The sequence below is a fragment of the Nicotiana tomentosiformis genome, chromosome 9 (genome assembly GCF_000390325.3).
Source record: "Nicotiana tomentosiformis chromosome 9, ASM39032v3, whole genome shotgun sequence".
Taxonomy (NCBI): domain Eukaryota; kingdom Viridiplantae; phylum Streptophyta; class Magnoliopsida; order Solanales; family Solanaceae; genus Nicotiana; species Nicotiana tomentosiformis.
Genome location: NC_090820.1, coordinates 59,209,546 through 59,353,724, shown reverse-complemented (window position 1 = coordinate 59,353,724; position 144,179 = coordinate 59,209,546). Strand labels below are relative to the sequence as shown.

The 144,179-nt window shown below is 39.5% G+C and overlaps 2 protein-coding genes and 2 long non-coding RNA genes across 8 annotated transcripts; all 4 read right to left on the bottom strand.

Annotated features, from left to right (window-relative positions):
• Positions 1–42,705: 42,705 nt before the first annotated feature.
• Positions 42,706–75,807, bottom strand: LOC108944766 (uncharacterized). 3 transcript variants are annotated; one of them, XR_011410827.1, is made up of 5 exons: positions 75,625–75,807; positions 71,541–71,642; positions 69,712–69,796; positions 69,317–69,394; positions 43,666–43,968 (listed from the first exon to the last, which is right to left on the bottom strand). It is a non-coding gene; the product is annotated as an uncharacterized lncRNA (long non-coding RNA). The 3 variants fall into 3 exon arrangements; XR_011410826.1 differs by lacking the exons at positions 43,666–43,968; positions 71,541–71,642; positions 75,625–75,807 and adding an exon at positions 42,706–42,974 and having other exon boundaries at positions 69,712–69,900; XR_011410825.1 differs by lacking the exons at positions 71,541–71,642; positions 75,625–75,807 and having other exon boundaries at positions 43,664–43,968; positions 69,712–69,900.
• Positions 75,808–78,190: 2,383 nt separating this feature from the next.
• On the bottom strand, positions 78,191–92,451 carry LOC138898331 (uncharacterized). Of its 3 annotated transcripts, XR_011410823.1 has the most exons (5): positions 92,226–92,451; positions 91,011–91,057; positions 89,884–90,429; positions 78,660–78,761; positions 78,191–78,474 (listed from the first exon to the last, which is right to left on the bottom strand). It is a non-coding gene; the product is annotated as an uncharacterized lncRNA (long non-coding RNA). The 3 variants fall into 3 exon arrangements; XR_011410824.1 differs by lacking the exons at positions 91,011–91,057; positions 92,226–92,451 and having other exon boundaries at positions 89,884–90,085; positions 90,283–91,001; XR_011410822.1 differs by lacking the exons at positions 91,011–91,057; positions 92,226–92,451 and having other exon boundaries at positions 89,884–91,001.
• Positions 92,452–95,718: 3,267 nt separating this feature from the next.
• Positions 95,719–96,815, bottom strand: LOC108948420 (uncharacterized). Its single transcript, XM_018777548.2, has 3 exons — positions 96,648–96,815; positions 96,422–96,545; positions 95,719–96,303 (listed from the first exon to the last, which is right to left on the bottom strand). The coding sequence occupies exons 1-3, from the start codon at positions 96,659–96,661 to the stop codon at positions 95,989–95,991; spliced, it is 453 nt and encodes a 150-aa protein (XP_018633064.1). The 5' UTR covers positions 96,662–96,815; the 3' UTR covers positions 95,719–95,988.
• Positions 96,816–106,320: 9,505 nt separating this feature from the next.
• On the bottom strand, positions 106,321–108,838 carry LOC138898853 (intracellular protein transport protein USO1-like). Its single transcript, XM_070184959.1, has 4 exons — positions 108,684–108,838; positions 107,449–107,911; positions 106,975–107,166; positions 106,321–106,746 (listed from the first exon to the last, which is right to left on the bottom strand). Exons 1-4 carry the CDS (start codon positions 108,836–108,838, stop codon positions 106,321–106,323), a joined length of 1,236 nt encoding a protein of 411 aa, XP_070041060.1.
• Positions 108,839–144,179: the final 35,341 nt, after the last annotated feature.

Sequence of the window (144,179 nt, the reverse complement as noted above, 5' to 3'; positions counted from 1 at the left end):
GTCTTATGCTTATGAATTCCCTCCTTCAATTGTACTAACAATGGATCATTGTATTGCTTTTCCTTGACTTCCACAACCAAGATTTGCACAATCACTCCTCCTTCACTAGAATCTGCAAGACAAACTCCCAAACTAGCAAACCGATGAACCTCCTTGGCCAACAGCCTTTGATATGCCTCCAAGTGAGCCAAACTGCCCATAGACTTTCGGCTAAGATCATCCGCTACAACATTAGCCTTCCCCAGATGATATAGAATATCGATGTCATAATCCTTGAGTAAATCAAGCCATCTTATCTACCTCAGATTCAATTCCTTTTGTTTGAAAATATATTGAAGACTTTTATGGTCCGTGAATATATCCACATGGACCCCATACAGATAATGACGCAAAATCTTCAATGCAAATACCACCACCGCAAGTTTTAAGTCATGCGTTGGATAGTTATTTTCATGATTCTTGAGTTGCCTAGAAGCATAAGCTATCACATTTCTATGTTGCATTAATATCCAAGTCCGATTCTTGAAGCATCCCAATATACCACAAACCCATTTGTACCCTCTGGTAGGGTCAACACTTGTGCCGTAGTCAATCTTGATTTCGACTCCTGGAATCTCCTTTCACAAGCATCTGACCATTGGAACTTAACCACCTTCTTCGTCAATTTAGTCAACGGAGAGGCAAGAGTAGAGAACCTCTCCACAAACTTTTTGTAATACCTAGTTAAGCCCAAGAAACTGTGAACCTCAATTCCTTCTCTAGAGACGACTTGACCCAAGAACGTAACAAATTCAAGCCAAAATGCACATTTCGAAAACTTTGTATACAACTTGTGCTGATATAGAGTTTGTAGAACTGTCCTGAGATTACCTACATGGTTTTCTCGACTTCGCGAATATACAAGGATATCGTCAGTAAGCACTATCACAAAGGAGTCAAGAAAAGGCTTGAAGACTCGATTCATAAGGTCCATGAAAGCTACCGGGGCATTTGTTATCCCAAAAGACATTACCAAAAATTCAAAGTGAACATACCGGGTCCAGAAAGCTATTCTCGGAATATCATGCTCCCTGATCTTAAATTGGTGATACCCGGATCTTAAATCAAACTTGGAGAAATACTTAGCATCCTAAAATTAGTCAAACAAACCATTTATCCTTGGCAGTGGGTACTTATTCTTGATCGTGACCTTGTTGAGCTACCGATAGTAAGTACATATTCTCAGTTACCCATCTTTCTTTCTAACAAAAAGGATCAGTGCGCCCCAAGGTGACACACTCGGCCGGATGAAATCCTTCTCTGACAAATCCTTCCATTGTTCCTTTAGCTTATTCAATTCCAGCGGTGCCATTCTATATGGTGCAATAGATATAGGCTGCGTGCCTGGTATCACATCTATCCCAATATCAATCTCCCTGTCTAGAGGGATCCCAGGGAGCTCATCCGGAAAGACCTCCGAAAATTCATTCACAACCAACACAGACTCAAGTGTAGGTGCCTCAACATCGGTGTCCGTAAACCGGACCAAATGGTAAATACATCCCTTGTTAATCATCTTTGTTGCCTTAAGGTAAGAAATAAACCTACCCTTCGACACCACATCATCCCCCTTCCATTCAATCACTAATGCACTTGGAAATTCAAACCTAACGGTTATGGTTCGACAATCAAGCTTGGCAAAACATGAATAAAGCCAATCCATCCCCATTATTACATCAAAATCAACTATCCCCAATTCAATGAGATCGTCCATGGTGTCTCGACCAGGCACCATGACAACACAATCCATATAAACTCGTGCCGCCATAATAGACTCACCAACCGGAGTAGATACATGGAGTTATTCCGGTTCTATCCCAAATTTCATAGCAACATAGGGAGTGACATAGGACAAAGTGGAACCGGGATCAATAAGAGCATACACATCATGAGATTGGACAGTCAATATAACTGTGACAACATCTGGAGAAGCTTCTGAACTCTGGCGACCCTTCAAAGCATAGAAACGGCTAGGTCCTCCCAAACTCTATGTACCACCCCTAGCTGCATCATGCCCTATGGGTGTTGGGGTGCCTCGAGCTGGAGGAGGTGTTGTGGATGTCGTAGCTGCAGAACTAACTGGCTGTGCTGCACCCCTGCCCATGCTCTGGTGAGACGAATGACAATCCCTCTGATTGTGACCCCCCATACCACACAAGTGGAATATGGGCTGGTCCATGTAGCAGGCCCCAAAGTGCATTTTCTTGCACCTAGGGTATGGTGGCCCTCGCTGCTGCTGAAATCTCCCACTAGACCAACCCTGTTGGTAGGGTCCCATGTTGCTCTGACAGGGCCTGAAGCGGCTCCCCTGATGCTGACTGGACCTCGATAGCTGCGTACTGACTGAAGACTCTGCATAAGACTAGGATGGCCCTGATGACCCTCCCCTGAATGCTGACCTACCACCACCACCACTAGAAGTACCACCAAAATTTCCCGCGGATTGGGTCTTGTTGTTGCTTTCACGCTCCATTCTATTCTTAAATTTGCGAGTCTTTGTGGCTTGAGCAAATGCCACCATCTTACCATAGTTCATATCGGATTTCAAGGCAGTTGTAGCGGCCTTATTGACAACCAAGGAGCTAAGGCCTTGTACAAACTAGCACATTCTAGCCTCCACAGTAGGCAACATATAGATGGCATATTTGGACAGGCGTGCGAATCTCATATGATATTCCCAAACACTCATGCTACCTTACTTTAGGCTCACAAACTCGGCGGCATGGGCTGTCTTAGTCTCGGCAGGCAAGAAATGATCAATAAAACCATCGGCAAACTCACTCCACCTCTCCGGAGGGCTCCCCTCCTCACGAAAGTCCTCCCACATCTCAAACCAAGAATATGCCACCCTATTTAGGAGGTAGGAGGCCAATCTGCTCCCTCCGTCTCAATAGCACGCATAACTTGGAGGGTTTTGTGCATCTCGGCAATAAAGTCCTGGGGGTCCTCCTCAGGATCAGTACTTGTGAACACTAGAGGATCCAACTTGAGAAACTTCTTCACCCTGGAACTAGTGGAATCCCCTGGCTGACTAGAAAAAATGGGTGCAACATTTGATCTCTGGGCCTAGGAAGCCACTATCTGAGCCAACATCTGTATGGCTCCCCTAAGATCCCCATCAGATACACCGAGTCCGGAAGCTGGGGCTAAAGGTGGAACTGGAATATTAGTTGGAGGAATTGTTGCACCCTCAGTAGGTGCAGGAACTGATGCGGTCTGATCATGTATAGTTTAACAGGCAGTGTAGTAGTCTGGGGAATGTTCTCACCTCTCGGGTGCTCACCCACATCATCAAGTAAAGGATTAATTGCAACTCCTGGGGTGGCATTGGTACCTTGGCCAGTTCTTGCTTTTTTCCTAGGCGCCATATACTGAAAATTTGAGCAATGCACGAGTTAAAGGAGGAACAATCTTACAATCAACTTTATCGCACAATGTAGAACATCAAAGAAGGGTATTATTCCTAAATGCCCAAGTAGCCTCCTAATTATAGATGTGGTCGACAACACACCGATAAGAAGGACTCTACTAGACATGACTCCGAGACATCCTAGGACACTTTATAACCTTAGGCTCTAATAGCAAGTTTGTCACGCCCCGACCTTGGGGAGCGCGACTGGCTCTCAACCGAGATACCCCCGGTCGAGCAAGCCTTTACAATACCTTCTACCCAACTCACCCATGAATAAAGATAAGAATACATTTCATTAATTAGACGATAAGAGGTCATGTGAATAACACCAGTTCATTTCCATTAGTTACGTCATTAGCAAGTCTCCAAAATAGTACAATGTACAATCATAGCTAAAGTGGAACAGATGATACGATTACAACATTTTTAGTTTAACCTTCCCAAAGACAAGATACAACCCACACAATGTCTACGGAGCCTCTAACAAGAACAAAAGAGTGCTATGATAGTGCTGACAATAAGTCCCCAACAATACCTCAAAACGCTATTTACAAATGATAAGAGATACAGGACCCCGAATGAAGTGGGGATCACCAAGTCAGCTGAGAAGAGGGTGTGCTGCTATCACTGATCAATACCATATGCTATGGAACCACCTGTATCCATTAAAGATAAAGCGCCCCCGGCAAAAGGGACGTTAGTACATATGGAATAGTACTAGTATGTAAAACTAAACACCCCCTCAATAGAAGGAGTAACAGTAAATGGAGAATAAAATGTGAAATCAATAAGCGACTCAAATAGTATCAAGGTGTCAAGTTAGGGGAAAGGTAAATTTCAAGTAAGTTTTAGTAATTTATGTTGGGAGATCTTTAGCACTGATACACCATCGTGTTTTAGCACGGAGTCCGATCTCAACCTGACCGGCTAAGCCGTCTCACCCCGAAACATACACTCACAATACCACCATGTGTGCGGCATGGTATCCGATCTCTGCCCGATCGGCTAACCCATCTCACCACAATGCCGTGTGGGTAGACATCACATCGCATCTTGCTAGCAATAATCTCATCCCATTTAAGGGGAAATATCTCAACACACCAATCTCATCCCATATAAGGGGAAACAGTCTCATCACATTAACACGGGGATTTACCCCTCAATCACTCCTGCACCGGCACATGTAGTTTCGGGGTTAGGTTGTTCCATCCTACCCTTTCTCATTGGCTAAACGATACTCCCAAGGAATTTGTTATTAAAAGGATTTACCACTTATTTCATATTCTTTTACATGTCACTCCTTTTATTGGCACCATTGGCCATAACGCAATATCATTTTTGGTACGCTGGCCATATTTCATAATTCATGCTCACTATTTCACTTTCAAACATCATCACGGATTGTCAACAACAAACATTTCTATTCAAAACTTTAAGCACATATTTGAGCAACTTAGGGTCTTAAGCACATGTGATTTCTTACACAATTTGGTATGATCACTTTCATTTGGGCTTGACATGAAGTCACAACATTTTAATACATACTCATACTTTGAACACACTCCTAAAGAATAACATACTATGATAAGAATATTCCGGAACGCATTTTGAACATATTCATATATATTCACCTTTCGACACCAAACTTATTCAGAATAGTCAATTCATAATGGACAACCTGGGACATACAAGAACATCGCGGGAATTCAATTCTAAGAGAGAAGTTTAGCCAACATACCTCGCCGCAAGCTTTTTAAATTACTACAATATTCCGGAAATCTTAGCCACTTCGATCTATTTAGAGATATAGCAAAATTGAGCACAAATTAGGAAGGAGTTCATAGTTCCAGCTCACTTGAGTATTTTATCAAATACTAGGTGTACATTAAGGTTTCAAGGTCCTCATATGGTGGATTCTTTCATCCCACTACCCAAAGTTTACCCAAATGAGCTCAACAATATTTCCACTACCCTTGATGGTAGATGCATGCATAATGAACAACCCTTATCCCTAAGAATTGCCTTACTCATTACCTATTTCCAATTAAATCCTGGAATTGAGGGCTAGGGAGTAGAATCTAACCTCTAGGATAAAGACCTAGTGAGTTCTTCTTGTAAATTCTTCAACTTTGAGCAAGAATTGATCAATGATCAACTTAGGAACTTCCCCTCTCATTCAATGGCACTCCATCTATATAGAAATATAAGTTTTAACCTTCTAAAATGTTCCCTAAGACTGTTTTATAAGAATAGGGTCGGTTTCAAAAAATAGAAAAAATGAAGCCCCGATGCAGATCTGCGGTCGCATATGCGACCGCATAATGCTTCTGCGGTCTGCATAATGGCCCTCCAGAACTGGGCATTTCTGCCTCACTCTGCGATCGGTCTGCGGTCGCATAATGCGCAGCAGAATGTTCTTTCGGAAAATTTTGTGCTGGGTTTGCGATGGTTTATGCGGCCGCCTAATGGACCGCATAATGGTCCAAATATTTGCCCAGATTTCTGCCTCAGTCTGTGGCAGATCTGCGGTCCGCAGAAACACCCTGCACTTCCAAAAAACATTTTTCAACTCCCCAACACACTATTCAACCCAAAAGGTCCAAACTACTTACAATCGTCAATACATAATCCTACTTCGGCACCACGAAAAATCGGGTTTTTGGTAAACTTTTATGGGGCCTTACAATCCCACGTTATCCCAATCCACATAGGCCCGACAACACTATCTCAACTAAAAATGATTCCTTACACCCACACTAATAAACCTTAGAACCAAAATATGCACCATCCGTTCATTTCCCAAAGACCCGATTCCCACATCAACACACGGTATCAACCTCAACCAGCTGCAACAACTCATGCCTACACCCATAAGATACAACCACACGACGTAACAGATCACATATATGCCCATAACAATATCTTTGATCACCATAGCTTCCCAAAATCAAATCCATCACCGCAATTAACCTCATATCAGCTAGAACCCTATTCCAAACCTTCACAACGTTGACAACGATGCAAGAAACAAGAAGATACCATGACCATTCACTCAAATCAATAACTCACATCTAACGCCACCTGGGCACATACCTTGCAAGCTAAACACCAATAAGGGCAACACGAATATGACTGAATACGCAAAGAGAAACGCATGCGAGAACTATCACACAAGCCCGACAGTCATAACTCCCTATCAGTACCATACTACGAATCAATTCTACAAGTGAGAATTAAAACATATGAACTAATCACAAGGATCTCATCCTAATATAACTCCATCGCGGCACGTAGGCTGGTTCAAACGTATCAAACCACAAGAAAATGCAAGGATCCCATCCGCAGCTCTGAATCACAAGTAGAATACACACCATACCAACTGAAATATTCCACTAACTAAATTCCGCGAAACACAATCACAACACATAACAAACTTCTCATACCGATAGAGCATCTAAATCACAAATTATAACCAAACCATCCATAAATCACATCAAAACCTACCGTAATAAGAAACAGAAGGTCCCTTCTAGTCTCATAGCTCTCAATAGTGAATAAAACAAAATGATATACACGAGCTACCACTATAGAATATCCCAACAGGGGTAAACACATAACCATAGTACAAAATCACGAAACTTACCCATATGTGAAGCATGATAGGTGTAACACCCAATGTTTTCGTACGTGAAAGTACGCCATAAATTAATTGATGGAAGCTCGGAAATGAGATGTAACATCCCCCATTTTCGTACGTTAAAGTTTTGTCGTAAGTTAATCGACGTAAGTTCGGGAATGGGATTATTTTGAAATTATAAGCATTATGCTATTTCAAACAAGTGATGAGTAAATTCGTGAAGGTGAGAGGGTAAGCAAATCGAATAAAATAATTTTGTCGAAGTTTGACATTTTGGATAAAATACGACCCGAGCTAAAATACCCGATATTTATGGACTAGTACCATACAAGGTACCACATGGACATGATAGTACGGTTCATGGAGTGTGTTAAAAGTGAGTAGTATTTTAAGTAATTTGAGATAATTCTTAATTATATGGGTAATTGGTTAATTATTGGTTAGTGGAGATTATCAAGTTAATCAAGAGATTGGTGGTTAATTAAGAATAATTTAGGTAAGGTTGAGTGCTCCCAACGTGTCAGCATGTGTAAAGCTTTCATCAAACTTAAAGTGACTAAGGATGGCATGAGCTAGGTGGCATCTTGAAATGGACTCTTGGTTATAAGCCATAAAAGGCTTTCAAAATCACAAATATATGGAATGAAATGTGAGTGCTTTAGAAAAAGTCATACAAGACTTCTCCAATTCATCAAAAGTCACATAAGATTATGATCAAAATTCAACAAAAGGCTTATTTAATATATAGAATGGAGATGCTTGCATCCAACCTCCAAGTAACGAGCCTTCAGCAAAAGAAATTATCCGAGGATATATTACGAGACCTCTTAGAAAATTAGCAACGAGATTTTTGCGATTCTAAAGGAGTACAGTGCAATCTTTTTCAAGAATATCATACAGATTTTTTCCTACTTCGATCCGCCGTTACGCGTTGTTGAAATCAACGGTGTTAGAGGGATTGTCAAGAGAATCGGTTCAGGTATGTTAAGGCTATCCCTTCTTTCTTTTTGGCGTGATCCAAATAATACAAATGAAACGAGCAAAATACGTAATTTTCATAAATGGCTCTATTCATAGAAGTACTAGGGGTGTCTATATTCTTGATTCCCCATGTAAATTATTATTATATCTTCTGTTCATGTGTCTCAGAAAAATACGTAGTTGTTAAAGTTATCCGAAAGACATATTAATTTTATGACATTTCGAGAAATCTTATTAACATAATTCTTATGCATTTCATGCATTTATACATGCATATATATATATATATGGGAAATATTATGGCATTTTATACACACCACAACCTAATCAGCTGGTATACATTGATGATTTGCCTACAGTGGTCGAAATGATATGATGGGATGCCCTCAGAGGCTTGATGATGTTATGAACGCATATACCTATGTATGGTATGACATTTATACTCATATGCATGACATTATAAATATGAAGTGATTCACAGAGTTATTCGGACATACATGTCGAGTCTTTTACTCCATTATTCTCTCATGTCTATTGTTTACTGATTTTCATTCCTTACATACTCGGTACATTATTTGTACTGACGTCCCTTATTCCTGGCAACACTGTGTTTCATGCCCGCAGGTCCCGTTAGACAGGATGAGAGTCCTCCAAGTTGGCTATCAGCTCAGCGGAATGTGCTGGTGCGCTCCATTTGCTCCGGAGTTGCTATTTGGTCAGTATGATTAGAACATGTGTTGATTGGTATGGCGGGGCTCTGTCCCGACCTTTATGATATTATGGACTCTTAGAGGCTTGTAGACATGTGTCATGTATATGAAAGATTGTATGGCCTTATCGGCCTACGTTCAGTGTAAGAGTGCTCATTTTGGCCTTATAGGCCCGTATGTCTTAAGTATAAGTTGGTATTTCATGTTGTATTCTACTTATCTCACGGTAGCCTCTCCGTCTTAGTTATCTATAATAGTATGATACGAAAAGATACGTTATGTTGGTACTCGGTTGAGTAAGGTACCGGGTGCCCGTCGCAGCCCATCGGTTTGGTTCGTGACAAAAGTGGTATCAGAGCATTTCTGACCTAGGGAGTCTACAAGCCGTGTCTAGTAGAGTCTTGTTTAAGTGTGTGTTGTGCACCACACTTATAAGCAGGAGGCTACAGGGCATTTAGGACTGTCACTCTTTCTTCTTACTCTAGATCGTGTGGTAGAGCTCATTTGTAAGAACTCAATTTCCTAAACTCTATATTATTCATAATACGACGATGCCTACATACAGAAAGATGGTAAGAGATATAGTTGTGGAAGAGTTGAGTCAGAGGAACTCAATTTTTGCATCGTGCTTATGTTGGATAAATATGAGGTATTCAGCAGAATATGTGTACTAAGATGTGTAAGCTTCTTGATAAGGATCCTTAAGGCAAGAATATCTATCCACCATATGGTGAAAATCAATGAGAGATTCAAAATATAGACACAAGCTTCAACAAGTAAAAGAAGCAAGGTGAAGAAGGGTACGAGGCGCCCAGTTAATGAAAATTATCAGTATTTACAATTCAGGTCGAGAAATATAAGCATTCTGAGTTACCTTCAACAGTAACATAAGTATGTACAATTGGCCGCACCTATCTCAGTTATGTCCTATGGGAGCTAACATAAATGGTTTAAGAGAAGGACGGGATACCAGGATCCGGCTGGGGCTAGAGTAACCCAAAATTATGGATGGATTGTTAGCATTAGTTAACATTTCCGAAGGATATTGCAAATGTGCTAATAGATCTCCTTGTGAGATGCCCAGATGGTGCACTCTAAAATAGTACAACTAAATATGAGTACTACAAAGATAGGCACTGGAAGCCTGGAAGGGATAAATATTATCTTAGTGTGACTCGCGTCCCTAGTAGAGCGAGAACGTTAAGAAACCCTAAGAGCCACTGGATGGAGCAAAGGGGAGCTAAAAGCATATCTTGTTCGAGTTTTCAGAATAAAGTGATAGACATAAATGTTAGCGGGAAATAAGAAAACAGTTAATGAAGCATTATGAGTAAGATATAATACAAGGGTGACAACGGTATATCAAAAGGATGACAGTATTACAGAATCTATAGTCAAGCGAAGGAAGAGACGAGAGGTGACAGGCCTTAAGACAACAAAAGAGTATAGGCCATACAGTCATATCCTCATTTTGAGAAATAAGTTCGCGACTCTAACGCGATTACCAAAAGGAAAAGTTAGACCCCAGAATAATAGAAATCAGTATGGACTGATGAGCAAGAAAAGCTAAACATGAATTAGGGACTTAATGATTTGATAATGGTCGACATCATGAGAATTTTAGATTGCATTCTTGAGATAATAGAATGGACAACAGAAGAAGAATCATGAGAAATTCAGAGAATGTTCATTCAGGAAAATGCCTCCCTAAAGCAAGCAATGTGAGCAAAGTTAAGCTTAAGGGATTGTATGTGCCAGTTGCACTAAGTGTCACCATCGCGAGTAAGGCATTATGTTATCCTTGGTACAGAAGGATAACCGCAAGGAGAATAAGGGTCATCGATAATGTGAAAGGACGCCAAAAATGAAGAGGTAAAACATCTATAGGTAGGTCGCCGTAGCTCCAACTCTTAGTACTCCCCTAAAGTGGGGAATATGGAGTGATGTGGTATTAAGTTAGAATTAAGAGGTTTTAGTAATTATGGAATGGTAAGGGAAGAATGCGATAAAAAATGAAAAAGGGATGAGATTGCACTTATTCAAAGCCTACAGATAGGCTACGATTCTAGAACATTACGCAAACACGACGTCAAGGAGAAGAAGTAAAGGTTCCTGCCCGAAATGTTATTGATAGATAAGGAGCCAGTACGAGAGGTAAGTTAAGATAAAGGAAATAACCCAAGATAGATTACGCGAAATATTGATATGAGAATGGGCCGATGAGTAGTTAGCAGTTGATTCAGGAAGAGCCTAGTTATGGCTAGACATTAGGTTATGGACGAATCAACAGATCGATCATATGAATTGTATGGAACTCCAATATGTATGGGCACTAAGATAAGTTAAGTATGCACGCAATAAGGGGACAGAAAGACCAGGAAAAGAAATTGCCTACGTTTAAAGAAAGTTAAGAAGGAACAAAAGGAATTATCTGATCAATGATCCAGAGCTAGTTACGTTATGAACGCGCTTAAGATTTCGGAGTATTATCCATGCAACATATATGTTGACAATCATACAACCGTAGAAGACTCCGGTATAAGTTAAAAGAAAGAATTGAGTCTAGGTCATAGACAAAGGATTGAATTGTTAGAAGATTGTATCCTGGGTATTCCATAGCGTCCATAAAAGGCTAAAGTAATAACTAATACCAGAATCTGCAGATCGGAAGATAGCTTAAGCGTACATGAAGGTTGATCAAAAGGAAGAAGAAACTAAAGAGTTACATCAACGAAGTAAATCACAGTGGCCGAAATGATATGATGGGATGCCCTCAGAGGCTTGATGATGTTATGAACGCATATACCTATGCATGGTATGACATTTATATGCATATGCATGACATTATATATATGAAATGATTCAAAAGAGTTATTCAGACATACATGTCAAGATTTTACTCCATGTTTCTGTCATGTCTATTCTTTGCTGAATTTCATTCCTTACATACTCAGTACATTATTTGTACTGACGTACCTTTTGCCTGGGGATGCTGCGTTTTATGCCCGTAGGTCCTGTTAGACAGGATGAGAGTCCTCCAAGTTGGCTATCAGCTCAGCGGAAAGTGTTGGTGCGCTCCATTTGCTCCGGAGTTTCTATTTGGTCAGTATTATTAGAACATGTGTTGATTGGTATGGCGGGGCTCTATCCTGACCTTTATGATGTTATGTACTCTTAGAGGCTTGTAGATAGGTGTCATGTATATAAAAGATTGTATGGCCTTGTCGGCCTACGTTCAGTGTAAAAGTGCTCATTTTGGCCTTATAGGCCCCCGTATGTCTTAAGTATAAGTTGGTATTTCATGTTGTATTCTACTTATCTCACGGCAGCCTCTCCGGCTCAGTTATCTATGATAGTATGATACGAAAAGATACGTTATGTTGGTACTCGGTTGAGTAAGGTACTGGGTGCCCATCATGGCCCATCGGTTTGGGTCATGACAATAGGAGGACTCACCTCGGTAAGTAGAATCGAATCAAAATAAGAATGATACTCCTCTATAACAAATCGAAACCATACCTGAAACGACACCATCTTGTACAGCGACCTTATCCCTACCATAGAAAGCATATCAATGGACCTGGCCTCCCCCTCTAGGGTGCCCTCTACCCGCCTGTTCTCCACCCCTAGTTAGCTATGCAGGTGGATTAGCAATTGGAATGGAGCCCGTAGCCTGAGCACTCTGATGAAATCTACCCATACCGAGTCTATAACAATCTCTAATGATGCACCTAATATCACCACACTCATAACAACCCCTCTATGGGCGTGGCTGCTCGTACTGAGTCTGTGCGGAAAACTGGAATAACCGCTGTAGGAACCCCGTGCAGGTGGTGCACTAAAATATGACTATCCCACATGAGTACCCTGACTAACTAGAGCACCACGAGTAGCCTGAAGTGAGGCCTGGAATGGCCGACTACCCGAGAAAAGAGTAGAATCCATTGAATCCTCAAGAACCTCAAGACTTCTTGGTCTCCTTATCCTCCCTCTCCTCACCCTGAATACGCTCTAACCTCCTATGTCACGACCCAAACTGATGGGCCGCGACGGGCACCCGGTACCTTACTCAACCGAGTACCAACGTAATCGTATCTTTCTTATTACATCATCATAGGTAAGTGGGCCAGAAGGGGCGTCATGAGATAAACTGAGTAACCATGAGGGAATACCCGACATAGAATGACCCAGCCTTATATACAAACTCATACATGTGACATATGGGCCTATAAGGCCAATGTGATCCATTATATACTTAAAACATAGGCCGACCAGGCCCTGCAAGTATCCGTATACATGATATCTATCTACAAGCCTCTAAGAATACATACTTATCATAAAGGCCAGGACAGGGCCCCTCTATACCAAACAATACACGTCTAAATCATACTGACCAAACAAGCAAATCCGGAGCAAAATGAAGCGCACCAACATCTTTCGCTGAGCTGATAGCCTACTTGGATGACTCTCGACCTGTCTATCGGGACCTGAGGGCATGAAAAGCAGCATCCCCAGGCAAAAGAGACGTTAGTACAAATAATGTACAGAGCATGTAAGGAATGAAAACCAGTAAATAATAGACATGAGAGAAATATGGAGTAAAAGACTCAACATATAAGTCTAAACAACTCTGTGAATCATTAATATTCATAATGTCACTGTTACCTCTGAGAGATTAGAAGATCTCTCAAAGTTATGAGCTCCATCCGTTACCTTAGAGTCTTTGCTATGAATTGTTGAATCTATGTATCTCCCTTTGAATTAGAAAAGCCTTACTTTTGAATGGGTGTGGGCCCCACTCCATGTGGTGGCTTAACCACATACCGTTAATCCTTAATATTGCCACATAACCCATAATGACTTAAGAGTCATATATCTTGGGGTGGCTTGCTGCCACGTGGGGGGGGGGGGGATTGTCTTAATCAAATTCTTTAATTAATCACCCACAACTCCTTAATTAACTAGGTAATCTCCCATTACCAAATAATTAACCAATTACCCACATAATTAAGAATTATCTCAACTTACTTTAAATACTAGTCACTTTTAACATACCTTATACACCTTACTATCATGGTCATGTAGTACCTTGTATGGCACTAGTCCATAAATACCAGGTATTATAGCTCGGACCGTATTTTATCCCAAATCGACAATCTTCAACAAAACTCATTTTCTTTGATTCGTTTACCCTTTAACCTTCACGAATTTACTTATCACTTGTTTGAAATAATGTAATACTTAAAATCTCAAAATAATCTCATTCTCGAGCTTACGTCGATTAACTTTCGACGAAACTTTAACGTACGAAAATGCGGGATGTAACATCTCATTTCCGAGCTTATATCAATTTACTTATGGCGTACTTCCACGTATGAAAACATGGGGTGTAACATCCTGGCAATCTCTACAACCTACTGAAATGGAGTTTAAGTCTCCAACTCCTGAGCTATGCTGAATCTAAGACCATAACTGAGCCGCTCAATAAATCTGCGGACAAGCTCACTAACTGTAGGAACTAAAATAGGTGCATGGCGGTATAACTCATTGAACTTGATGGCATACTCTGACACCATCATGATGCCTTGATGTAGCGGCTCAGACTCTGTATGCCACACATCCCGGAGGGTCTCGGGAACAAACTCCCTCAAAAACTTCTCTGAAAACTAAGCCCAAATGGGTGGTGTTGCTTCAGCTGTTCCACCCTCCTCATAAACCTACCACCACTGATAGGCTTCTCCCGATAACTGAAATATAGTAAAAGCAACTCCGCTCACCTCTACAATACCCATGGTGCGGAGAATACAGTGACACTTCTCTAGATATCCCTGTGCATCCTCGGTAGTTGTGCCACAAAAATTATGTGGGCCATACCTCTTGAACCTCTCAAGCCTCTTTTGCTCCTGCTCTGATGCCCCTAGCTTGACCTCAGGCTAAACTGAAATAACAGGCTGTACCGGCACCACACCCAGAACCTGACCAATATGAGCCCGCTGCTCTGGAGTACGGGCAGTGGGAGTCTCAGCTCCTCTCCCAATCTGCAAAGCATCTGGTGCAACGGAGATCAATCCCGCCTGAGCCAATGTACCAAACATGCTCAGAAACTGTGCTAAGGTCTCCTGAAGTTCGGGAGTAACAACAGGCGCCTTCGGTGCCTATACCCCAACCAAAGCTACTGGCGGCTCCTCAATTATTGCTCTGACAAGTGCTCTAGCTGAGGGATGTTCCCCTCATCGGCCTCTACCTCGGCCTTGACCTCTCGCGACTCTAGTAGGGGGCGCGACTGTCTGGTCAGTTGATCCGGTAGCACGTGTTCTCACCATCTGTGAGAGAATAGAGATACAAAGGCTCAAACTTTGAAATTAACAAATTCGCATGACAGGAATGAAAGAAGTGGAATTTTCCTAATAGTTTTGTAGTCTCTCGAAGATAAGTACAAGCGTATCTGTACCGATCCGCAAGACTCTACTAAACTAGCTCGTGACTCCTAGAACCTATAAACCTAGAGATCTGATACCAACTTGTCACGACCTCAAACTCCCTCCGCAGGATGTCGTGATGGCACCTAGTCTCTAAGACTAGGTAAGCCGGTTACTGTAACAATTAAGCCAGTTTTTAACAATGATAATTTGAAACAGGGCTTAACGTGAATACTGAAACAATAGCAAAATGAGCCTGCGCGGTAATAATCATAACAACCTCCCAAGACTGGTAATACAGAGTCACAAACTCTAGCTAAATACATGAAAAGATCTCAAAGATTGAAATACAATACTGTTCAAATAACAAGCTGACAGTACAATGAAAGGAAAGAACTCCAAGGGACTACGACGACCAAACAACTCTACCTTGAATCCTCGCGACCAATAAGCTAACTATGCCCGAGTCTGATATCTCTAATACCTGGCTCTACACAAAAATGTGTAGAAGTGTAGATTGAGTATACCACGGTCGGTGCCCAGTAAGTATAAAGACTAACCTCGGTGGAGTAGTGACGAGGTACAAGTAAAGGCACCCACTAGAAAAAATAACCCGTGCAGTATAGAAGTATAAAGCTAATAAAAGAAAGTAGGAATCAGTAATTAGCAACAAGAATCGACGTGTGATATAAAAAGTAAAGCAATAAGAACAACATGAATGTACCGTTGAAACTAAATAAGGAACACAAATGACAACCAATTAATCAAGTCATTCTAACACAAGGTTTCAACGAAATTACCCGAGATACTTCTTCTCATAGTCACAAGTCACGGGTCTCAACCCACCATCATATGCTCACGGCACCTTGTGCCCACATCTCAAATCACAACCGCACGGACAACTCACGTGCCAATATCTCAATCCACCCAGCATGATCACAGGCTAACATTCACAATCTGCCCAGCGTGATCACATGCTCACAATCACAATCCGCCCGGCATGGTCACACGCTCAAAATCACAATCCGCCTTGTTGGTTACTGGCTAAAAATCACAATCCGCCTGGCATGTTAACAGGCTCAATAGCAACATGAAAAAAGATAATACAAGAACACATGGGCATGATTAATAAATGTCAAGTTCCATACTCCTGAGCTAGTATAAGTAGCATGCTACGGTGTATGCTTATGCGAGTGTACTATTGCAGCCCAAGTCAACAAGAAATATCAAAGACATCGAGTAGCTTATTGAAGCAACACAATAAGTCACGAAAGGTGAATGGCATACCCAAGGAAAAAGCACACTATCACACTAAACTCATCAACACAATGTCCCCAAGCCATCACACATCATCCCTTACATTGCCACCCTTATCTCTCTGATAGCCACCTGTATCACTTCGTATAATAGCCACCCTTATCGCTCTGCCCAGACAATAACACAATAGCCACCCGTATCACTCCATATATTCAACAACAGAGAGATGCCACCCTTATGCCCCGCATAACAACAGCCAAACCACACAGCAATTCACATGTGCTAACATTACAACAACATGACATATCAACTAGTACCACAAGTTGCCATAGGCTACAATCTTTCCAAAGATCCAACAATATCAATATTTCCACAACAAATAGCCCGCGACTCAAACACTATATGTACAGAATCTCAATAATAAAAAAATGAATGGGAAAGTAACTCAACGAGGAACAACACCCCATTTTAAACAAAACTTCAATTAAAATAGATTAATGACTTTCAATAACCTCAATTCCAATTAATTGCTTAAGGATAAACTCGATAGTGAAAGTATTTCCATGAAATGGCAAACTTCGGATTCTAGTGTATGAATTAGGCTAACAATGAAAGAGATGGCACGAACTAGTACTACATCTAAGTGCATGAGAATATCCTGGCAACAAAAGGGTTTCATGTAACAACAATTTCAACTAAGAGTAACTCAACAATAACAGAGATTACATAATGATAAAAGTTGTAACAACTTCAAATAAAGCATATAAGAGCAAACTTGACAAGTAAAGGATGTGACATGTAATGACAACTTCAAATAAAGCATGTTATAGTAGACATGGAGAGTAAAAGATATAACATGTGCTAACAATTCCAAATAAGTACATGAAAGAAGCCTAGGAGTCTAAACCTGTCAATTTTCACAAATAATCCCTAGTACGTACTCGTCACCTCGCATACACGGTTTCACGTGACATAAATAACACAAACGACTCAAATACTAAGGGGTAATTCCCCCACACGAATTTAGTCAAGATAATTACCCCAAATAAGCTAAATCAATACTCTAAAATGACCTTCTCATGTGAAACAACCTCCAGACAACTCAAATCTAGCCAAAATAACTTAATATTATAAATAAAAACCATTGGAAAAAATTCCGGATAATAAAGCTTCGATATTTAATGAAAACTAAAAAGTCATTCCCGAGCCCGCACCTCCGAACCCGACAACATTTAAAAAATCCAAACACCCATTCCGATACGAGTCTAACCATACCAAAATTATCCAATTTCGACATCAACTCAGCCTTCAAATTCTCATTTTACATTTTTGAAAGTTTATACAAAAATTCTCATTTTCTCCCCTTCAAATCACTAAATTAATGTTTAAAACAAAGATAGAATCACGAAATATAATCAAATTCGGATAAATAACCCTTACCCCAAACCAACACGTGAAAATCCCCTCCACAATCGCCCAAAACCGAGGTCTATAAATCAATATTTGATAACAATGGCCAATCCCTCGAGATATAATGATGTTGCCCAGGTATTCCGCATTTGGGGACCAAAAATGCGCACCTATGCTCTTTATTTTCCGATCCCGCACCTGCGATTTCCACTTATCAGACCAGACCTCGCGACTGCACAAAAGGGGTCACACCTGCGACACCGCAGAAGCGCCCAAACAAACCACAGAAGCAGACCCTATCACATTAGTAATCCAAAATCCCCAGATGCACCAATCACACCTGCGATCCTCCATCCGCAGAAGCGAAACTTCTACCCAAAGCTCAACATAGTAGAAATGGCAAAAAACACGCAGAAGCGGCCCCTCTCCTATGCTCCAAGATGCGCAGGTGCGAAGCACCAGAACCAGACTTGCCCAAAAACATGGAAACAATCTGAAACTCGTCCGAAACATACCCGGGTCCCCGTCGGAACATACCAACAAGTTCCAAAATATAATACGGATGTATCCGAGGCCTCAAATTACAAAAAACAATGTCAAAACGGCAAAACCCCCCTCAAATAGAACTTAATGAACTTATGAACTTTCAACTTCTCCAACTTGCACCAAATCATATCAACTCAATCTGGAATAACCTCAAATTTTGCATGCAAGTCCCAAATGAAATAACGGAGCTATTCCAACTCCCGGAATCGCAATCCGATCCTGATATCCACAAAGTCAACTTCCGATCAAACCTCTCAACCTTCCAAACCTTCAACTTTCCAATTTCTACCAAAATGCATAAAATCAACCTACGAACCTTCAAATCCAAATCCAGACATACTCCTAAGCTCAAAATCACGATACAAATCTATTGTAATCATCAAAACACCATTCCGTAGACTTCTACACAAAAGTCAAACTTCGGTCACCTCTTACAACTTAAGCTTCTAAAATAAGAATCATCCGAAAAATCAAAATCGACCACGTACACAAGTCATAATACATAACATGAAGCTACTCAAGACCTTAAGCCACCGAACAGGACGCTAATTCTCAAAACGACTGGTTAGTTTGTTACATGCACATTGCGTGTAGATCTTGGAGTTGAGTAGATGTGGAAGATGAAGTCTTGAATTAAAGAGGTGCCAGCGTTCCAGATTTAAGTTACCTCTTGTTCGTGATAGTTTAGGACTTCATTTCTATATATGTAAACTTCAAACAAATGTTGTATTTATTCTTCATATCAGTTTTGTAGATCCAAATCTTAGTGGATCGTGACTAATTCTACCAGTCTTTGGGATAGTTGTATTGAATTGTTTTGCAGTCTTTATTATTAATATTGATGATTCTTCACTATAGTTGTAACATATACTGCTTGACTTACCTACCGGGTCGGGTTAGGTACTGTCACGATTTGGTAAAAATTTGGATCGTGATAAGTTCGTATCAGAGCTCTAGGTTCATAGGATCTATGAATCATGAGCAAGTGTCTAGTAGAGTCTTGTGGATCCGTATGATGACTTCCATCCTTATCTTTGAGAGGCTACAAGGAATCTAGGAAAATTTAACTTCTTTCTTTCCTTATCGTGTTGCCTTGATTCAGTTTGAAATCTAATCTTCACTTTCTATCTATTCATCAATATGTGTTGTTGAATAGAGTATTGTTTGTTGGGCACCAATGGCTTCTGATGATATCGTAGAAGAGGGTCGAGGCAGTTATGTGATAAGTGTTATGCATCTAAGGACTACGTACGGAGAGTTTTACTATAGACGAGAAAGTTTTGCTTGGGATGCGAAGGGCTATGGATGCTTGATTATCACCTCGATGTGTTGTATAGACTTAAGAGGTGGATGTCTTGGTGGATCTTTCAGTTGTTCGTTCGTAGAATAAAGTGGATTCTTAGATCTTGGTGACGAGTGTAGACTGGGGAAGATTAGTTGATTGCATAATGCTTGTAACCATAGTAAGATCATATGAAAATGTCAATTTAGGGTTAACTAGGTGGGTTATCTCTTGCCAAAAGGATTGAGGTTTTATGATTTTTATGAGGCTTCTATGAAGAATTTTCCTTCTATACAGTGGGATGCATATAATACCATTTTGGTGCGCTTGAGGAAGTTGGGTCGACCATCATGAGGATGAGTATGCACTCGAAAAATTATTTGTAAGGTGTGATGACTTGTGCTACCTAAGCTTATGTGGAGATTCAACTGAATAACAGTGCGAGGTCAGGGCAGCTATGAAGGAAGAGTATAGTAGGTTATCAAATGATGTGTTCTGTGGCTTTGAGCCAAGTGAGGAGTCTATTATCGACCATCTGATCGTATGGTCATGCGTTATATTGGTTATTATGCTAAGGGACGCTTTTGGATTAGGTATGACTTGGAAAGAATGACTTTGAGGATTATTCGAGCAAGGGATTGGCTGGATACATGATGTACTATTCTTTGTGGGTATATGGAAATCTTGGCATGATTCTAGTTTGATATTCGTTGTGAATGTAGTGTGCAAGGAAAAAGAAATCGCTTGGTTGCTTCTTTTGGGTATTCATGTGCTGGTGGAGCGAAGGTAGTTCAGTATGTATTGGCTGCGAATCAGAGATTGGAGTAGAGTGGATGACTATCGAGAAGGTTCCTAAGGGCTAAAGACACATATGTGGTATTTAAGGATTTTTGGATTTGTGTATGGCTAGGACTTGAGGCTTGTATTTGATCTTGCCGAGACTTGCGATACTTCTACATCATTATCAACTCTACATGGCAGTATTAGAGAGTTGCAAGAAACAACTTCGGATTTGCATGAAGTCTCTTTTAAGCGAGCATTTTGGTTTGTGTTACCTTTGGGTTTAGCAGTCTGCGTGACTTGGTTGACTTAGATAGACCCATTCCTGATGGCTTGACTATGCGCTAATGGGTTTCGAAGAGTTCATGACATTTTTGACCATTGTTCGAGGTTGGTGTCTTCTACGACTATAGAAGGTTTGATGCATGGTGTAATGTTCTCCTAGATTGAGTTAACTAGAAGTTCCTTGGTTAATGGAGTGTATCCTACTTATAATTCAGAGTTGATTATGAGATTTTGTATTTTCATATGTTAGCCTGATAGATGCGGTGCACTATGTGGGATTGAGAATGCAAGGTTATGGTTGTAGTTCTGATTCGAAAGGAAGGTCATGAGTGTTAGACAGTAAGGAGAATTCACATGTATAAGAGGATGTTAGCACTATCATGTATCTCCTATGAAGGTTGTGTTTTGTAGAAGACACATCGTGTATTGATTTGCGAATGCTTGACTTGTATTACGGTAATTGCCTGGTATCTGCTACGTGGCGTAGAAGATTTATAAGAGTATTTATCATGAGGTAATTATGTATGAGTGACTTGGTAGTCATTTGAGTGGGAGAGTGGGGATCAGATATGGAGATTCTTGTATTATTGAGGTTTAGAGATTGGTTGTTCTCATAGGAAGACAGTTTCGTGGTTGCGGACCGTGAATGTATGTTAAGAGTTAGGACGACTGATTGTATGTGTTGTGGTTGGGCCACTATGGATTTTTGAAAGGTCACTTGCCTATTTTTGGATGATTGGAATTGTTTGGGAGCTCATTGGTTGGCCTAATGAGAATGTGTACTTCGCATCGGGTCGGGCTTGCACTTGTGTAGCATTTTGCTGTAGGTGTACCATCGCGCGAAAAGTATGTTACAAATGCCCTGATTTATTTTATGCATTACTCTCCTATGCTACTAGGGTCTTGTGAGACTACTTGACTATTTACACGCATGACGTGGCTCTGTTTAGGCCTTATGGAGAGATTCGAGCGAGATAGATCTTGGGGTGTTGAATTGTTTATCGCACCTTGGTTATGGTTTTCCTGTCTGTGGTATATTGTGCTATCAGTTTCTCCATGGTTGCAATCATACACTTCGCGTGTTTGATGTTGAGTTGTTAATTGCAAGCATTATTGCTCAATGGCTATTCCACATGGATCGGTATGTTTAGATTAGGCTACATGCCGCATCAAAGTTATGTTAGGATGTGATTCTTTGGGGTTATTTTGTGTGTTTTTCTTCTCCCTTGTGGGAAGGATTCATAGGATGGTATCGTTGGGGTGTACCTATTGAACTTGTTAGACAATTCTCTTATTTGGTACGTTTTCCTTCTTTAGTTATATTCGAATTGTTGCTTCTTAGGTGCACAAAGTGCATCATATGTTGCTCTAGGTGGTATTTCAGGTAGCCTGTCAGTCAAGCAGCTTGTACTGAGTGAGATGAGGTTATTGGGCCTAGAATTAGAGTAATCGGATTTGGATAAGGTATTCTTGGATAAGAATGTCATTAGTTAGCTTAGAAATATGCAATGGTTCGTGTCAGGCGAGAGAGATCCATGACTTGTTGATTTGATGGGTGCTTATGAATTTCTACATGTTTATTTTATCATTAGCAGTGTTGCGAAGGTTTGGGTCAAGGTTTTATTTGATATGAGTTATGTTATCGGTACTGGATTTGGTAGTGGCCAGTTAATATGGTCGGAAGGTATTGCTATGGGTATACGAGTTATGCAGTACATTGTGTGGTTATATCTTGGGAGTACATTTATAACTTGGTACAACTTGTGGGAACAAATACAGTGTATATATATATATGCGAGAATCAGATCTTATAAGGAGTTTCAGATGTTAGAATTTGGTCATAAGGTTTATGGGCTAAGGTGGAAGAAATGATCTTCGGTCGGGGTTGTGCAAATGGACTTAGATGGATTGTGGTGGCGTGGGATTACTCATGGGTATGTGTATGGTGAGCATATATAGCGATTTGATGACCTTGGAATGTCTTTTGGCACGTTCGAGGATGAACATATGTTTACGTGGGGGAGAATGTGGTGAACCAACAGGTCATTTAGAGCTTTAGTATTTCGTTCGGTGGTTTGACTTTGAGTAGCTTCATATGATGTATTATTGTCATGACCCAAAATCCCTCATCAGGAGTCGTGATGGCACCCTGTCTCTAAGACTAAGTAAGCCTAACACATAGTGAGTTATATAACAGACTTAAACCAGTTAATCATTAAACCAAAACCGAAAGTTTCCTATACAAAACCAGCAACAATCAGTAGATGTACAATATCACAAAACCGGTAGTACAAGTCATAAGCTCTACTGAGTTACTAGAAAATATCTAAGTACAACTGTTCCGAAATAGAAATAAACAGTACAAAGTAAAATTTCAGAAGGTGACTCTGAGGCCAGCGAACGCGATGACAGGTATACCTTGAAGTCTCCACATCAATACTCGATCAACTATCTAATGATCAACAAACTCTGAGGTACTTGGATCTGCACAAAAATGTGCAACAAGTGTAGCATGAGTACATCACAGCGGTATCCAGTAAGTATCAAGACTAACCTTGGTGGAGTAGTGACAAGGAACAGTCAAGACACCTACTAGACATAATAACCTGTACAAGTGTGAATATAAAACTAACAGGGAACAATATAAAGCTAAACATGGTAAGGATAATGTTACTATACTTCTATTAAGAACTAGAAACAACAATTAACAAAAAGGAGCAACATGTAATAATGTCGTAAGGTAAGAGGAATATTGTTAAAGTCCGGTGAAACCAAGTAAGGAAAAACAAGTAACAGCCCAATAAAACAATCGCTTTCTTAAAAGGTTTATACCTGAATTTACCCGTGGTACCACACCTCATAATCACAAATCATGGGTCCCAAATCACAAACCATAATCACTTGGCATCTTGTGCCCATATTACAAATAACAACCACATGGACAACTCACGTGCTGCACCGATAACTCATGTCCCAATACCATTAATACCTCATGATCGCACTATCACGCCCCGGCCTCGGGGAGCACGACTAGCGCTCAACCGAGATACCCTGGTCAAGCAAGCCATTACAATACCTTCTACCTAACTCACCCATGAATAAAAAGAAGAATACATTTCATTAATTGATAGTAAGAGGTCATGTGAATAACACCAGTTCATTTCCATATGTTATGTCATTAACAAGTCTCCAAAAGAGTACATTGTACAATCATAGTTAAAGTGGAACAGATGATACGATTACAATATTTTTAGTTTAACCTTCCCAAAAATAGATACAACCTACACTATGTCTACAGAGCATCTAACAGGAACAAAAGAGTGTTGTGACAATGCCGACAACAAGGCCCCAGCTATACATCAAAATGCTATGTACAAAGGACAAGAGATACAGGACCCCGTAATGAAGTGGGGCTCACCAAGTTAGCTGAGGAGAGGGTGTGCTGCTATCACTGATCAATACCATATGATATGGAACCACTTGCATCCATTAGTGATGTAGCACCCCCGGCAAAAAGGGACGTTAGTACATAGAGAATAGTACTAGTATGTAAAACTAAACACCCTCTCGATAGAACGAGTAACAGTAAACGGAGAATAAAACATGAAATCAATAAGGGTCTCAAACAGTAACAAGGTGTCAAGTTAGGGAAAGGTAAATTTCAAGTAACTTTCAGTCATTTAAGTTGGGAAATCTTTAGCACTGATACACCACTGTGTTTTAGCACGGAATCCAATCTCAGCCCGACCGGCTAAGTCGTCTCACCACAAGACATACACTCACAATACCACCATGTGCGCGGCATGGCATCCGATCCCAGCGCAATTGGCTAAGCCGTCTCACCACAATGCCATGTGGGTCTACATCACATCACATCTCGCTAGCAATAGTCTCATCCCATTTAAGGGGAAATATCTCAACACACCAATCGCATCCCATATAAGGGGAAATGATCGCATCACACTAGCACGGGGATTTACCCTTCAATCACTCCTACACCGACACGTGTAGTTTCGGGGTTAGGTTGTTCCAACCTACCCTTCCTCAGTGGCTAAACGATACTTCTAAGGCATTTATTATTTAAAGGATCTACCACTCATTTCGTAATCTTTTTCATATTATTCATTTCATTCTAACCAATGGCTATGATGTAATATCATTCTTGGCACGATGGCCGCACATCATATTTCATGTTCCCTTCTTTCACTTTCAAATATCATTATGGATAATCAACAACAAGGCCATTCAAATTAGGACTTTAAACACATATCTGAGTAATTTAAGGTCTTAGGCACATGTGATTTCTTACACAATTAACATGATATCTTTTATTATAATCACGTTTTTAAATCATAATGTAATAACACACAACCCATACTTAAACCACATTCTCAATAGTGACTCAACATAACAAAAATCTTTGGAATACATATTGAACGCATATTTATTTTGACACAAGGCTTATTCAAAAAGTCAATTCATAATGGACAACTTGGGACTTACAAGAACATCGTGGGGATTCAATTCTAAGAGAGAAGTTTAGCCAACATACCTCGCCTCGAGCTTGTTAAATTTCTACAATGTTCCAAAATTCTTAGCCACTTCGATCTATTTTGAGAAAATGAAGCCCCGATGCAGATCTGCGATCGCATATGCGACCACATAACGCTTTTGCGGTTCGCAAAATGGCCATCTGGAATTGGGCATTTCTACCTCACTCTGCGACTGGTCAGTGGTCCACAGACCTATTTTGCGGTCGTATAATGCACCGCAGAACCTCCCTCCAAAAATGTTTGTGCTGGCTCGGCGATGGACTATGTAGCCGCATAATGAACCGCATAATGGTCCAAACATTTGCCCAGATTTCTGCCTCAGTCTGCGGCAGATCTGTTGTCCGTAGGTTAATTCTACGATCGTAGAGTGGACCGCAGAAAGGCCTTGCACTTCTAAAAATTTCTTCAACTCCCCAATGCACGGTTCAACCCAAAAAGTCTGAACCATCTCTACAACCATCAACACATAAGTCTACTTCGGCACTACTGAACCCTGGGTTTTAGGTAAAACTTTACGGGGCCTTACATCCTCCCCCACTTAGGATAATTCATCCTTGAATGAGGGTAAAAATTCATCATTAGTACCCAATGTGACTCAGCTGCTATAACACACACCAGCAATTCTAATTTTTTTTTGACTAACTCCGTAAATTTCCAAAAATTTCGATAGAGTTTTCCCTGTAACTGGGCCGATCCAACTGCCAGACAATTCCTGAAACCAACCCTAACAACTCAACCACAACACAACAATGTACAACACTATGGAAACAACCCCGATGTCACGACCCAAATCGATGGGCCATGACGAGTGCCCGAGTCCTACCTTGCGTATGATCTTATATGGCCCAATGTACCGAGGGCTAAGTTTTCCTATCTTACTGAACCTCACAACGCCTTTCATTGGTGATAACTTTAGGAATACCCAATCATCAACCTGAAACTCCAAGTCTCGTCGTCAATTATCCGCATAAGACTTCTGACGGCTTTGAGATGCATATAACCTTTTTTGTGTAAGCTTAATCTTCTCGATTGCCTGTTATTCCAACTCTGGTCCTACTAACTTAGGTTCCCCAACATCGAACCACCCTATAGGCGACCTACACTTCCGTTTGTAAAGAGCTTCGTATGGAGCCATCTAAATACTGAATAATAGCTATTATTATACGCGAACTCAATAAGCGGCAGATGATCACCCCAGCTACCCTTGAAGTATATCACACAAGCCCATAACATATCCTCAAGTGTGTGAATAGTACGCTCAGCCTGTCTGTCTGGGGATGAAATGTCGTACTAAGACTTACCTGAGTCCCCAATCCTTTTTGGAAGGACCTCCAAAAATTAGCTATAAATTGAGCTCTTCCATCCGAGATAATAGATATAGGGACACCATGAAGTCGTACTATCTCCTTAATGTAAAGCCTTTCATAATCCTCTGTGGAATATGTACTCCTAACTGGCAGAAAATGGGCTGATTTTGTAAGTCTACAAGGAATCACCCATATAGAATTGAACTTACGCTAGGTACGAGGTAAGCTTATGATAAAATCCATATTAATTACTTCCCACTTCCAAGTTGGAATCTTTATAGCCTGCAATAATCTACCTGGTTTTTGATGCTCAATCTTAACCTGTTGACAGTTAGGGCACTGAGCAACAAACTTCGCTTTATCCTTTTTTATTTCGTCCCACCAATATATTTCACTGATATCATAATACATTTTTGTTGCTCCTGGATGGATAGAATAATGAGAATAGTGAGTTTCTCCCATAACCTGCCGACGCAACCCTGTAACATTAGGGACACATAATCGTCCTCAATATCTGAGGACCCCATCTCCTATAATCTCAAATGGTGTCTTTTTCTTTTGAGGGGTTGTATCCATATAATGAGCTAACACAGGATACTCGTACTGGCATTCCTTCACTTCAGTTACTAAAGAGGATGTTTCCATGTCCTGAATTGTAATTCCAATATCACCTGTGTCCAGTAACCGAACTCCAAGACTAGCTAGTTGATGAATGTCATGAGCTATCCCCTCATCTCTAGTTGTAAACATGACATGCTACCCATAGATATACGGCTAAGGGCATCAGCTACTACATTTTCCTTCCCCGGATGGTATAAAATATCAACGTCATAGTCTTTCAGTAGCTCCAACCATCTCCTTTGGCGTAAGTTCAATTCCTTTGGCTTAAAGATATACTGAAGGCTCTTATGATCCATATAGATATCAACATGAATGCCATACAAATAGTGTCTCCACATATTTAGTGCATGAATCACTGCGGCTAACTCTAAATCATGGGTCGGGTAATTCTTCTCATGCTTTCTTAGTTGTCTAGAAGAATAAGCTACAACCTTACCATGTTGCATCAGTACACAACCCAATCCAACGCCTGAAGCGTCACAATAGATAACATAACCATCGGTCCCCTATGGGAGCGTTAGAACCAGTGCTGAACTTAATCTGTCCTTTAATGCCTGGAAACTCCGTTCACAAGCATTAGTCCATTGAAACTTAGCTCCCTTCTAAGTCAACTTTGTCAATGGTGCTGAAAGAGAAGAAAATCCCTCTACAAATCTCCTATAACAACCTGCCAAGCCGAGGAAGCTACGATCCTACGTCGGTGTCGTGGGTCTAGGCCAAGTCTTTACTGCCTCAATCTATTGTGTATCAACCCGGATACCTTCACCCGAAGTAATATGCCCAAGGGAAGCTACAAAATTCAACCAGAATTCACATTTAGAGAATTTTGCATACAACTTCCCTTTTTGTAGAACTTTGAGCACAGTACGTAAGTGATCTGCATGCTCAGTTTCAGAACGAGAATATACCAATATATCATCAATAAATACAATCACGAATAGATTTAGAAAGGGTCTAAACACACGGTTCATCAAATCCATGAATACTGTTAGGGCATTGGTAAAACCGAATGACATAATGCAAAACTCAAAATGCCCATATATTTGGTCCTGAATGCTGTCTTCGGAATATCTAACCCTTACCTGATGGTACCCGGACCTCAAGTCTATCTTCGAGAAATACTTGGCACCTTGTAACTGATCAAATAAATCATCAATCCTCGGGAGCGGGGTACTTATTCTTGATAGTAACCTTATTCAACTGTCTATAATCAATACATATCTGCAAGGAACCATCTTTCTTCCTCACAAATAACACAGGTGTTCCCCACGGTGATGTACTAGGTCTGATAAAGCCTTTTTCAAGCAAGTCCTTTAGTTGTTCCTTCAACTCCCTCAATTCTACGGGTACTATTCTATAGGGAGGAATAGATATTGATTGAGTATCTGCTAATAGGTCAATAGCAAACTCAATTCCTCGCTCTGGCGGAAGACCCGGAAGCTTATCGGGGAAAACATCGAGAAACTCATTAACCACATGGATAGATTGAATGGTGGGTGACTCTACTTTCACATCTGTACCCGAACTAAGTGACAAATATAGCCCTTTCTGATCATCTTCCTTGCCTTGAGATAGGAAATAAATCTACCTCTCGGCGATGCCGTATTACCTTTCCATTCCAAAACAGACTCCCTTGGGAATTAGAATCGGACCATCTTTGATCTACAATCAACGTTGGCATAACAAGAAGCCAACTAATCCATACCCATTATAACATCAAATTCTACCATATCTAACTCGATTAGGTTTGCTACTATAGATCCACTATGAACTACTACCATACAACCTCTATATACCCACCTAGCTATCACTAGATCCCCAACAGGTGTTGCCACCTCAAAAGGTTTAACCAACTCAGGTTTTATTCCAAACTTACTAGAATCCAATAGAGTAACATATGATAAGGTGGAACCTGGGTCAATTAGTGCATATACATCATATGAGGAGACTGATAATATACCTATAACAACATTAGGTGACGACTCTTGATCCTTTCGACCTGCTAATGCATAAATGTGGTTCCGAGGACCGCTCGAGCTAGATGCTCCACCTCTGCCTCTATCATGACCGATTGGTACTTGTGCACCTTACCTAGGGGGCGTACTAATGATGACGAACCAACTATAGATCCCACTGGCTAAACTATGCTTGTACCACCTCTCGTCGGACAATCTTTCATAACATAGCTTGGATAACCACAAGTATAACAAATACCCAACCCCATACTGCATTGACCGACATGCTGCTTACCACACTGAGCACATCGTGGCAAGGGCGGCCTCATCTAACTTGACTCACCTTATACTGAGAACTTGAGGCCCTAGAATTCTGAATAGGCCCTGAATATGTGGAACGATCAAATCTCCTATCGGCAAACTGAGGGGGTGCACTAGCCGATGGCTGGGCTAGATACCTCAGGTATTGTTGTCTCTTACCACCTCGAAACTCACTAGAAGGACCCCGAAGATCTCGTTCTCTTACTTTGGCCCCTATCATGCTCACGATCGGCCTTCTGCTTCTGTTTACGCTCCTCTACACCCTGAGCGTATGCCTGAATACGAGAAATATCTATGCCTGGCTGAAGTGAGACCGACATACAGTCATTAAGCAGGTGCGACTCCAACCCCATTACAAACTGGTGAACCCCATCCTCCATCTTAGATACAATAGTGGGAGCATACCTAGCCAATGAATCAAACTGAAGCTTGTACTCCCGAACACTCATATTATCCTGCCGAAAGGTCAAGAACCTATCAACTCTGGCCCGTCTAAGCTCTGGTGACAGATAATGATGAAGAAAAGCCTCTGTAAACTCATGCCATACCGCTAGAGAGGCATCCTTACCTCTGGACAACTCCCAAGACTCGTACCAATTAAGTGCAACATCCTGAAGTTTATAGGAAGCTAGTTCAACTGACTCAGTCGCAGTGGCCTTCATTACCCTCAATGTCCTCTGTATTTTATCGATAAATACCTGAGGTTTCTCTTTGGGATATGCTCCAGTAAATACCGGAGGGTCCAAATTAATGAAATCACGAACCCTCGTACTGATGGACTTATCTGCATGACCAAATCCAACTTCCTGACGCCGAGATTGTGCGGCTACTAATCGAGTCAATAGCTGAATAGCATCTCTCATTTCCTGACCCGATGCATTTGGCTGAGGAGACAGATGTACAGGGGCAGTCGCTGGAGATGGTACCCCTCGGAGCTTCTCTGGAGAGGGCGGGGTATGTGAAGTCTGAGATGAAATCTTACTATGAACTCTCCCCAAGCCCTGGTAACTCGCGACGCTCGACTAGAAGTCTCATCAACCAAGGACTTGTCCTTCTGGGTAGCAATAGCCTTTTTAGGCATCGCTGAGGACATAACACATCGTTAGGAAAATGAATTCTTATATCGCACTATCTATGATAAGAAAGAAGGATAACCTCCTACATATCCTGTAGCCTCCTATTTATAAATGCGGTGTTACATCCCATGTTTTCGTACGTGGAAGTATACCATAAGTAAATTTATATAAGCTCAGAAATGATATGTTACATCCCGCATTTTTGTACGTTGAAGTTTCGTCGTAAGTTAATCGACGTAAGTTTGGGAATGAGATTTATTTTGGGATTATAAGTATTACGCTATTTCAAACAAGTGATAATTTAAATAGTGAAGGTGAGAGGGTAAGCGAATCGAAGAAAATGAATTTCGTCGATGTTTGACATTTTGGGATAAATTATAACCCGAGCTAACATACCTGGTATTTATGGACTAGTACCATACAAGGTACCACATGGCCATGATTGTAAGGTGTATAAAGTGTATTAAAAGTGAGTAGTATTTTAAGTAAATTGAGATAATTCTTAATTATGTGGATAATCGGGTAAATATTGATTTGAGTGGGAAGTCAACAAATTAATTTAAATTTGTGGATAAGTTTAATAAAGTCCCTATCCTCACATGGCCGCAAGGAACTTAAGATGCAATGACTCTTGGTCTTTATAGTTTGGTGGCATGATTAGGGGAATTTTGGATAAATATTCCCCAAATGTGGGGCCCACAAATCTTACAGGTTAGGGACTTTCATATATCTTGTAAGTGAGTTACGGATGAAAGTCTCAAAATAAGAATTCATATGACTCTTTTACAAAGTAAGATAGGTTGACGTGATTTTGCTTCAGCAAAAATTTCATACGAAATAACACTGCGTAATAGTAACGGGATTTTGCGATTCTAAGTGAGTACGATGCAATCTTTCTCAAGAATATCATACGAATTTTTTCCTACTTCGATCCACCGTTACGTGTTGTTGCAATTGACGTGTGTTAGAGGGATTGTCAAGAGAATCGGCTTAGGTATGTTAAGGCTATCACTTCTTTCTTTTTGGCATGATCCATACGATACAAACGAAATGAGTAAACTCATAATTTTCATAAATGACTCTATTCATAGAAGTATTAGGGGTGTCTATATTATTGATTCCCCATGTGAATTATTATTATATCTTCCATTCATGGGTCTCAGAAAATACATAAGTTGATAAAGTTTACTTCATAATATTACTCAAATGCATAATGGTCTTATGACACTCCTAGAGATTTTATTGACGTACTTCTCATGCATTGCATTCATTTATACATGTACATTGACCCATGACCATATGGAATTATATACGCATATATATATATATATATATATATATGTATGTATATGGGATATGTGAAAAGGTTACGGCCTTATATACGCACTACCACATGATCAGCTGGTATACGTTGATAATTTTGCCCACAGTGGCTAAAATGATATGATGGCATGCCCTCAGAGGCTTGATGATGTTATGAACACATGTACCTATACACGACATGACATTCATACGCATATTCATGACATTATAAGTATTTCATGATTTATAGAGTTGCTCAGACTTACATGTCGAGTCTTTTACTCCATGTTTCTCTCATGTCTATTATTTACTGATTTTCATTCCTTACATACTCGGTACATTATTTGTACTGACGTCCCTTTTGCCTGGGGACACTTTGTTTCATGCCCGCACGTCCCGATAGACAGGTCGAGAGTCCTCCAAGTAGGCTTTCAGCTCAGCAGAAGGTGTTGGTGCGCTCCATTTGCTCCGGAGTTGCTATTTGGTAAGTATGATTAGGACATGTGTTGATTGGTATGGCGGGGCTCTGTCCCGACTTTTATGATATTTATCTACTCTTAGAGGCTTGTAGACATATGTCATGTATACGGATACTTGTATGGCCTTGTCGGCCTATGTTTTAAGTATATAATGAATGACATTGGCCTTATAGGCCCGTATGTCACAGGTATGAGTTTCTATATCAGATTGGGTCGTCTTATATTGATTATTCCCTTATGTTTACTCTGGTTATCTCATAAAGCCCCTTATGAACCACTTACCTATAATGATGTAATAAGAAAGATACATAATGTTGGTACTCGGTTGAGTAAGGTACAGGGTGCCCGTCACGGCCCATCGGTTTGGGTCGTGATAAAAGTGGTATCAGAGCAGTTCTATCCTAGGGAGTTTACAAGCCGTGTCTAGTAGAGTCTTGTTTATGGATGTGTCGTCCACCATACTTATAAGCAGGAGGCTACATGATATTTAGGACTGTCACTCTTTCTTCTTACTCTAGATCGTGTGGTAGAGCTCATTTGTAAGAACTCAATTTCCTAAACTCTATCTTATTCATAATACGACGATGCCTACGTCAAGAAAGATAGTTGGTAAGGTATTGAATGCGGCTATGGAAGAGTTGAGTCAGAGGAACTCAATTTTGCATCATTCTTATGATGAGTAAATGTAAGGTCTCCAGCAAACCATGTGTGTACTAAGATGTGTAAGCTTCTTGATAAGGATCCCTAAGGCAATAATATCGATCCACTCTTACCGTAAAAAGGAATAAGAGAATCGGAAGGTAGACACAAGTTTCAAAATGCAAAAGAAGCAAGGTGAAAAAGGGTATGAGTTACCCAGTTAATGAAGGTTAACAGTATTTATAATTCAAGTAGAGAAATATAAGCATTCTGAGTTACTTTCAATAGTAACAAAGATATATACAATGGATCACACCCATTCCAGTTATGCCATATGGGGGCTGATAGGTATAGTTTAAGAGAAGGACGGGATATCAGGATCCTGCTGGGTTAAAGTAACCCTAAATGATGAATGGATTATTTGCGTTAGTTGACATTTCTGAAGGATATTTCAAATGTGCTAATAGATCTCCTTGTGAGACACCCAGATGGTGTACTCTAAAATAGTACACCTAGATATGAGTACTACAAAGATAGGCACTGGAATCCTAGAAGGGATAAATATTACCATAGTGTGGCTATCGTCCCTAGTAGAGAGATAATGTTAGGCAACCTTAAGAGCCAGTGGATGGAGCAAGGGGAGCTAAGAGTAAAAGAATATCTTGTTGAAGTTTCCAGAATAAAGTGATAGACAGAAATATTAGCGGGAAATACGAAGAGAGTTAATGAAGCATTATGAGTAAGATGTGATACATGGATGACAACGGAAGATAAAAAAGATGACAGTATTACAGAGTCTATAGTCAAGTGAGGGAAGATACGAGAGATGACAGGCCTTAAGACAACAAAATAGTATAGGCCATATAGTTATATCCTCATTTCGAGAAATAAGTTTGCAACTCTAACGCGATTACCAAAAGGAAAAGTTAGACCCCAGAGTAATAGAAATCAGTATAGGCTGGTTAACAAGATAAACTAAACATGAATTAGGAACTGAGTGATTTGATAATAGTGTGTATCATGAGAATTTCAGAGATTGCGTTCTAACGATAATAGAATGGACGATAGAAGAATAATCTTTTAAGGTCATTCAGGAAGACGCTTCCCTAACGCAAGCAATGTGAGCAAAGTCAAGCTTAAGGGACTGTGTGTGCCAGTTACACTAGGTGTGTCCCTCGTGAGTAAGGAATTTTTTTATCCTTGGTACAGAAGGATTACCGTAAGGCGATTAAGGGTCATCGATGATGTGAAAAGACGCCAAAGATGAAGAGATACACTAAATCTTAGTACTCCCCTAAAGGGGGGGGGGAGAATATGAAGTGATACGGCATTAAGTCAGAATTAAATGGTTCTAGTAACTATGGAATGGTAAAGAAGAATGACAAAAAAAAATGAGAAAGGGATGAGATCGCACTCATTCAAATCCTACAGATATGCTATGATTCCAGAAGATTATGCAAGCACGACGTCAAAGAGAGGAAATAAGGGTTCCTACCCGAGATGTTATTGATAGATAAGGAACCAGTGTGTGACGTAAGTTAAGAGAAAGGAAATAACCCAAGAAAGATTACGCTAAATATTGATATGAGAATGGGCCAACGAGTAGTTAGTAGTTGATTCAGGAAGAACCTAGTTATGGCTAAACAAGAGGACACAGACAAATCAATAGATTGTGCAAGATAAATATAGTGAACCCCAACATGGGGAATTCTATCTCGCAGATATGACATCGTGAATCCTTGAGAAATATTTAGATAGGAGTTGGGGTAGTTAAAGGTACCGTACGAGTATTACGGAAATAAAAGAGAATGCCACCAGGAAAACTGTCAAAATATCAAGTTTAGAAGAAAACCTACAAGTACAAGGGCGTGGAGGTAACTAACTACGGATAATTATAGGCGAGGAAGGACATAAAAAATTCTATTAGGAATGCGATGTAATAAGCTCACGGCTTCACAAGAGTCAGAAGGTCCACCCTAAGTACTACAATGAAAGACTAGCTGAGGAAATAAGGAAGAAGGCTTCAATCTAAACATAGTAGGTTGAAGAAGAAATGATCTTGTAACAACAGTCTCATAACGGCATTGTATGTACTCCATAAGAAAGTGGCCCCTATCGTGGCTATGAACGGGAGGAAGAAAGAAAAAATCAAAAGGTGATATTCAAGATCATATGGGTTGTACGGAATTCCAATATGTGTGGGCACTAAGATAAGCCAAGTATTCATGCAATAAGCGGTAGAACGACCAGGAAAAGTAATTGCTTACGTTTAAAGAAAGCTGAGATGGAACAAAAGGAAGTATTCGATCAATGATCTAGAGTTAGTTACGTTATGAACGCACTTAAAATTTTGGATTATTATCCATGCAGCATATATATTGACATTCATACAACCGCAGAATACTCCGGTATAACTTAAAAGAAGGAATTGATCCCAGGGCATTGACAAAAGGAATTGAGCCCAGGGCATTGAGCCCAGCCGTAGAATACTCCGGTATTGACATCAATGATCTATTATTTATTGATTTTCATTCCTTACATACTCGGTACAATACTTGTACTGACGTCCCATTTTCCTGGGGACGCTGCGTTTCATGCCCGCAGGTCCCTATAGATAGGTCGAGAGTCCTCTAAGTAGGCTATCAGCTCACCGAAAGGTGTTTGTGCGCTATATTGGCTCCGGAGTTGCTATTTGGTCAGTATGATTAGGACATGTGTTGATTAGTATGGTGGGGCTCTGTCCCGACCTTTATGATATTTATGTACTCTTAGAGGCTTGTAGACATATGTCATGTATACGGATACTTGTATGTCCTTGTCGGCCTATCGAACACCCCTAAACATGTATTTACGATATAAACATGAATTAAGGGTAAGTCATGAATAGCATCTGTCAATAAACTGCTGAATTATGTGAATGACATACGTGAGGAAAACATGTCCAAAAGACATATATACATATACATACAGAATACGGTAGGGCGAGCCGGCAAGGCTACTATAGACAACTACACGTCCAAGACTGGAAGATGACAATGACAAATACTATCCACTATACATAACTGTCTACAGACCTCTACTAGAGTGTACAACTGTATAAAGGATGGGACTGGGCTCGTCGTACCCATATCTACATACCAAAAATAGCGTATCAAAACTAGTAACATCTCCAGATCAAGTGGAGTTCACCAACTCTTGCTGATCAAATATCCTAAAAAAGGGGGACCGTCAACCTGTCTACCTGCACCTGCGGGCATGAAACGCAGAGTCCCCAGGCAAAAGGGACGTCAGTATACCGAGTATGTAAGGCAAGAAAATCAGTACATAAAGACCTAGATGAAACATGGAGTAAAGAATTCCACCCGTGAGTCTAAATAACTTTGTGAATCCTGAAAAATTTATAATGTCATGCATGTGCGTATAAATATCATATCATGCATAGGTATAGGTGTCCATAACATCATCAAGCCTCTGAGGGCATCCCATCATATCATCTCGGCCACTGTGGGCAAAATCATCAATATATATACCAGCTGATCAGGTGGCGGTGCGTATATAACGCCGTAACCTTTTCTCATATCCCATATACCTATAATATACGTGTATATAATTCCATATGGTCATGGGTCATTGTACATGTATAAATGAATGAAATACGTTAATAAGATTTCTCGGAATATCATAAGATCAATATGCCTTTCGGATAAACTTTATCAACTACGTATTTTTCTAAGACTCTTGAACAGAATATATAATAATAATTCCCATGGTGAATCAAGAAGATAGGCACCCCTAGTGCTTCTATGAAAAGAGGCATTTATGAAAGTTGTGTGTTTGCTCGTTTCGTTTGTATCGTATGAATCTTGCCAAAAAGAAAGAAGGGATCGCTTTAACATACCTGAGCCGGTTCTCTTGACAACTTTTTTAACACACGACAATCGCGACAAAACACGTGATGGCAAGATCAAAGTAGGGAAATATCCGTATGATATTCTTGAGAAAGGTTATACCGGGCTTCCTTAAAATTTCAAAATCCCGTTGCTATTATGCTAAAAAGTCTGGTATGAATTTTTCTTGCTGAAGCTTCAACCATTAATTAGCAAACCTAGCATCAAACATTAATGAGATAAGAAGGTTTCTTTAAATTATAGGTTGTGGGCCCCACTTTGGATGGTGACTTGGCCACTAACTTTCCCTAAACGTGCCACCTTGTTACATGAGTTTAAGAGTCAGTAATTTGGGATAGTTTGCTGCCACGTTGGGGGAGGGGAGTAAGCTTATCCAAAATTTATAACTAATTAGCAAATACCCCACCATAAATCATTAATTACCCAATTATCTACATAATTAAGAATTATTCCAAATTACTTAAAATACTACTCACTTTTAATCACTTTATGTACCCTACTATCATGGTCATGTGGTACCTTGTATGGCACTAGTCCATAAATACCGGGTATTATAGCTCGGACCGTATTTTATCCCAAATTGACAACCTTCAACGAAACACATTTTCTTTGATTCGTTTACCCATTAACCTTCACGGCACTTACTTATCGCCTGTTATAAATAGCATAAATGCTTATAACCTCGAAAACAATCTCATCCCCGAGTCTACGTCGATTAACTTACAATGAAACTTTAACGTACGAAAAATACGAGATGTAACAACCGACAACAACACCATAAACACTGCATTACGAAGAGGGAGTATCCTTAACATAAGCTGGGGGAAATCATAATTTTCAGAAAATTAGCTCTTAACATCATGGATACAATTACATAGCTAATCAAATAGATTAGGGTACTTCTTCTTCATCTCTTTTTCGGCCTTCTGGGTGGCCTCTTCAACCTGCTGGTTCTGCCATAGTGTTTTCACGGAGGCAATCTCTTTGTTCCTCAACTTTCGAACTTGCCTATCAAGAATGGAAACTGGAATTCTTCATAAGTCAATTCTTCATTATCCTCGATAGTCTCAACCGGAACATTAAGCGACGGGTCTCCAACCACCTTCTTCAACATGGATACGTGGAACACCGGGTGCACTAAAGACATCTCTGGAGGTAGTTCTAGCTTGTAAGCCACCTGACCGATCCCCTAAATAATTATGTACGACCCGACATACCTTGCACTCAATTTACCCTTCTTACAAAACCGCATTACCCCCTTCATGGGGGAAACCTTCATGAATACCCAATCATCCTTTTGGAACTCCAAATCCCTATGACGTATATCCGAATAGGACTTCTGACGACTCTGGGCAATTCTCAACCGTTCTGTAATAATCTTAACCTTCTCTATAGCCTGATGCACGAGGTCTGGCCCTATCAACTCCGCTTCCCCAATCTCGAACCATCCAATGGGAGATCTACATCTCCTACCATATAAAGCCTCGAACGGTGCCATCTGAATGCTAGCATGATAGTTGTTGTTGTAGGCAAACTCTACGAGTGGCAAATGATCATCTGAGCTACCCTTGAAGTCAAGAACACAAGCGCGCAATATATCCTCAAGCGTCTGAATAGTTCGCTCTGCTTGCCCATCGGTCTGTGGATGGAAAGTTGCACTAAGATTTACCTGATTACCCAACCCTTGCTGAAATTTCCTCCAAAGGTTAGCTGTGAATTGTGCTCCCCCATCATAAATGATGGAAACTGGAATGCCATGCAGCCTGACGATTTCATTGATATACAACTCAATATACTGTTCTGCTGTGTCGGTAGCCTTAACAGGTAAAAAGTGTGCTGATTTTGTGAGTCGATCCACAATCACCCAAATCGAGTCGAACATGCGAGGCGTGCGAGGTAGTCCCCCCACAAAGTCCTATTGATCATCTCCCCCTTCTACATTGGAATTTCTATGTTATATGCCAACCCACCAGGCCTTTGGTGCTCGGCCTTCACTTGCTGACAATTTGGACATCTTGCCACAAATTTTGCTACATTCCTCTTCATATCATTCCACCAGTAGACTTCCCTAAGATCATGATACATCTTGTAGAGCCCGGGTGCACGGAATACCTAGAAGTGTGAGCCTCGGTCATGATTCTTTCTCGGAGACCATCCACATTTGGAACACATAGTCGCCCTTGGTACCTTAGTATACTATCATCCACGCCAAGTGAAAAGGCCATGGTCTTATGTTTATGAATCCCCGCCTTCAATTGTACCAACAATGGATCATTGTATTGCTTCTACTTGACTTCCTCCACAAGTGACGATTCAGCCCTATTTTGCACAATCACCCCTCCTTCACTAGAGTCCGCAAGACAAACTCCCAAACTAGCCAACCGATGAACCTCCTTGGCCAACGGCCTTTGATATGCCTCCAAGTGAGCCAAACTACCCATAGATTTCTGGCTAAGAACATTCGCCACAACATTAGCCTTCCCCGGATGATATAGGATATCGATGTCGTAATCCTTGAGTAACTCAAGTCATCTTCTCTACCTCAGATTCAATTCCTTTTGTTTGAAAATATATTGAAGGCTCTAATGGTTAGTGAATATATCCACATGGACCCCATACAGATAATGACGCCAAATTTTCGATGCAAATACCACCGCCGCAAGCTCTAAGTCATGTGTTGGATAGTTCTTTTCATGATTCTTGAGTTGAAGCATAAGCTAATACATTTCCATGTTGCATTAATACACACCCAAGTCCGATTTTTGAAGCATCACAATATACCACAAACCCACATGTACCCGCTGGTAGGGTCAACACCGGTGCCATAGTTAATCTTGATTTCAACTCTTGGAATCTCCTTTCACAAGCATCTGACCATTGGATCTTAATCGTCTTCTGCATCAATTTAGTCAATGGAGAGGCAAGAGTGGAGAACCCCTCCACAAATTTTCTGTAATACCTCTAGCTAAGCCCAAGAAACTGCGAATCTCTGTTGGAGTTATAGGTCTAGGCCAATTCTTCACAGCTGCAATCTTCTGAGGATAAACCTTAGTTCCTTCTCTTGAGACGACATGACCCAAGAATGTAACAGATTCAAGCAAAAAATCCCATTTCGAAAACTTTGCATACAACTTGTATTGATACAGAGTCTGTAGAAATGGCCCGAAGGAGTGGGTATACCAGAATATCGTCAATGAACACTATCACAAAGGAGTCAAGAAAAGGATTGAAGACTCGATTCATAAGGTTCATGAAAGTTGCCGGGGCATTTGTTAGCCCAAAAGACATTAACAGAAATTAAAAGTGTCCATATCGGGTCTTAAAAGTTGTTCTCAGAATATCTTGCTCCCTGATCTTCAATTGGTGATACCCAGATTTTAAATCAACCTTGGAAAAATACTTAGCACCCGCAATTGGTCAGACAAATCATCAATCCTTAACAGTGGGTACTTATTCTTGATCGTGACCTTGTTGAGCTGTCGATAGTCAATACACATCCTTAATGACTCATCTTTCTCTCTTACAAAGAGGACCAGTGTGCCCCAAGGCGACACACTCGGCCGAATGAAACCCTTCTCTAACAAATCCTTCAATTTTTCTTTTAGCTCCTTCAATTCTGTTGTTGCCATTCTGTAGGGTGCAATAAAAATAGGTTGCATGCCCAGCATCACATCAATCCCGAAATCAATCTACCTATCTGGTGGGGATCCTATGGAGCTCATCCGGAAAGACCTCAGAAAATTCATTCACAGCCGACACAGACTCAAGTGAAGGTGCCTCAACATCAGTGTCCGTAACCCAGACCAAATGGTAAATACATCCCTTGTTAATCATCTTTGTGGCCTTAAGGTATGAAATAAACCTACCCTTCGGTACCACATCATCCCCTTCCATTCAATCACTGATTCATTTGGAAATTCAAACCTAACGGTTCTGGTTCGACAATAAAGCTTGGAAAAACATGAATAAAGCCAATCAATCCCCTTTATTACATCAAAATCAACCATCCCCAAGTCAATGAGATCGGCAACGAAGTCCCGACCATGCACCATGACAACACAATCCCTATAAACTCGTGCGGCCACAATAGACTCACCAACCAGAGTAGATACAGAGAACGACTCATGGAGCTGTTCCGGTTCTATCCTAAATTCCATAGCAACATAAGGAGTGATATAGGACAAAGTGGAACTAGGATCAATAAGAGCATACACATCATGAGATTGGACAGTCAATGTACCTGTGACAACATCTGGAGAATCCTCTGAACTCTGGCCACCCTTCATGGCATAGAAATGGTTGGGTCCTCCCGAACTATGTGCGCCATCCTTAGCTGCACCACGTCCTGCGGGTGCTGGGGTGCCTCGAGCTGGAGGAGATGCTACGAATATAGTAGCTGTAGAACAGACTGGCTATGTTGCACCCCTGCCCATGCTGTGGTGAGACGAACGGCAATCCCTCTGAATGTGACCCCTCATACCACACTATAACATATGGGTTGGTCCATGAAGCAGGCCCAAAAGTGCATCTTCCCCCACCTAAGGCATGGGGCCTCCGCTACTGCTGAATTCTCCCACCAGACCGACCGTGCTGCTAGGATCCCCTGTTGCCCTGGCTGGGCCTAAAATGGCTCCCCTGCTACCGACTGGGCCCCGATAGCGGTGCACTGACTGAAGACTGAGCAAAAGACTGGGATGGCCCTGATGACCCTTCCCTAAATGCTGACTTACCACCACCACCACCAAAGTTCCCCGCGGACTGGGGCTTACTGCTGCTCTCACGCTCCATTCTATTCTTCAATTTGCGGGTGTCTGTGGGTTGAGAAAATGCCACCATCTTACCATATTTCATATCAGAATTCAAGGCGCACTCTAGCCTCCATAGTGGGCATCATGTAGATGGCATATTTGGACAGGCGCGTGAATCTTAAATGATACTCCCACACACTCATGCTACCTTGTTTCAGGCTCTCAAACTCTGCGACACGGGCTGCCTTAGTCTCGACATGCATGAAATGATCAATGAAATCATCGGCGCAAACTCACTCCACCTCGCCGGAGGGCTCCCCTCCTCACGGGAGTCATCCCACATATCAAACCAAGAATAGGCCGCCCCCTTTAGGAAGTAGGAGGCCAACTCCATTATCTCCATCTCAGTAGAACGCATAACTCGGAGGATTTTCTACATCTCGTCAACACTAGAGGGTCCAACTAGAGAATTCTGTTCACCCTGGAACTAGTGGAATCGCCTGGCTGACTAAAAGAAGTGGGTGCAACATTTGATCTCTGGGCCTGGGAAGCCAACATCTGTATGGCTCCCCAAAGATCCCCATCAGATACACCGGGACTGGAAGTTGGGGCTAGAGGTAGAACTGGAATATCAGTTGGAGGGATCGTTGCACCCTCAGTAGGTGTAAGGACAGGTGTAGTCCAATCAGGTGTAGTAGAATCAGGCAGTTTAGTAGTCAGGGGTGGGGTGGCATTGTCTTCTTGGCCAGTTCAGGCTTTCTTCCTACGCTCCATATATAATGATTTGATGACCTTTGAATAACTTTTGGCACATTCGAGGATGAACGTATGTTTAAGTGGGGGAGAACGTGGTGACCCAACCAGTCATTTAGATCTTTAGCATTTCGTTCGGTGGTTTGAGACTTTGAGTAGCTTCATATAATGTATTATTGTTACGACCTAAAATCTCTCATCAGAAGTCGTGATGGCACCTAGTCTCTAAGACTAGGTAAGCCTTACACATAGTGAGTTATATAACATATTTAAACCAGTTAATCATTAAACCAGAACCGAAAATTTCCTATACAAAACCAGCAACATTCAATAGATGTACAATATTACAAAACCGGTAGTACAAGTCATATGCTCTATTGAGTTACTAGAAAATATCTAAGTACAACTATTCCGAAATAGAAATAAACTGTAAAATGTAAAATTTCAGAAGGTGACTTTGAGGCCTGCGGACGCGATGACAGGTATACCTTAAAATCGCCACATCAATACTCGATCAACTATCTAATGATCATCAAGCTCCGAGGTACTTGGATCTGCACAAAAATGTGTAGCATGTGTAGCATGAGTACACCACAGCGGTACCCAGTAAGTATCAAGACTAACCTCAGTGGAATAGTGACAAGGAATAGTCAAGACACCTACTATACATATTAACATGTACAAGTGTGAATATAAAACTAACAGGGAACAATATAACGCTAAACATGGTAAGGATAATGTTACAGTACTTACATTATGAACTACAAACAACAATTAACAAAAAGGAGCAATAGGTAATAATGTCGTAAGGTAAGCAGAATACAGTTAGAGTCCGGTGAAACCAAGTAAGGAAAAACAAGTAACAACCCAATAAAACAATCGTTTGTTAAAAAGGTTTATACCAGAAATTCCCCGAGGTACCACCTCATAATCACAAATCACGGGTCCCAAATCACAAACCCTAATCACATGGCATCTTGTGCCCACATTACAAATAACAACCGCACGGACAACTCACGTGTTGCGTGGACAATTCGCATGCCAATACCATTAATACCTCATGACTGCACTATCATGCCCCGACCTCAGGGAGCGCTACCGGCACTCAACCGAGATACCCCGGTAAAGCAAGCCTTTACAATCCTTCTACCCAACTCACCCATGAATAAAGAGAAGAATGCATTTCATTAATTAGATAGTAAGAGGTCATGTGAATAACACCAGTTCATTTCCATAGGTTACGTCATTAACAAGTCTCCAAAATAATACATTGTACAATCATCGTTAAAGTGGAACAGATGATACGATTACACCATTTTTAGTTTAGCCTTCCCAAAAATAAATACAACCCACACTATGTCTACGGAGCCTCTAACAGGAACAAAAGAGTGATATGACAGTGCCGACAACAAGGCCCCGGCTATACCTCAAAATGCTATGTACAAAGGACAAGAGATACAGGACCCCGAAATGAAATGGGGCTCCCCAAGTCAGCTGAGGAGAGGGTGTGCTGCTATCACTGATCAATACCACCTGCTATGGAACTACCTGCATTCATTAAAGATGTACTAGTATGTAAAACTAAATACCCTCTCAATAGAACGAGAAACAGTAAATAGAGAATAAAACATGAAATCAATAAGAAACTCAAACAGTATCAAGGTGTCAAGTTAAGGAAATGTAAATTTCAAGTAAGTTTCAGTAATTTAAGTTGGGAGATCTTTAGCACCGATACACCATAGTATTTTAGCATGAAGTCCAATCTCAGCCCGACCGGCTAAGCCGTCTCACCCCGAGACATACACTCACTTTAAGGCCCCGTGAAATTTTTCCAAAAATGTCGGGGTAGTCATAGAGGTTAATAACAGTGCGCTGGGGAGTTGAAGGAAAATATTTTGCAGGATTGGGAATTTTTACGGCCCATTATGCGGCCGCATAATCACTCTGCGGTCCGCAGAGTGAAGCAGCTGTTTGGGCCATTTTTTATGTCAATTTCGTGGCCAGTTATTCGACCGCACAACTATTTTGCGGGCCGCACTTTTATCGCACAATCAGCCATGTAGTTGTTGCGGACGGAGGTTCTGCGGCGTGTTATGCAACGCAAAACAGGTCTGCGGGCTGCATAGTGACCGCAGACCCAGGTAGTTTTTCTTCCTAGTTTTTTGCAGCAATATATGCGGCCGATATGCGGACCTCATATCCATTATGCGATCGCAGATCCAATCCCTGGCTTCATTTTTGGGGTTTTCAAACCCGACCCTATTTCGTTAAAACATATGCCATAGACCATTTTTGAAATCCCAAGGTTCGATCAAGGTCGAGTAGTGACATCCTTAACCCTCCCTTTCCTCTCTCTAGAATAGTTATCTCATCTCTCTAAAATGACCAGTGATCCCCCAAAAATGAACCTTTAGGCTAGATAAACGAAATGGGGTTCAGGTAAAATATTAGAAAGAAATGAAGCCCCGACACAGATCTGTGGTCGCATATGCCCTCCAAATTTGGGCATTTCTTCTTCACTCTGCGATAGGTATGCGGTCCGAAGACCAATTCTGCGGTCGCATAATGGACCGCAGAACCTCCTTCCAAAATTTCTCATGTTGATTCTGCGATGGGATCTGCGGCCTGTAAAACGATTATGCGGCTGCATAATGGACCGCATAAGGGTCCTCAAAATTAATCTCAAGTTTCTGCTTCACTCTGCGGCCGATCTGCGACCCGCAAAGTGATTCTGCGGTTGCATAGTGGACTGCAAAAATGCTATAGTCCGTAACACGATTCCTACACTACTTCGGCACCACGAAACCCCGAGTTTTAGGTAAACTTTTACGGGGCCTTACATCCTCCCCCACTTATGATCATTCGTCCAAATGTTTCGCCAGAGTTTTCCCTATAACTGGGCCTATCCACCTGTTAGAGAATCCTAGAAACCAATCCTAGCAGCATTTAGATGAACCAATGACGTAACACAACATAAAAACAACGGCAATCAGGGCCTCACAGGCAGTATATCACAAAAAGGGAACACCCTTAACATCAATTGTACGAATGATACATTCCCCAACCTCGAACCACCTAATGGGAGATCTACATCTCCTATCATATAAAGCCTCGAATGGTGCTATCTGAATGCTAGCATGATTACTGTTATTGTAGGCAAATTTTATGAGCGGAAAATGATCATCCCAGCTACCCCTGAAGTCAAGAACACAAGCTCACAACATATCCCAAAGCGCCTGAATAGTCCGCTCTGCCTGCCCGTCGGTCTGCTGGTGAAAGGTTGTACTAAGATTCACCTGAGTGCCCAAACCTTTCTAAAACTTCTTCCAAATATTAGTCGTGAACTGTGCCCCTTGATCTGAGATAATAGAAACTGGAGTGCCATGCAACCTGACTATTTCCTTGATATACAGCTAAGCAAATTGTTTTGCTGTCACGCCCCGAACCTAGGGGCGAGACAGGCACCTGGTGCCTCATCTAACCTTGCGTAAGAGTCATGAATGACTATGAGTCATATGGCAAGTGTAGTGGATTACTGCCACATTTTGGTGGGTTTAAGCCTATCCAAATTTTATCCACCTATTTCCTTAATTACATGGTTAATCTTCCACCAAAAATTCACAGTTAACCCAATATCCACATAATTAAGAATTATCTCAATTTACTTCAAATACTACTTACTTTTAATACACTTTATACACCTTACTATTATGGCCATGTGGTACCTTGTATGACACTAGTCCATATATACTGGGTATTTTAGCTCGGGCCGTATTTTATCCCAAAATTCAAACTTGGACGAAAATTCATCTTCTTTGACTTGCTTCCCCGCTCACCTTTATGAATTTACTCATCATTTGTTTGAATTAGCATAATGCTTATAATCTCAAAATAATCTCATTCCATGAATTTCCATTAATTTATTGATGGCGTACTTTCACGTACGAAATATGGGGTGTAACATCTGCTGTGTCGGTAGCCTTAACAGGTAAGAAGTGTGCTGTATTCGTGAGTCGGTCCACAACTACCAAAATCGAGTCGAACTTGCGAGGAGTGCGAGGTAGTCTTACCACAAAGTCCATATTGATCATCTCCCATTTCCACATCGGAATTTCTATGTTCTAAACCAACCCACCCGGCCTGTGGTGTTCGGCCTTCACTTGCTGACAATTTGGACATCTTTCCACAAAGTCTGCTACGTTCCTCTTCATATCATTCCACCAATAGACCTTCTTAATATCATGATACATCTTTGTAGAATTCGGGTGCATGGAATACCAAGAAGTGTGAGCCTCGGTCATTATTCTTTCCCGGAGACCATCTACATTCGGAACACATAGTCGCCCTTGGTACCTTAGTGTACCATCATCCATACCAAGAGAAAAGGCCATGGTCTTGTGTTTATGAATCCCCTCCTTCAATTGTACTAACAATGGATCATTGTATTGCTTTTCCTTGACTTCCACAAGAAGCGATGATTCAGCCCTATTTTGCACAATCACTCCTCCTTCACTAGAATCCGTAAGACGAACTCCCAAACTAGCCAACCGATGAACCTCCTTGGCCAACGACCCTTGATGTGCCTCCAAGTGAGCCAAACTACCCATATATTTCCGACTAAGAGCAGCTGCTACAATATTAGCCTTCCCCGGATGATATAGAATATCGATGTCGTAATCCTTGAGTAATTCAAGCCATCTTCTTTGCCGCAAATTCAATTCCTTCTATTTTAAAATATATTGAAGACTCTTATGGTCCGTGAATATATCCACATGGACCCCATACAGATAATGACACCAAATCTATAATGCAAATACCACTGCCGAAAGCTCTAAGTTATATGTTGGATAGATCTTTTCATAATTCTTGAGTTGCCTAGAAGCATAGGCTATCACCTTTCCATGTTGCATTAATACACATACATGTCCGATTCTTGAAGCATCACAATATACCACAAACCCACATGTACCCTCTGGTAGGGTCAATACCGCTGTCGTAATCAATCTTGATTTCAACTCTTGGAAGCTTCTTTCACAAGAATCTGACCATTGGAACTTAACCGCCTTCTGCATCAATTTAGTTAACGGAGAGGCAAGAGAAGAGAACCCCTCCACAAACTTTCTGTAATATCCAGCTAAGCCCAAGAAACTATGAATTTCTATTGGAATTGTAGGTCTAGGCCAATTCTTCACAGCTGCAATCTTCTGAGGATCAACCTTAATTCCTTCTCTAGAGACGACATGTATCAACAATATAATAGATTCAACACAAAATTCACATTTCTAAAACTTTGCATACAACCTGTGTTGATATAGGGTCTGTAGAACCGCCCGGAGATGACCGGCATGGTCCTCCCGACTTCTTCTTTATACTTCTATTTGTTGAGTATGAATTATTTTAGTGATTTGTTTTCCATTAGTATGAGTAGCTAAATCTATTATCTAGGGTTGATGGAACTAATTGTTGGATGAAGTCTTGACTCTATTTTGTTATAATTGAGCCGTGTTTGTTCTATGATTATTCAATTACGTATTGTATTGTGGTTAATTGAAAGGTCCCTCAATTAATCGTGTCTATTCACCTTGTGTTGCTTGAGAAAGAATATTTGGTTAGATTGTTGTTGAACAATACCACTTTTGGGGAAGTTAAGAGATTAATTACTTGAATTTAAAAGTGGGGTTAGAAATAACGAAAAATTTGGTGGGATAATTCTGAGTTGCATAAATTGTTAACTAGAGTAATTCTGCTTCTAGTAAATTATCGTAATTGATCGAAAGGTAATTACGGTAGCCCGGAACTCATAATCCTCATAGAGTATTACGGCGAGATTATAGCTAAAGAGTTGAGAATTAATCCGACAATTGGGGAAATCAATAGCCCTAGATCCTTTTACCCTTGAATTTAATTTTAGCCTTGATTATTGCTAATTTTATTGTCATTTTTCCTTGGCTAAATAAATTCCACTGATTATTCATAAAACTCTTGCATCCGAAAGTTGTCTGAGCTCATCATTAGCATTATTTAAGGTTGTAGTAAATAGGTTAGTTCCCTGTGGGATTTGACTTCGGACTTGAACCGTGTTATATTTGCAGCGACCGCGTAGTCCTTTTTACAAGGCATAGTTGGGCGTGATCGAATTTCTCCAAGATTGATTTAAGATCCGTGTATCACCAATTGAAGATCAGGGAGCAAGATATTTTGAGAACTTTTAGGACCCGGTATGGGCACTTTGAATTTCTGGTAATATCTTTTGGGCTAACAAATGCCCTGACAGCTTTCATGGATCTTATGAATCGAGTTTTCAAGCATTTTCTTGACTCATCCCTGCGTGTTTGGCTTTCGTCCGCCCGTCCGCGATCGCGGATTTGGACTGCCTTACTGCCTTGAGTTCTCGGACTAGTTCGCGGCCCACTCCGCGGCCGCGCACCTGGAGGGGTCATTTCGCTTGCTTTTCTCGCTCATTTTCTACCGGGCTAACCTTCGATTGCCCTTTCACATTCCATGTTGACTCCAAAACACTCGTTAGCTCCCTCCTAGCTCGGAGTAGCTCCTGCAAAGCATCAAATTCTTAATTAGAGCATTTTGTTATCTTTTAGCATTCAAATATCAATAAAGTGCGGCTAAATTAGAGTATAAGTAGTGTCTAAATTGCATAAATATAGCCTACTATCAACACCCCACACTTAAACCATTACTCGTCCCCGATTCTTGAACCATTACTCGTCCTCTATTGCATAAATATTGCTCTCTGTCTAAATCTCTTCCATTCTTGAGACTCACTGCCACACTTAAACCATTACTCATCCTCTATTGCATAAATATTGCTCTCTGTCTAAATCACCTCCATTCTTGAGACTCACTGCCATTAGCTGATTTGGGTTCTGTTCCTTTGGGTTAATATTTGTATCTGTAGGAAATGTTCCTTGGGGGCGATTGTTCAAGGCCATAGACAGCTGTCCCAGTTGAGTTTCAATGCCTTTGATTGCTGAATAACGTGCTGCTAACTTTTCTTGCATCTTACCATTTGTTCCAATGAGTTGTTACAGCATACCCCTGATTTCTACCATATTGTTGTCCTATTGTTGATGAGGTGGTTGGTAGGCCAACTATTGCTGGTGCTGCTGATTATAGCCCTGCTGCCTTTGATAAGGCACAACTTGACCTTGTGGTCATACGCCTCCAGAATTAGGGTTGTGTTGTGGCAGGTTGGGTCTGTACTACTGGTTTGGTGTTGGTCCCCATTGTTGCACACCTTGCCTCTGACCTCCAAAATTATTGACATAATTCATGTCTTCTCTGAAGCCCTGATTGTCATTCTCTCCACTCCACGAGCACACATATGACTGGTTTATGCAAGGAGTGTACAATCCTCCATTCGTTGTATCAACAATGTGCACTTGCTTTGTACCCATCTCATCAATCTTCTTTGTCAGTATGCTCATATGAGTCATTAGAGTGGCTATGTTCTCTGCATGAGAATTGTTTGGGTCAAGAGCAACATAATGCACTATTGGTGTAAGTGTCGTACCTCTAGCCATCCAGCCTGAATTTTGAGCCATCTTGTCAAGAAGAATCTTGTACTCTGTGAATGTCTTGCTCAAAAATGCACCCCCAGCTGAAGAATCTACATTGGCCTTCAAACTATCTGCTAAACTCATGTAGAATCTCTGTCCCAGCATCTGATCTGGAATGCCATGGTGTGGACACTTCACTAGCATACCCTTAAACCTCTCCTAGGTTTCTTGCAAGGACTCAGTTGGTTTCTGCCTGAACTGCAATATCTCATCAATCTACCTTGCAGTCTTGTTGGGAGAATAAAACTTGTTTAAGAACTGTTTGACTAATTCTTCCCAAGTGGCAATGGAGTTTATTGGGAGTGAATTCAGCCAAGTTTGAGCCTCTCCAGTCATAGAGAATGGAAACAGTAACAGCTTGATGGCTTCAGGAGTCACATTCGGCTGTCTTTGGGTCACACATATTGATAGAAAATTCTTCAGATGTTGTTGTGATGTATGACCCGGAGAACAGTCCCTTATTTTGCAGCAGATGCAGTATGTTGTTGGTGATCTGGAATGTCTTCGCTTGTATCTAAGGTACAGCAATGGCGATGGCTAAGTAATCAGCAGTTGGTTGTGACCAATCATATAGAGCAGCTTCTGGCACAAGAGGTGCCACCACTCCATTATTTGGGTCAACCCGATTATTCCGATTGTTTTCGTTGACATAGTCCACGTTGTCCATTTCAATTTCGAGTGTGTGTTTTTGTTGTAACTGTTTGTTCTTCTTGTTGGCTCGATTTAATGCCCTGAATGCTTTCTCGGGGTGTGAGAGTCCTTCAAAAAGTTCACCAGTCCTCGAAGAGCTTCTAGGCATACACCTGAGTCACGGGAGAAGTCAAATGTGAGAATTTCAATGGAAAATTTTAAACACCGTAAGAAATTGATCTAAGCTAAGAATCCTAGCAATTCTTGTAAGTTGTAATAAATAACATCGTTAGTTCCCCGGCTATGGCGCCAAAATTTGATCGCGTCCAACTATGCCTTGTAAAAAGGACTACGCGGTCGCTGCAAATATAACACGGCTCAAGTCCGGAGTCGAATCCCACAGGGAACTAACCTATTTACTACAACCTTAAATAATGCTAATGATGAGCTCAGACAACTTCCGGATGCAAGAGTTTTATGAATAATCAGTGGAATTTATTTAGCCAAGGAAAAATGACAATAAAATTAGCAATAATCAAGGCTAAAATTGAATTCATGGGTAAAAGGATCTAGGGCTATTGATTTCCCCAATTGCTGGATTAATTCTCAACTCTTTAGCTATAATCTCGCCGTAATACTCTATGAGGATTATGAGTTCCGAGCTACCGTAATTACCTTTCGATCAATTACGATAATTTACTAGAAGCATTCTCTCGAACTACTCTAGTTAACAATTTATGCAACTCAGAATTATCCCACCAAAGTTTCGTTATTTCTAACCCCACTTTTAAATTCAAGTAATTAATCTCTTAACTTCCCCAAAATTGGTATTGTTCAACAACAATCTAACCAAATGTTCTTTCTCAAGCAACACAAAGTGAATAGACACGATTAATTGAGGGACCTTTCAATTAACCACAATACAATACGTAATTGAATAATCATAGAACAAACATGGCTCAATTATAACAAAATAGAGTCAACACTTCATCCAATAATTAGTTCCATCAACCCTAGATAATAGATTTAGCTACTCATACTAATGGAAAACAAATCACTAAAATAATTCATACTCAACAAATAGAAGTATAAAGAAGAAGATGAAAACTCTTAGGAATTTATCCGTCTTCTCTCCCTCGTTCTTGCCTCTAAAATCTTCTAAAAACAGCTATCTCCCACTTCTGGGCGAGTTTAGGTTTCATATAGGTTTAGGTTAGTCGCCTAGGAAATTACATAATTAACCCTGAGTGTTTGGCTTTCGTCCGCCTGTCCGCGTCCGTGGATTCGACAGCGGATCCGGCCGTGGATTTGGACTGCCTCACTGCCTTGAGTTCGCGGACCAGTTCGCGGCCCACTTCGCGGCCGCGCACCTGGAGGGGTCGTTTCGCTTGCTTTTCTCGATCCTTTTCGAATGGGCTAACCTTTGATTGCCCTTTCACATTCCATGTTGACTCCAAAACACTCGTTAGCTCCCTCCTAGCTCGGAGTAGCTCCTGCAAATCATCAAATTCTTAATTAGAGAATTTTGTTATATTTTATCATTCAAATATCATTAAAGTGCAGCTAAATTAGGGTGTAAGTAGTGTCTAAATTGCATAAATATATCCTACTATCAAAATACTTAGCACACTGCAATTGGTCAAACAAATCATCTATCCTTGGCAGTGGGTACTTAATTTTTATTGTAACCTTGTTGAGCTGCCGATAGTCAATACACATTCTTAGCGACCCATCCTTCTTTCTTACAAATAGAACTGGTGCGCCCCAAGGCGACACACTCGGTCGGATGAAACCCTTCTCTAACAAATCCTTCAGTTGCATGCCTAGCATCACATCAATCCCAAAATCAATCTCCCTGTCTGGCGGGATCCCAGGGAGCTCATCCGGAAAGACCTCCAGAAATTATTCATAACAGGCATGGACTCAAGTGTAGGTGCCTCAACATCGGTGTCTGTAACCCGGACCATATGGTAGACACATCCTTTATTAATCATCTCTGTGGCCTTAAGATAAGAAATAAACCTACCCTTTGGCACCACATCATCCCCATTCCATTCAATCACTAAATCATTTGGAACTCAAACCTAACGGTTCTGGTTCGACAGTCAAGCTTGGCAAAACATGAATAAAGCCAATCCATTCCCGTTATTATGTCAAAATCAACCATCCCTACTTCAATGATATTGACTATGGTGTCCCGACCATGCACCATGACAACACACTCCCTATAAACCTGTGCGACCACAATAGACTCACCAACCGAAGTAGATACAGAGAACGGCTCATGGAGTTGTTCCGGTTCTATCCCAAATTCCATAGCAACATAGGAGTGACATATGACAAAGTGGAACCGAATCAATAAGAGAATACACATCATGAGATTGGACAGTCAATATACCTGTGACAATATCTGGAGAAGCCTTTTAATCCTGACACCTCGGCATAGCATAAAATCTACTGGGTCCTCCCGAACTCTGTGCACCACCTTTAGCTGCACCACGCCCTGCAGGTGATGGGGTGCCTCGAGCTGGAGGAGGTGTTATGGATGTAGTAGCTGCAGCGCTAGCTGGCTGCACCGCACCTCTACACATGATCCAGCGGGACGAGCGTCAATCCCTCTGGATGTGACCCCTCACACCGACCCGTAGTAAATAGGTAGGTCCATAAAGCAGACCCCAAAGTGCATCCTCCCACACTTAGGAATCTCCCTCCAGGCCGACCCTGTTGGTGGGGTCCCATGTTGCCCTGACTGGGCCCGGATGGTGGTGCACTCACCGTAGACTGAGTGAATGACTGAGATGGCCTTAATGACCCTCCCCTAAATGCCGACCTGCCACCAGCAAAAGAACCACCCAAGTTGCCCGCGGTCCGGGCCTTGCTGCTACCCTCACGCTCCCTTCAATTGTTCAGTTTATGATCCTCTGTAGCTTGAGAAAACGCCACCATCTTACCATAGTTCAGATCAGAATTCAAGGCAGTCGTAGCGGACTCATTAATAACTAAGGGGCTAAGGCCCTGCACAAACCGACACACTCTAGCCTCCATAGTGGGCAACATGTGAATAGCATACTTGGACAGGCGCGCGAACTCCATATGGTACTCCCACATTTTTATGCTACCCTGCTTCAAGCTCTCAAACTCAGCGGCACAGGCCGCTTTAGTCTCGGCGTGCAAGAAATGATCCATAAAAGCATCGGTAAACTCACCCCACCTCGTCAGAGGGCTCCCCTCCTCACGGGATTCCTCCAACTGGTGGTAATCAATGCACATCCGTATACTCATATCCTTCTTTTTCGCAAATAATACCGGTGCACCCCAATGAGACACACTCGGCCTGACAAACCCCTTCGCTGGCAAATCCTCAAGATGTTACTTCAACTCTTTCGGAGTCATGCGGTACAGTGGAATAAAGATAGGTTGGGTACCTGGAGCCAAATCAATACTGAAATTGAAATTGATATCCAAATCACAGACAAAAGCACCTATGATTTTACTACCCTATACATACAATAGCAAGGGAAAAGATTGAAAGAAAAAAAAAATCACTGAAAAGAAAAAAAAAAAAAAATACTAAGAAAGGAATAAAATCATGTACTTACTTGGAGATCTTGAGAAGAACGGAGGTTAGAGATTGGTTGAGTGGAGAAGAGAAGGAAGGAGAAGGGTTTGGGGACTTGAAGTTAGGAAGAAAAGAAGAGAAGTGGGGGAAGTGGGAAGGGAAGTGGGGTTGATGGGCGTTTAAGTTAGGGAACATAAAAAAATTGACTAAAAATTAAAAAACACTTACCTGGAGACACCCCATATCCGCGCCCAGATCCGCGGTCCAATTCGCGGCCGTGGATTCTGGGAAGAGGGGGACCAAAAAGCTGTGCCCCAATCCGCGGTCCAATCCACGGCTGCGGATGGGGGACAAAACACAGGCCAAAATCCGCGGCCATATCCGTGGTCCAATTCGCGGCCGTGGATCTCCGTCTCCACCCAATTTTTGTCTTTGCCGCATTTTTTCCTATTTTTGGGTTAATTTCGACCCTCGAATCCTTTCGATGCGCATAAATTTCTCCCTACACACTAGTAGATCGGTCAAAGTCATTCAAAATCAATTACAACAACCAAAGTAAGAAAATAATGGGTTGCCTCCCAAAAAGCGGCTAAGTTAGCATCGCGGCACGACGATTTACAACAAACCATAGGTTGCCTCCCAGGAAGCGCATGATTTAACGTTGCAGCACGACGTAGGTTTTCATTATCACTCCACGTTCGTGTATTGGGCTCTTCCAAAGTTATCACCACTCTATCCCCTTTCTCTTTGACCATTCCAAGGTAATATTTCAACCTTTGCCCATTTATCGTGAACTTGGTTGTCCCATCTTCGGATTCAATCTCTACAGCTTCACTTGAGAACACTTGCACCACTCTGAAGGGTCTTGACCATCGGGACTTCAACTTACCCAGAAACAATCTCAATCTCGAGTTGTATAACAACACTAGATCTCCGGGCTTGAAGTTCCGATCTAAGATGTGCTTATCATGGATCATTTTCATCTTTTCTTTGTATAATCTAGCATTCTCAAATGGATGAAACCTGAATTCCTCGAGCTCATGTAACTCAATGACTCTGCTGGGGCCTGCGGTCTCTATATCCAGATTCAACTGTTGTAGTGCCCAAAGTGCTTTATGTTCGAGCTCTATTGGAAGGTGGCATGCCTTTCCCAACACCAACTTGTATGGTGACATACCAATCGGAGTTTTGAATGATGTGCGATACGCCCATAATGCATCATCAAGCTTCTTCACCCAATCAGTCCTTATTGCATTCACTGTCTTTGTTAGGACACTTTTAATTTCTCTATTGGACACTTCAACTTGCCCGCTCGTCTGTGGGTGGTACGGTGTGGCTACTTTGTGGCGAACTCCATAATTTTCCAACAGACGTGCGAACGCTCTATTGCAAAAATGGGTTCCACCATCACTGATTATAGCTCTCGGGGGGCCAAAACGTGTGAAGATATTTTTCTTTAGGAAACTTGTTACCCCTTATGCATCATTGGTTGGGAGAGCCACCGCTTCTACCTACTTGGAGACATAGTCAACCGCTACCAATATATATTTGTTAACATACGAGCTGACGAACGACCCCATAAAGTCGATCCCCCACATGTCAAAAACCTCCAACTCTTGATATGTGGTCATTGGCATCCCATGACGGCGAGATATGTTGCGTGTCATTTGGCATTCATCGCAACTTTTGACCCAAGCATGGGCATCCTTGAACAGGGTAGGCCAAAACAATCCCGATTCCAACACTTTTGCTGCTGTTCGGATTCCTCCAAAGTGTCCACCATATGGTGAAGCATGGCAAGCCTGCAAAACAGAAGGTTGATCTTTCTCGGGGATACACCTCCGAATCATGTTATCCACACATATTTTAAACAATAGAGGTTCGTCCCAATAATAGGCTCGACAATCGCGGAAGAACTTTTTCTTTTGAATTGAGGAGAGTTCATAAGGTACAATACCGCTTGCTAAATAGTTAGCAATATCAGCATACCATGGCGTCTCCTCCATTGTCACAGCAAGTAACTTTTCATCCGGGAATATCTCTGTTATGTCTTCAACCTCCATTCTCTTTTCAGCTCCTTCTAATCTTGAGAGGTGGTCTGCCACTTGATTGTCCGTCCCCTTTCTGTCACGGATTTCCAGATCGAATTCTTGTAGCAAATGAACCCAGCGAATCAAGCATGGCTTTGACTTCTTCTTCGCAATCAAGTACCTAATTGTTGCATGGTCAGTATAAATAATAACTTTTGAACCAATTAAGTACGACCTAAATTTGTCGAAGGCAAACACTACAGCCAGCATTTCCTTTTTCGTTACAGTGTAATTGAGCTGTGCACCGCTGAGCGTCCTGCTTGCATAGTAAATCGGGTGCATCATTTTGTTTTTGCGTTGCCCCAAGACTACTCTTATAGCATAATCACTAGCGTCGCACATGAGCTCGAATGGTTTCTCCCAGTTGGGTGACACTGTGATGGGTGTAGTCACCAATCTCTTCTTCAGCTCCTCAAAAACCAGCCTGCAATCATTAGAAAACACAAAGGGTTGATCCTTTTCAAGCAGCTTATATAAGGGATTAGCAATTTTGGAAAAATCTTTAATGAATCGCCTATAGAATCCGGCGTGCCCAAGGAAACTTCTCACTGCCTTTACCGAAGTGGGCGGTGGAAGCTTCTCAATCACATCAACCTTGGCATGGTCGACTTCAATGCCCTTGCTGGACACTCGACGCCCCAACACTATTCCTTCTTGTGCCATAAAATGGCACTTTTATTTGTCTCTACACATCTTTTGAGCACTCTTCTTAAGTTGTGAAGACAATCTTCAAATGAATCCCCCACCATGGAGAAATCATCAATAAACACCTCCATAAATATCCTCTACCATGTCAGTGAAAATGGCTAACATGCACCGCTAGAATGTAGTCGATGCATTGCAAAGTCCAAAGGGCATTCTCCGAAAGGCAAAGATGCCATATGGACAAGTGAAGGATGTTTTCTCTCTGTCTTCCGGGGCTATTGAGATCTAGTTATACCCGAAGTATCCATCTAAGAAATAGAAGTGGGACCGCCCAGCTAACATGTCCAACATTTGGCCAATGAAAGGCAATGGGAAATGGTCCTTTCAAGTGGTTGTGTTCAGTTTTCGATAGTCCATGCTAATCCGCCACCCTGTGACTGTACGAGTCGAGATCAACTCATTATTCTCATTTTGTACGACCGTCATTCCTCCCTTTTTCGGCACATATTGGACATGACTGACCCAGTTATTGTCAGAGATGGGGAAGATGATACCCGCATCCAACCACTTGATCACTTCCTTCTTTACTACTTCATTCATATTCGGGTTCAGCCGTCGTTGATGCTCCCTGGAAGGTTTGTGCCCCTCTTCCAGAAGAATCTTGTGCATGCAAAAGGCTGGGCTGATACCCTTTATGTCTGCCATGGTCCAACCAATGGCAGTCTTACATTCTTGCAATACCTGCAATAGTTGCTCTACCTGCACAGCTAGAAAAACAGATGATAAAATAACAGGCAAAGTAGAATTACGCCCTAAGAAAACGTACCTGAGGTGGGCTGGAAGCGGTTTCAAGTCCAGTTGTGGTGGCTCCTCTATTGATGGTTTTGCAGGTGGTGTTGCTCTCTCTTCTAAGCGTAAGGGCTCGGACTGAGGTTCATTTTCCAGAATCCTTGACCTTCGAGAGCCATGACCCACTCTGCCAACCCCTCACCGTCCATCTCTTCCAAATTCATCAAGCAGGCTTCTAGTGGATCCTTGACATTAAGGGTCTCATCCTCATCTTGCAGTATCACATCCACAGCCTCCACTAGTGAGTAGTTTGCAAATTCACTAGGTCTCCTCATAGATTATTGAACGTTGAATATTATTTCTTCATTGTTCAATCACATTTTCAACTCTCCAGTCTCACAATCAATTAATGCTCTCCCAGTGGCTAAGAATGGCCTTAGTTCTGCCAATGCCCGGTTTTCTATAGATTGCCAAGGGCATCAAGTTTATGCTGGCTCCCAAGTCACATAATGCTTTAGCAAAATCATAACTCCCAATAGTGCATGGGATAGTGAAGCTACCTGGATCAGACACCTTTTGGGCCATAGGTCTTGTCACTACCGCGCTGCAAGTCTGTGTCAGAGTTACACTGGACAGGTCCTGGAAGTCAAATTTCCACGACATCAGGTCCTTCATCATTTTTGCATACCCTGGCATTTCCCTCAAAGCATCCATCAGTGGAATATTCAATTGAACCTGTCAAAGCATTTCCATGAATTTCCTCTATTGATCATCTTTCTTTTGTTTTTCCAATCTCTGAGTGAATGGTGCAGGAGTCAACCTCTGTCCACTACTTGATGTCTTTTCTTTGTTGGAAGCTTCTAGCGCAAGAGGTGCCACATGTTCTGAGACTTGTTCATCATACTTCTCCTTACCCTTGTCAACCTGTGCTTGTTCAAATACAACCTCGGTGAGCTCTGCTGACTCATCTGCCTCTAATGTAACTGGCGTAGTTGGCGTAGTCTCTCTCATAAATTGAGCAACTTCTTGCTCTCTGTCTAAATCTCTTCCATTCCTGAGACTCGCTGTCTTTAGCTGATTTGGGTTCTGTTCCTTTGGGTTAATATTTGTATCTGCAGGCAATGTTCCTTGGGGGCGATAGTTCAAGGCCATAGACAGTTGTCCCAGTTGAGTTTCAATGCATTTGATTGTTGAATCATGTGCTGCTAACTTTTCTTGCATCTTACCATTTGTTCCAATGAGTTGTTGGAGCATACCCCTGATGTCACACAATGCTTTAGCAAAAGCATAACTCCCAATAGTGCATGGGATAGTGAAGCTACCTAGATCAGACACCTTTTGAGCCATAGGTCTTGTCACTACCGCGCTGCAAGTCTGTGTCAGAGTTACACTGGACAGGTCCTGGAAGTCAAATTTCCACGACATCAGGTCCTTCATCATTTTTGCATACCCTGGCATTTCCCTCAAAGCATCCATCAGTGGAATATTCAATTGAACCTGTCAAAGCATTTCCATGAATTTCCTATATTGATCATCTTTTTTTGTTTTTCCAATCTCTGAGGGAATGGTGCAGGAGTCAACCTCTGTCCACTACTTAATGTCTTTTCTTCATTGGAAGCTTCTGGCACAAGAGGTGCCACCTGTTCTGAGACTTGTTCATCATCCTTCTCCTTACCCTTGTCAATCTGTGCTTGTTCAATTACAACCTCGGTGAGCTCTGCTGACTCATCTGCCTCTAATGTAACTGGCGTAGTTGGCGTAGTCTCTCTCATAAATTGAGCAACTTCTTGCTCTCTGTCTAAATTTCTTCCATTCCTGAGACTCGCTGTCTTTAGCTGATTTGGGTTCTGTTCCTTTGGGTTAATATTTGTATCTGCAGGCAATGTTCGTTTGGGGCGATTGTTCAAGGCCATAGACAGCTGTCCAGTTGAGTTTCAATGCCTTTCATTGCTGAATCATGTGCTGCTAACTTTTCTTGCATCTTACCATTTGTTCCAATGAGTTGTTGCAGCATACCCCTGATGTCACACAATGCTTTAGCAAAAGCATAACTCCCAATAGTGCATGGGATAGTGAAGCTACTTGGATCAGACACCTTTTGGGCCATAGGTCTTGTCACTACCGCGCTGCAAGTCTGTGTCAGAGTTACACTAGACAGGTCCTGGAAGTCAAATTTCCACGACATCAGGTCCTTCATCATTTTTGCGTACCCAGGCATTTCCCTCAAAGCATCCTTCAGTGGAATATTCAATCGAACCTGTCAAAGCATTTCCATGAATTTCCTGTATTGATCATCTTTCTCTTGTTTTTCCAATCTCTGAGGGAATGGTGCAGGAGTCGACCTCTGTCCACTACTTGATGTCTTTTCTTTGTTGGAAGCTTCTGGCACAAGAGGTGCCACCTGTTCTGAGACTTGTTCATCATCCTTCTCCTTACCCTTGTCAACCTGTGCTTGTTCAATTACAACCTCGGTGAGCTATGCTGACTCATCTGCCTCTAATGTAACTGGCGTAGTTGGCGTAGTCTCTCTCATAAATTGAGCAACTTCTTGCTCTCTGTCTAAAGCTCTTCCATTCCTGAGACTCACTGCCTTTAGCTGATTTGGGTTCTGTTCCTTTGGGTTAATATTTGTATCTGCAGGCAATGTTCGTTTGGGGCGATTGTTCAAGGCCATAGACAGCTGTCCAATTGAGTTTCAATGCCTTTGATTGCTGAATCATGTGCTGCTAACTTTTCTTGCAGCTTACCATTTGTTCCAATGAGTTGTTGCAGCATACCCCTGATGTCACACAATGCTTTAGCAAAAGCATAACTCCCAATAGTGCATGGGATAGTGAAGCTACCTGGATCAGACACCTTTTGGGCCATAGGTCTTGTCACTACCGCGCTGCAAGTCTGTGTCAGAGTTACACTGGACAGGTCCTGGAAGTCAAATTTCCACGACATCAGGTCCTTCATCATTTTTGCGTACCCAGGCATTTCCCTCAAAGCATCCTTCAGTGGAATATTCAATCGAACCTGTCAAAGCATTTCCATGAATTTCCTGTATTGATCATCTTTCTCTTGTTTTTCCAATCTCTGAGGGAATGGTGCAGGAGTCGACCTCTGTCCACTACTTGATGTCTTTTCTTTGTTGGAAGCTTCTGGCACAAGAGGTGCCACCTGTTCTGAGACTTGTTCATCATCCTTCTCCTTACCCTTGTCAACCTGTGCTTGTTCAATTACAACCTCGGTGAGCTATGCTGACTCATCTGCCTCTAATGTAACTGGCGTAGTTGGCGTAGTCTCTCTCATAAATTGAGCAACTTCTTGCTCTCTGTCTAAAGCTCTTCCATTCCTGAGACTCACTGCCTTTAGCTGATTTGGGTTATGTTCCTTTGGGTTAATATTTGTATCTGCAGGCAATGTTCGTTTGGGGCGATTGTTCAAGGCCATAGACAGCTGTCCAATTGAGTTTCAATGCCTTTGATTGCTGAATCATGTGCTGCTAACTTTTCTTGCAGCTTACCATTTGTTCCAATGAGTTGTTGCAGCATACCCCTGATGTCACACAATGCTTTAGCAAAAGCATAACTCCCAATAGTGCATGGGATAGTAAAGCTACCTGTATCAGACACCTTTTGGGCCATATGTCTTGTCAGTACCACGTTGCAGGTATGTGTCAGAGTTACACTGGACAGGTCCTGGAAGTCAAATTTCCACGACATCAGGTCCTTCATCATTTTTGCATACCCTGGCATTTCCCTCAAAGCATCCATCAGTAGAATATTCAATTGAACCTGTCAAAGCATTTCCATGAATTTCCTGTATTGATCATCTTTCTCTTGTTTTTCCAATCTCTGAGGGAATGGTGCAGGAGTCGACCTCTGTCCACTACTTGATGTCTTTTCTTTGTTGGAAGCTTCTGGCATAAGAGGTGCCACCTGTTCTGAGACTTGTTCATCATCCTTCTCCTTACCCTTGTCAACCTGTGCTTGTTCAATTACAACCTCGGTGAGCTCTGCTGACTCATCTGCCTCTAATGTAACTGGCGTAGTTGGCGTAGTCTCTCTCATAAATTGAGCAACTTCTTGCTCTCTGTCTAAAGCTCTTCCATTCCTGAGACTCACTGCCTTTAGCTGATTTGGGTTCTGTTCCTTTGGGTTAATATTTGTATCTGCAGGCAATGTTCGTTTGGGGCGATTGTTCAAGGCCATAGACAGCTGTCCAGTTGAGTTTCAATGCCTTTGATTGCTGAATCATGTGCTGCTAACTTTTCTTGCAGCTTACCATTTGTTCCAATGAGTTGTTGCAGCATACCCCTGATGTCACACAATGCTTTAGCAAAAGCATAACTCCCAATAGTGCATGGGATAGTGAAGCTACCTGGATCAGACACCTTTTGGGCCATAGGTCTTGTCACTACCGCGCTGCAAGTCTGTGTCAGAGTTACACTGGACAGGTCCTGGAAGTCAAATTTCCACGACATCAGGTCCTTCATCATTTTTGCATACCCTGGCATTTCCCTCAAAGCATCCATCAGTAGAATATTCAATTGAACCTGTCAAAGCATTTCCATGAATTTCCTGTATTGATCATCTTTCTCTTGTTTTTCCAATCTCTGAGGGAATGGTGCAGGAGTCAACCTCTGTCCACTACTTGATGTCTTTTCTTTGTTGGAAGCTTCTAGCGCAAGAGGTGCCACATGTTCTGAGACTTGTTCATCATCCTTCTCCTTACCCTTGTCAACCTGTGCTTGTTCAATTACAACATCGGTGAGCTCTGCTGACTCATCTGCCTCTAATGTAACTGGCGTAGTTGGCGTAGTCTCTCTCATAAATTGAGCAACTTCTTGCTCTCTGTCTAAATCTCTTCCATTCCTGAGACTCGCTGTCTTTAGCTGATTTGGGTTCTGTTCCTTTGGGTTAATATTTGTATCTGCAGGCAATGTTCGTTTGGGGCGATTGTTCAAGGCCATAGACAGCTGTCCAGTTGAGTTTCAATGCCTTTGATTGCTGAATCATGTGCTGCTAACTTTTCTTGCAGCTTACCATTTGTTCCAATGAGTTGTTGCAGCATACCCCTGATGTCACACAATACTTTAGCAAAAGCATAACTCCCAATAGTGCATGGGATAGTGAAGCTACCTGTATCAGACACCTTTTGGGCCATATGTCTTGTCACTACCACGTTGCAGGTATGTGTCAGAGTTACACTGGACAGGTCCTTGAAGTCAAATTTCCAAGACATCAGGTCCTTCATCATTTTTGCATAACCTGGCATTTCCCTCAAAGCATCCATCAGTGGAATATTCAATTGAACCTGTCAAAGCATTTCCATGAATTTCCTCTATTGATCATCTTTCTTTTGTTTTTCCAATCTCTGAGTGAATGGTGCAGGAGTCAACCTCTGTCCACTACTTGATGTCTTTTCTTTGTTGGAAGCTTCTAGCGCAAGAGGTGCCACATGTTCTGAGACTTGTTCATCATACTTCTCCTTACCCTTGTCAACCTGTGCTTGTTCAAATACAACCTCGGTGAGCTCTGCTGACTCATCTGCCTCTAATGTAACTGGCGTAGTTGGCGTAGTCTCTCTCATAAATTGAGCAACTTCTTGCTCTCTGTCTAAATCTCTTCCATTCCTGAGACTCGCTGTCTTTAGCTGATTTGGGTTCTGTTCCTTTGGGTTAATATTTGTATCTGCAGGCAATGTTCCTTGGGGGCGATAGTTCAAGGCCATAGACAGTTGTCCCAGTTGAGTTTCAATGCATTTGATTGTTGAATCATGTGCTGCTAACTTTTCTTGCATCTTACCATTTGTTCCAATGAGTTGTTGGAGCATACCCCTGATGTCACACAATGCTTTAGCAAAAGCATAACTCCCAATAGTGCATGGGATAGTGAAGCTACCTAGATCAGACACCTTTTGAGCCATAGGTCTTGTCACTACCGCGCTGCAAGTCTGTGTCAGAGTTACACTGGACAGGTCCTGGAAGTCAAATTTCCACGACATCAGGTCCTTCATCATTTTTGCATACCCTGGCATTTCCCTCAAAGCATCCATCAGTAGAATATTCAATTGAACCTGTCAAAGCATTTCCATGAATTTCCTGTATTGATCATCTTTCTCTTGTTTTTCCAATCTCTGAGGGAATGGTGCAGGAGTCGACCTCTGTCCACTACTTGATGTCTTTTCTTTGTTGGAAGCTTCTGGCACAAGAGGTGCCACCTGTTCTGAGACTTGTTCATCATCCTTCTCCTTACCCTTGTCAACCTGTGCTTGTTCAATTACAACCTCGGTGAGCTATGCTGACTCATCTGCCTCTAATGTAACTGGTGTAGTTGGCGTAGTCTCTCTCATAAATTGAGCAACTTCTTGCTCTCTGTCTAAAGCTCTTCCATTCCTGAGACTCACTGTCTTTAGCTGATTTGGGTTCTGTTCCTTTGGGTTAATATTTGTATCTGCAGGCAATGTTCGTTTGGGGCGATTGTTCAAGGCCATAGACAGCTGTCCAGTTGAGTTTCAATGCCTTTGATTGCTGAATCACGTGCTGCTAACTTTTCTTGCAGCTTACCATTTGTTCCAATGAGTTGTTGCAGCATACCCCTGATGTCACACAATGCTTTAGAAAAAGCATAACTCCCAATAGTGCATGGGATAGTGAAGCTACCTGTATCAGACACCTTTTGGGCCATATGTCTTGTCACTACCACGTTGCAGGTATGTGTCAGAGTTATACTGGACAGGTCCTGGAAGTCAAATTTCCACGACATCAGGTCCTGGAAGTCAAATTTCCACGACATCAGGTCCTTCATCATTTTTGCATACCCTGGCATTTCCCTCAAAGCATCCATCAGTAGAATATTCAATTGAACCTGTCAAAGCATTTCCATGAATTTCCTGTATTGTTCATCTTTCTCTTGTTTTTCCAATCTCTGAGGGATTGGTGCAGGAGTCGACCTCTGTCCACTACTTGATGTCTTTTCTTTGTTGGAAGCTTCTGGCACAAGAGGTGCCACCTGTTCTGAGACTTGTTCATCATCCTTCTCCTTACCCTTGTCAACCTGTGCTTGTTCAATTACAACCTCGGTGAGCTCTGCTGACTCATCTGCCTCTAATGTAACTGGCGTAGTTGGCGTAGTCTCTCTCATAAATTGAGCAACTTCTTGCTCTCTGTCTAAAGCTCTTCCATTCCTGAGACTCACTGCCTTTAGCTGATTTGGGTTCTGTTCCTTTGGGTTAATATTTTGTATCTGCAGGCAATGTTCGTTTGGGGCGATTGTTCAAGGCCATAGACAGCTGTCCAGTTGAGTTTCAATGCCTTTGATTGCTGAATCATGTGCTGCTAACTTTTCTTGCAGCTTACCATTTGTTCCAATGAGTTGTTGCAGCATACCACTGATGTCACACAATGCTTTAGCAAAAGCATAACTCCCAATAGTGCATGGGATAGTGAAGCTACCTGTATCAGACACCTTTTGGGACATATGTTTTGTCACTACCACGTTGCAGGTATGTGTCAGAGTTACACTGGACAGGTCCTGGAAGTCAAATTTCCACGACATCAGGTCCTTCGTCATTTTTGCATACCCTGGCATTTCCCTCAAAGCATCCATCAGTAGAATATTCAATTGAACCTGTCAAAGCATTTCCATGAATTTCCTGTATTGATCATCTTTCTCTTATTTTTCCAATCTCTGAGGGATTGGTGCAGGAGTCGACCTCTGTCCACTACTTGATGTCTTTTCTTTGTTGGAAGCTTCTGGCACAAGAGGTGCCACCTGTTCTGAGATTTGTTCATCATCCTTCTCCTTACCCTTGTCAACCTGTGCTTGTTCAATTACAACCTCGGTGAGCTCTGCTGACTCATCTGCCTCTAATGTAACTGGCGTAGTTGGCGTAGTCTCTCTCATAAATTGAGCAACTTCTTGGCATTAAGCCTTCGCAAACGCATCTCGTGTCTCGCAAACGCGAAGGGCAGAGGTCTGAAGGCATCGCGAACGCGATGAGGATATCGCGAACGCGAAGAAGGAATCTTGGCAGCACATTTTTTTTGTGCTTCGCGAATGCGATGCAGGAATTTCTGGGCAGAATTAAAAGTTCCAAAACTGAGGTTTTGAGTTAATAACACAAAATCAAATTGGGAGCTCGGTAGAAGGTGATTTTTGAAGAGATTCTTGCGTGGGTGTTTGGGGTAAGTGATTCTTATCCAGTTTTGATTAATTTCCATGATTATGTCTTTGAATCCATCATTTAATGGGTGAATTAAGTTGAAACATTTAGAAAACCCTTTTAGTTTAATTTGAAGATTTGATAGTCGAGTTGAGGTCGGATTTTGGTAAAATTGATATGGTTAGACTCGTGGTTGAATGGGCTTTCGGATTTTGTAACTTTTGTCGAGTTTCGAGATGTGGGCCCCACAGACGATTTTTGAGATAATTTTCAAATTTTTATGGAAAATTAGTATTTTCTTATGGAATTAATTTCAATAAATTTTATTGACTGAATCGAATTAATTGTGGCTAGATTCGAGGGGTTTGGAGGCCAATTCATGAGGCAAAGGCATACCGGAGTAAAGAATTACACGGTTTGAGGTAAGTAACACTTCTAAACTTGGTTCTGAGGGTATGAATCCCTGAATTTGGTATGATATAAATTGTTTGGAGGTGACACACACTATAGGTGACGAGCATGTGGACGTGCACCATATAAGTTGTGTCTTGAATAAATCTTGTGCAGTTGTAAGATTAATGAATCATGTTATTATCTGAACATTCTCCACGTGTTAGAGAAATTGAGCTGAGACTCCTATTAAAGATCATGTTTAGGCTACGTGCCAATATTTTGGGACCCATGGGGTCGTGTTGCTGTTGAATTAATTGTTCAAAAATATACATTTCACACTCAGTAATATTTATCCATTGTGAGGATATTTATGGGATTGAGCTGCGCGACGCAGCAGGCCATAATGGCTTTATACATTACTATTATATGGATCGGGGCTACCCACCTGCAGCAGGCCTTATAGGCTTTACTATTTTATGGATCGGGGCTGCCCGCCTGCAACAGGCCTTATAGGCTTTACTATTATACGTATCAGGATTGCCCGCCTGCAGTAGGCCATATTGGCTTTATATAGCGCTTGGGCTGAATGAGCCCCTCCGGAGTCTGTACACCCCCAGTGAGCGTAGATGATTATATATATTCGAGATGAACTTCCCAGGGCATGGGCTTGCCTTACTTAGATGATTATATATATTCGGGATGGATTTCCCAGGGCATGGACTTGCCTTACTTATTTGTATTGTAATGAGTTTATCTGGACATGGATCTTGTCCGTATCAGTTATATTTGGGGATAAAATTATCCCAGGGCTGGATTGGCCTTATACGATACTGAGTGACTAACTGTTAATCGATGTGTATTTACATACGGGTTGGAATACCCCTGGGCTAGATTGGCCATAAACTGTACCGAGTGACCGAATAATTTGTGACCAGTATTTACATGAGGTCTTTCTACTGAGATGTCATATTCCTCATATCATGCAATATTGATCTATTTCACTTGTACTGAATTTTACTGTTGAACTTGAAAGCATGCCTACATTTTTATACCATTATTTATACCAGACTGTACCTGCGGAGCTCGTCACTACTTTCAGCCTAGAGGTTAGTTTTGTTACTTATTGAGTTGGTTGTACTCATACTACACTCTGCACCTTGTGGCAGTTCCAGGTGCTTCCAGACACGGCGGCTGTTAGACCTCAGTGTGTCAGTTGGAGACTATCAGGGTAGCTACCTGGCGTCTGCTGACCTTGTCTCTCTTTCCTTCAGTTATTGTACTGTTCTACACTTTCAGACAGTGGTTTTTATCAGTCAGACATTGTATTCATATTAGATGCTCATGTACTCTGTGACACCGGGTTTTGGGAGTGTTATATTTGTATTTGTGAGATTTCTTCCGCTGAATTTAATTATCATGTTTTCAAACTTAAAAGATATGGTGGTTTATTGAGATTATCGGCTTGCCTAGTATTGACATAGGCGCCACCACGACAAGTGAGATTTTGGGTCGTGAGAGTTTTCTTTTGAACCAAGTAATTGCTACTTCATTTGGAGAGATGCTCTTTCTTGATTTTGGATATGCTTGGCTCTACCACAAGATCGAGTGTTCAATTTGATGCATGCTCTAGAGATACTTGGGCTTAATGAATGTTTGGTCAACCTTTCGTATTTCCTTTATCATGCAGAATATTGAGTCTTGATTTGCAAGGTGGATTGGAATACTTTGTTGATAAAATCGATTTGCACATATGAGTTTTACTCCTTAAACATATTGGTTTTTTCAAATCCTCGTGTGTATTTCTTGCCAAGTGAATATTTAATTTATAGAGTGAATGGTCTTTAGTGGATGTTATGATACTTGGGTTTATCATAACATTGTTCTAGGAAGCATGTTGGAAACTTTTGTTTAGATAGTTATTATTATGGTTAATCTAACACTACTACAAATTCGGGAAAACCGATCAAAGTCGGTCGGTAATGGCCAATAACCGTCTAAAACGTGACCATTAACGTGTGGTCGATAATTTGAAGGTCGGAAAAGCATACCGATCAAAATTGATCGAAAATTACCGACCAACATTGGTGGGTATGCTCTACACGACCATCTGACGATTTAATTGACTTACCGACCAACATTGGTCGGAATATTATTTTAATAATTTAATTTTACCGACCAACGTTGGTAGGTGTTTTAAATTTATTAATTTTATATTTTTTTATAAATAATTAAAATTTAAAAATACCGACCAACGTTGGTCGGTAATCTGGACAGGGCAGACAACTTACCGACCAAAGTTGTTCGGTAATGTTGAATTTCTGGGAATTCAATGTGCATTAACCGACCAATATTGGTCGGTAATTTATAATTTAATTTTTTTTTATTAGTCATCGACCAAGGTTGGTCAGTTTTCTAGGATTAATTTTGACAGAAAATGCCTATTTTTGTAGCTACACCACCAGCCAAATAAAAACAGCATACCAATACCCCCAATTCACATCTAATAACCACTAATTCACCACATACAACCCCTAATTCACCACAAATCCAACCAAATATCCAACAACAACAACCAAACATCTAATTAATACTTTAAAACTAACAAATTAAAGTTCAATTAAACATCACAATCCAAAACCAAGCAAAAACTAAGTACGTACAACAAGTTCAAAATTGTTCAATCTAATTCAAAACTAGTTCTGTTAGTCTAGTTCAAAGTATATCAAAGTATTGGTCAAGGGGTATTTTCTACAACATCATCACCATCTGATGAACTTTCATCTACAAGACAGTATAGACAACGGTCTTGTGGAGGACGTGAAGAACGATCACGGGTCGGACTAGAGGAACGATCACGGGGAGGACGAGAGGAATGCATTTTAACTATATATAGCTTGTTATAGTATATGTTAGTGTATTCATTATTTGTATTACAAAATAAAGTGTTAACGGATGATATTTATATTATTTAGATAGTAAATATTAATGTGATTCAAAAGTTTGACCATGTTTGACATATGAACCGACTGAATGCATTTTAACTAATTGAGTATTCAAAATCGTACCTATTCTTGGACTCCTTCAGTTTCGATGGCTGGTCGGAAGGAGGAAGAGAGAGACGATGTGCACTCCACGAGAGAAAACTGGAAAATTAGAAAGAAAGAAAAATTAAAAACGAGAGAACACAAATGTGCACTCCACGAATCTAACCAAGATTTCTAATGTTCTCCACGAATCTTTTCCCCTTACTAGTACTACTACTTCATTCAAAGCAAGATTTATAACCAACACTTGAGCTATCAGTGTTTTAAATTCCTCTAAATAATTCAGAAAATAATAGAGAAAAAGGCAAACAAAATGCAACCATTGAAAGAAGCAGCAACAACCTAAACAAAATTGGGATGAAAATCTAAAAGAAGCAACAACAATCGAAACAAAATTGGGAGAAAAGAAAAATTACCTGTCCCTCAGGCTGGTCATCGCTGGGAAGCGGAGGAAGAGAGAGAGATGATGGCTGGTCGGAAGGAGGAACAGAGAGACGATGGCTGAGGGTTGGACGCCGTTAGAGGGAGGAAAAGAGAAAGAATAGGGAGAAAAGAAAAAATACTTAAGGTTAGGGTTTCTTTATGTAACCGAAAGTGTATTTCAACTAATTGTATGAATTATATTAATAACATGTTTACATCCAATGTGCAGGTCTTATTCAAGCTAATATATCAATTACTTATAAGTATTATTATATAAAATATCAAATTGACAATTAATTAAATTCTAACTAACAAATTACTATGAATCAATAAAAATCAAACTAATATTTTACAAAAATCTAACATATAATTGTATAATATAATTCTGCTTAGTGTAATATTTCACAAAACTCCATTAATATAATTCTCAAATTTAGAACAAATCACAAGCTAATGATATCTTTAACATATCTTAGGCTTACACAAAGTAATTTTCAATGAATTAGCTAATTAATTATTAATACCAATTAACGATGCCACTAATATATTTCTACTTACTTTAGTTATCAATTTAAGATAATTAAATAATCACTAAGATTTTTCACGTATACCATTAATAAACTTCTACTTAGTGTATAATTAACAATGTATAGGCTAGTGAATCACTAACATTACTTAAGGATATATCCTTAGTACGCACACTTCTACTTAGTGTAATTATCAATATCTATAAGCTAATTGTAACTAGTACACGTCTATACTTAACTAGATAATTTTGCCCATGCGATTTGTAGTCTAAACTTATTTTTATTTGTCACAAAAGATTAGCAAATGATTTTGCTGATGCTATCAGTGATCTCTATTTGTGTAGTAGTGAAAGAGTTGCAACTTGGAGTGCAATGTGTTTGTAGTAATGAATAAGGGCAAAGCTGCTGCAAGAATGACAATTGTGTTTGTATATCTGTCTTGAGATTACAAGGTTAAGAAATTAGAAATTTCATCATGTATCTAGAGTAATGTTGAAAAACTTCATTGTTTGCGGAAGAAAAAGAAGAAGAAGTTAATAATACATGGTATAAAAGGTGATGAATAAGATAAAGAGTAGTATATGAAGAGAAGAGACAAAACGTTACAAATATTATTTCAGCGCAAAGAATCAGCATTTTATATTAAGGATAGCGGAATAAAATCCATATTGTTTATGTCATGCATATCTATGTGTTGATCCCCACTCATTTTCTTCAAAACAATAAACAAAGATATAAACAAATTACACAAACTCAATAAACACCAGGAATGCACCAAACATGGTGTTAATAATGAGAGAAGTTACGTGAAGAATAGACTACCAACTGCACTTTATTTCCTCATAAATTACATTTTAGAGATAATGCCAACATCTGAGTAAGCATCATTTGGGATTAGACACATAAACATGTATTTTAACTGACCAAAAGAGAAGTATTTGTTAATCCTAACTGCTGGAAAAATACAGGATATTCGGGCACACTCAGACATCAACTTCCGGACTGCAAGGTAAAAAAAGAGCTTCCACCTCGCTAAGGTTAACTTCCTCCGAGTAAGATGGATTGTCTCTATCGACAATACAATATGGTGGGTCTAACAGGACAATGAAGCTGCATTATTGGAAAAAAAAAGAATAAATAAACTAGGAACTTAATTCAATCTTTAAGAAGATGACACTACGCCTCAACTAAGTTCAGTCGAAAATCCTTAGCAAAAAATGCACTACACTAAAGAAACCACAAAACCAACATTTATGCAGTTACAGTATCATGCGTTTGCAATGCAAGAAACAAACTTGTTCCTTGTGCAGTAAGACTGCTCGGAAATCTTCAGCAAAGTTGCTCCGTTGACCAGACTTTATAGCGATGCGATATTCAGTTCTCATGACACCATTGACCTGTGAACAACAGAGAGGGAAGATTATAACGTTCGTGAATAGGAAAGAATCTGTAGGAAGAAAAGTAGTAGGAAAAATTCACAACTTAGGGAGAAGCTCACAGTGGACAAATGATTCTCATTTTTACTACGTGCAGATGCAACTGCAGAAATAAGCTTTTGGTGAAACAGAGATGTAACGACCCGACTGGTCATTTTGAATATTTACGCTCCTTTCAACTATTTGAAGTCTTGAATAACTTCCTAGAGGGTATTATGACTTGTGTAAATTGTTTGTTTTGGCTTTAAGGTATTTCAGAGTTAGTTTGGAAGAATGAATTTTCATGTTGGAAGCTTAAGTTGAAATAGTTGACCGGATATTGACTTATGTGTAAACAACTTCGGAATTTAATTCTGATGATTTCAATAGCTCCGTATGGTGATTTTGGAATTAGGAGCGTGTCCGAAAAATTATTTGGAGGTACGAAGTGGAATTAGGCTTGAAATGCCGAAAGTTGAATTTTTGGAAGTTTAACCGGGGGTTGACTTTTTGATATCGGGGTCGGATTCTGATTCTGAAAATTGAAATACCTCCGTTATGTCATTTATGACTTGTGTGCAAAATTTGAGGTCAATCGGACGTGATTAGATAGGTTTCGGCATTGTTTGTAGAAATGGAAAGTTTCAAAGTTCATTAGACTTGAATCTATGTGTGATTCGTGTTTTTATTGTTGTTGGATATGATTTGAAGACTCGACTAAATTCGTATGATATTTTAGGACTTGTTGATATATTTGGTTGAGGTCCCGAGGGCCTCGGGTTAGTTTCAGATGGTTAACGAATCAAAAAGTGGACTAAAATAGCTTCTACAATTTTCTTGTGCTTCAAATTCCTTCGCCCTGAATCGTGCCTAGAATAGGGCCATGATCGAGCCCAGGATCGAGACCACGATCGAAGGCAGGATCGAGGACCAGGGTCGAGGGCCATGAGTGAGGGCCATGATCGAGGGTTTTGGTTTTAAGATATTCCGGAGTTAGATTGGAAGAATGAATTTTCATGTTGGAAGCTTAAGTTGAAATAGTTGACCGGATATTGACTTATGTGTAAACAACCTCGGAATTTAATTCTGATGATTCCAATAGCTTCGTATAATGATTTTGGAGTTAGAAGCGCATCCGAAAAATTATTTGGAGGTCCGTAGTGGAATTATGCTTGAAATGTCGGAAGTTGAATTTTGGGAAGTTTGACCGGGGGGGGGTTGACTTTTTTTATCTCGGGGTCGGAATCCGATTCTGAAAATTGGAATACCTCCGTTATGTCATTTATGACTTGTGTGCAAAATTTGAGGTCAATCGGACGTGATTAGATAGGTTTCGGCGTTGTTTGTAGAAATGGAAAGTTTCAAAGTTTAATGGCTTGAATCTATGTGTGATTCGTGTTTTTAGTGTTGTTGGATGTGATTTGAAAACTCGACTAACTTCGTATGATGTTTTAGGACTTGTTGGTATATTTGGTTGAGGCCCCGAGGGCCTCGGGTGAGTTTCGGATGGTTAACGAATCAAAAAGTGGACTAAAATAGCTACTGCAATTTTCTTTTGCTGCAAATTCCTTCGCCCAGAATCGAGCCCAAAATTTCTCAGAATAGAGCCTTGAATCGTGCCCAGAAAAGGGCCATGATCGAGCCCAGGATCGAAGCCACGATCGAAGGCAGGATCGAAGACCAGGGTCGAGGGCCATGATCGAGGGCAAGGATCTAGGGCCCAAGATTGAAGCCACGATTGAAGGCAAGATCGAAGGCTTGGGTCGAGGACCATGATCGAGGGCCAGGATCGAGGGCTAGGATCGAGGAACACGATCGAAGGCCCAGGATCGAGGGTTGTCTGGGCAGAATTATAAAGCAGGGACTTCGTTCCCTTCGCCATTTTTCACAAATTAGAGCTTGAGAAGAGGCGATTTTTGATAGATTTTCAAGGAAAACTTGAGGTAAGTCCCTTGTGATCATTTTTACTCCATAATATTGAATTATCATCGAGTAATCCGACTAGATTACATGATTTTGAGGTGTAAATCTGAGATTTGAACTTAGAAATTTGGAAATAAGATTTGTAGATTTGAGGGTCGAGTTGAGGTCGGATTTTGGTAAAATTGGTATGGGTAGACTCGTGGTTAAATGGGCTTTCGGATTTTGTAACTTTTGTAGGGTTCTGATACATGGCCCCCACAGGCGATTTTTGAGCTAAAATTCTGTTTTATCGAAAATTTGTATTTTCTTATGGAATTAGTTCATATAAATTTTATTTACTGAAACGAATTATTTATGACTAGATTCGAGGCATTCGGAGGCCGATTTGTGAGGCAAAGACATAGCAGAGTAAAGAATTTCATGCTCTGATGTAAGTAACAGTTTTAAATCTGGTCTTGAGAGTATGAAACCCCGGAATTTCATATCATGTGATTACTTTGGAGGTGACACACATGCTAGGTGACGGGCGTGTGGGCGTGCACCGAGGAGATTGTGACTTGGTCCGTCCCGTGAAAATTGTAAAACTGAATAACTTGTTGATAGTCATGTGCTATCTATGTGTTGTGTAAATTTGACTATAAGTTATGCTAGATACCATGCTTAGGCTATATGTTGGAATTGTTGGGACCCACAGAGGTCGTGTACATGTTAAATTATCTGCTTAAATTATTGTTTTGTACTCAGTGACAACTTACTTGATTATTTTATTCCAGTCTCTATTTGTTCATTATTGATGTATCATATCATTGTTGTTTGGGCTGTTTTTATAACATGTTGAGAGCTCAAGAAACTGGAGATCTTTATGACTGAGTGAGGCCGAGGCCCTGATTGTGAGATGTTATACTATAGCAGGTGAGTTGGCCGTGCAACACGTGAGTTGGCCGTGCAGATCCTTATATTATACTATAGCACGTAAGTTGGCTGTGCATCACGTGAGTTGGCCGTGCGGATCCTTATATTATACAAGAGCACGTGAGTTGGCCGTGCAGATCCAGATATTTATATTATAGCACATGAGTTATCCGCGCAGCACGTGAGTTGTCCGTGCAGATTATAACGCTTGGGCTGTAGGAGCGCCTTCGAAGTCTGTACACCCCGAGTGAGCGCGGGTACCCATTGAGTGTGAGTGCTGAGGGATGGGAGCCCAGTGAATGATTGTTGTCCTGAGAGGTTATACTTGTTTTTCATTGGTTGATGCACTTCGTTGCTATCTCTTGTTGTGGTGAAATTTCTGAAAAATTCTATATCCGGATTACATGAACTTGAATTGTATAAAATTAATTTGACTTAAACTGCCGTATTTGAAAGCATGTCTATTCTTTGCTGGAATTACTAAAAATGAATTATAATTCTATAGCTTGTCACTATTTTCAGTTCCTTATTTATTATTGTTACTTGCTGAGTTGGTTGTACTCATACTATATCCTGCACTTCGTGTGCAGATCCAGGTACTTCTGGATATAGCGGGTGTTGATTCTCTCATGCAGTTGATCTTCCGGAGATTCAGAGGTAGCTGCCGTGTTTCGCAGACCTTGTCTCTCTTTCCCTACCTCCTTGTTTACTCTATTTTGGTCTTAGACTATTATAGACCTTATGTTCCAGACTTGTATCCATATTAGATGCTCATGTACTCAGTGACACCAGATTTTGGGGGGACTATTCGTATCAATATTTGTGGGATTTTGTATTGTATTTAAATATTATATTTTCAAACTTAAGAGAGATTGTGGTTTATTGAGATTTTCGGCTTACCTAGTAACAAGATAGGCACCATCACGACAAGTTGAGATTTTGGATCGTGACAAGAGAGAGAAAGGGTCTCGCTTTCTGAGCCCTTGCAGAGTATCATTGGTCCATTTTGCCAATGTCAAGAAGATGAACTCACACATGAAAATGAAAATAAAGCATGGCTCTAAAATATACTCATCGATTGGAAAATAAATTATAGGATTTATTTTTATGGAGAAGCAAATAACCTTACCCAATGTATCAGCACTTTGGTTATGATTTTCTAGCTCCTCTATTATCTCTCTAATAAACTTGTTACCAGCAAAAGTAGTACTTATTGTGGGTAAAAGCGACTTCAAACGGGATTGTGAATCCGGGCTGCTGCTGTATTTTGCCAACAATTCGTTTATCTCCTCATCTTCATCCTTAGAGTTGCTTTAAAAAAACAGAATAACCTATTTTAAAGTTGTAACATGTAAGTGAAATGATTTATATCAGTAGCACAATACACATTTATCAGAATGCATAAGATACAATGCTCTGAAGCATCTGAGGAAAAATGGTCTATACCAGATGTGGCTCATGAAGTGATTATTAGGGTCCAGCAATAGAAGCACTAAAAAAGCTTCAAATATTGGGAATATGTTCCTCCAAGGCAAAACATCAAAGGATTTGAAGAGACCGGAGTTTGATATAGCTTATGCGTCGCTTATTGCATTTGCAATCTCCCTTCCACCATCAATAATGGCTTGAAGGTTCAAACTATGAATAAGATTCTGACCAAAAAGGTTCTGTTAGTCATCAAATGTATTTTCAAATACGAACATTTAGATAGATATGTTAATACAAAATAGTAATGAGTGTTTAAAAGTTTGTTGGAGAAATTACAATCAATACCAACAAGACTTACCGGTAAAAACTTTAACTTCACCTGATCAGTTATTTCTATTCATATATAAGTTACAACATTGGTCTCTATTGTCTCTCCGGAGATAAGTTCAACATATAGTGTCAGATGTAATTTCTCTCTTTGGCTGTATTTTATGTTGCAAATGCTTTTTTCTTGAGGACTTGAGATTCTTTTATATCAGCAGTAGTCTAAAATATTTACATGTCTTACCTATGATGTCCTGAAAGATAAATAAGATTGACAAAAAAATATAATAGATTACAATACGTGTTCGTACTAAATGCCAAAAGAGTTGATTAAATTGAACTAATGAAGATACTTATTCCACTCGAGAAAGAATAAGCAACTTTTAATGATTCAACAAAGAATACTGTAATTTTAGCTTCTGTCAAATATATATGAGGCCAATTATTAGTATGTATTCATAATAGTTGTTACTTTAGTTACCTGTGGAGAGGTGTATGACTTGCCGAGATTCTAATTAATATCTGCTCCTGAGATGATACAAGCACTTTCGGATTGGGTATGCGGGAAATGTTGATCTAATTATTATGTTTTAGAAATATTTTAAAGAAAAAATATGAGTCAAACGACAATAGAAAGTCTACGACTAAAAGTGGTCACAGAAATCATCACATATCCCTAAAGCAACATGAAAGATGATATGACTCTTTCAGTTTATGTTGGATTTAAAAGACAGCTAAAGCTTAGGCCGCAACTCTCTTATTTTAGTTTTAACTTTTCCATGGAACCATGACAATTCAAAACCAATGTGCAGGTCTTATTCAAGCTAATATATCAATTACTTATAAGTATTATTATATAAAATATCAAATTGACAATTAATTAAATTCTAACTAACAAATTACTATGAATCAGTAAAAATCAAACTAATATTTTACAAAAATCTAACATATAATTGTATAATATAATTCTGCTTAGTGTAATATTTCACAAAAATCCATTAATATAATTCTCAAATTTAGAACAAATCACAAGCTAATGATATCTTTAACATATCTTAGGCTTACACTTTACTTTGTGTAATTTTCAATGAATTAGCTAATTAATTATTAATACCAATTAACGATGCCACTAATATATTTCTACTTACTTTAGTTATCAATTTAAGATAATTAAATAATCACTAAGATTTTTCACGTATACCATTAATAAACTTCTACTTAGTGTATAATTAACAATGTATAGGCTAGTGAATCACTAACATTACTTAAGGATATATCCTTAGTACGCACACTTCTACTTAGTGTAATTATCAATATCTATAAGCTAATTGTAACTAGTACACGTCTATACTTAACTAGATAATTTTGCCCATGCGATTTGTAGTCTAAACTTATTTTTATTTGTCACAAAAGATTAGCAAATGATTTTGCTGATGCTATCAGTGATCTCTATTTGTGTAGTAGTGAAAGAGTTGCAACCTGGAGTGCAATGTGTTTGTAGTAATGAATAAGGGCAAAGCTGCTGCAAGAATGACAATTGTGTTTGTATATCTATCTTGAGATTACAAGGTTAAGAAATTAGAAATTTCATCATGTATCTAGAGTAATGTTGAAAAACTTCATTGTTTGCGGAAGAAAAAGAAGAAGAAGTTAATAATACATGGTATAAAAGGTGATGAATAAGATAAAGAGTAGTATATGAAGAGAAGAGACAAAACGTTACAAATACTATTTCAGCGCAAAGAATCAGCATTTTATATTAAGGATAGCGGAATAAAATCCATATTGTTTATGTCATGCATATCTATGTGTTGATCCCCACTCATTTTCTTCAAAACAATAAACAAAGATATAAACAAATTACACAAACTCAATAAACACCAGGAATGCACCAAACATGGTGTTAATAATGAGAGAAGTTACGTGAAGAATAGACTACCAACTGCACTTTATTTCCTCATAAATTACATTTTAGAGATAATGCCAACATCTGAGTAAGCATCATTTGGGATTAGACACATAAACATGTATTTTAACTGACCAAAAGAGAAGTATTTGTTAATCCTAACTGCTGGAAAAATACAGGATATTCGGGCACACTCAGACATCAACTTCCGGACTGCAAGGTAAAAAAAGAGCTTCCACCTCGCTAAGGTTAACTTCCTCCGAGTAAGATGGATTGTCTCTATCGACAATACAATATGGTGGGTCTAACAGGACAATGAAGCTGCATTATTGGAAAAAAAAAGAATAAATAAACTAGGAACTTAATTCAATCTTTAAGAAGATGACACTACGCCTCAACTAAGTTCAGTCGAAAATCCTTAGCAAAAAATGCACTACACTAAAGAAACCACAAAACCAACATTTATGCAGTTACAGTATCATGCGTTTGCAATGCAAGAAACAAACTTGTTCCTTGTGCAGTAAGACTGCTCGGAAATCTTCAGCAAAGTTGCTCCGTTGACCAGACTTTATAGCGATGCGATATTCAGTTCTCATGACACCATTGACCTGTGAACAACAGAGAGGGAAGATTATAACGTTCGTGAATAGGAAAGAATCTGTAGGAAGAAAAGTAGTAGGAAAAATTCACAACTTAGGGAAAGCTCACAGTGGACAAATGATTCTCATTTTTACTACGTGCAGATGCAACTGCAGAAATAAGTTTTTGGTGAAACAGAGATGTAACGACCCGACTGGTCATTTTGAATATTTACGCTCCTTTCAACTATTTGAAGTCTTGAATAACTTCCTAGAGGGTATTATGACTTGTGTAAATTGTTTGTTTTGGTTTTAAGGTATTTCAGAGTTAGTTTGGAAGAATGAATTTTCATGTTGGAAGCTTAAGTTGAAATAGTTGACCGGATATTGACTTATGTGTAAACAACTTCGGAATTTAATTCTGATGATTCCAATAGCTCCGTATGGTGATTTTGGAATTAGGAGCGTGTCCGAAAAATTATTTGGAGGTACGAAGTGGAATTAGGCTTGAAATGCCGAAAGTTGAATTTTTGGAAGTTTAACCGGGGGTTGACTTTTTGATATCGGGGTCGGAATCTGATTCTGAAAATTGGAATACCTCCGTTATGTCATTTATGACTTGTGTGCAAAATTTGAGGTCAATCGGACGTGATTAGATAGGTTTCGGCATTGTTTGTAGAAATGGAAAGTTTCAAAGTTCATTAGACTTGAATCTATGTGTGATTCGTGTTTTTAGTACTGTTGGATGTGATTTGAAGACTCGACTAAATTCGTATGATATTTTAGGACTTGTTGATATATTTGGTTGAGGTCCCGAGAGCCTCGGGTGAGTTTCAGATGATTAACGAATCAAAAAGTGGACTAAAATAGCTTCTACAATTTTCTTCTGCTGCAAATTCCTTTGCCCTGAATCGTGCCTAGAATAGGGCCATGATCGAGCCTAGGATCGAGGCCACGATCGAAGGCAGGATCGAAGACCAGGGTCGAGGGCCATGATAGAGGGCCAGGATCGAGGGTTAGAATCGAGGCCCAGGATCGAGGGTTAGAATCGAGGCCCAGGATCGAGAGCTGTCTGGGCAGAATTATAAAGCAAGGACTTCGTTCCCTTCGCCATTGGAGCTTGAGGAGAGGCGATTTTTGATAGATTTTCAAGGAAAACTTGAGGTAAGTCCCTTGTGATCATTTCTACTCCATAATATTGAATTATTATCGAGTAATCCGACTAGATTACATGATTTTGAGGTGTAAATCTAAGATTTGAACTTAGAAATTTGAAAATAAGATTTGTAAATTTGAGGGTCGAGTTGAGGTCGGATTTTGGTAAAATTGATATGGGTAGACTCGTGGTTGAATGAGCTTTCGGATTTTGTAAACTTTTGTCGGGTTCTGAGGCGTGAGCCCCACATACAAGTTTTGAGCTAAAATTATGATTTTTATGGAAAAATTATATTTTCTAATAGAATTAATTCCAATAAATTTTATTGACTGAAACGAATTATTTATGACTAGATTCGAGGCATTCGGAGGCCGATTTGAGTGGCAAAGGCATATCAAAGTAAAGAATTTCACGCTCTGAGGTATCTAACCGTTTTAAATCTGGTCCTGAGGGTATGAAACACCGAAATTTCGTATCGTGTGATTACTTTGGAGGTGACGCACATGCTAGGTGACGGGCGTGTGGGCGTGCACCAAGGGGATTGTAACTTGGTCCGTTCCGTGAAAACTGTAAAACCTAATAACTTGTTGATAGTCATGTGCTCTCTATGTGTTGTGGAAATTTGATTATAAGTCATGCTAGAAACCATGCTTAGGCTATATGTTGGAATTGTTGGGACCCATAGAGGTCGTGTATATGTTGGAATTATCTGCTTAAATTATTGTTTTGTACTCACTCACAGCTTACTTGATTATTTTATCTCAGTCTCTATTTGTTCATTATTGATGTATCATATCATTGTTGTTTAGCCTGTTTTGTTGAGATTCCAAGAGACTGGAGAGCTTTATGACTGAGTGAGGCCGAACAAGGCCTGATTGTGAGATATTATACTATAGCATGTGAGTTGGCCGTGCAACACGTGAGCTGGCTGTGCGGATCCTTGTATTATACTATAGCACGTGAGTTGGCCGTGTAGCACGTGAGTTGGCCGTGCAGCACGTGAGTTGTCCGTACGGATCCTTATATTATATTATTGCACGTGAGTTGGCCGTGCAGCAAGTGAGTTGGTCGTGCGGATCTGATTTTTATATTATAGCACGTGAGTTGTCCGTGCACATTATAGAGCTTGGGCTGTAGGAGCGCCTCCGGAGTCTGTACACCCCCAGTGAGCGCGGGTACCTATTGAGTATGAGTGCTGAGGGCTGGGAGCCCAGTGAGTGATTGTTGTCCTGAGAGGTTGTACTTGTTTTTCATTTATTGATGCACTTAGTTGCTATCTATTGTTGTGGTGAAATTTTTGAAGAATTCTATATCCGGATTACATGAACTTGAATTGTATAAAATTGATTTGACTTAAACTGCCGGATTTGAAAGCATGTCTATTCTTTGCTGGAATTACTGGAAATGAATTATAATTGTATAGCTCGTCACTATTTTCAGTTCCTTATTTATTATTGTTACTTGCTGAGTTAGTTGTACTCATACTACACCTTACACTTCGTGTGCAGATCCACGTGCTTCTGGATATAGCGGGTGTTGATTCTCTCGTGCAGTTGATCTTTCGGAGATTCAGAGGTAGCTGTCGTGTTTGGCAGACCTTGTCTCTCTTTTCCTACCTCCTTGTTTACTGTATTTTGCTCTTAGACTATTATAGATCTTATGTTCCAGACTTGTATCCATATTAGATGCTCATGTACTCAGTGACACTAGATTTTGGGGGAGTGTTCGTATTAGTATTTGTGGGATTTTGTATTGTATTTAAATATTATATTTTCAAACTTAAGAGAGATTGTGGTTTATTAAAATTTTCGGCTTGCCTAGTAACGAGATAGGCACCATCACGATAGGTTGGGATTTTGGGTCGTGACAAGTTGGTATCAGAGCTTTAGGTAACATATGTCTCATGAGTCATGATCAGGTTTAGTAGAGTCTTGCGGATCGGTACGGAGACGTCTATACTTATCTTCGAGAGGCTGCCGAACCCTTAGGAAAATTTTACTTTCTTGTTTTCTATCGTGCAGAATTGATTCAACTTGAAACATAACTCTTTGAACTCCTTCCGCGCATTCGTATGCGCACATGAGCGCTTGGTATCAGCTATGCATCGCCGACTTGTGATTTCATGAATGATGATTGAGATGTGTATTCCGTGTTTTGTTGATGGGCCAGTTTGGAGGACATGAGGCCAGGGTTAGACCGCAGCTTAACCTCAGTAGCTTCAGTTGTAACCTGTACATTTGAACTTATATGTCCGATAATGTCCCTACGACTGGAATTTGTGGCTCGATGAGCGGTAGAATGGCTTTGTGATGAGTATGATGTAACTGCGGGATGTGTTAAGATGATTTGAATGTGATGAGAAGTGTTTCCTTGAAATGTAAAGGAAGGCCATTGGATGCTTTATTTTCGTTTTGATGTGACGTACAATCTCGAGTGTGAATGTTTTGAAAGATCTTTCACGTTGTTAAATTTTGGGGCAAATTAAATTCTCGTGTCTGGTTAATGAGTTTTGGACTCAGAAAGATTAAGTGATTTCATAGTAATTGTAGCTGTGAAAGGGTATAACAAGATGCCAATTTGAGACTAAGCAGGTGGATTATCTCCTGCGGAGTAATCTATGTAGGTGTGTTCCTTATGATGTAAATAGAGAGTTTCTTTTCTGTCGGCGGGGCGTATGTGTTGAGACTTGAATTTGAATCTGGTTGAGAAAGATGACTTGAGTGTTAAGAGAATGAATGCGAGATTAGCGAATGATTGGGGTATTTTATGGTTGGTGTGTCTTGAGCTTGAGAAAAAATTTCGTTGAACTGACTGCGGTATTAAGGCAGTAATAAAGTATGAGTATTGTGAGTTATCAAATATTTTAATCTATAGCTTTGAACCAAGTGGGGGAGCCTACTATTGACAATTCAATTCATGGTTATGTGTCAAATATTTTGTTTTGGTCTGAAGTATAATTGGAAATTGGTGATGACTTGCAGAGGTGGAGTTCGAGAATGACTCGAGTAAGAAAATTTCTAGATACGGGTTATATTGCGCTTTATGAGTATATAAAAATCGTGGGATGAGTGTGTTGTTATTTGTGAATGATGTAGTATGCACGGAGTATGAATTTGATAGGTGGTATTAAAGTAGAGTTACTTCTTTGAGTGTTGTTTTGCTAATGAGGAACGTGTCTTTTGGCCCATTTGGGCGGTGTAATGTGGATTTGAACAAAGGGGGTGACTCTCAAGAAAGCTCTAATGGATTCGAGATTAATATGTAACAATTGAGAATTTTTGGCGGATTTGTTTATGGCTAAAATCTGAGATTTAAGTTGGATGGTGTCGAGACTTGTGGCATTTTTGTATATCATTATGGATTTTATATTTCGGTATCAGGAAGGTGAATGAAATGACCTTAGACTCAAATGAGATATTTTCAGAGTGTGTTTCGGTTGTTGTATTTATAGGGGTAATTATGATGTGGTGAGACTCTACAGATATTTTGGTGGCAATATTCTTGGGTTTTGGTGACCTACGTGGTTTGGTCGAGTTAGAGGAATTTAGTTCTAATAGCTTGGTTATGTGCAGATGGATTTCAAAGTGTTCTTGATTGTTTCTACCATGGTTTGAACTGGATATTTTCTACTGGTGTGGGAAATGTGTTGTGTATTGTGATTCCCTCCTTGACTTAGAGGTGTAAATCTGATTTTGAACTTAGAAATTTGGAAATAAGATTTGAACTTAAAAATTTGGAAATAAGGCCATTGCATGCTTTATTTTTGTTTTGATGTGACGTACAATCTCGAGTGTGAATGTTTTTAAAGATCTTTCACATTGTTAAATTTTGGGGCAAATTAAATTCTCGTGTCTGGTTAATGAGTTTTGGACTCAGAAAGATTAAGTGATTTCATAGTAATTGTAGCTGCGAAAGGGTATAACAAGATGCCAATTTGAGACTAAGCAGGTGGATTATCTCCTGCGGAGTAATCTATGTACGTGTTCCTTATGATGTAAATAGAGAGTTTCTTTTCTGCCGGCGGGGCGTATGTGTTGAGACTTGAATTTGAATCTGGTTGAGAAAGATGACTTGAGTGTTAAGAGAATGAATGCGAGATTAGCGGATGATTGGGGTATTTTATGGTTGGTGTGTCTTGAGCTTGAGAAAATTTTTCGTTGTACTGACTGCGGTATTAAGGCAGTAATAAAGTATGAGTATTGTGAGTTATCAAATATTTTAATCTATAGCTTTGAACCAAGTGGGGGAGCCTATTATTGACAATTCAATTCATGGTTATGTGTCAAATATTTTTGTTTTGGTCTGAAGTATAATTGGAAATTGGTGATGACTTGCAGAGGTGGAGTTCGAGAATGACTCGAGTAAGGAAATTTCTAGATACGGGTTATATTGCGCTTTATGAGTATATGAAAATCGTGGGATGAGTGAGTTGTTATTTGTGAATGATGTAGTACGTACGGAGTATGAATTTTATAGGTGGTATTAAAGTAGAGTTACTTCTTTGAGTGTTGTTTTGCTAATGAGGAACGTGTCTTTTGGCCCATTTGGGTGGTGTAATGTGGATTTGAACAAAGGGGGTGACTCTCAAGAAAGCTCTAATGGATTCGAGATTAATATGTAACAATTGAGAATTTTTGGCGGATTTGTTTATGGCTAAAATCTGAGATTTAAGTTGGATGGTGTCGAGACTTGTGGTATTTTTGTATATCATTATGGATTTTATATTTCGGTATCAGGAAGGTGAATGAAACGACCTTAGACTCAAATGAGATATTTTCAGAGTGTGTTTCGGTTGTGGTAATTATAGGGGTAATTATGATGTGGTGAGACTCTACAGATATTTTGGTGGCAATATTCTTGGGTTTTGGTGACCTACGTGGTTTGGTCGAGTTAGAGGAATTTAGTTCTAATAGCTTGGTTATGTGCATATGGATTTCAAAGTGTTCTTGATTATTTCTACCATGGTTTGAACTGGATATTTTTTACTGGTGTGGGAAATGTGTTGTGTATTGTGATTCCCTCCTGGAAGGAAGCAAAAGGAAGGTTTCTAACTAACCTGGTATGTAATTTGCTAGTTGACTCAGAGTTGATAGTGGGATTCTTGTGCTTGTCACATGATGGCATAATAAATGTTGTGTTGTGTGCGGGATTAGGATTTACATGTACAAGGTGACAGTTCAGTCTTAACGAGAAGTTAACGAATGTTGGACAGCATGGTCGGTTTCAGATATTTTGATGAATGTTATAACTGCTCGATAATTCCTGAGAAGGGAGCGTATTTCAGAAGGCGCATTGTGTTTTGACTTACAAATATTTCGTTAGTATTGCGGTACTCACCTGATTGATAGACTGATGACATTCAAATTAATGCTATGTGGCACAGAAGAATTATGAAACTATTCCTCGTGGGATGATCGTGCATGAAAAATGTGTTAGTCATTCGAGTGCTGGAGTTGGGATCAGTTACGGTGATTCATATGTTCGATGAATTTGGAGACCAGGAGTTCTCAGAAGTATATTGTTTCGGGGTTACGACCTATTTGAGGTGACTATTTTATTTAAAACTCGGTGGAGGCACTAGTTGCGTTAATTATTTGTGATAGCTATGCGCTATAAGTGCGCATATATGTGAGGTTTGAGTCCATGTGCGGGCATTAGGGCAAGTATTCATATTCGGAAGAATGCTTAGGCTATTATATGCCTAGAGTTGACTGTTAAGCGTAAAGTTATAATGTTTCCCGTATTCGTACCTTTGTTGAGAACTATCTGGGATATACTTGGGGTTATAAAGAAGATGATTCCCTAAATAAACGGGGTAGTTACTAATTCTGCGTTAAAAATTACCGATTTGATATGTGATAGCAGACTTTGCACATGCTTACATTATGGCGTGCTCTTTATACCAGTCCAGGAGCATGAGAATCTTATTTCATTATCATATACAAGTGTATTTGTTTAATTGATCCTGTATGATATGCTGGGACTGGAGGCCTGTGACCATGCCGGGCGATTCACAATATTGGCACGTGAGTTATCCGTGCCGTGTGTGGGAATTTTATTTCTATGATTATTTATCTAATTTATTAATTTCCTTCCTCTACAATTGTGCATATGCGCCTATGGTTATCCTCTTCACAAAATTTGAGGAGTTGGTTGTAATATTGCGGTTGTAGTGGTGCTTGTTGAACTTGCAATACGGTTCTCTTCCTTGAGACATCTCCCATATTTGGGTACACAGATTGCGCAGTTGTGGCTTGAGTTATATTGATGTGACGTGTCTATGGGATAGTTGTGTTTAATAATATAAGGTCATTGGACCTAGAATGGGTACTATCAGGTTTGATTACGGTATATTCAGGAGGATAATATTGAAAGTCGGCTTAGAAAGTGATTATGGTTCTGGTTGGGGTGAGAGAGCTCCGTGACTTGTTGCTCTGATAAGGGGTCATGAGATTTCTGCATGTTTCTTTTATTATCAACATTGTACGAAGGTTTTTGGAACGAGGTTTGGCTTGATATGAGGTATTACACTAGTACTTGGTTGGTTTTGAGTAGTTACTGTGATCAGAAATGGTGTTACGAGTATGCGAGTTGTGTAGTATGTTATGGAATTATATCTGGGATTATGGTCATGGCTGGATACAGCTTGTTCAGGCTTATACAATGTGTAGATATGAGATTCGAGTCTTGAAAAGAATGCTGGATGTTAGAAATTTTGGCTCCAAGGTTTTTGGCCTAAGGTTAAATTAATGATTTTCAGTTATGTTGTGTGGTCAGGCCTATATAGAATAGGGTGACGTGAGATCACACCCGGGTATGTGCGTGGTAAGGTGGAATAGAGATTTGAAGGTTAAGAATAATTTTTGGCACGTTTGAGGACGAACGTATGTTTAAGTGGGGGAGATTGTAATGACCCGATCGGTCATTTTGAGAATTTACGCTCCTTTCAACTATTTGAAGTCTTGAATAACTTCCTACGAGGTATTATGACTTGTGTGAATTATTGGTTTTGGTTTTAAGATATTCCGGAGTTAGCTTGGAAGAATGAATTTTCATGTTGGAAGCTTAAGTTGAAATAGTTGATCGGATATTGACTTATATGTAAACAACCTCGGAATTTAATTATGATGATTTCAATAGCTTCGTATGATGATTTTGGAGTTAGGAGCGTATCCGAAAAATTATTTGGAGGCCCGTAGTGGAATTATGCTTGAAATGTCGGAAGTTGAATTTTGGAAAGTTTGACCGGGGGGTTGACTTTTTTATCTCAGGGTCGGAATCCGATTCTGAAAATTGGAATACCTCCGTTATGTCATTTATGACTTGTGTGCAAAATTTGAGGTCAATCGGACGTGATTAGATAGGTTTCGACGTTGTTTGTAGAAATGGAAAGTTTCAAAGTTCATTAGGCTTGAATCTATGTGTGATTCGTGTTTTTAGTGTTGTTGGATGTGATTTGAAAACTCGACTAACTTTGTATGATGTTTTAGGACTTGTTGGTATATTTGGTTGAGGCCCCGAGGGCCTCGGGTGAGTTTCGGATGGTTAACGAATCAAAAAGTGGACTAAAATAGCTGCTGCAATTTTCTTTTGCTGCAAATTCCTTCGCCCAGAATCGAGCCCAAAATTTCCCAGAATAGAGCCTTGAATCGTTCCCAGAAAAGGGCCATGATCGAGCCTAGGATCGAAGCCACGATCGAAGGCAGGATCGAAGACCATGGTCGAGGGCCATGATCGAGGGCAAGGATCTAGGGCCCAGGATTGAAGCTACGATTGAAGGCAAGATCGAAGGCTTGGGTCGAGGACCATGATCGAGGGCCAGGATCGAGGGTCAGAATTGAGTCCCAAGATCAAGGCCCAGGATCGAGGCCCAGGATCGAGGAACACGATCGAAGGCCCAGGATCGAGGGTTGTCTGGGCAGAATTATAAAGTAGGGACTTCGTTCCCTTCGCCATTTTTGACAAATTAGAGCTTGAGGAGAGGTGATTTTTGATAGATTTTCAAGGAAAACTTGAGGTAAGTCCCTTGTGATTATTTTTACTCCATAATATTGAATTATCATCGAGTAATCCGACTAGATTACATGATTTTGAGGTGTAAATATGAGATTTGAACTTAGAAATTTGGAAATAAGATTTGTAGATTTGAGGGTCGAGTTGAGGTCGTATTTTGGTAAAATTGGTATGGGTAGACTCGTGGTTGAATGGGTTTTCGAATTTTGTAACTTTTGTAGGGTTCTGATACGTGGCCCCCACGGGCGATTTTTGAGCTAAAATTCTATTTTATGAAAAATTGTATTTTCTTATGGAATTAGTTCCTATAAATTTTATTGACTGAAATGAATTATTTATGACTAGATTCGAGGCATTCGGAGGCCGATTTGCAAGGCAAAGACATAGCAGAGTAAAGAATTTCATGCTCTGAGATAAGTACCAGTTTTAAATCTGGTCTTGAGAGTATGAAACCCCGGAATTTCGTATCATGTGATTACTTTGGAGGTGACACACATGCTAGGTGACGGGCGTGTGGGCGTGCACCGAGGAGACTGTGACTTGGTCCGTCCTGTGGAAACTGTAAAACTGAATAACTTGTTGATAGTCATGTGCTCTCTATGTGTTGTGTAAATTTGACTATAAGTTATGCTAGATACCATGCTTAGGCTATATGTTGGAATTGTTGGGACCCACAGAGGTCGTGTACATGTTAAATTATCTGCTTAAATTATTGTTTTGTACTCAGTGACAACTTACTTGATTATTGTATTCCAGTCTCTATTTGTTCATTATTGATGTATCATATCATTGTTGTTTGGGCTGTTTTTATAGCATGTTGAGAGCCCAAGAGACTGGAGATCTTTATGTCTGAGTGAGGCCGATGCCCTGATTGTGAGATGTTATACTATAGGAGGTGAGTTGGCCGTGCAGATCCTTATATTATACTATAGCACGTGAGTTGGCCGTGCGGATCCTTATATTATACAATAGCACGTGAGTTGGCCGTGCAGATCTAGATATTTATATTATAGCACATGAGTTATCCGCGCAGCACGTGAGTTGTCCGTGCAGATTATAACGCTTGGGCTGTAGGAGCGCCTTCGAAGTCTGTACACCCCGAGTGAGCGCGGGTACCCATTGAGTGTGAGTGCTGAGGGCTGGGAGCCCAGTGAATGATTGTTGTCCTGAGAGGTTGTACTTGTTTTTCATTGGTTGATGCACTTCGTTGCTATCTCTTGTTGTGGTGAAATTTCTGAAGAATTCTATATCCGGATTACATGAACTTGAATTGTATAAAATTAATTTGACTTAAACTGCCGGATTTGAAAGCATATTTATTCTTTGCTGGAATTACTGAAAATGAATTATAATTCTATAGCTCGTCACTATTTTACGTTCCTTATTTATTATTGTTACTTGCTGAGTTGGTTGTACTCATACTACATCCTGCACTTCGTGTGCAGATCCAAGTACTTCTGGATATAGCGGGTGTTGATTCTCTCATGCAGTTGATCTTCCGGAGATTCAGAGGTAGCTGCCGTGTTTCGCAGACCTTGTCTCTCTTTCCCTACCTCCTTGTTTACTATATTTTGGTCTTAGACTATTATAGACCTTATGTTCCAGACTTGTATCTATATTAGATGCTCATATACTCAGTGACACCAGATTTTGGGGGAATGTTCGTATCAGTATTTGTGGGATTTTGTATTGTATTTAAATATTATATTTTCAAACTTAAGAGAGATTGTGGTTTATTGAGATTTTCGGCTTGCCTAGTAACAAGATAGACACCATCACAACAGGTTGGGATTTTGGATAGAGACAAGAGAGAGAAAGGGTCTCGCTTTTTGAGCCCTTGCAGAGTATCATTGGTTCATTTTGCCAATGTCAAGAAGATGAACTCACACATGAAAATGAAAATAAAGCATGGCTCTAAAATATACTCATCGATTGGAAAATAAATTATAGGATTTATTTTTATGGAGAAGCAAATAACCTTACCCAATGTATCAGCACTTTGGTTATGATTTTCTAGCTCCTCTATTATCTCTCTAATAAACTTGTTACCAGCAAAAGTAGTACTTATTGTGGGTAAAAGCGACTTCAAACGGGATTGTGAATTCGGGCTGCTGCTGTATTTTGCCAACAATTCTTTTATCTCCTCATCTTCATCCTTAGAGTTGCTTTAAGAAAACAGAATAACCTATTTTAAAGTTGTAACATGTAAGTGAAATGATTTGTATAAGTAGCACAATACACATTTATCAGAATGCATAAGATACAATGATCTGAAGCATTTGAGGAAAAATGGTCTACACTAGATGTGGCTCATGAAGTGATTATTAGGGTCCAGCAATAGAAGCACTAAAAAAGCTTCAAATATTGGGACAAAAAGTTTACTCAATTTGGGAATATGTTCCTCCAAGGCAAAACATCAAAGGATTTGAAGAGACCGGAGTCTGATATAGCTTATGCGTCGCTTATTGCATTTGCAATCTCCCTTCCACCATCAATAATGGCTTGAAGGTTCAAACTATGAATAAGATTCTGACAAAAAAGGTTCTGTTAGTCATCAAATGTATTTTCAAATACGAACATTTAGATAGATATGTTAATACAAATTAGTAATGAGTGTTTAAAAGTTTGTTGGAGAAATTACAATCAATACCAACAAGACTTACTGGTAAAAACTTTAACTTCACCTGATCAGTTATTTCTATTCATAAATAAGTTACAACATTGGTCTCTATTGTCTCTCCGGAGATAAGTTCAACATATAGTGTCAGATGTAATTTCTCTCTTTGACTGTATTTTATGTTGCAAATGCTTTTTTCTTGAGGACTTGAGATTCTTTTATATCAGTACTAGTCTAAAATATTTACATGTCTTACCTATGATGTCCTGAAAGATAAGTAAGATTGACAAAAAAATATAATAGATTACAATACGTGTTCGTACTAAATGCCAAAAGAGTTGATTAAATTGAACTAATGAAGATACTTATTCCACTCGAGAAAGAATAAGTAACTTTTAATGATTCAACAAAGAATACTGTAATTTTAGCTTCTGTCAAATATATATGAGGCCAATTATTAGTATGTATTCATAATAGTTGTTACTTTAGTTACCTGTGGAGAGGTGTATGACTTGCCGAGATTCTAATTAATATCTGCTCCTGAGATGATACAAGCACTTTCGGATTAGGTATGCGGGAAACGTTGATCTAATTATTATGTTTTAGAAATATTTTAAAGAAAAAATATGAGTCAAACGACAATAGAAAGTCTACGACTAAAAGTGATCACAGAAACCATCACATATCCCTAAAGCAACATTAAAGATGATATGACTCTTTCAGTTTATGTTGGATTTAAAAGGCAGCTAAAGCTTAGGCCGCAACTCTGTTATTTTAGTTTTAACTTTTTCATGGAACCATGACAATTCAAAACTAAAATATTCTTTCTTGGTTGCTAAGGTAAAGAAGGCACAGATTGAAAGGAAATCATTTTTGTATATCTTTTATAACGTTTCAACAACTAAACATTTAACTCACAGTAATATTCATGTAAAGAAATTTAACTGATATATATATATATATATATATATATATATATATTAAAAGGCAGCTAAAGCTTAGGCCGCAACTCTGTTATTTTAGTTTTAACTTTTTCATGGAACCATGACAATTCAAAACTAAAATATTCTTTCTTGGTTGCTAAGGTAAAGAAGGCACAGATTGAAATGAAATCATTTTTGTATATCTTTTATAACGTTTCAACAACTAAACATTTAACTCACAGTAATATTCATGTATAGAAATTTAACTGATATATATATATATATATATATATATATATATATATATATATATATATATATATAAAAGCTTGTAAAAATCATAAGCTTTTTATCAGAAGCACGTGTAATTTATTAAGGTAAGTAAGGAACTCAAGGAAACTAATACATATAACATGAATAGCAATAATTTCGGCAACTTTTTGATATACTTTCTAATATCCTATTAGTAAGATTGATCAGAGCATTAAAATATATTGAGATACTTCAATAGAAAATTAAGAAATGCAACAGAGGTGGGAAACAATTTAGCATATTGGAAGTCGGTTACTTCCATTGTACCTCTAGTATGATATTAACCAAAAACTTTTTCATATCAATGATCCCAAACTAGGAAAAAGACTTTTTATTTGTATTGATTTTTACTAGGAAGCAATATTACGTTTGAATTCACTTCTTTTTAGTGCACAAAAAAATTTATGTCTGTTTTTATCTTAGTAGTAGACAGAACATAGCAGCGTGATTTTTTTTTAAACTCATATACTTACCTTGACAGAGTGAAACCGCAGCTGGCGGAACATGATGTTACCGAAATTGCAAAAAGATGACCAAATGAGTCCACCTAAATTTTGTTCTTCATCTGAATAGCGTAGAAATTCAGCAAATATTTATATCAGACCAATAAATATGATTATAATTATAGCTAACAAACCTTGGTCGTAACATAATTTAAAAAAGTAATTTACTTTCTCAGCAAATCTGAGATAAAGGTAATCTATTGGACACAAAACTTGGAGTCCAATTCATATGTTCGTGGTAGAGGTAGAAAGTGATTTGTGTCGTGCCGCGACGTTAAATCAAGCGCTTGTTGGGAGGAAACCCAGCTTTACTGCTTTATTTTATTTTTTATTTTTTATTTTTGTAGTGTCGATTTTTGCTTTTCTAGGAGCATGGAAAGCAAAGCTATTGGAAGGATACAACGGCAAACCAGATGGTTGGAACTAAGTGTGAGGTACTCGCACGAAGGACCAAGCCTGGGAGAAGTCTGAGTACCCCATGAGTTGCTAGTGCTTCAGCCTTTGGCCTATCAGGGAGTCTCTTTGAAGTTTGAGTACCCCATGAGTTGCTAGTGCTTCGGCCTTTGGCCTATCAGGGAGTCTCTTTTACCCTCTTATTAGTTATGGTGTGCATTGGAAACAATGCACAATTTTAAGTGTGGGGTGAGGAGATTGTCTAGGTGACTTTCTATGCTATTTAAATTATGTTAGTTTAATTGATTTTTTTTTTAGAGAACATAAATAGAAAAGATTGGACTTTTCCTGACGATGGATCTATTAAATAATTTTCTTGAGGGATTTAAGTCAAAAAGAAAAAGGATAAAAAGATTTTCTTTTGTTAGATAGTGTATCAATTCCCCCTTGGTTTTTCTTTGTACCGCGGTTCTTTTCCAGGGGTTTTGTTTGAACCGGGTGTAGTTAGTTTTATTTATTTTTAGGAATAGGAACCATTGTGCCATGAATTGAATTGAAGCAATATCTCTTAGCTTTGTTATGCCTTGAGAATAGTTAGTACTATGGTTGTGACGCTTAGGCTCGGGTTTTGACTCTCGCATAAGTACCTTAAATTGTAGATTCCTAATTTGCTTAACTGTTTTGACTGGAATGTCACGATGAAACCAATCCTGAGTGAGTTATGTGCCATGTATGTGTGAGGTTTTGTATGTATTCTATGCATTGCATTTGATATCTAGAACTTGCCCCGTGTATTTGCAAAGCGAAATAGTAGTATTATTCAGTCTAAGAAGTGATATAGGCATTTCTTTGTTAAGCCAGATATATAAAGTTTACCCACCTAAATGTTATGTACCGTAGTTAACCCTGTTGAGCCTATAATCTTGTTTCTTTGGTAACCACATTACAAGTCGTACCCCTTTGTTTTAATCGACCATATATTTGAACCTTTTTACCTCTCATGAGCACTTAAATTATTATGAACTATGTAAAAGTTAAAGTGTGGGGTGGTTGGTTCGGCTTTAGTGTGGAACTAATGAAATAAAGAGAAAGGTGCACTATTTTGAAAAAGTAAGAGCCACTTGAATTGAAAAAGAAAGAAACGAAAAATTAGTTGTATTGCTGTGAAAAATATCCCTTGATAGTGGTGACTCTTGATGTAATTGTGCTTAAAGAAATATGGAGTTAATATATATTGAGGCGAAGGTTATGGTTTGACATAAGTATGGGATGTGTGTTAAAGTATATGTATTAAAGTGCTTAAGGGAGGTGTAGTCACTCATATCCAAATATATCCTACCCGACCCGCAGCCTACATTACAACCAATGAAAGTCCTACTTGATCTTAGACTGAATGAACTCGATTAGTAGAGTATTACACTACGGACAAGCCTATGGTGCATATTTTGTAGCATATGAATGTTATTTCTGAGAGCGAGTGAATTCTTCCTATCTTGAGTTCCAACGGTCTTAAAATGTATTGTGTGTGGAACTAATCTCTTTGATTGGGTGAGGGCACATGATTCATAAAGAAAAGGTAATGTTGTTGACATCCATGTCAGAGTAAGTAAGTGAATTGTGAATAAGGCATGGTATTTGTGAGTCGAATTTTGAGGCGAGGATACCACACTTGTGTGCTTAAACTATTTCAAAAATTCTTGGTGTAATGAGTTAGGAGAATTGCTTAATAAGGCCATATCAATAAGTGTAGTTTGATTGCTCGAGGACGAGCAATATTTAAGTGTGGGGTATTGATGTGTGGATATAATTCCATAGTTTCGTATATTATGTGCCTTGCATTTTACATGCTTTAATGATAAATTATACTTTATTAGTGCATAATGTAGTCTATTTTATGTGTAGGTTAATTGGAGATGAAAGTAGAGCAAAATGGATACTTAAACGTTGAAAGTGTGCTCGAGAACAGTGAAAAGGAGAGACCTGGAGAGGCCAGCCTAAGGCCAGGCAGGACCAGGCATTAACCTAGCGAGGCCAGCCAAATTCCAGGCGTTAGGCTGGCGACGCTAGGCCTGAGACCAAGTCCAATCAGACTTTTGAAGACTTAATTCATTACGGGTTTGACTAAGACTCGGCCCACACGTTTATGGTTACTTCTACACATATAAATAGACCTAAAAACATCACTTGGAAGGGTTTTTTCAGCAACCACGTTTTTGGGCAGCTAGAGGCAAGGAGAGCTGGTGGAATCACCTCTAGGGAGTTAGAATCATCTATTTCTACATCTTTTCATCTTTAATCTGTATTTTAATTATGCAAAATATTTAGGATATTGTTACTGAGTATGAGTAGCTAACTTCCTAATCTAGGGTTTTGATGGAACCTATTGAAGGATGATTTTCTTGTTATGTTAATATAGATTTGCCGTAATATTTTCTCTATTTGTTCAACTATATTATTCTTGTGGTTGATTGAAGGGCCCTCAGTTAGCTGTGCCTATTTAGTATGTATTACTCGGGATAGAGTGCATATTTAGGTAGTTGTTGAATAATATCACTCCTAAACGTATATGAGGGATCAATACGGAGGTTTAAAGATGGGTTTAGGGATAACGAAACCTTGATGCGATCCGAGTGAGCTGTACTTAATGCTAGCTAGCATAATTCGGGAGGATATGTCTAGTAAATTGTGTTAATTACTCGGGAAAGAGTTACGACAGTTAGAGTGCTCATGGTCGATAGAGAAAACTTAAGCAAATTTATAGGAAACGTAGCGGAAAGGATTCCGACAATTGAGAAAATCATAACTCTAGACCTCCTTAGTCTTGGCTATAATTTCAGCCATGTTAGTTGATAATTTTACTGCTTTATAATATTTGCTAGTGAATTAGTAGAAATAAAAATCAAATCTTTATAACTAGAAAATTACTTGAACTTGTGTTTCTTTGCAATATTGAACAGCTGTAGCTAAGCCTTAGTTCTCTGTGGGATTCGATTCCGGACTTGTAAACCGGATTATATTTGCAATGACCACTTAGTCCTTTTTATAAGGCATAGTTGGGCGTGATCATACATGCATTCTAATTATAAGATGTCATTGCACAACATCTGGAGGCCGCTCCAATATCCAAAAAGTAATACCAATTGCCTTCACAAACATAGGCACACACTACTTACAACTATTTACGCAAAAAATATGGAACACCTTGTTAATGCGGCCAACTATCTAAACCTTGTTAAAATATTAGAACGATCTATCAAAATGCGTTTGTACATCGCATACCATCTGCGTGAACATCACTACCTCGACAAACTGTACAAATAAAATATTCATTTTAAGAAAATTAGTACATGGTAAAATATGGTATTTGAATTTCTAACCTTGACTGTGTCTTTGGTAGAGTACTTGGTTCCATTTTTGGTTTCTTAGTTACTTTTGCATCAGTCACAAGTATTGATTCTTCTTCCATAGTTCCCTCGGCACCAGCCACAAATGTTGACTCTTCTGGTAGAAACATGGTTGGTTTTTCAGTGTATGATAAAAGGACCAGAGAACCTATATTTTTGTCTGGTGTTCTAGATGATGACCTCTGTAGCTGAACCCTGAACAGTTTATCTGCAAGTTGTCGATTGATATGGGTAACATGGAATAACTCATTCTGCAAAGAGATAGTAAAAACAATGGACTTGTCAAAGCTTACGTTTATGTGTTAACCATGAGAGTATTATATTAACTTTGTTGGCTTATGTTAACTGCATCGTTGTATGTGTATGTACCTTAACATTGACGATATCATATATGTGTTCAGCTCTCATTGACAATATTATTTCGGCCAAGCATTCAGACACTATTGCTGTAGTTGTGCTAGTTTCGTCTATAATTTCTACCTCAAAGTGGCACCTATGATGTGGTATGTTGTAAATTATTTTAATTGAGGTAGAATGGATGGTACACAATATCAAATATTATCAATGGCATCATCTTATTAGTAGCAGTTGTTACCTTGGAATTAACATTCGTTGTGGCCTGCAGTTTATGCATTGAACCTCTCTTTTTATTTTTCTCCGAACAAGATGGTTACATTCAGAACAACCTAGAAGATAAAATCGTTGGAAATGCTTAGGTAGTGAAATTTCTCCTTCGATGTAAAATATTTCTGCCTGCAAAATATAAACAGGTCGTTAGCTTTATGTTCATAACATAAGAAGTGGAACCTGCTAAATCATCAATTATTTATTGCATATAATTTTCAGCAGCAAAATAATACAAAGTTGCATAGTTAGTAAAACCTCATGAGTAGTGTGTTGTGACAGTAAAATGTAAAAATTAGTTAACTAATTTTATATAAAACTAAATTGTGAAAACTATTTTGTTTGATATTAGAATAGATTGGTTTGAATCAACAACCTCTTTCCCAAATATTAAGATGACGTAGGATACAAATAGGATGTAATATAGGTCATATCAAACAAAGCCTCATTCTAAAACCTCCGTACACTGCCGATGATGAAAGAAACACGTAGAACTCATAACCATTCATCAGATCAACCAGTCATGGAATTCCCTCTCATTTGACAAGAACTATAGCAAATTCTAAGCCGACTTTCGCTATTGTCCTTCCAAATATGTTGTAATCAATTCCGATAGTATCCATTTGTATACGGTCGAAATTGATTTCGGCCTTCGTACGTTTGATCGAGATGGGATCATAATGGATCGAAGGAAGTCTTCATAATGTTGAGATGGGACCCTAAGATAGCACAAACGAGCTTCGAATTTTAGGTACAGATCAAATACCTAGTCCGAAGTCATTATCGAGCTCGGGTCTGAATTGAACTATGATAAGATGTGATGGAATCGAACCTTAGGGCCAGATTCCAACCGATACCGAGCCCAAGTCATTACCGGACCCCGAGTCAGCATCGACCTCAAACCCGCATCAAGCTCTAAAATTGGAAACTGACCAATACCGACCAATGCTGAGTTCGATCAAGATCGACCTCATAGACAAGAGCCGTTGCAACCGCACTAAGGGAGAGAATCTCGGCGGGAATTAAGGACAAGATGATTTATCCTGGGTTCCCCACTATGTATTTTTTTATTATATCTAAAGTAGAGCCCCCACTATAAAAGGGATGACTATACTTCTTGTAAAGGATCAAGTTTTACATACATTGTAACTGAGATATCATACACTTCTATATTGAAGAGTTATCCTTTTTTGGCTTCATAGATTGATTCATCTTACTTAATCCATAAATCACCCTCTTCTCAACTTTGTTTATTTTTCATTCTTTACAATCAATATTCGATATTTCCATTTACTCATACGATTTGTGTCAAGTTATACCACATACCTTTAGAACTACGTACAAATTCAACTCTATCTGTTTTTCGGGTAAACAATTTGGCGCCCACCGTGGGGCTAAGGATAACAGTGGTTATTTGGTACAAATTCGCAAAACACGCCATTTTACGCTTGTTTTCGGAAGTGTCTTTGATTTTGGATTAGCAACGACGAGCTATCAATTAAATGGCCTTACTTATCGACAACGAAGCTGGTCTTCAAGGTGAGAACAACAACTTGACGCCCAGGACCGAAAAGCCGCTTGTCGACGCCGTTGAAGCTCGAGTTGAAGTGCCATTAGACGTTAATTCATATGTGGCCATTATGGAAAACCTTCATTCTGAATCTGAAAATAGCATTCATGGTGGCATTCGATCTGAAGCTCGAGATACCCATAACGTCAAAGAAAACGGCATCAGCTTGTGCATGATTTTCGAAATGTTACAAGCTCAACAAGCAGCAATAGCTCAGTTACAGAGTCAAACCGAGATACTGAGCAGGCCGGAGCCCAGTCCACCCTGAGAAATCGCCCATAGAACGGAACCAGCTATAGTAAGGTCAAATGAGTAAGAATCGGGGACTAATCCCAAAATTGCTAAGATGTTCGAAGAACTGACCAAACGAATAGAATCGGGTGAAAGGAGGGTCGAGGCAAACGACAAAAAGGTGGAAACATATAACTCCAGGGTTGATCAGATCCCGGGAGCACCACCGATATTGAAGGGCTTAGATTTGAAAATTTTCGTACAAAAGCCTTTCCCCCCAAGCGCGGCTCCTAAACCGATCCCAAAGAAATTCCAAATGCTCGAGATTCCTAAATATAATGGAACTACCAACCCCAACGAACATGTCACCTCTTACACATGTGCCATCAAAGGGAACGACCTAGAGGACGATGAAATCAAATCCGTATTATTGAAGAAATTCAGTGAAACCCTGTCAAAGGGAGCAATGATATGGTATCATAATTTACCATCTAATTCTATCGATTCTTTTGCTATGCTTGCAGATTCCTTCATAAAATCACACGCCGGGGCCATAAAGGTCGAGACCAGGACGTCAGACCTGTTCAAGGTAAGACAAAAGGATAACGAGATGCTAAAGGAGTTCGTATCTCATTTTCAAATGGAACAAATGGATCTTCCACCAATCACAGATGATTGGGTTGTTCAGGCTTTCGCTCAAGGTTTGAACAAACGGAGTTCGATGGCATCACGGCGGTTGAAGCATAACTTGATCGAGTACACAGCTATTACTTGGGTCAACGTACATAATCGGTACCAATCAAAAATTAGAATTGAAGACGATCAGTTGGGTTCTGAACCCGCTACTAAAAGGGACATCAATCGAGAACAAGGTCCGATCAGGGACCGATACCGAACGTATAGTAGAAGTCACAAAATCAATGAATCGAGACATAACCACGGACAAGGCAACAAAGAAGTGATCGAGGTCAAGGGTCTCGGGGGCTGATGAACAGAAATGGGTTCGACAGGCCTTCCGAACCTAAGGAAGCACTACGGTTATTGAAGTATAACTTCAGCATTGATGCATCTGCTATCGTGTTGGCAATCGGACACATCAAAGACACTAAATGGCCTCGACCCATGCAGACCGATCATGCCCAAAGGAATACCAATCAAATATGCGAATATCATGGCACCCATAGCCACAGAACAAAAGATTGCAGTCAACTAAGAGAGGAGGTAGCCCGGTTATTCAATAAAGGGCACCTTCGAGAATTTTTAAGCGACAGGGCCAAAAACCATTTCAAAAACAGGGATTTTGGCAAACAAAACGAACAGGAATAACCATAGCACATCATCCACATGATCATCGGCGGTGTCGATACCCCTCAACGGCCGGTGCTTAAACGCACTAAGACACCGATTATGAGAGAAAAGCAACCTCGAACTCAGGATTGCTCACCCATAGGAACCTTGTCCTTTAATGATGAAGATGCAGAAGGAGTCATGCAACCTCATAATGATGCACTGGTAATATCTGTACTTATGAATAAAACTAAAGTTAAGCATGTGTTAATTGATCCAGGTAGCTCGGCCAACATTATTAGATCGAAGGTTGTAGAACAACTCGGTCTACAGGACCAGGTTGTACCCGCAACCCTGGTTCTAAACGGATTCAATATGGCATGTGAAATGACCAAAGGCGAGATAATTCTACCAATAAACATGGTCGGGACCATCCAAGAAATGAAGTTCCACGTAATCGAAGGCGACATGAGGTACAACGCACTTTTTTGCAAGGCCATGGATCCACAATATGAGAGTTGTACATTCGACCCTCCACCAGGTTCTTAAATTCCCAACATCGGAGGGAGTTAAAATAGTGTATGGAGAACAACCGGCCGCAAGAGAAATGTTTGCCATCGAAGAAGAAATTCCGATATCCTCACCTTCATCAACAAAGGGGTCGGACTCAAAAGGGGAACGAGATGCCAAATAGAAATCACAGACGTCAGCTTCAACCCAGCTGGAAAATCAAAAGATTGACGAAGATGATGATCAAAGGATCCTTCGATCCTTTGTGGTCCCTGATGATTCCGACGCTACCCAATCAACGTTTGAAGAACTGGAGCAAGTCATACTGATCGAGCATTTGCCCGAACGAAAGGTATACCTAGGAACGAGATTAACCCCCGAACTCAGGAAAAGGCTTATTCAATTTCTTATCGATAATATAGATTATTTTTCTTGGTCCCATTTAGATATAACAGGGATCCCACCGGATATAACGATGCATCAGCTAAGTCTGGACCCTAGGTTCAAATCGGTGAAGCAAAAGAGAAGACCCCAGTCCAAGATAAAGCACACATTCATAAAGGACGAGGTAATTAAACTTCTCAAAATAGGGTCTATTCGAGAGGTGAATACCCCGAATGGTTAGCCAATGTAGTTGTAGTCCCTAAAAAGGGAACAAACTTAGAATGTGTGTAGATTATAATGATTTAAACAAGGCGTGCCCCAAAGATTCTTTTCTGCTGCCCAACATCGATCGCATGACCGATGCCATAGCCGGCCATGAGATCCTTACTTTTCTCGATGCCTATTCCGGGTATAATCAAATCCAAATGAACCTAGAAGACCGAGAAAAAACTTTATTTATCACCAAGTATGGAACATATTGTTATAATGTAATGCCCTTCGGGCTAAAAAAATGCAAGAGCTACTTACCAACGCATAGTAAATAAAATATTTGAAGATAAAATAGGTAAATTGATGGAAGTTTATATTGATGACATACTAGTTAAGTCCCTAGTCACAGAGGACCATTTAACTCATTTACAGGAAATGTTCGAACTCTTAAGGAAATAAAACATGAAGCTCAACCCCGAGAAATGTGCTTTCGGCGTCGGTTCGGGAAAGTTCCTTGGCTTCATGGTATCGAATCGGGGGATCGAGATCAACCCCAATAAAATCAAGGCCATCGAAGACATCACCGTCGTGGACAATGTAAAAGTCGTGCAGAGGCTAACGGGACAGATTGCTGCCTTAGGCCGATTCATTCAAGGTCGTCGGATCGAAGTCAGAGATTTTTCTCTCTACTCAAAAGAAGAACGATTTCGCCTGGACCCCGGAATGCCAGCAGGCATTAGAGGAATTGAAGCAATACATATCTAACCCACCAATGATGCACACTCCGAAGGCAGATGAGAAACTTTACTTGTACTTGGCGGTATCGGAAATAGCGGTAAATGGTGTCCTAGTTCGAGAAGAGCAAGGTACGCAATTTCCCATTTATTATATAAGTCGAACCTCAGGGGAAGCAGAAACTAGATATCCACACTTAGAGAAATTGGCAATAGCACTGATAAGTGCCTCTAGAAAGTTAAGACCATACTTTCAATGTCACCCCATATGCGTATTAACCACTTACCCACTTCGTAATATCTTTCACAAGCCCGAACTATCAGGATGATTGGCCAAATGGGCCGTCGAACTCAGTGGGTACGATATCGAATATCAACCCCGGATGGCCATCAAGTCTCAAATTTTAGCGGACTTCGTGGCCGATTTCACGCCAACCCTCATACCCGAAGTCGAAAAGGAACTCTTGTTGAAATCGGGTACATCATCAAGGGTAACGACCCTTTTCACAGATGGGGCTTCGAACGTGAAGGGGTCCGGGCTAGACATTATTTTAAAGTTTCCTACGGGTACCACTATTAGGCAATCTATCAAAACTAGTAGGTTGACTAATAACGAAGCCGAGTATGAGGCCATGATTGCAAATCTCGAGCTAGCTAAAAGCTTGGGAGTAGAAATTATTGAAGCCAAGTGTGACTCTTTACTGGTGGTAAATCAAGTAAATAAAACCTTTGAAGTTCGAGAGCATAGAATACAAAGGTATTTGGACAAACTGAAGGTAACTTTGCACCATTTCAAAGAGTGGACTTTACAACATGTAACTCGAGAACAAAACAGTGAGGCCGATGCACTTGCAAATTTGGGATCATCGGTCGAGGAAGATGAGATCAGCTCGGGGACTGTCGTTCAACTCTCGAGATCCGTGATCGAGGATGGTCATGCCGAGATAAATTCTACAAGCTTAACTTGGGATTGGAGGAATAAGTATATTGAATACTTGGAGAACGGAAAGCTTTCATCGAACCCTAAATATATAAGGGTCGTACGAACCAAAGCTGCTCGATTCACACTGACTCCAGATGGAACATTATACCGAAGGACATTCGATGGACCATTGGCAGTATGCTTAGGTCCATGAGACACCGACTACATCCTATGTGAGATTCACGAGGGTACTTGTGGAAATTATTCTGGTGCCGATTCATTAGTCCAAAAAATAATCAGAGCAGGATATTATTGGATCGATATGGACAAAGATGCAAAGGAGTTTGTTCGAAAATATGATAAATGTCAAAGGTTTGCATTGATGATCCATCAGCCCGGAGAGCAACTTCACTCAGTCCTATCCCCATGGCCATTCATGAAATGGGGAATGGATATTATCGGCCCTCTACCATCGGCCCCAGGTAAAGCTAAGTTCATTTTATTTATGACTAACGATTTCTCTAAATGGGTTGAAGCACATGCGTTAGAAAAAATAAGGGAGAAAGAGGTTATAGACTTCATTTGGGATCATATCGTATGTCGATTTGGGATACCCGCCGAAATAGTGTGTGACAATGGTAAACAATTTATCGGTAGCAAAGTGACGAAATTCCTCAAAGACCACAAAATTAAAAGGACATTATCAACACCGTATCACACTAGTGGGAACGGACGGGCCAAATCGACAAACAAGACTATCATTCAAAACCTAAATAAAAGGTTGAACGACGCTAAGGGAAAATGGAGAGAAATTCTACCCGAAGTTCTTTGGGCATATCGAACCACATCAAAATCTAGTATGGGGGCAACCCCGTTCTCCTTAGTATATGGCTACGAAGCCTTCATTCAGTCGAAGTCGGGAACCTAGTGCAAGGTTTCGATATACAACAGAAGAGTCAAATCACGAGGCTATGAATACTAGCCTCGAATTATTGGATGATAAACGAGAAGCTGCTCTCGTCCAATTGGCCGCCCAAAAGCAGCAGATCGAAAGATACTATAATCGAAGAACCAATCTTCGCCATTTTAAAATCGGGGACTTAGTGCTAAGGAAAGTGACCCTCAGCACTCGAAATCCAAATGAAGGAAAACCGGGTCCAAACTGGGAAGGACCGTATCAGGTACTCGAAAACGTCGGTAAAGGATCCTACAAGCTCGGTATTATAAACGGCAAACAACTACCAAGAAATTAGAACGTGTCACACCTAAAATGATACTACTACTAAGGTAAAACCCTCCCATGTTCGTTTATATTTTGAAACTAACCCTTGCAGGAGTTCAATCAGGAACAAGGATGGATCATTCAACACGAAACCTTAGGTCTGAAAGTATGCATTGCACTCTTTTCCCTTAGACCGGTTTTATCCCAAATGGGTTTTTCGGTAAGGTTTTTAATGAGGCAACCATTGATCGTGCTAACTTAGAACAATTCAACAGTATCCGAGGCCTCTTTACAATCGACCTCGAATACTGGGGGGCATTACCCCTCAAATATATCAAGTTTGATGCATATATTCGATGCAGGATAGTTACTTCATAACAATAGGGTTCCGATAGGAAAATTTGTAAGAGCCAAATGGTCAAAACAAACCATGCTCATGTAGTTGGCACGAGCCTTGACACAAAACATGAACACATGTATAATGACTTACAAAGAAAAATTTCCTCTTTACCGATATCTTATATCCAAGAAAAATTCCTCTATTTCGAGATTTATTATGCAAACAGGCTAAAGGGCCGACCATTACCCCATAAATCGGAGACTGCAAACCTTAAAATCAACGAGTTAGAGCAACACTCACTCAACTATTAAGCCTACGGGCTACATTACTTCGATTTCGAGCAAGCACCCACTCGACTACTAAGCCTACGGGCTGCTCTTATTTCGAGTTTGAGCAATCACTCACTCGACCATTAAGCATACGGGCTACATTACTTCGAGTTCGAGCAAGCACTCACTCAACTACTAAGCCTACGGGGTACTCTTATTTCGAGTTCGAGCAATCACTCACTCGATCATTAAGCCTACGGGCTACATTACTTCAAGTTCGAGCAAGCACTCACTCGACTACTAAACCTACACGCTACTCTTATTTCGAATTCGAGCAATCACTCACTCGATCATTAAGCCTACGGGCTACATTACTTCGAGTTCGAGCAAGCACTCACTCGACTACTAAGCCTACATGCTATTCTTATTTTGAGTTCGAGAAATCACTCACTCAACCATTAAGCCTACGGGATACATTACTTTGAGTTCGAGCAAGCACTCACTCGACTACTAAACCTACGGGCTATTCTTATTTTAAGTTCGAGAAATCACTCACTCAACCACTAAGCCTACGGGCTATTCTTATTTTGAGTTCGAGAAATCACTCACTCAACCATTAAGCCTACGGGCTTCATTACTTTGAGTTCTAGCAAGCACTCACTCGACTACTAAGCCTACGGGAAATTCTTATTTTGAGTTCGAGAAATCACTCACTCAACCATTAAGCCTACGGGCTACATTACTTCGAATTCGAGCAAGAACTCACTCGACTACTAAGCCTATGGGCTACTCTTATTTTGAGTTCGAGCAATCACTCACTCGATCATTAAGCGTACGGGCTACTTTACTTCAAGTTCAAGAAAGCACTCATTCGACTACTAAGCCTATGGGCTACTCTTATTTCGAGTTCGAGCAATCCCTCAATCGACCATTAAGCCTACGGGCTATATTACTTCGAGTTCGAGTAATTACTCACTCGACTACTAAGCCTATGGGCTATTCTTAGTTTGAGTTCGAGAAATCACTCACTCAACCATTAAGCCTACGGGCTACATTACTTCGAGTTCAAGCAAGCACTCACTCGACTACTAAGCGTACGGGCTACTCTTATTTCGAGTTCGAGCAATCACTCACTCGACCATTAAGCCTACGGGCTACATTATATCGAGTTCGAATCACTCACTCGACCATTAAGCCTATGGCTACATTACTTTTAGTTCGAGCAAGCACTCACTTAACTACTAAGCCTACGGGCTATTCTTATTTTGAGTTTGAGAAATCACTCACTCAACCATTTAGTCTACGGGCTACATTACTTCAAGTTCGAGCAAGAACTCACTCGACTACTAAGCCTACGGGCTACTCTTATTTCGAGTTCGAGAAATCAGTCACTCGATCATTAAGCCTACAGACTACTTTACTTCAAGTTTGAGCAAGCACTCACTCGACTACTAAGCCTACGGGCTACTCTTATTTTGAGTTCGAGCAATCCCTCAATCGACCATTAAGCCTACGGGCTATATTACTTCGAGTTTGAGTAATTACTCATTCGACTACTAAGCCTACGGGCTATTCTTAGTTTAAGTTCGAGAAATCACTCACTCAACCATTAAGCCTATGGGCTACATTACTTCGAGTTCGAGCAAGAACTCACTCGACAACTAAGCCTACGGGCTACTCTTATTTCGAGTTCGAGCAATCACTCACTAGACCATTAAGCCTACGGGCTACATTACTTCGAGTTCGAATCACTCACTTGACCATAAAGGCTACATGGTTCAAATTCGATCAAATTACCTAAAGCGTTATGAAAACCTTCATAAGGCATGAATGAAACAAAATCTTCACAAGGCAGAAAATAAAACAAAGGCAAGTCAGGAAAAGAAAAGATCTTTATATGTATACAAGAATGTTTACAATCTCTGAACAGGACCTTACATAAAAAAACAAAACGGAAACTAAGGGCTAAGTTTCTTGGTTATCTGTGGGGGCAGTTTCTTCTCCATCGGACCCACTCTTGCTCCCATCATCGCCATCATCATCATCATCACCATCATCATCATCGGAAGCCAAGGCTTCAGCCTCAGCTTCGAGCTCTTTAGCCCTTTTTATCTCTTCAAAGAGATCGAAACCTTGAGCATGGATCTCCTCGAGGGTCTCCCTCCGAGATCGGTATTTAGAAAGTTCAGCAACCCAATGTGCTTGAGTGTTGGCGGTCTCGGCTGCCTCTCTTGCTTGTACCAGAGTAGCATCAGCATCAGCCCGATAGACGGCCATGAATGCATCCGTATCGGCCTTTGCCTTTTTGGAGTTAGATTTGGCCTTGGCAAGTTCGGAGGCCAGCCGAGCCTCGAGCTCCTCTATTCTTCTTGCTTGCACTGAGCCTTTCTCCTACATGCTTCGAAGTTGGTTTTCGGCCGATGATAATTGGGCTCGAGCAATTTATTTTTCTGCGACATGACGGTCCATGTCATCTTTCCATCCTAAGGCCCCCGCCCTTATCATATCGACCTCCTCACGAAGCTTCCCAATAACTTCAAGCTTCTGCTGCAGCTATGAGATCGAAATATTAGCCACCGTTCCAGAATCGAGCCCATGGGTTTTCAAGATCATCATTACCTGCTTGGTCAGGTCGATCTGGTCTTGTTGAGCCTTGGCCAATTCAGCTTGGAGGTCCTTGATTTCTTCTTCCCTTTGACCGAAGAGGAGTCTAAGGGCGTTCCTCTCCTCCGTGACCCATCGGAGGTCGGCCCTATACCGACGCAGCTCAGCTCGAAACCGAGAACATGTTTCTCGATGAACGGTTGAGGCCTATGAAGAAAGAAGAAAAGAAGTTAGAAAAGAACAACAAACATGAAAGTAGTATAAATGAAGGGAGTTAGAGATTACCCGATTTAGAGTTTGTCGCACTTTACAGAAAAGGCCCAACACATCACTAGGGCCAGCAACATCCTCGACACCAGTAAACAAATCACCGAAGGAGTCCTCCCCTTCATGAGATCAGTTTATCTCGAGGGCCCTTAAAGCTTGGGCTTCCCGAATCGCCCCTTTGGAAAAGGAAAGAAGAGTGGGCGAGTCTCCGATTACTATTACCCGAAGTGACTCGCTTAGGGCGTTCTCCTCAGTTCCGAAAGCTTCAGGACCGGCCCCTTCCGATATACCCACCATTTGTTGACTTTGGTAGGAAGCATCCTCGATCTCTAATGATTCGGGGACTCTACCCGAACCTTCCTCTGATATCTCCTCAGTCCGAGATGGAGCTTTATAAATCACCATCGATTCAGCTACCTTTGGGGCATCGATGGTTTTCTTCATTCGGGCGACCAACACGGACCCTTCATTTTCTTCTTCTTCGTCTTCATCCCTTAGACGCGGAACTGATTCTACGGTCAAAAGAATGGTATTCTTCCTCGGTTTACGAGCCATCCTCGTCTTCGATTTTGGATCTTCGGAAGCGGAGGCCCTTTTTCTCTTATTATCTTCACCGGCTTCAGAACAGAGGCCGAAGCCTCTTCCTCGACGGACGAGGGCCTCCAAACCGCATCTTTGCTCACACCTACATAAAAGAAAATTGAGTTAAGTATATGGAAAACATCTCGTTCGAACAATCAAAGATACGAGAAAAGGGCTTAACATGATTTTTGGCCTCCCATCGGCCCTTTGACAAATCACTCCATGAGCGTTCGACATATGTAGAGGTCGAAACTAGATCCCGTACGTAGTTCTTGAGGTCGGGAACTGCACCGGGCATCTAGGGAACCGCTGCATCAGAAAAAGGGGATATCGGTGAGAAAAGAAATGAACGGGAAAAATAGTAGGAGATACCCACAGAATTACACTTACGCGTCATGTACCACTCCTCGGGAAAAGGCATCTTTTCAGTCGGAATCAGGTCCGAAGTCCTTACTCGAACGAACCTTCCCATCCATCTTCGATCCCTGTCCTCGTCTATGCTCGAGAATAGAACCTTGGTAGCCCGACACTGAAGTTTTATTAACCCGCCTCGAAATAGGCGAGGGTAGTATAATCGGATGAGATGGTCGAGGGTGAAAGGCATCCCCTCGATTTTGTTTACGAAGTAACGGATCAAAATGATCCACCAAAAAGTAGGATGGATCTGGCCTAGGGTTATTAAGTATTGACGGTAGAAATCAATAATAACGGGGTCGAGGGGACCTAACGTGAAAGGGTAAGTATACACACTTAAAACCCCTTTCATATAAGTGGTGATATCTTCTTCAGAAGACGAAATTACTATTTCTTCGTTCTCCCAATTGTAATCTTTCTTTAGCTATTCGAGTTGCCTCTCGGTTATCAAACAGATATACCTCGATACTGGCTCACATCGGCCGGGAACCGACAAGCCTTTGTCGACCTTAAAATCAGAAGTAAGATTACACGCCCCAGGAATGCACTCCTCGGCGGCAGGCTGTGAAGAAGAAGCTTTCTCTTTCGGAGGAATGGTTTTTGATGTTTTCACCATTTTTGGATTTAAAGATCGAGAATAGAAGGAGGTAACAAAGATTTGGTGTTTTTGAAGAAGGATTTGTAGAGAAGAATCACAGATTTGCGAATGAACTTAGAAGATACGAAAAAAGAACTTGGAAAATTTGGAAGATTGAAGATGTAAAAGTGATAAATGGTAAAAGGAGGGGCTATTTATAGATTGAAGCAATGGCGGTTCAATATCAGCGGTAGCCGACCACTGTCTAACACGCATAAAATGCCGTGGTAAACTAAACCGACGGGACAACTATCACGTACGTCATGGTCGGGCTCAATGTAAACGTCAGTGCATATCCAATCGAGCCGTTGAGAAATCATATCATTTCTTGCCACATCCTTTCCGAGAAACGAGGGGATTATATGTATACGGTCGAAATTGATTTCATCCTTCGTACGTTTGATCGAGATGGGATCATAATGGATCGAAGGAAGTCTTCATAATGTTGAGATGGGACCCGAAGATAGCATAAACGAGCTTCAATCTTTAGGTACAGATCAAATACCGAGTCTGAAGTCATTATCGAGCCCGGGTCCGAATCGAACTATGATGAGATGTGATGGAATCGAGCCTTAGGGCTAGAGGCCAGCCGATACCGAGCCCAAGTCATTACCGGACCCCGAGTCGGCATCGACCTCAAACCCGCATCGAGCTCTAAAATTGGAAACTGACCAATACCGACCAATGCTGAGTGCGATCAAGATCGATCTCATAGATAAGAGTCGTTGTAGCCGCACTAAGGGAGAGAATCTCGGCGGGAATTAAGGAAAAGATGATTTATCATGGGTTTCCCACTATGTAGTTTTTATTATATCTAAAGTACAATCCCCCACTATAAAAGGGATAACTATACTTCTTGTAAAGGATCAAGTTTTACATATATTATAACTGAGATATCATACACTCCTATATTGAAGAGTTATCCATTTTTGGCTTCATAGATTGATTCATCTTGCTTAATCCATAAATCACCCTCTTCTCAACTTTTTTTATCTTTTATTCTTTACAGTCAATATTCGATATTTCCATTTACTCTTACGATTTGTGTCAAGTTATACCACATACCCTTATAACTGCGTACAAATTCAACCCAAAGTGCATTACCATAACCACGGAGAAGTAAATGACACAATATCACACAAAACCCGAAAGAACATAACCAATACTCCATCAACCAAGCAATACCCAATACTCTTCTCGCTCGAAATCCGCTATAAGGCCCCAATAGAACCGCACCATATGTGCATATAACCAATGAATCACAACTCCTCGTAGCATAGAAGAGTAACTCATAGATCATCTCAGAACATGAATAAGCTCAACAACAACAACCGAATGGCACATCCCTTAACAATAGCAATATGGAGCCAACCAATCCAGCTCGGTGTAGAATACATATGATAATTGGGCCTACCAATGGACCCCCAAATCAGCTCTAGTAACCTACATATCATAACACATACTATCATCTGGCTATATCATAACACATACTATCATCTGGCTAGCCTCTGCCACAACTTTATAGTCCACAACCATGAAACAATCTGCTCCTGAGAACTTCCAATATCCAAATCCATAGAACACACGAATCACCATATTTGATCCCAACTCCACCGCCCGAATGCCTAACATATCTCCCATGCACGATCATCCCACGAGGAATACTTCTATAATTCTTCCGTGCCACAAGGCAAAATTTGAATATCAGCAGTCGATCAACCAGGAGAGTACCACAATACCAATGAAGTATCCATAAATCAAAACACATTGCCCCTTCTGAAATGTATACTCTCATCAAGCCATACCGATTAGTAATATCAGCTACCTTGTTATCTGAAACCGTCCATGCTACCTACGAATCTATGCCCTTCCTTCCAAACTGACCTGTGACCTTGCACATGAAAATCTCAATCCCACACAACACCGCATCTACCATTCCATCCTGTGAAGAGTACAAGAATCTTATAATCAACTCTGAGTCACAAGCAGAATACATACCCGATCAGTTAGAAACCTTCCATTTGATCTCATCCCGGAGAAAATCTCAATATGCCACATATTCCTCACGCCAGTAGGAAATATACTCCTCGAACCGTGGTAAAAACCATTGAGAACTCTTCAAAACCCATTTGCACACAACCAAGCTATTAGAATCGAATCTTTCTAACTCAACCCTGCCACGCAGATCGCCAAAATCCAAGAGCATTGTCACGAAACACCTGTGGTGACTAGCCACATCATAAGTACCCAAAGAACCGATTATATCCATTATTGTGCTGATCCAACCTACTACCACGTTGTCCTATTTCTCCAAGTCCCTTCCAAATTACCTTCAAAATGATACTTCGCCTTGCTGGAACACCACGATCCTAAACCAAAATTCACCGCACAAGAGACCCTACTATAAAACCACAATGCCATAAGGCCCATAAGCCGCTGACTTCCCTCTCAGGCACCACAACCGAGACACCTACTCTAAAGAGACCTTATGTGAACCTAAAATTATTTCCTTCATCTTCTTGATACTGAAATGCACAATCCACAATGATATAAAAATGCCACAAGTCTCGACACCATCAAATGAAACTCCCAGTTTCTAGCCATATACAAATCTTGAAAATTCCAAATCGCTACATCTAAATCTTGAATCTATTAGAACCATTCTCGAGAGTCAACCACTCTACTCAAATCTCAATTAAACAGACCAAACGGACCGAACGACATGTGCCCCATTAGCACACCAACACCCAAGGGAGTAAAGAGTAACCCATACTCCTAAGCAACCGAGCAAATTCCTACTCCATGTACACTACATCCTTCGTGAATAACCACTCAATTATTTTATGATTCCCATATACCCATAGAGTGTAATACAACCTGTATCTAGAAATCCCTTTACCTGAGTCATACTCAATCTCGACCTCTGCAAGTCATAACTGATTCCCCGGTATATCCCGAACCGAAATCAATACAACACATAATCGTGCAATCAACTCGTCGATGGCAGACTCCCCCACTTGGTTCAAAGCTATGGAGTAAAACATCTGACTACTTACAATAACCATAACCCATTACTACCATAATACCACAGTGAGATTCCCTTAAATCCTTCATCCGCTCATGCAACACAAACCATGGAGTACCTCAAGTCATCTGCAAATCTTGCCTTCATCCTCGTGATGGTTAAGCCAACTTCCACATGTGATCCGAACTCAAATTGCAATATATATCATTCACTGGTAAAAGAGAACTCTCTACAAAACATCTTAGGGATCACACAACCTCAGGACACCTCACAGGGAATAACCCACCTGCTTTTCCTCAAGCTGACATCTCCTTATACCCTTCCACAGTCACGACTACTACGCAATCACTTAATCTTCTCGATTCTGAACTCATCAACACGACATGAGAATCTACTTTACTTCACAACTAAACAACATGAGAGATCCCTCAACACACCCATAACTCGAGACCATACGCCAAATCAAGACAGAAATCAAACACCCCATAGTCCTTGCTACATCTCAAGTAAACTCTTCTTGTCACATTCGTACAATCTGAACACATCTCGCAGTTACATCATACTCACCACATAGTCATCCAATCACAAATTTCACTAATAGGGACACCAACGGACTTATAAGTCCCAAAGCACGTGCTCACATAATCGAAATCTCCGTGCTCAAGCTACCGTCAAAACCCGAACTCAAGTCCTCCAGACTGGCCCATCATCAGCACACCAAAATCAAATCTCGCACCTCAACCATGGAATCATAAGCCGCCGGCGCACAGCCGATATCGAGTGCTCACATGCGCATACGAATGCATGGAAGGAATTCAAAGAGTTACGCTTCAAGCTGAATCGATGCCACACGATAAGGAAAGAAAGATGGGAAGTATATCCTAAATGTCCTGTAGCCTCTCGAAGATAGATGTAGACGTCATCATACCGATCTGAAAGACTCTAATAGACACTTGCTCATGACTTGTAGAACCTATGAACCTAGAGCTCTAATACCACCTGTCACGACCCCAAATCCACTAGTCGTGATGGCACCTAACCCAACCTACTAGGTAAACCAATTAATCACTAACCAATCCCAATAACAATTAATAAAGTAATTAAGTAAAGAAATATCTGAATCTGATACGTTTCCCAAGAACTAATAGTACAAATCATGAGCTTCTAAGAATAGAATTTACAAAGCTGAAATGAAATAAATACATCGTCTATTTGAAAAGTACATAAACGGAATTTTTATAGATCTAAGGCTACCACTAACAAGAGGCAGCTACAACTGGGACGCATGTACATCTTCAAATCCAGCTCCCATCGAACACAGCAACATCAACAGCCAACATCTGCACGCAAGGTGCAGAAGTATAGTATGAGTACAACCGACCCCATGTACTCAATAAGTAACAAACCTAAGCTTAGGTTGAAAGTAGTGATGAGCTAACATAAAGGGTCGGGTCCAACACCAATATTCCACAATAGTTCATAACAGCATGGTGCAAGTAACAAAAGAGTATCTCAGAAATAAAAGGCTCAGTTCATTCACAGTTCCAGAAAAATAGGCATTTCTTTTCAAGTATCTCAGTGAACATCCAAATCTTTTACCGAAAAGCCAAAGTACAAGTAAGTTTGAAAACTGTGATTTTTCCCAAAACTCCTTTCAACAAATAGTAAGATGTTTCATTTTCATATAGCATGAGGAAAGTACTTATCTATGCCTATATGTCAAAATACTGGTAAAATCATAAATGTCCCCAAAACCGGGTAGCAGAAGGAAATGCACCTCCATGCATGTATCTCAAGTACGCACGTCAAATGCAATGCATCTCGATGATGAGCTCATGTACTCACAATCTCAGAGTACTCAATCTCACTGTCTCGCATTTTCTCTCACTATGCTCAGCACACTCAATCACTCATCGATGTACAATACCCATTGCGGCGTGCAGCCCGATCCCTATTTATAGTCAACTGCACTCACTGGGGGTGTGAAGACTCCGGAGGGGCTCCTTTCAGCCCAAGCGCTATAATCCGCACGGACAACTCACGTGCCATAATATCAATATCTAGAATCGTACGAACAACTCACGTGCCACACGGACAACTCACGTGCTATAATATCAACATCTGGAATCGCACGGACAACTCACATGCTATAGTGACAACATCCTCATAAACAGGCCCCTGACCTCACTTAGTCATCAATCTCTCCAGTCTCACTCACGGGCTCACAATGTCATGAAACTAGCCCGACAATAATGATATGATGTATCAATAAATAGCTGCGACTGAGATATGATATGAATTCATGAATATGATTGAGTAAAAAATATCAATAAAATGAGTGAGATGACAGTAAGAAACGACTACTATGGGTCCAAACAATATCGGCATAATGCCTAAACATGATATCTAGCATGATTGACAGCTTAACTACTTTATCACATGGTGAAAACTCGGATATCAATAAAGTAGTACCACTATATAGTACCGTGGAAAACCCAGAGTCTCAATTCACATGATGCACGCCCACACGCCCGTCACCTAGCATGTGTGTCACCTCAATACCAATCATATAACACGTATTTTATTGTTTCATTCCCTCAGCACAAAGATTAGAAGAGTTACTTACCTCGAACAAGCCAATACCAATGTCGAGCAAGCTAAGCGGTGCTCCAAAGATGCCATCCCGCGTGTTCCGACCTCCGAACGACTTGAAACTAGCCAAAAACAACTCAAATACATCAAACAATGCTAAAGGAACCAACCTCGATCGAAAAAGACCAAATCTTGAATCAAAAGCCCAAAATCGGCCAAAAGCCCAACCTAGGCCCACACCTCGGAACCCGACAAAACAAAAAAAATCAAAAAATCCATTCAATTACGAGTCCAACAATACTAGTTTCACTTAAATCTGACTCCAATTCGATGTTCAAAACTCAAAAATTTACATTATGAAACTTTAGGCCAAAACCCCCAATTTTCTCTTTAAAATTCACAATCCAATTACCAAAAACGAAGATAGACTAAGGAAATATAACCAAAACCGAGTAGAGAACACTTACCCCAATTCATATGGTGAAAATTGCTTCAAGAATTGCCTCAATTGGAGCTCCATAGCTCCCAAAATGAAGAAAGAACCAAAACCCACGATAATATAGCTTTTGCCAGGGATTCTGCATTTGCGGACAATTCGTCGCATCTACGACCACCGCTTTTGCGGTAAAAACTTCGCTTCTGCGAAAACAACTGACCCAGTAATCCCTTGCACCTGCGGTCTTGAAGTCACTTCTGCGATCGCGCTTCTGCGCACTTGAACCGCATCTGTGGTTGCACAGGTGCGTCCAAGAACCCGCACCTGCGATCCTCACGCCCAGCTCCCCTTCACACTTCTGCGACTCATCTGTCGCTTCTGCGACCATCGCATCTGTGCAAACCAGTTGTAGGTGTGATCACACCAGAACCAGCAGCTAGCAAAAATCCAAAAATGCAATGAAATGATCCGAGCCTCGTCCAAAACTCACCTGAGCCCCTCGGGACCCCGTCCGAATATGCCAACAAGTTCCATCAACACAATGAATCACACCTCAACTTGAAATCAATGAACTTTGAGACTTCAAACTTCCACAACCGATGTCGAAACCTATCAAATCACATCCGATTGACCTCAAATTTTGAACACAAGTCACATTCGACATTACGGACCTGCTCCAACTTCCAAAAATTGGAGTTTAAACCTAATTTCTTTGGCTTGTTCCCATCGCTAAGCCTGAAATTCAACTAATCTTTTACTTAGAGAACGTACTCACCCAGAGCTTATTTCTAATTTGAAATGCCTATACACGTGAGGGGAGCATGGCAGAGTAGACTTCATAACATTAGAGTGACCCTCTTTAGTTCTGTGGTTAAAAGTGGTAACTTCAATTGAAAAAACCCTAAATTTGTTTTTCTAATTCCTACTCACTTTCTTTGATGATAGTTTTGTTGATTTTAGTTGTTCTGAGATTAATGTTATCAGTTTAATGTTCAGTACTTATAGTTGCAGCCTTGCAGGTTAAAGTTATGTGAAGGTTTTAAATATTAGTTTCGAGTCATAAAAAATGCTTTACACACTCTTGATGTAAGTAATATTTAGTTAAGAAGAGCTTATTAAGAAAGGCAAGCTAAATGAGATTTTCATATTTCCTAGGTTTACTTAAATATCATCTGTTCTTTTTTCTGGTACAAATTACCATTTGAAGTTAAAATTTATCTTTCACTCTATGAGTAAAACATCCTTCCTGCTGCACTCTTTTTGGCATTCAAAATATGACTTTGCGTATTACTAAACCAAGTGCTTAGGAGATAACTATCTATGGTTGGTTTAGATGTTTCTGCACTTATTCGCTTCTTTATGTACTGCCTTCCTCTACTATAAACATGTTGTAAGTGATGTCTTCTCATATGACTAAGTGTACTACGTTTCTGTATGAAATTAGTATGTTTGATATACTATTGTGTTTTGAATTGTTTATTTGTCAATAAAATGATATGCCATCAACTAGATTATACAAAAATATTATTGAGTAAATCTTCACTAATAGGGAAGTATGTCCTTAATCTTTGTCATATTTTTGAAAGTAGAAACTTTCTGGTTTCTACGCTTAAAAAGTTAAATAGTAGAAGAAGAAAAAGAAAAGAGAAGTAGAAGAGAGGAGTAGATGAGAGACTTGGTACCTGTGTAGTCTTGTGCTTGAGAACTCAAAAGTGAGCAGTGATGAAGAGCAGTAGCGTGAGAGATGAGAGGAGTTTGAGTTTGGAGAATTTTTTTTAAAGAGTTTACCTGATGAAATGAGGGGTTATTTCATTAACTAGTTCGATTTCCGCACCTGCGACTCCAAAAGCGCTTCTGCGAGTTTTACGTCGCACCTGCGAATGTTGCTCATCTGCGCCATAGTTTCCCCTTCTGCATGAGCGCACCTATGTGCTTATGTCTGTAGGTGCGGTTATGCCAGGATTTGGCAGGCCAATTCTGGGCAGCTACTGCTTTGGTTTGTTCCAACACCCCACACTTGTTAATTCAACTCCAAAAAATATGAAACTTGACAGATTAGTCAAAAATAATATACTAATCTATCCTAAAAAAACAATTTCAAAAATGACCAAAAAATTTAAAAACGATGGGTTGCCTCCCACCAAGTGTCGCATTTAATGTCGTGGCACGACGCGGATCAACTTTACCACTTTTCTCGCCCCTTGGACGATATGAATTGGTCACCTAACTTGGAATCAAGCTTGTGACCACGAGCGATGGGGGGTGGTAAATAGATGATTAAGCCCAACATTAATTTCATCATTTTGCACTTCTTGGCTTTCATGTGAGGAATGTCATTTTGCCTTCTTGTTTCCTCAAATTGTAAGATGTATGGTCTTTGCCTTTCCTCCTCGCAATCCCTTATTGACTCTTGTAGTTCAATTCCCATATCACCGCACAAGTCCAATATTGAAAAGTGCTTGGAATGTGACATCAAACCTCCAAATTGCAATTCTTCCCGGATTTTGACATCCTCTTTTTTTCCCGGACTAGAGTCAATCTCAATCATATTTTCAATTACACCGATTGACTCTGATTCCATATTTTTCTTAGCATCATTAACACTCATGGAGTCAGTTGGCGGAAGTTCAATATTTTATTCCTCAAAACAAAGCTCACTTTCTTCCTCGATGTCGGACTCTTCTTGATCTCTTTCCACACTCTCAAGTTGGTGAGCATAGTGAGCCTCAACCAATATTTTCATTTTATTTTCCAAGGTGCGGATATTATCATCATTTTGGGTTAGTGCTTGTTTTAAATCCTCGAGTGCCAAGCTTTGCTTCTCCTCATTTTCAAGAATGCCCTCCAACATGAGCATCATCATTTCATTTTGAGCATTTGAGAGTTCTTCTTGGTTTTGATCAAGTGCCAAGGAAGGATTTTCGGCTTCCACATCTAAGGAAGGTTCTTGGCTATTATCCACTTCCGAGGCTTTTTGGACCTCTAAAGCTTCAAGCATTTCTCCCATTTGTAAGTTTACCCTTTCAAGCAGCAAATCATTTTGGAAACTATTTTCCAAAAGCTCCTCCAAGGCATTCTGCTCTTTGTTTCCTCCTTCAAATAGGCATTCTAACATGAGCTTAAACTCTCCATTTTGACCATGCTCAATTTCTTCCACTTCCATATCCCTATAATTTTCATCACAAAAAGTAGAATCATCATAGCGGGGGCTTAGGGAAGAGAAGGACAAATAAGCACAATCACCCCAATGATCATTTTGACGACCACACTTATCACAAATACTCCACTTGTGGGTTTGAGATTATGCGCACAATCCACCCCGGGAGAATTTAAACAATTTTACCACGAGTGTGGTCCTCCACAATAAGGACAAGGGTCATCAAAGTATGAACAACTACCATCCAACCAATTTTCATTATATGATGCCATTTTTTTTTTTTTTCAAAACTAAGAAAATAAACAAGAAACAAACAAGAGAAATAGACCAAGGTAAGAAAGATAATTACACAAATATTCACTAGTTTGGACCAAAGCACTTACGCTTATTTCTCAAACAACCTAAATTACGCCAAATTGTTCCCCGGCAACGACGCCAATTTTGATGACGTCCAAATCCACTACTAAAAAGTAAATGGATACGGTCGCATGCAATATAATTTACCCAACTATGAGTCGGGGTCGAATCCTACAGAGAACAATATGTAGGCGATTAGGAATGTAAAAGAATTATCACTTATTATGCAATGTCAAACACTTAGAATGGTTGTTGAGAAAATATTATAGCTAAATGCAAAAACATAAACTAACCTAGAAAGCAAGTAAAATGATCAATGGCTACAAGCATGGGTGCATCGGGATTTACACTCAAGTAACGATCCAATATATTTCACAATTTTATAAATATGAACGAGTTTATTATTTATTAGCCTCGGATAATAATTCTATATTAGCTTCTCTCAAAGACTAACAAGACTTTCTAATTGAATTATCCCTAAAACAATTAAGAGATTAAGCACTCCCGAATACAGCTACAAGTAGTTCATTCCTATCCCTAGGTAGAATCTATAAAGTGAGGGTTAACGCCTCAAGTTCTTGTTAATTAATCTTTCCCAACCCCGAACTATTTTTTCCAAAATTAATCCGAAGTAAATGAGCGAGTCCTAGGGTTAGCTAATCCCTTTGGAAACATTCAAGAACAAGAATAACTAAAGAAACAACAACTCACTTCATAATAAATACAAATCGTTCAATACATAAGCACAACAAGTTATTTAATCCACACTTTAAATATGAGTATTTACATAAACAAGATTCAAGTATTGGAAATAAATACTACACACTTAGATATACAATACAAAGCAAGGAAATGAAGAAATGAGCATAAAGGAGTAAGAAATTATCAACCAAAAGCTTCAAATCTTCAAGACCTAGGTGTGTGTGCAAGAACCCTAGCTCCCAAAACTTGTTCTCTCTAGTATATGGACTGAAAATAAGCCAAAACAATGTTCCAAGATATGATATGATTCTACGTGTATTTGTGGGTTTGGAGTTGAGAAAATGTGAAATGTCAATACTGCCCAGGTCAGAAACCCATTGATCGCACCTGCGGAAAGATCCTCGCAGGTGCGGCTCCGCAAATTTGGGCCTTCAATCGCAGATGCGTGAACTCAGGGGATTTTGCCAACTCCGTAGATGCGGACATTGTGGCACAAGTGCGACTCCGTAGATGCGGATAAATCATCGCAGGTGCGAGCCCATGTAGAATTCCCTTTCTTCGCAGATGCGGACAAAATAGTTGCACCAGCGACTCCGCAGATGCAGAGTTTTTGCCACAGATGCGGTCTCAGTGAAGCTTAACTCCGTAGATGCGGCCTTCCAGCTCGCAGATGCGAGGTCGCATATGCGGACAGTGTTCCGCAGATGTGAAATCACTGAAGGATTTTGCACTTTTGTACTCTTTTTTGCTCAATTCCTCTTCATTTGAATTCAAGTCTCTTTTTGGCATCATTTACCTGAAAATCTAGCAATACACACCATAAACAACCTCACATTATAATTAAAGGGCGCAAAATCTAAAGAAAAGAGACTAGAATGAGTGGTAAAATCACCCCTCATCAGAGATGTGTTAGACATTTTGGCAGTGGAGTTGGGATCAGATGTGGTGATTCGTGTGTTCTATGGATTTGGAGACTGGGAGTTCTCGAGAGCAGATTGTTTCATGGGTATGGATTGTGAAGTCATGGCCGAGCTATCCAGATGATAGTATGCGTTATGATTTAGTCATTGTGGGCTTTCGGAGGGTTATTTATCTATTTGTGGGTGCCCGCAATCGATTTGGGGGTCCATTGGTAGGCCCAATTAGGATGTGTATTCTATACCGAGCCGGATTGGTTGGCTCCATATTGCTATTGTTGAGGAATGTGCCATTCAGTTGTTGTTGAGATTATTCGTGTCCTGAAATGATCTGTGAGTTACTCTTCTATGCTACGAGGAGTTGTGATCCGTTGGTTATAAGCACACATGGTACGGTTTTATTTGGGCTTTATAGCAGAATTTGAGCGAGATGAGTAATTGGGTATTGCATGGTTGATGGCGTATAGGTTATGTTCTTTCGGTTTTTGTGTGGCATTATGTCATCTGCTTCTCCATGGTAATGGTAATGCACTTTGAGTACTTGATGTCAGATTGCGCGTGGTTATTAATTTTGAGCATGGTGGCTGAGGTATTTCATATGGATCAGTGTTTGGTTGGGGTCACGCATTACAGCGGAGTTATGTTGAGATATGATCCCTTGTGTTAGATTCGTGAGTTTTGGTTCTACGGTGTGTGATAGGTTCTTAGCATTGCGTTGTGGTGGTACTTGTTGAACTTGCGGGATGGTTCTCTTGTTTGAGTCATTTTTCCATGATTTAAGTATATTTGGAATGATGCTTATTGGTGCACGGATTGCACGGGTTATGGCTTTCGATTGTATTGATGTGGCATGTCATTAGAGGGTTCGTGTTGGTTGAGATGAGGTCATTGGACCTAGGATGGATATTATCGGATTTGATTACAGTATGTTTGGAAGGATAATATCGAAAGTCGGCTTAGAATTGGCTATAGTTCTTGTCGAATAAGATGGAGTTCCATGACTGGTTGATCTGATGAATGGTTATGAGTTCTGTGTGTTTCTTTCATCATCGGCAGTGTACGAAGGTTTTAGAATGGAGTCTTGTTTGATATGAGGTTTATTACTGGCATTGGGTTGTTTTGAGCATCTACTGTGATTAGAAATCATTGCTACGAGTATCTGTGTTATGCGATATATCATGTGATTGTATATTGGGTTATGGTTGCGGCTTGGTACATCTTGTTCACACTTATACAGGGTGTAGGTTGCGAGATTCAGATCTTATAAGAAATTTCGGATGTTGGAAATTGGATTCTAAGGCTTGTGGCTAGGTTAATTGAGAAAATTTCAGTTATGTTGTGTTATCGGACCTGTATGGGATAGGGTGACATGGGATCACCCCCGGGTATGTGCATGGTAAGGTTATACGGCGGTTTGATGGCTTTGAGAAAAACTCTGAACACGTTCGAGGACGAACGTATGGTTAAGTGGGGGAGAATGTAATGACCCAACCGGTTGTTTTGAGCATTTGCACTTCGCTCGGTAGTTTACGGGCATGAGTAGCTCCGTATGATGTATTATAACTTTTGTGAATCGTCGATTTTGGTTTTCAGGTTATTCAGAATCGAAATTGAAGAAGGGATTTCATTATTGAAGCTTTAAATTGGAAGAGTTGACCAAGTTTGACCTTTTGTGAATTTGAACTCGGAACGGAGTTTTGATGGTTCCGGTAGGTCCGTTGGGTAATTTTGGACTTAGGAGCACGTCCGGATTGTGAATTGGAGGTCCGTAGTGGAATTTGGCTTGAAATGGCGGAAGTTGGATTTTTGAAAAGTTTGACAGGGAGTGGACTTTTTGATATTAGATTCAGATTGTGATTCCGAGAATTGGAATAGCTTCGTTTTGTCATTTGGGACTTGTGTGCAAAAAATTGGGTTCATTACCGGTTGATTTGCTATGTTTCGACACAAGTTATTGAATTTGAAAGATCAAAGTTCATAGATTTCGATTTGAGGTGTAATTCATCGTTTTGATGTTGTTATGTGTGTTTTGAGGCCTCGAGTAGGTCTGTATCATGTTATGAGACTTGTTGGTATGTTCGGACGGGGTCCCGAAGGGCTCGGGTGAGTTTCGGACGAGGTTCAGAGCATTTTGGAAGTTTTGGCTAAGGCTGGAATTTTTCTAGTTCTAGTGTGACAGCACCTACGGAGTGTTGGGCGCAAGTGCGGAGCCTAAAAAATGGCAGTGTCATCGCAGAAGTGTGAAGCGAGCTAGGTCATTATCATGTTTACGAATTTTCTGGTGATAATTGAGTATTTATTTCAAAGTTGAGATTGATATTGTGGAACCAAATGGTGAAGTAAGGCTTGTACTTGTTATTCTATCTTCCTGTTGTTATTTATGCATTGCATTATGGTAAGGGAGAGTGTAAAAGCACGAAGGGTGATGTCGTGCCATATTGTGAGTGTTAATGCATGAAGGGTGATGCCATACCATATTGTGAGTGTAAAAGTACGAAGGGTGATGTCGTGCCATATTGTGAGTGTTAATGCATGAAGGGTGTTCTCGTGCCATTATATGAAAGTTAATGCACGAAGGGTGATGCCGTGCCATTTCTATTGATTTTATGGTGAGATTGAGAGTAAAAGCACAAAGGGTGATGCCGTGCATTTTTCCTTTACTGTATTCGTCCTCCTGTTAATTCATATTATATTGGTTGTTCCAGTTCTCATTCTGCTGTAGCTCTTTACTGTTTATTTTCCCCCAGCATGTATCCCCTCCCGATAATTCTTATCTAGTTCTTCATTACTGTTATTTGTATATACACTATCAAATTGTAGAGGTTGATTTGTAGGTGCCTTGCCTTAGCCTCATCACTTCTTCGTCGAGGTTAGGCTCGACACTTACCAGTATATGGGGTCGGTTGTACTGATACTGCACTTTGCACTTTCCGTGCAGATTTTGGTACCAGCTCGGGTTGATCGAGATTTTAGCTGTTGGACCCGCTATCCGAAGACTCAAGGTAAATCTGTCGGCATTCACAGACCTTGATGTCCCCGTCTATCTTTTCAGTTTTACTGTTTCCTTCATCCAAACAATTGTATTTCTTTCAGACTATTACTTGTAATGAATTCTAGAATGCTCGTGAATTATGACTCCAGATCCGGGTAGTAGTAATTAATGCAGTCTTTATATTATTCCGCACTCATTATATTTCACCTTAGCTAAATTGCTGTTATTTACTGAATGGGATAAGATTTGGTTTAATGATTCTCTAACGTTGGCTTGCCTAGCAAGTAAAATGTTAGGCGTCATCATGGTCCCGACGGTGGGAATTCCGGGGCGTGACAATAGCGTTTCATAAGTAGCAATTCCAGCATAATTTACAGGAAGCAACCAAAATAAGAACTCCAACTAATTGTACTAGAGTTGCATCAACAAAAATTATGAAATCTAACTTATTATACATAGAAACACACCATATAAATATAAACTCCAATCCATTAATCTTTATTTCAATCAATAAATAGCTTCAATTCCATAAAATAAAACTGGATTGTACACATCCAGCATAAAATACTGGATAATATGCTTTCCCATGATAGAACTCCAGCGTAATATACAGAAAGCAAAACATTTTGAAGTCTTTAATTCAAGCAAAAAATTCTGCATATCAATCAACAAAGTATTCATATTTTATATATGATGCATAAAATAAGTTTATGAATGTATTTACACTTAAGGATAACCAAGTGCTAAAGGATATTTACAAAAGTTATTTCCATTCTCTCCATAATCATCACCAACCACTTCTGGAGAAGTTGAATACCCTGATTTGCGTTTCCAATCTGCATGTCCCCATAGACTTAAACCAAGATAGTCACGATAATATTTGATTGTAGTGGGCACAAATGTCATAACATCTTTACCCTCCATCAACATATCAACATATCTTATAACAAATGCACCACAACTTTTGTTTCCTTTCTGTTTTGGTGCTTCTTTCAAGTGAACCACAAATGGTTCATATAAATGCCCAAATGTAGGATGAAAGTCACCAAATTTGCAATGCTCCAAAATCACAGGAATGAAATGCTTATAAGGAAGAACCTGCTCCACTATAACATCATACTCATCGCTCTTATACACCGAATCATATACATCTATAGTCTTCTCATTCAAGTCTAACACTGCTAGAAAATAAAGAGTGCTATAATCTAATGGAATTTCACTATTTACCAAATCTGCAAGAAGTCAAACCGGACAGAAAACGTTTTCAACAGATGTCCATGGAATCCCACAATTACGATTCTCACCCAATATATACTGACAAAGCCCAAATCCCAGTCCGAAAGGGTCATTCCAAAATTTAAACTCATTCCACTCTTTTGCATTATTAGTCCAATCCCTATATGCAAGATCCAAAGTGTCGTCAAAGCCCACATCAGTTGTTGTCGAAGCAAATGGATAGTCATTGATGTGATATATATGCTTCTTCCTCAGATAATACAATAAAATATCTATGTGCTGAATAAAAAATATAAATAAATATATGTCAAATATAATACAAAATAAAATCACGAATTCACAACGTAAAAGAGATATACATACCGCATCATGAAAACAATACTTATCATCTACAATCTCTTTAAAGAACATTCTTGACTAAATTTTCTCATTATAAAGTTCATATGGTTTTCCTTGTAGTAAAGGATCTACTTTGTAAATATCAGTTACTCCCCTAAAAAAATAAAGACAGAACAAATATGAAAAATACAATAACAAAAGAATTATTAATAACATCTAAATCATATAAAAATATAATAAACAAATAGCAAAACTTACTTTGGAAGATGACCTTTTCTCTTGTTTTCATTTAAATATATTTCAAAATTTTTCTCCACCTTTCTGATTACTTTCTGATAAAGCCAGCAACATTTACGAACATATTTCAAACTCCAATTAACACCTTTACTTGTACCCTTATATGGAGATTTTAAATGCCAACTGGCATTACGAATTCTTTTTTCTCTACCAAGCAGTTCTTCTACTACATATGCACTTTGTCCAAAATGTGGTACTTGTCCACCTGCAATTTCTTTTTCTTTATAGGAGCCAAAATTTACTTTTTCATTTTCAGCTTCCACCTCCTTTATATTTTTTATTTCAGATTTCAAAGTGAGTTGCAGATCAGAATGATCATCCAAGTGAGCAACATGCTTAACAATTTTAAGAGGAGAAACATAAACTCCATCATCCACACTTGAATATAAAATAATCTTTTTATCAGAATCATTATTCTCCATATCAGCAGCAACATAGTGTTCAGCAGGGTCACGATCAACAGAAGCACTGATGTTGGTAGTAGCATGATCCGCTGCATTATCACTTGATTGACTTGACTGAGTCAAAAGATTAAAATTAGGGCACGAATCCACATATTTCGTCTTTCTTTTTCTATTATACGACAATGTTTGCTTCTGAAAAGAAAAAAAATGCAGAGATTAAGGTCCATTATAACATTTTACAACTGTTAAATAAAATAATAAAATTGCTCACACTAACCTGCTAAATATTTTCAATAATTTGATGAACAGTAAGAGGTGCTTTTTCTATCAACACCCTTTCATTTCCTTGCAGCTTACCTTCACTTTCTTGCATGCATATATCAGAAAGAGTTGCAAGACCAGTAGAATCGGGTTGCCTTTCCTTTGGTGCAGATGGTGTGTTCAAGTTTGATATAGAAATATGTTGTTCCTCTTCAGGTGAATCCAAAATTATATTCCCATCTTTAATATCGCGCAAAATAGCATCAACATATGTACCTCATGTTACAGCATCTGTTCCACTTCCCTGAGAGAGTGCAAGTACGCTATTTTGCAAAATATTTTGACTGGACTGAGGTGTGAAAAGCGCATATGTCCCATCATTTATTTTTCTAATAATAGCATCAATAGTTGTACCAGCTTTGAGATCGGTTTCTTCTGGACTACAATCTGCTTTTTCTTCTTCACAAAAAGGACCTTTCACTATATCTGCACCCGTTGGTGCAGCTTGATCAGTACATTTGATATTTAGTCCATCGTCGACCGATTCAATATCCATGGCTAATAGCATTGATGATGTAGCTCCGCTATTTTGCATATTATCTTGCTTGCACTGTGGTGTTAAAATTGGATATGTCCCATCAGCTATTTTTTCCATGATAGCAGCAACATCCGTACCAGTTGAACGAACATGATCATGTGCACTACATTCTACTCTTTCTTCATTACAAGGACTTTTTACTGAATTTCCATCACCTACTGCATGTTCATTAGTAGTTTCTTCATCACAAGAACCTTTCACTAAACATCCAACAACTTCTGCAGCTTCATCAGTACCTTTATTATTTTATCCTCCATGGACTGATACAATATCGATGACTGATGGAATTAACGATGCAGCTGCGGTATTTTGCAAAATATCTTCACTGCACTGTGGTGTAAAAACATCATATGTCCCGTCAGCAATTTTTTCAATGATAGCATCAACATCTGTACCAGTTGAAAGAACTGGTTCAACTGCAGTACAGTCTGCTCTTTCTTCATCACAAGAAGGACTTTTCAGTAAATCTCCACCAGCTACTACACCTTCATCGCCACCTTCTTTATCTCATCTTCCATGAACTGAATCAATATCCATGACTGATGCCATTGAGGATGCATGTGTGATGTATTGAAAAATATCTTGATTGCACTGTGGTGCAAAAAGTGGATATGTCCCATCAGCTATTTTATCCTTGATAGCATCAACATCTGTACCAGCTATGAGAACTGGTTCAGCTGCATTACAGTTTGCTCTTACTTCATCACAAGGACCTTTCACTAAATTTCCAATAGCTGCTGCAACTTCATCAGTAACTTCTTTATTTTATGCTCCATGAACTGAATCAATATCCATGGCCGATGGCATTGAACTAAAATGTGCTCGACCTTCATGAGCAACTTCTTTATTTGGTCCTCCGCGGACTAACTCAATATCCATGATTGCTGGCATTGAAATAGAAGGTCTTGTCTCCTCAAATTCCTTATTGCACTGTTCATCCTGTTTTTGTCAATCAACATCTTCTTCTTGTTCATCATGTTTGTCACCCGACAAATGAGCAGAATCTCTATTAGAATAATTCTCTCCACCAACATCCCTATCAGAATATTTCTCTCCATCAATATCATCTCCTGGTTCATTACTTTCACTATTTTCGTGTTCATTACTTTTGTCATGTTTTTCATAAGAAAATCTGGAACAATCTCTTAAAAGTTGATTTTAGTTGACTTCGGTCAATATTTTCGGTAAATGGGCCCAGATACATGTTTGGACGATCTCGGTAGGCCCGTATCGAATTATGGGACCTAGGCGTATGCCCAAAATTAAATTCGGAAGTCCCCAGCTCGAGTTAGGAATTTTTGATGAAAATTAAAAGTCTGAAAATTTAATTATTTTTAAGAATTGGTTGATGTTGGGCATTGTTAGTACCGAGTCTGTATTTTGGTTTCGAAGCCCGGTACAGGTTCATTATGATATTTAAGACTTGTCTGTGAAATTTGGTGAAAAAAGGAGTTGATTTGACATGATTCGGACGTCCAGTTGAGAAGATAGGAATTTTAAAGTGTTCTTGAGAATTTCATTTGATTTGGTACTAAATTCGTAGTTCTAGCTGTTATTTTGGTGATTTGATCGTGCGAGCAAGTTCGTGTGATATTTTTAGACTTATGTGCATGTTTGGTTTGGAGCCCTGAGGGCTCGGGTGAGTTTCAGATAGGCCACAGGATGTTTTGGACTTTGAAAAATCTGGTTTTCTGCAGATTCTGGTATTCTGGCATGTCCTTCTTAGCGTTCGTGAAGGTCCTCTCGCGAATACAAAAATTAAACTGGTCAGCTAGAATTTTTTTCTTCGCGAACGCAAAGGCGTGGTCATAAATTACATTTCATGAATTATCAACCTAAAATCTAGAGTTTTCATGATAGAATTAAGGGTTAGGGTAGAAACTAGAAATTTCGGATATTTGGGGATTTAGACCTCAATTTGAGGTAGGATTCCAAAACCAATTATATATCCGGGCTCGGGGTGAATGGGTAAATGGATTTTGGTCCGAACTTCAGGTTTTGACCAAGCGGGCCCGGGGTCGATTTTTTGACTTTTTGGAGGAAAATTTGGGAAATTTAATTTATGCAATATAATTGTTTCCTTTAGCAATAATTGATATTATTTAGTCATTTTTGAATAAATACGAGTGGTTTGGAGGTGAATTCTAGAGGAAAAGTTGTGATTGAGAATTAAGTGGCTTTCGGAGCGAGGTAAGCGTTGTGTCTAAACCTGATTTGAGGGAATTAGGAACCTTAGACTATTTGCTATGTGAAATTCATGTGAGCGGCGTATATGTGAGGTGACGAGTAATTATGCGCCACCAAATTAGCTATTTTTCCATGTTTCTTTCGTTTTTTCTTATATTGTCTCTTTCCTATGCCTAATTGCTACGTGTTTATACTAGTGTTGTTAAATTGATCGTCATTATCATGTTTACGGATTTTCTGGTGATAATTGAGTATTTATTTCAAAGTTGAGATTGAAATTGTGGAACCAAATGTTGAAGTAAGGCTTGTACTTGTTATTCTATCTTTCTGTTGTTATTTATGCATTGCATTATGGTAAGGGAGAGTGTAAAAGCACGAAGGGTGATGCCGTGCCATATTGTGAGTGTTAATGCACGAAGGGTGATACCGTGCCATATTGTGAGTGTAAAAGCATGAAGGGTGATGCCGTGCCATATTGTGAGTGTAAATGCACGAAGGGTGATGCCGTGCCGTTTCTATTGATTTTATGGTGAGATTGAGAGTAAAAGCATGAAGAGTGATGCCGTGCATTTTTCCTTTAATGTATTCGTGCTCCTGTTGATTCATATTATATTGGTTGTTCCCGTTCTCATTCTGCTTTAGCTCTTTACTTCGTATTTTTCCCCAACATGTATCACCTCCCGATAATTCTCGTCTAGTTCTTCATTACTGTTATTTGTATATACACTGTTAAATTGTACAGGTTGATTTGTAGGTGCCTTGCCTTAGCCTCGTCACTACTTCGTCGAGGTTAGGCTCGACACTTACCAGTACATGGGGTCAGTTGTACTGATACTGCACTTTGCACTTTCCGTGCAGATTTTGGTACCGGCTCGGGTTGATCGAGATTTTAGCTTTGGACCCGCTATCCGAAGACTCAAGGTAAATCTGTCGGCATTCACAGACCTTGAAGTCCCCGTCTATCTTTTCAGTTTTACTGTTTCCTTCATCCAAACAGTTGTATTTCTTTCAGACTATTACTTGTAATAAATTCTAGAATGCTCGTGAATTGTGACTCCAGATCCGGGTAGTAGTAATTAATTAAGTCTTTGTATTATTCTTCACTAATTATATTTCACCTTTGCTAAATTGCTGTTATTTACTGAATGGGATAAGAATTGGTTTAATGATTCTCTAATGTTAGCTGCGCCATCACGGTCCCGGCGGTGGGAATTCCGAGTCGTGATAAGTTGGTATCAGAGCACTAGGTTGCCTAGGTCTTACGATTCACGAGCAAGCTTAGTAGAGTCTGGAGGATCGGTACGATGACGTCTGTGCTTATCTTCCAGAGGCTATGAAGTTTAGGAACAAATTTCACTTCTATTCTCCTCTATCGTGCGATGTTGTTTTCTCAATACTGATTGAACTCTTCTATTCTTATTCTCTCCCAGATGGTGAGAACACGTATCGCTTCCTCAGCTGAGCAGCAGCCAGAACCTCCAGTGGCAGCTCCTACGAGGGGTAGAGGTCGAGGCCGAGGCCGTGCCAGAGGCCGAGGCAGGGGCAGGGCTCAGCCCAGAGCTCGAGCAGCATCCCCAATAGTGGAGCCTCAGATAGATCTTGATGAGGAGATTCCAACCCAGACTATTCATGTCGGATCAGCTCAGATTCCGGATGGGTTCATTGCCACCCCAGTACTTCAGGACGTTTTGGTCCGTTTGGTGGGCCTTATGGAGAGTGTGGCCCAGACTGGTCCATTTCCCATGGCACCAGCCGTCTCTCAGGCTGGAGGAAGAGCCCAGACTCCTACTACTCCCGCTCCGAAGCAGATAGCTCCCCAGTATCAGGCTCCAGCAGCTCAGCCAATCAGAGTAGTTCAGCCAGTTATTGTGGCGCAGACCGGTTATGGGTCAGCTATGTCTTCTGAGGCTTTGTGAAGATTGGACAGGTTTACTAAGCTCTTTCCTGTTCACTTCAGTGGTACTACTTCAGAGAATCCCCGGGAGTATCTTAACAGCTGTCACGAGGTTCTACGGAACATGGGTATAGTGGAGACCAATGGGGTCGATTTCGCTGCATTTCAGATGACTGGTTCCGTCAAGAAATGATGGAGAGATTATTTGTTGACCAGACCAGCTGGGTCGCCTGCTCTTACTTAGGACCAGTTCTCTCAGCTCTTCATAGAGAATTTTCTGCCTATCACATTGAGGGAGGAGCGTCGCCGTCAGTTTGAGCGTCTCCAGCAGGGTAGTATGACTGTTACTCAGTATGAGACTTGTTTTGTGGATTTGGCCCGTCATACTATTCTTCTGTTTCCCACCAAGAGATAGAGAGAGAGAGGGTGAGGAGGTTTATTGATGGACTTGCTCAACCTATCAGATTGCAGATGGATAAGGAGACTAGGAGTGAGATTTCTTTTCAAGCGGCTGCTAATGTCACTAGACGAGTCGAGATAGTTCTTACTCAGGGAGGTCAGGGGTCTAATAAGAGACCTCGTTATTCCGGTGAGTTATGTGGTGCCTTATCTAGAGGCAGGGGTACTTTTGGTAGAGGCCATCCTCCCAGGCCATTTCATTCAGCACTCCAGGCATCCCACGGTGCCTCAGGTGGTCGTGGCCCTCAGATGCATTATTCCGACCAGCTAGCCTAGAGTGCACCACCAACTCCTATTAGTGCACCTCCACTCCAGAGTTATCAGGGTGGTTACTCAGGTCGACAGGGTCAGTTTTAGGGTCAACAGTCACAGCAGTCGAGGTTATGTTATACTTGTGGTGATCCGAGGCACATTGCTAGATTTTGCGCTCGAGCAACGGGTAGCACACATCATCAGAGTTCTCGTGCCATAGTTCTGGCACCAGTTGCTGCACCACCTGCTCAGCCAGTCAGAGGTAGGGGTGTAACAACCCGGTCGATCGTTTTGAGAATTTAAGTCTCGTTCAGCGGCATAAGGCCTTGAGAAGCTTCATATTATGTGCCTCGACTTGCGTGCATGGTTGAATTCAATTACCGATTGTTTCAGAGTTATTTGGGACACTTAGTCCCTAAAACGGAAGCTTAAGTCTTAGGATTTTGACCGTAGTCGATACTATATGCAGACAACTTCGGAATGGAGTTCCGTTAGTTCCATTAGCTCCGTTGGGTGATTTTGGACTTAGGAGCGTGTCCGGACTGTGAATCCGAGGTCTGTAGCTGATTTAGGCTTGAAATGGCGAAAGTCGAATTTTTGGAGATTTGGACCGGAAGTGGAATTTTTGATATTGGTGTCGGAATGTGATTCTGAGAGTTGGAACAACTCTGTTATGTTATTTGGGACTTGCCTGCAAAATTTGACGTCATTCTGGGTTGATTTGATTGTAGAAAAGACTCTGGGGTCTTCATTTCATAATCTGAACTAGTAAGTGTTTTACCAGTTTGGCTTGTGGAAGCTTTCGAAGAAGCTTGCTGGAATGGTCCTTCAGTCCTTGGAATAGTACCAAGTACTTTCATTGTGGCTGGTTTATTTATAGTGGGTACTCTCGGAGGGGTTACCATTATATTTAGAGGTGGTCTCACGGGTAAAGGGGGATAGTAATCTGCTAGTGCAGAATATCTATTTTCTCTCTTCGGTGAGGCCCTGAAGGGACCCTTCTGGTTTGGTCTCATTTTTTCCCTGTAGGAATTCTCTAGTTAGAAAGTCAGGTAAAGAATTTTCCTCACCTTTAATAAACTCAATTTGAAAATCAAAACTAGATAATAGTGCTTGCCATCTGGCAAACATTTGTTTTGAAATGAGGTTTTTAACATCTTTTTGTAAAATCTCTTTAGCTGACTTGCAATCAACTCTTAATAAAAATTCTTTATTAATTAAATCGTCTTGAAACTTTGTAATACATAGTACTATAGACAAAATCTCTTTTTTGACTGTACTATAGTTTTTCTGAGCCGAGTTCCAAATTCCGGAAGTGAAACGGACTAATTGTTCTGAATAGTTTAAGGAGACTCTTTGTTTAAGAATACCACCGTACCCTTCATCAGAAGCGTCAGTTTCGACTATCATGAATCCCTAAGGATTGGGAATGCCTAGACAAGGAAGCTTTTGAACAATAGATTTGACTCTTTTGACAGTGTCAGTTTGTTCTTGACTCCATGGAACTGGATTCTTTCTGAGACGTTTGTATAGTAGTTCACAGATTTTCCTGATATCAGGAACGAAGTCTGCTATGTAATTAAGGCTTCCTAAGAACCTTTGTAATTGTGTTTTGTCTAAGATTTCATCAGGAAATTTTGAAGAGAACTAAATGGCTCTACAGATTGGTTTGTAAGTGCCTTGGTAAAGATCATGTCCTAAAAATCTAATAGTCGTTTGAAACAACTTAATCTTCTTAACACTTATTACAAGTCCATTGTGTTTTACAACTTTAAAGAATGTATTTAAATGTTTAAAGTGAGATTCTATATCTTCAGAAAATATTAAAACATCGTCAATGTAAACAATTGACATATTACTGTATGGATTGAATATGTTATTCATAATGTTTTGAAATTCTTATGGGGCATTTTTTAACCCGAAAGGCATTACATTCCATTCATATTGTCCAAAGGGGACATTGAAGGCAGTTTTATATTTATCTTTCTCGCTAATTTGAATTTGCCAAAATCCTGACTTCATATCAAATTTGCTATAAATGTTTGCTTTATAAGTTCTTTTTAGTAAGTCTATTTTATTAGGTATCCGGTACCTAATCTATTGTAAAACCTTGTTTAATTGTTTGTAATTAATAACTAATCTGGGAGCTCCTCTTTCTTTTTCTGCACTTTTATTAACATAAAAAGTTGCACAACTCCAAGGTGATTTAGAGGGTCTAATGATCTTCTTTTTAAGGAGATCATTTATTTCACTTTTACAAACTTCCATGAGTTCATGATTCATCTGAATAGGTCTAGCCTTTGTGGGTATGGCTTGTTCAGTAAAATCATTGATATAAGGAAGTTCGACTTCATGCCTTTTTCTTTCCCAGAAGGCATTGGGTAATTCTGAACAAACTTCTAATTCGAGTTTTTCTTGAAAAGGTTCTCCGATGAAGTGTTTAGCAATACAGTAGATTAAAGTTGCAGAAGCATCTTCTCTGGATTCTTGCTCTGCAACCTGTACTCCTGATTCCGTTTTTATTACAGTAGCTATTGTGGTAGCTCGTAGGATTTGATTTCTATTAAATTCAGTAAGATAATTATCCCACCAATTTTTTAACATTCCAGTGAATCCTGAAATTATTAAAGTTGTGGCATATTTATCCGAAGCTCTTTTCATTTTATAAGTAGTTACTGCAATACCGACTTCATGTAATTTTTTGTAGATTTGGCTTTCAGCCAACCCATTTATGTTCCATTCTGTGATACCAGTTCCTTCGTGACTAGAACTAGTTAAATAGATATCTTCTTCAAATTGTACATCAGGGAATGAAGCCCTTCCATAGTAATTCTTTTTGTTAGAATGTCTTGGATCGTTAGTAATTCTGTTGATTTCAGAATCAATGGATTTGATTGTAGAGATTGTTCTTAATTTACTAATTTCTTCAGAAGTATTTTTTGAGCATTGTATTAGAAACTCGAGTTTTTCCTTTTTGCCAAGAAAATCTTCTTTTATTCTTAATTCATTATAATCCTTTTCTATAGAACTTAATTTCTTAATTAAATTTTGAAGTTCTATGGATTTATCATTAATACTGGTACTGGCTTTTAAGGTAGTATCAGGCTTAGATATTACTAATTTTATTTTAAGTTTCTCTTCGATTTGTTTTAGAAGTTTATCTATAAAATTAAATTTTTCTTCTAATTCTGGAAACTTCTCTTTAGAATATTCAGGAAGTTTAATTAAAGGATGTGTTTCAATTTTAGAAGTTGTTATAGATCTTGTAGGGATTCCTAATTTATTAGTATCCTTTATCTGATTAGAGACAACATGTAATAGATTATTTGTGTAATTATTTTGCACAATAATTTTATTAATGTCTTTGTTGGTTGGTCCACTATCGATATGAACACTTTCTCTTTTAAAGGGGGAAACTGTGATAACTTCGCTTTGGACTGGTAATAGAATTTCTTCTAAGGGTGGATTAATGTCTTCAATTATACCTTTATTTTTGGTAAACTATTTATTAACAATCATTTTTAAAGATTCCTTTTGATTTGGAATCTGTCAAGTTATTTCGAACCATTTAAAGAATTCAATATCACATTTGATTCTTTTTAAGTCTTTAATCCATTTATCTTTAAAAGATAATCTTTGTTCTAAAGAATAAGTATCTACGTACCATTTTCGATTGATAATATTGTTGGATTGTAACCATTGAGCATCTAGACTTTTCCAGTTTATTACAAAGTCATCGTCTCGGATTACTCTCAATTGATCAACCGTTTCAGCAGTTGGACTTTTTGGAGTAGCAATAAAGGGTCTGTTTTGATATATAACTTTTGGAACAGTTTTATTAAAATCTACTCCTTTAAGTTTTGTATCGATTTCTTCGATAAATTCTTCATCACTCTTGCTATCCTTAGAAGCAGATTTAGTAAAGGTCATTCTTCTACTAGAAGAAGCTTCACTAGTCGAATTTAGACTTAAGAATTTTAAGTCTATTGCTCCAGAAGGATGTTGAATGACTTGTTCAATGTATGAACTCTCAGGTTCATAAAATGGTTGGGTAATGGAGTTAAAACTCCATTCGTCTTTCGAAAGAATTTCATCCCATTGAATCATTATAGGGACGAAGGTATTACTATGTTCTTGGTTTTCTTCCATGAGCATAGTAACTCAGGACACAGTTAACATGTTTAATCCCCAACCCCCAAGATAACTTAGAACTAATTACATAACCAAGAAAGATCTGTAGTTAGAAGAAAATAAGCAGTAAACACTATACGGTTAAGAACACTATAGAATTATTTAAAAGGTTATTACTTGAGTAGATAACAGAGATAGTCCATTCAAACGGTTAAGATTAACTTAACAAAATCTGAAGTCTATATAAGACAAATATTTGTAAATAGAGGGCATCCGAAAAACTCCCAAGTTTTTCCCTATCTTTTCTTTCCCTCACTGTAATATGTTTGATTATGTTTGAATAAAAGCTTTACAAGTAAGTGTTTCTGTCTCTTTTATTTAATTCCGCATTTATTTTATCTATTTTAAAAATAAAACTTAAGATCCTCTTAATAATCCGATGTGAAGGAAATTGAATTTCTTTCTGTAATGTTGAATGTCTGGTGCAGCTAATAACTTGATTGTTTCTATCGAGTTATTGATGGCAATAGTAGATTCACAAGTTTTGATGTTATAATTTTTTATAAAATCAAACTTACCAGTATGATAAATAGTACTGTAAGATTCTCTAGGAATACTCCAATTTTGTAAATCATTTTCTATTTTGGCAATATTTGTTACTGCCAGGGATTGGTTTATATCATTCAAGATTTTATTTTTATCTGAATTGTTCATAGTAAAGTAGTTCTACTAATGCAAGTATTTATTGCTTTTAAATTCAGAAGAATATAAAATCTTCTATTTTTATAAACATACAATTTTTGTACTAAAGTTTTTAAAACTTCAGAAATTTGTTCTAAACTTTGTTTTCTTTGTTCAACAAAAACATGTTCTTTATATTTTTCAATATTGTTTTCAGCCCGAAATATTTTCTTATTAATTTTTCTTAATCTTTTTCGGCCTATCCATCTACCTTCATTTAAAATTCTTATTTTATGAAAAATAGGATGGCGTTTCATTTGAAAAAGGTTTTTCAAAATTATCAGTATTCAAGAGGTATACTATCTTTAAGGCGTAAGTCTACTATCTCTGTTATCTACTCAAGTAATAACCTTTTAAATAATTCTATAGTGTTCTTAACCGTATAGTGTTTACTGCTTATCTTCTTCTAACTACAGATCTTTCTTGGTTATGTTCTTAGTTCTAAGTTATCTTGGGGGTTGGGGATTAAACGTGTTAACTGTGTCCTGTTGTGTCCTGTCTCTCGCGGCACACCCTAGCCTATGGACGACGGCAACTGACGGCAGTTTAATAAGGTTTAATCGACATCCTACAAGGATCCCTCATACTATGAACATAGAACAATAACCTAGCAAGATTAGAAGATTTAAGGAAGATGAACAGTAAACCTATGCAGAAATGAACAGTATAGAAATATCTAAGAGTTATAACATGATAACAGGATTTCGACGAACTCTAAAGACAGTATAATAGGTTTAGCCTAACATTCTTAACATGGCTCTGATACCATTAAGAGGATCTTAACTTTTTTGACTGAGAATCTATTCATAACCTCTTTCATATTAAAGGGTTCTATTTTATGATGATTTTCTTTTTGATTAATAATTATATTTTTTAATTCTTTTAAGTATTTTGTTTTAATATCTTCATCATCTATGTGATTGATAATATCAAATAATACTTCTTTAGAGTTATTTGTAAGGACTTTAATAGAATTTTGTCCGCACACACATATTGCACCAGTGCAGTTACAGTTGTCTTCTTGTGAACTACTGCTACTGTCTAAGCTATATGCCTCATTAAGAGGATCTTAAGTTTTATTTTTAAAATAGATAAAATAAATGCGGAATTAAATAAAAGAGACAGAAACACTTACTTGTAAAAGCTTTTATTCAAACATAATCAAACATATTACAGTGAGGGAAAGAAAAGATAGGGAAAAACTTGGGAGATTTTCGGATGCCCTCTATTTACAAATATTGGAGTCTTATATAGACTTCAGATTTTGTTAAGTTAACCGTTTGAATGGACGATCTTAGTTTGCTGTCTATTGCTTTACTGAAGGGTCGTCTGTTGCTTTTCTGAAGAGACAAGTACTGTTTTTGTCTTCTTGTTTTTGTCTTTATCAGATGACTCTGTCTTTTTTGAAGAGTCGTTTGTTTTGTTTGGAGAATCATTTTCTTCAGTCATTATTCTTCTTCTGCGTAGGCCCGATAGGCTTGGGCTATTCCGTGTGGGTCCTCCATGTCCCCATTGTCTTGGTTTTCCGTTGAGGAAGATGCTGATACTGTGTCTAGCATAGCCTGTACTTCTACTGGACTTGCTGTTTCAATGTTTGCTAAGACTTCTAGGAGCCTTTTCTTTAATTCTGCTTGTGAACTGGTAGATCCACTCCTGCTGGCTGGCTTGGGTTTCTTGATTTCTTTTGATTCAGGAACCCATCCTTTGATTTTTGGTACTTTAACTAAATATTGAATCCGTTCGATTTGTTCTATTTCGAACGTCCAACTAATAACAAAAGAAATCCTTTTTGCAACGTAATATTTGCAAATCTTGATATGATCTGGTAGGGTAGAGATTTCCTATTCTTTCTGGAATCTCTCATAATGTATGTGGAAGCTTCGGGGCATTGACTGCTCTGTTCCTCCAAATACTTTCCACCAGTCATAGAACCATCTTGGTATGATTGATTTAGCTGCTTGTTCGCTATATTTTACGAACCAAGTATGTGAACCCGGGCGTAGGTACATAAAGTTATACCATGCATCCATATAATCTTTAAAATTATATATTTGGGGTCTGAATTGTACAGAGAGCACAATCGGGGTGTGCAAATGATCCATTCCCCATTCAAAGGGACTCATGATTTTATGAATGGTAAATCTGGAATATTTAATGCTGTTAGGGTCTTTGTCATCCCTGAGGGTATGTTCAAAACTGACTGATCCTGTATCTGTAAGGATAAATTAATAATACCTTCTTGATTTGAGAGGGTCACTTGTTTCAACATAATTCCTGTTTGTATAACAGGGTCAAATCAAATCTTATTTTTTGAAGTTTTCATATCCTTTGTCCAACGCTATCACTTTGATCGGTGCTTTGGAGATTATTTCAAATGTTTCTTTTCTTGAGAAACTGATTTTTTACCTTCCATTTTGGATGGTGTCTCTAGCTTGACTTCTTGTAGAAAAGACTCTGGGGTCTTCATTTCATAATCTGAACAGGTTAGTGTTTTACCAGTTTGGCTTGTGGAAGCTTTCGAAGAAGCTTGCTGGAATGGTCCTTCTGTCCTTGGAATAGTACCAAGTACTTTCATTGTAGCTGGTTTATTTATAGTGGGTATTCTCGGAGGGGTTACCATTATATTTAGAGGTGGTCTCACGGGTAAAGGGGGATAGTAATCTGCTAGTGCAGAATATCTATTTTCTCTCTTCGCTGAGGCCATGAAGGGACCCTTCTGGTTTGGTCTCATTTTTTCCCTGTAGGAATTCTCTAGTTAGAAAGTCAGGTAAAGAATTTTCCTCACCTTTAATAAACTCAATTTGAAAATCAAAACTAGATAATAGTGCTTGCCATCTGGCAAAAATTTGTTTTGAAATGAGGTTTTTAACATCTTTTTGTAAAATCTCTTTAGCTGACTTGCAATCAACTCTTAATAAAAATTCTTTATTAATTAAATCGTCTTGAAACTTTGTAATACATAGAACTATAGACAAAATCTCTTTTTTGACTGTACTATAGTTTTTCTGAGCCGAGTTCCAAATTCCGGAAGTGAAACGGACTAATTGTTCTGAATAGTTTAAGGAGACTCTTTGTTTAAGAATACCACCGTACCCTTCATCAGAAGCGTCAGTTTCGACTATCATGAATGCCTCAGGATTGGGAATGCCTAGACAAGGAAGCTTTTGAATAATAGATTTGACTCTTTTGACAGTGTCAGTTTGTTCTTGACTCCATGGAACTGGATTCTTTCTGAGACATTTGTATAGTGGTTCACAAATTTTCCTGATATCAGGAATGAAGTCTGCTACGTAATTAAGGCTTCCTAAGAACCTTTGTAATTGTGTTTTGTCTAAGATTTCATCAGGAAATTTTGAAGAGAACTCAATGGCTCTACAGATTGGTTTGTAAGTGCCTTGGTAAAGATCATATCCTAAAAATCTAATAGTCGTTTGAAACAACTTAAACTTCTTAGCACTTATTACAAGTCCATTGTGGTTTACAACTTTAAAGAATGTATTTAAATGTTTAAAGTGAGATTCTATATCTTCAGAAAATATTAAAACATCGTCAATGTAAACAATTGACATATTACTATATGGATTGAATATGTTATTCATAATGTTTTGAAATTCTGATGGGGCATTTTTTAACCCGAAAGGCATTACATTCCATTCATATTGTCCAAAGGGGACATTGAAGGCTGTTTTATATTTATCTTTCTCGCTAATTTGAATTTGCCAAAATCCTGACTTCATATCAAATTTGCTATAAATGTTTGCTTTATAAGTTCGTTTTAGTAAGTCTCTTTTATTAGGTATCGGGTACCTAATCCATTGTAAAACCTTGTTTAATGGTTTGTAATTAATAACTAATCTGGGAGCTCCTCTTTCTTTTTCTGCACTTTTATTAACATAAAAAGCTGCACAACTCCAAGGTGATTTAGAGGGTCTAATGATCTTCTTTTTAAGGAGATCGTTTATTTCACTTTTACAAACTTCCATAAATTCATGATTCATCTGAATAGGTCTAGCCTTTGTGGGTATGGCTGTTTCAGTAAAATCATTGATATAAGGAAGTTCGACTTCATTACTTTTTCTTTCGCAGAAGGCATTGGGTAATTCTGAACAAACTTCTAATTCGAGTTTTTCTTGAAAAGATTTTATCCTTTCCTCCATTCCCGAGGTTTTTAACAATTTTGTGAACTTTTATATCATTTTTTAAATAATTTACCTGATTTGAAAGCAGGTTTATTTTAAAAATAGTCTTTGATTTGAGGAAATCACTTTCCTCTTTGGAGATAGAATTAAGATAAGGGAATTTTATTTCCTTTCCTAATATTATAGTACAGATAGCTTCTAAATTATCATGAAATGGTTTAATCTGAGTTATAAAAGGTATGCCTTGGATAATTTCTTCATTAATATCTTTAGTTACCGCAAAATCATTTATAAAACAGATTCCATCATTGCAAATGTGGGCTTTTGATAGTTTATAATCTATCTTTAATTTTTCTCCTGTGGCGGAATATAACTTCGTTGTACTTTTTTCAAAGTATTTGGTTGGTATTATTCCTTCCATAATACAGTTTCTATCTGCACCAGAGTCTAATAATACTAATTTATGAATCGTAATATCTTTTACCTTTAAGGTAATAGGAATATGATAACTGTGGGCTTTTACTTTAGTAATTTTTGCCACAGCTGTACCGCTAGTTGATTCTTTATCAAATTTTGAATCATCATCTGTGAAGTATTCGCCAATAGTTTCCTTTTTATTAGCTGCTTGCAATACTTCATTAGTATGATTTTCCATTTCAATTTTGTCAAGTCTAAGCTTAACCATTTTTATTTCATCTTTTACAGATTTTAATTCTGTTTGGAGATGTTGGATAGTTGGTTTATCGTCTTTGACTGAGAATCTATTCATAACCTCTTTTATATTAAAGGGTTCTATTTTATGATGATTTTCTTTTTGATTAATAATTATATTTTTTAATTCTTTTAAGTATTTTGTTTTAATATCTTCATCATCTATGTGATTGATAATATCAAATAATACTTCTTTAGAGTTATTTGTAAGGACTTTAATAGAATTTTGTCCGCACACACATATTGCACCAGTGCAGTTACAGTTGTCTTCTTGTGAACTACTGCTACTGTCTGAGCTATATGCCATGTTTATCATTTCATTGTCGCTGTCAGAATAGCTTTCTTCTGATGACGACGATGATGTGCTGTTTTCATTTTGTTCAAGAATAGCAAATAGCTTTTCTTTAATGTTTTCATCAAGTTCTAAGGTGTTAACCTTCTTCTTTTTCTTGTTGGTGACTGGGCATTCATTAGCTCTATGCCCTGTCTTACCACATGACCAACATTTATCACCATGTTCTTTTTTAGAATGTATTTTAAATCTTCTTTTCTTGAGAGTTCCTTCCTTTTTCTCTTTACGCTTATGGCGTCTTTTTATTTTTCAGAAGATTTCTTATGTTGTTTTTCTCTTTTAGAAGGAGCAGTAATTGTTTTAAAACCGAAGTCTTGACAGAAACTTCCTAATTCTGTTTTGGATTGGAGTTTGTCTTTCTTAATAAGACTTTTAAGTTTTAGGTCTATACATAAGTCAAGGCCTGTTACATTAATAAAACTGATTAAATCCCCATATGTGAGATTGCCATAAGGGACTTGACCGTTAAATCTATCTTTGATTTTAGTTCTTACCTTTTCGGCAAATAATCTTGGTAAACCACTGATAAAACTTTCTTTCCAGAAAGCACTACCGCAGTCTTCTCTAATCATTACTTTTTCTATAAACATATCTTTATACCATCTAAAATCTGTTAATTTTGGACAGTTAAGATTGTTAAGAAGTTCTAGACTCCTATCTTGGAAAAGTTTTGGTTCTCCGATGAAGTGTTTAGCAATACAGTAGATTAAAGTTGCAGAAGCATCTTCTCTGGATTCTTGCTCTGCAACCTGTACTCCTGATTCAGTTTTTATTACAGTAGCTATTGTGGTAGCTCCTAGGATTTGATTTCTATTAAATTCAGTAAGATAATTATCCCACCAATTTTTTAACATTTCAGTGAATCCTGAAATTATTAAAGTTGCGGCATATTTATCCGAAGCTCTTTTCATTTTATAAGTAGTTACTGCAATACCGACTTCATGTAATTTTTTGTAGATTTGGCTTTCAGCCAACCCATCTATGTTCCATTCTGTGATACCAGTTCCTTCGTGACTAGAACTAGTTAAATAGATATCTTCTTCAAATTGTACATCAGGGAATGAAGCCCTTCCATAGTAATTCTTTTTGTTAGGATGTCTTGGATCGTTAGTAATTCTGTTGATTTCAGAATCAATGGATTTGATTGTAGAGATTGTTCTTAATTTACTAATTTCTTCAGAAGTATTTTTTCAGCATTGTATTAGAAACTCGAGTTTTTCCTTTTTGCCAAGAAAATTTTCTTTTATTCTTAATTCATTATAATCCTTTTCTATAGAACTTAATTTCTTAATTAAATTTTGAAGTTCTATGGATTTATCATTAGTACTGGTACTGGCTTTTAAGGTAGTATCAGGCTTAGATATTACTAATTTTGTTTTAAGTTTCTCTTCGATTTGTTTTAGAAGTTTATTTGTAAAATTAAATTTTTCTTCTAATTCTGGAAACTTCTCTTTAGAATATTCAGGAAGTTTAATTAAAGGATGTGTTTCAATTTTAGAAGTTGTTATAGATCTTGTAGGGATTCCTAATTTATTAGTATCCTTTATCTGATTAGAGACAACATGTAATAGATTATTTGTGTAATTATTTTGCACAATAATTTTATTAATGTCTTTGTTGGTTGGTCCACTATCGATATGAACACTTTCTCTTTTAAAGGGGGAAGCTGTGATAACTTCGCTTTGGACTGATAATAGAATTTCTTCTAAGGGTGGATTAATGTCTTCAATTATACCTTTATTTTTGGTAAACCATTTATTAACAATCATTTTTAAAGATTCCTTTTGATTTGGAATCTGTCCAGTTATTTCGAACCATTTAAAGAATTCAACTTCACATTTGATTCTTTTTAAGTCTTTAATCCATTTATCTTTAAAAGATAATCTTTGTTCTAAAGAATAAGTATCTACGTACCATTTTTGATTGATAATATTGTTGGATTGTAACCATTGAGTATCTAGACTTTTCCAGTTTATTACAAAGTCATCGGCTCGGATTACTCTCAATTGATCAACCGTTTCAGCAGTTGGACTTTTTGGAGTAGCAATAAAGGGTCTGTTTTGATATATAACTTTTGGAACAGTTTTATTAAAATCTACTCCTTTAAGTTTTGTATCGATTTCTTCGATAAATTCTTTATCACTCTTGCTATCCTTAGAAGCAGATTTAGTAAAGGTCATTCTTCTACTAGAAGAAGCTTTACTAGTCGAATTTAGAATTAAGAATTTTAAGTCTATTGCTCCAGAAGGATGTTGAATGACTTGTTCAATGTATGAACTCTCAGGTTCATAAATTGGTTGGGTAATGGAGTTAAAACTCCTTTCGTCTTTCGAAAGAATTTCATCCCATTGAATCATTCTAGGGACGAAGGTATTACTATGTTCTTGGTTTGCTTCCATGAGTATAGTAACTCCTTTGTTACTTTCAATCTTAGCCTTTGGGGCTAAAGTTATTTTCATTAGTCTGTAATAAACTCTATATATTACAGCTATTTCTCTTGTATTAACTTTGCTATTCATATTTTTTGTTTTTATATTAAGAGTTAATGTATCCAAAATGTTCTGATCATTTATGTCAACAGAAAAGTTTGGATATCAATTAAAGTATACTGGGCCTTGGGCTAAGTTACTTTGTTAGACTCCTAACAAAGAATCATCAAAGTTAAGAAGTCTGTCATCTCTTAGTAAGAGACAGAGAGGGGTGTCTAAACCTAATCTGTATAAAGGTTTGACAGCCACTTGTACTAATCCGATGTGAAGGAAATTGAATTTCTTTCTGTAATGTTGAATGTCTTGTGCAGCTAATAACTTGATTGTTTCTATCGAGTTATTGATGGCAATAGTAGATTCACAAGTTTTGATGTTATAATTTTTTATAAAATCAAACTTACCAGTATGATAAATAGTACTGTAAGATTCTCTAGGAATACTCTAATTTTGTAAATCATTTTCTATTTTGGCAATATTTGTTACTGCCAGGGATTGGTTTATATCATTCAAGATTTTGTTTTTATCTGAATTGTTCATAGTAAAGTAGTTCTACTAATGCAAGTATTTATTGCTCTTAAATTCAGAAGAATATAAAATCTTCTATTTTTATAAACATACAATTTTTGTACTAAAGTTTTTAAAACTTCAGAAA

Bases quoted from the DNA above. Each gene is read 5' to 3' on its own strand.
- LOC108948420 (XM_018777548.2), bottom strand. The intron at 96,304-96,421 runs GTACATACACAT...ATCTCTTTGCAG, and splicing joins ATGATATCGTCAATGTTAAG to AATGAGTTATTCCATGTTAC.
- LOC138898853 (XM_070184959.1), bottom strand. From the start codon at position 108,838: ATGGTGAAAACATCAAAAACCATTCCTCCGAAAGAGAAAGCTTCTTCT. The intron at 107,912-108,683 runs GTATATCTGTTT...TCTTTTATGTAG, and splicing joins CGATGTGAGCCAGTATCGAG to GTGTGAGCAAAGATGCGGTT. The intron at 107,167-107,448 runs GTAATAGTAATC...CTTTCTTCATAG, and splicing joins CCCTAAGCGAGTCACTTCGG to GCCTCAACCGTTCATCGAGA.